Source organism: Lepisosteus platostomus, chromosome 8 (genome assembly GCF_059453375.1).
Source record: "Lepisosteus platostomus isolate fLepPlt1 chromosome 8, fLepPlt1.hap1, whole genome shotgun sequence".
NCBI classification, from domain to species: Eukaryota; Metazoa; Chordata; class Actinopteri; order Semionotiformes; family Lepisosteidae; genus Lepisosteus; species Lepisosteus platostomus.
This window is the reverse complement of record NC_142618.1, coordinates 59,466,398-59,610,576: the sequence shown is the minus strand read 5'-3', so window position 1 is coordinate 59,610,576 and position 144,179 is coordinate 59,466,398. Positions and strand designations below refer to the sequence as shown.

At 38.1% G+C, this 144,179-nt stretch overlaps 1 protein-coding gene across 3 annotated transcripts; it reads right to left on the bottom strand.

The window, feature by feature from the left end:
• Positions 1–30,326: 30,326 nt before the first annotated feature.
• Positions 30,327–138,331, bottom strand: ofcc1 (orofacial cleft 1 candidate 1). 3 transcript variants are annotated; one of them, XM_088644128.1, is made up of 23 exons: positions 138,234–138,331; positions 134,226–134,303; positions 124,084–124,150; positions 123,598–123,777; positions 119,152–119,253; positions 115,046–115,132; positions 111,930–112,108; positions 110,278–110,370; positions 109,983–110,059; positions 108,827–108,944; positions 103,519–103,758; positions 99,657–99,914; positions 99,023–99,227; positions 84,344–84,432; positions 82,293–82,432; positions 64,618–64,836; positions 62,133–62,214; positions 61,962–62,033; positions 59,945–60,108; positions 54,026–54,185; positions 37,969–38,178; positions 33,349–33,490; positions 30,327–32,863 (listed from the first exon to the last, which is right to left on the bottom strand). In XM_088644128.1, the coding sequence occupies exons 2-23, from the start codon at positions 134,244–134,246 to the stop codon at positions 32,790–32,792; spliced, it is 2,979 nt and encodes a 992-aa protein (XP_088500254.1). In that variant the 5' UTR covers positions 134,247–134,303; positions 138,234–138,331; the 3' UTR covers positions 30,327–32,789. The 3 variants fall into 3 exon arrangements, with proteins under 3 accessions (XP_088500254.1, XP_088500252.1, XP_088500253.1); XM_088644126.1 differs by having other exon boundaries at positions 61,962–62,214; XM_088644127.1 differs by having other exon boundaries at positions 61,962–62,214; positions 137,882–138,323.
• Between the last annotated feature and the right edge of the window lie 5,848 nt (positions 138,332–144,179).

Sequence of the window (144,179 nt, the reverse complement as noted above, 5' to 3'; positions counted from 1 at the left end):
ATAATAAAAAAGAAGGCTATATTTTCACTCTACAGAGAGCAACTGTAGGCAGTGCATGACAATGGTGATAGAATTACTGTTCTAAGTGGTGGCTTGTATGATAAGTCTTCCTTCCACAGACCTGTCGTACTGTATGTTGTAAGGAAATCAGAACACATCTGAAACAAATGACAAAATATATTGCCCAAGGCCTTTTCTTTTAATGGTTATGATGGGAAACCATCGCTGTCCACAAAAATATGATAAAGCCCTTTCCATAATAGGATTCATAAACATGCCTAAATACAATTTGTTGAAATGTATTTCAGGAAAAGACAATCATTTACAACTTCTGAAGGGGATTTAGAATAAATATGTTTGTATGCAAATCCGCATCACGTTTTATGTACTCTGCTCCTGCAGTTCATGAAAGCGCATTAGATTTATGGCAGCACATGTGCATAATTGCAGAGCGAAAAATATTTTGGATTTATAGAAAGACCTTTTTGGGGGCTTTGATTACAGTGAAATGAGTTCCGCTTTCACGGCCATGACATTCAAAACAATCCTATTGAGTTAACTATAAGTGTTCGGCAATTCTGTCCTTTCCCATTTGCATGGTGCCCTGCCAACTCCTATGGGCTAACAGATTCATTTGGCAAAACCACCATACTGAAGGCGCAGAACAAAAGAAGAAAGAAACAACCTTCCTTGTGCATACTTTATTGGCTGCTACAGAAAACATCCTTCTCACACATCGACTTGAAAAAAAAATTAAAATAAATAGTTTTCAGGTGTTATATCTCACAGGTAAAATACATTTGAAATCAGCGTTTACAAAAAAAAAACCCTGAAACTAAAATGATACCTGTCAACGATTTTAGGCTGAGATGGTGCCACCTCCTGCAGAGAACAAGAAGTAAGTTAAAGGTCGAGGGATGCTAATCTGTAATATGGACGTCCTCTCCTGTGTCCGCTTTTTTAAGATCCTTGGTTTAAGAAATCCAGTACGATGTCATGGGGGTTTTAACCTTCTACAATTATCTGGGGGGAAACAATTAAAAGTGTGGCTCTCCTAGAATGGATTGCCTGGTGGGTGTAAACCCACAGACATGTTATGAAAGAAGGGATGTGGTCGTCATTGTGTTTCAGGGGCAATGAAATGTTAAACTGTCTAGTTGTCAAAGCATTTCTGTAAATATCCTCTAGGACATCTCTTATAACTGCTGTAGGAAGCATATGGCTGTACAGGTCTTCATTACAAACCACAAATGTGAAAAAATATAAAAAGTTTTAAGTGCTATAACTTAATATAAACTAGAAATATCTGGTTCAGGCACTGGACATGGTATCAGATAATCGTTACGATAAATCTGAGATTACATCCTGCACGTTTATCTTTTAAAACTTGAAAAGGTGCCTTGTTTTATTTTCTTTAGAATGATAACTAAAATAACCCACTGTATTATTAAAATAGCTGAATACAAGATCTTAAGACCAAAATGCTACTTATTTCACAATACAATGAGATCTGCAGAATGCTCTGAGTGAGGACATTTTCCATTATTATTGCAGATTGGAATTTTCCCATTATAATGCTAGTTAATGCTGAAAGCTTTATAAGGCATGTGGATTTTTATATTAAAAAAACATGGATTTTAAATGCATTTTGTCCTTCTGCATTGCACTTATTTTAATGCTCCTTAACTTATCTGTTTACTTAAATTAAATAAATGGATTACGTACTGTACGGAACATTTTTTGTAAAAAACACACCTACCAGACCATGATTACACATTGTGGTAGTGATAGAAACTCTAGTACCTGAAAAATGATATACAGTATCTTCTTCAAATCAAACCAAAATGGATAAGCATGGTAAATTGTGTTTATATCACAAATAAATTGTTCTTACACTTTATTGTGAACTATATTGATTGCATCCACAAAGTCCTGTGTGTTTTTCTAGGTCTTTACAACATTTGTTATGCAATGTTGAATATACAGTAGGTGTCCTCCTGCAATACAAATTTATAACAGGAAGGATAAAGATGCCTATATTTCTGCTAGATGGGCTGAATGGGTTTCTGTTTTTTTTAATCTTTCTCATATGTATTTACTTTTCTCTTGGAGAGTACTATTTCCTGATATATCATACAAAGCATGCTCCATCACATGCTGTTCATAAAACACAATGGATTTTATTTTTAATTAGTCTTGAACGATTCTGAAACGTATTTTACCCGGAACTGGATGCACAGTTTAATTCCAACACAGGGCAGCTGAAGGGCTGTAAAAACAGGTTTTGTTCCTTTTTGCAGATTATTTCTTAAGTGTAATGAACACAAAAGCGTGTAATGAACACAATGTTTCTTCTGCAAGATATTTCCTGTAACCTTACAATTTACGAATACTACAGGCAAAGTTAATATTGGCCATGTGTTGACATATTTTACGCTTAAATATTACCCACTTGCTCCACAGCTAGAGCATTTATTATGCAACGGTATATTGAAACAAGTATAGATCCTTCTAAAACAGTATCTGATTTTAGAATGTACTATTTGCATGTATTATTTATCTACATACAGTGTATATATCGTCAAAACCACTTATTATCTCTCCCATTAGCCTCAGCTTATTGTCATCAGGATGGCGTCAATACAATCAAACTGCAGAAGATATCATTTCAGTTTCTGTCACACTTCGGTTAATAGCAATCACAGGTTTCTGCCATGAAATTGATTTCCACCCACTTCATATCACTGTAGGCTGATTCGGTCTATTTTGCGGAATTTTTGAACTCCATTTTTTGTGGCCAAAAATATTGAAAATTATTAGCCATTGATAACACTTTAAAATATCTTTATCATATTTCAGGTAGAACATTTTGGCTTTTTGATCTTCACATCTCTAGCCTCATATTTTCGAATAGTTGCAAAATAGCTGTGTTTCTTTCTGATTTTCACAGAGATGGCACCTGAATATCTCAGGTGCTTCACTAATCTGATTCAAATGATACTGATGCTCAACACCACTTGGCAACACAATATATGCAAATAAATATGGTTGTCAGCACGGCTATCCTACAACAATGACTCTCACGTATTACTTTCTTCTCACTACTAACATCACCACTGATGTTCATCGAGCAGCATTAACCAGGTTTTACTATGTACAGTAGTATCTACATATAATAATAGGAAAGGGTTACCTCACTTCTTCCAGGTCACGGTTTTTCCCTACTCTATACATACATGGAGACTGGATAACCATATTTGTTGTGTGCTGTAAGCATTTCTCCCCTTTTCCAAATTTCTGATAAACAGGAACGTTATGTTTTCATGTTCAGATAAATCTACAGAAATAGCTCAGGTGGGGAGCTGCGTCAGCATGGGTCGTCTGCAAAGGAACAAGGAATAAGTTTATTTGCTGCTGAAAAGAGAAGAGAGAAAACAACATTTCGGCTGTGAAGCCTTCCTCAGGTGAACACCCCGTTTCACAGCCGAAACACTGTTTTCTCTCTTCTCTTTTCAGCAGGGAATAAACCTATTACTTAATCTATAGAAATGTTCTTCTGGATATGTAAAAAATCCTAGACACTATTAATTTATATAAGAAGGCTATGTTAAAATGCTACAGTAAATTCCCAGATGTAGACTGATCTCCATATAGAAGCTATTAGTTTAGAATATAACTGGATATGTACAGTATTTAAGTCACTCTAACAGAAACAGAGTTTCTACGTTTTAATAAAATTCAATTTACCAACTCATTTATTAGCAATAAAGGGATTTTAAACACCTGCACTATATAACTCACAGGACTCAGTTAATTGTACATTTGTGTTTATTTTGTCTTTACAGAGTACCCCCCAAAAAAAAACTCTCACAAATTTGTGATGAGAGGACGGAATTTAAAAGCTGGTTCCTCTGCCCTAGTCTTTCCTGCAGTGAAAGTGTGGAGTGACCTCTGTTCATGGTGAGAATGAGAGTTCAAAGGCGCTCCCTGCAGCTTGTATAAACCACCCTCAATCGACACAAAAGGAAACTCAATTTGCAGGGAGCTGTGCTATGTACTTTTTATAGAGGAACTTTAGTCATTAGGCTATTTACTCCATTTCATTCAAAGACGAGTATCAAGCAACAGGAGACCAGGTTTTCTTCAGCAAAATAAGAGCACCTCAACCTCTAATGAGTCCTTGGTTCCTGTGCTTTCAATTAATGCTTTTTTTCCAGGAATCATAAGGACATGTTTAACTCTTCAATTGCAGTGAATACTTTCAGTATGTAACCCAGTGCATACACCCACTTGATTGTACCTGCACAGCAACTGAAAAAGCAAAAATGTAGACAAATATAGCATTGTTTTTAGTATACTGCATTGAAAAACTAAATATTTATTTGAAGAGTATTATTACTAGTGGTGAATTTAGAAATTAATCCTAATTCAGTTTTTAAATGTATATGTTCTTGCTTTCACCAAAACTTATTATTACTATTCCTTTTAAATGTATTTTATGACATAAATCATAAATGCCTTAATCATTATCATAAAAACATTATTTGGATATGGTTGACCTTTTATTTTCACATTCTACATTTTGGTTATCATTGTCATCGGTGATCCTTAACAATACTATTCTAAATAAGAATGTAACTTTCTGAAGTTCACAAAGGAGTGAGAAGGATGCTGTACTGAATGGCACAGAAACAACTGAGAGCCATCACTTCTGTGAAAATAGATTTCCAAACACTCAATTCACAGAAAATTGCAATTTTTCTAAACGTTGGAATAACCAGCACGTCTGACGTATTTCTGCTGAATTTATTAGGAACATGTTTCTTGATATTGTCTTCAGTTGTATGGATTATATAGCCCAGACGAAAACTGGAGTGAATCGATAAGAGCAGATTTTCATCTGTTTCATCACCGCCATAGGTCAAGGTCTATTTTAATCATAGCAAAGAGAACAACTCTATTACAACATCAAATGTGATACAGTGGACTTCTGAAGAGCATCCCATATTAAAAAAAGAAACTCCTTTTATCTGCATCTATTTCAGATTGCTGACTTTTGATGCTTTCAGCTGGGCAAGTGCTTGAATGTTAATTAAGGGTCACTTTGATCCTTTCTGACATGTCCATATGTTAACCTAATGTGTGTCAGACGACAAATCACCGATTCCTGTTATTCCTCAATTCTTGATAGTCAGTTCTCTTCAGTCCCATGCGGTTTCTTAGTCCCAGGGCACTAGAGAGAGTGCTGCTGCTCTCTCGGCTCTTACCCTCAAACCTTTTCACAGTCAATCAGACAACAGATGCTATCTCTCCCATTGAAATTCAATTTTCATGCTATCCTGTTAAATGAGGATGATTTTCTTCTATGCATCCCATGTCCCTAGTTGCCTATCTGTATTTTCATCGTCCGTGCTTGTTGAGTTTAGCTCATAGTCAAGTTAAAAAATATTCTTTTTAATCCATTTTCTTGTCCCTCAATACCAAGGCCAGCAAACTTCGGCTAACATCTAATATAACAATCAAAAGAAAAACAATATGGACATAAGACAGGAAATTGAGTGACACTGGATTTATCACACTACTCTTTTCTTAAAAGAGTTTAATTTGAAAGTGTAAAACCTATTTACTAGATTGGTTTTGCCGGATACATGATACCAGTACATCCAGATACATGGTACCAGAGCCAGAAAGAGAGGAGGAAAGCAGTTTTAGGTTATTTCACTGGGCATAATAAGCAGGCCTCCTCTAAAAGCAGCCTGTGACCTTTCTTCTTTTATCTCTGAGACTTAACTCATTGGACACCCAACTTGGTCGAATGGGGGTGTTCACATTTTTGGAGATTGTGGGTTAACCTAAGGGTCGTGTTGCACATCTGGTGCTGATGCAGTGCGGTATCTGTAAGACTGTGCCTGTGTGAATTTGGTCTTCCAAGTGTGATGGGCATGAATGAAAATGGGGAACGTCCAAGGGCAGCTGAGCAAGGTCCCTGTTTTTCACTAACATCAGTTCCTGCCAGGACGAGACGAAAGTGCACTTCGAGGCAAACGCTGAGAGCAGGTTTGTTTATAATATCAATAATAATGTGCTCAGGCTGCTGACATTTGAGTGTGATGGTTTAGAGGGAGTTAGTGTTCTGCAAATATATTATATTTATCGTGGGATGGAGCCTCTCATATACTCTTATTTATTCATTTTTTATTTTAATTTTTATCGCTAAATACCCAGTATCTTAGCTTGAGAGCGAGCCATACATCCATCTAGCACCCGTTGATAATTAGCCACAAAACCCAGGATCTCATGCAGTAGAAGCCTGGGTATCTGCTTCTAACAAAATAGCTGGGCAGAGCATTCCAGACTCCCACAACACTTACAGTATACAAAACACAATATCTCCTTTTTGAAATTAACTTCCCTGGATTTTCCAGCAACGTTCTCCGGATCATGCCTCACTGCTGATTCTGAAAACGTCAAAGCCTGAAGAGATGTGGCTCTTTCAGCCTGTCAGGGATGAACACTTCAGAGACGTATCTGGTTGCTGTTTTTTGTGACTTGGTAGCCAAAATCACGAACACAAGTCTAAGTGAGGCCTTACTAGTGCATTGCACAGTTCACACAACATCCCTGGATTAAGACTCTGTACACCATGCTACTGTGTACAGAATCAGCAGTCTCTTGAGTGAGCAGCCTCTACAAGCTCAGGATTTCCCTCTTACATCTGAAGTTTAGGTTTATGCTTTTGTTCCTACTTTGGTATCAGAGATTCTAGGATTCACAACAACACAGGCAACATTATAACCAGAGGTTTTAAATTAATACATAGTCTGCGTAAGAATATCAAAAACCTTGTTCGGGATCTTAAGGATTTATTTCATACATTTTCCTGGATTAATAATATGCTGAATGGTTAGATCCATTTTAATTGCATTAAAATATTTAAATCTGAAGGCCGTTATTGAAAAAACAAATTATGTCTTCAGTTTTATTTAGTTACAATATTTACCTGTTATCGTTTAGGAAATGTGTGGATATGTGCGCAGCCCATTTCAAAGTGGACATGATGTTATTCTTCAGGGTATGCTGTGATATACTATGTATAACATGTAATCCTTAAGGAAATGAATTACAAAGCAAATACTGTGTAAACATATATATGCGAAAGCAAAAATATTTGTAGACAGCTGAAGATGATTTTTAAAAACCCACGGCACATCTGCATTTTCTGATGTGACCTTTGTCATTCATTTGTGATGACCTTTGACCCTCTGGGTCATGCCTGTGCTAGCCACCCTTCTGCACAATTCTTTGTGTCTCCATGTGTAGCAGCTCCTTCAGGTTCCCTGGCAGATTAATGGCAGCTAATAATATCTGATGTTCCTGGACATTGCCACATAATGAGCACCATTCCCAATGGGTCTTTGAAGTGTCACCACTAACAAATTCACTGGAGCTCTGTATAATTAGCATGTAAAAGGAAGTGATCATACACTAAATCAGCATTGTGGAAGATGGATGGAACCAGAGCAAGAAAAATTCCCCTTTCTTCGGAATCCACATGAAAAAAAATCTGGCTTCCCGTCGACAATATTTTCTTGGGAACAAAATATGGACAGGTTACCTTTATAGTAACATTATTCCTGAATGGCTGGTGGCAGAAATTTCATTACAGCTCAGCTAATGTTGAAATATTTTCTGCAAAATGTCAGCATATGTAAATGAGGCTGAGGCTTCGTTCTTGTATCATGTTTTCTTAAAAGTTGTTGTAACCATTTTTTGTCTCTCTCTCTCTCACTTTGTCTTGCCCGCTCACTTGCAGAATCTCTCATATTCTCTTTGGGCTGTTTGGGTCGCATTTCTGGGACTGTTTTCTTCATTAGTAGTACAATACGGGGAGACTGCTTGCTCAAGTTCTGGTACCAGCTTTGTAACTCACAACATTTAATACTTGCAGTGCGGAAGTTACAGATCCATGGTTTAAAAGGATTCGGATGGTACACTGCTACTCATTATACAGTCCCCCAAACAGGGCCAAAATGCAAGTACAGGGTCATCAATTTTTAAACAATTGGACTTTGTTATGAGACAGGAAATCAACTACTATGTACGTATAAGGTTCTCTCATGACTCCACACCACAAAAGTAAATACATTGTGGAAAAAAAGCTATAGTTTCATACAAGTTTCTGTATGTTCATCATATTCCAATTGCTATCCATACTTTTTGATAGGTCAAACAGGCAACTGATTCTTATCATATAGAGTATTTTGATATACAAGCAGTTAGAGAGACACTTGTAATGTATCCAGTACACAGATGAGATGACATTTAGATGTAATCAAAAGAAAAAGAGAATTTAAGAACTGTAACATAACCATAACATTATTTCCCCTCTTTTTTATATTATTAAGTTCAACAAAATATATGCCATAATATAGGAAATTAAGTTAGGAAGGTAGTGATGTGCTTCAAGTAGCCACCAAAATCTGCATGTGAACGCATAATAATCACACACTTACAATATTACAATATTAAAAAATACCCACAATTAAATTATCATGTGGGAAATAATCATAATGTTATTGGAAACTCAATTATGGAGGCAACCCTTGTCTGGAAATTAGCAGGACTTAGCAAAGGCAAGTCAGCCCTGAATTCATCAAATATAGATTATCACAATATTACATGTTCACTTTGATTCTTTCCAAAGACAAACATCCTCACTCACTGGTATATACTCAGTGCATTTGTATTATTCATGAACAACGCTGTGATCTATTATACATACAAAACTGATTCTATGCTGCTTGCCTCCGGCTACCAGGCACAGACACAGAATTAATTTTATTATATACACATGCATGATAATTGTGTAAGATTCGGTCAAATATCAAACTACATCCCCCTGTGTTATTATTGTTGTTATTATTATTATTATTATTATTATTATTATTATTATTATTATTATTATTATTGTTGTTGTTGTGAGTAATATTGTTAGAAAAATAATCATTCTCATCATCATCTGTGCATAATAGAATAATTGAGGCAATAAGGAACGTGAGGTCTGTCAGTAAAACAACTGTTTATGACGGAATCAAATAACAGGAAATGACCAAGCGTGAGTGTGGAGTAGTACTGGATGACTACTGGAAGTATCGCAGGTTCACAATCATGGTGTGGTTGTATCCCTTCAGTCTTCAGGTCACCACTAGAGAAGTGAATTTGATTTTTATAAACTTGTTATGAATAAAAAACAATTTACTAGAGATTAGAAAGTAAGATTCCTAAAATGAAGTGAGTTCCAGGGTGGTTTAGGATGTGTACACTTCGTATTCGCCAATACTTTAAGAAACTTCTCTTTCACACGTTGACTGCTAAAGACAAATCTTAAAAGGACAAAACATTTAATTCTATTCTTATTTTCGGACTTTCGTTAAAAATACAAAACATCCAAATTCAACGGCTTAATGGTTTAGTACCTTGTGACTCTGGATGTGACCAAAAATCCAAAAAGCAGAAATTGACATAAACAAGGACCTGTCTTTTATTTAACCATGTCTGCTAAAAATTGATGGATAAAGAGTATACAAACAGTTCTCCTATAAATGTACAAAATTGGATTCTATAAGCACCAAAACAGTACCTTTTCACAGCTTCTTTTTGTCTACTAATCGATGCAGCACTGATTGATTATTGATCGTTATGTAAAATGTTTATACTCTGTGCAGAGGTTCCTTTCCTGAATAGCACACTATTTTACCCAGTATTTGGTACTAACGATACCAACAAGAAATGTCTTAAAAGAACATTATCAGAAAATAACACATTGCTTCTCACCAGGGCTCAATTTATTTTTTGTCTGTTTCAGACAAAGATTAAAGTTACATTCACGGTGAGTGACAAGTCCCAAGCCTTCAACTAGCTTCCCTTATCAGAAGTCCTTTCTTGACAGCTGAAGGCGATGTTACTAGTCTAGAGTGCTTTTAATTTCTCAGGCTCACAGTGCCCCAAACCTGTGAGCAAAGTAAAAGTTTCTTATAACCATATGTTTCATCTTGCATGATGTGCTGAAGACCTAAAAACCTTTGGGCGTGTGTGCTTCCTCCTGGCAGACTCATCTGACAACTTAAAATACAAGCCTTCACATTGACACACTGACACATACGTATCTCTATTTTGGACTGAGATTTCTATCAAAGAATTTTACCCTGCTATTGCATATTCATGACTGAAAGTTACTAACTAATTTTAAATCGGCTTCAGAACTGGGAATAGAGTTTCAATACACACACTTTAAGGTTGCAGAGAGATACCTATTTCATGCTTATGCCTGTATTGATGACAATCAAGACTTTAAAAATAAAAAGCCCTGACAGTACAGCCATTTGCTGCAGCTTTGTACATGATTACATAACATAACATTTGTTTAAAAAAGTTTTAAAATATAGCGTCAAGAGATTGAGAAGTGACTGTGTGTACTGTTTTCTGTGTCACACCAAGCCATCCTAGGACAGATTATGCAGCAGAAACCTTCTTAATGCAAAAAATTTCACTGCAGTGGGGGCTATTTTTATACAAGGTTGTAATAATCTGAACCCAGAAGACAATACTACTGCGTTAGTGACGGTTTCCCTGAACTCCTCATATCACAGGTACTGCCTTTGCATTCACAGTCATAATTCACAGCTGTCAATTGATTGCAGGCCCCAAACTCACAGACTTCCACTAAAACAAGTGCACCTTGTTCAATACTATTCAGAGAATAAAAGCACTCATAATATCTTGTCTAGTGTTTGTACAAGTAATCTGCCAAATTATTGTTTAATTTTCTCCGACTCAAAGTTGTTCAAATTTCTTTGTGCTTGGTCATTTGTCTTATGTTATATACTGTAATTTGAATCAAAGGAATGCACCGTGTTTGCACTGAGATATCAACAAGGCCATTAAAAAATGCCTTCAATTTGAAGAGCTCCATTTACTCTGGCAGAGACGTGCACGAACACTTCTCTGCTGCTCGTAAATAATTGTTCTAATCATCTGCAATATTACAACAGCATGGTTCAAAAAGTTTTATGCCTGGGATTAGGCCATTCTCTGGAGAGTTGATGCTGCCTACAGTGTCAAACCCTCCCAATTCCCAGAATAAACATAGACACAGGCTTAGACGAACGATCACGTGATTCGTGAAGGATAACCTGCATGCATATCATATTCATATCTGAAAAAAATGGAACTTAAAGTTATATTTTGTTGTTTATTTGGCTGACATCCCAAGTCTTGATGTAGTATCTAGTCAGTGATTAAAACAATGACACACATCTCAGCTACAGTGGTATTTGTTTTACATGAGTGCAGTGTCAGCGATAAGGTATCAGATTTTAATCCAGTGTTAAGTCTGCTCTAGTGCAATGAAAGAGGATGGCACACCGGGATGCCTGTGAGAAACGGGGAGAGGTTAGCGTAGGTGTATCGCGTTTAAAACCAGTTTAGCACCTGATGTGGTAAATCTGGGATTGTGCCAGAACGAGAACTAGTCTGCAGTTACCCCAGCTGGTGAAAACATGATTTCCTAATGCAAATAATGTGTTAACACATAGTCCCTGAACACGTGATGTGCCATGCGTCGAAACCTGTCTGTACAAGCTACCTGCGGGACTCGGCGGGGGGCTGGGCCTTTTGCGAACAGATGGATTTTACAGTTAGGTTGTTTCGCACTGAATGATAAAATAGGCTTCGTGTTTGGAAGCTACTGTACTTGCAGAGAAAGGTTTTGCATAAACACAATACAACGAGCTGAAGGCTTTCCTCAGGACACCTTGATGAATTAAACTAAATGCTGCACGTAACCCGACCTTCTGGGACCTTTTAGGAAGGGTGTAAACTTGTGTCACTTGTGTAAACTTATGTACTGTGTAGCTCATGGGTCATACATTACTGTCCACATAATTAAAGAATGACCTTCAGGAATGGTAGAACATTTTTGGGGGGCAGGTGATGGCTTCATTCTATCAAGCGATGGACCCTGCACTGCATTTTGTTCACAGTGATTCCGTCCTTTAGCACTTTGTCCGGGATGCCCAAATCCAGGAGTCAGGGATTGGGTGTTCACCAATTGTCACTGGACTCTGATGGGGCTGGGATGGCTGGTGAAGGCATGCCATTTTATTCAAACGCAGTTAAAGTCATTCTGTTTCATATGAAGCCAGTGGAGAATGGTGCTGTGCTCTCGATCTGACCCTTCCACATCCAGGTGTAGAATCAGCTGTGATGACTGAAAATAATACTGTAGGTATAAAAATCTGCAATTCCCACTATCAGCTGGCCATGCAGAGGGGTGAAGGGACCATGTGAGATTCAAACACTTACACTCACTCATTAGTGCTGGTTGCAGGGAAGATGCATTTGGAGCTGAGCACATCTTCTCCATCTCATATCTGCCACAGTCAAGTTGGAAGTGCGGTCAGCCTCCTCATTCTTCATTTGCAAAGCTGCAAGCAACAAGAATGGACGCCCATGCTCTCGCTATTGATGTGGGTCCTGGACGTGAATGACTTTTAACCAGATCATCGCCTTTTCTGTATTGGTCAAGTATAAATAGGTCTTTTCTTCTCCTCTACTGAAGGTTTTTGCATAGGAATATCTGCAGGCTTAATCCCATCTAGATCAAGCTCGCCAGGCTCTCGAGCCCTGTTCCCGTGTACGGTACATTCACCTTCACCACTTACTGAACGAGACTTCCCAACCGTACTCCACAATTTATTAATTATGGTTAAAAATGATGAAACAGAAGTATAATGGAAATAAATGAAAATGACCAAAATATGTTGCCGATAAGACACAATGGCTGCTTCTTTTAAAAGAGAACAATGTTGCTGTAAAATAAACACAGAGACTGTGGAATACAGCGAATGCATCATTCATCTTCCATACTTGAGAAAAATAATGGTTTGATTTTCAAAGTGACAAATGTCTAAAATAACAAATAGATCGCTAACATTCTCTTGCACATGAGGAGAATTAATGGTTCTTGAGTAATTTACACAAGGAAGGTTGAAAGTTGTTCTGTATAGGACATTTGCCTTCACATTTAAGCTGATCTCCATAGGAGAGGTACAGTTAATACTTGATTTGTAGCATCTCTGATCTATTAGCAAGTGGTCAAAAGATGGTAACTAACATCTTCCCTTGGGAGTATTTAGACATCAGCATAACATGGAGGTACTGCCATCGTTCTTACCACCTAAATCTAAATAAATCTTTCATGTCCTAAACAGCTTTCTTGATGAGAAACTGTTTAAAGATAATACAAAGCGTCCCTTTGCTTTATAAACCTTGTTCTTGTCCAACAGTGGTAGACTAAAAATTGTTTTATATTTTTGACCCATCTCAGAAAGCCAGCCTTAAAGAAACCTTCACCAAGCACTCGTTTAATCATTCAAATTTAATGTGCAACTTAACAATTTAATGTGCAAATCAGCAATACTCATCCATTATATTCTTCAGTTTACAGTTATTATCTCAGACAATGTGCTTCTATTTTGTTACAGAATAGAAGTTAACCAGATACATTATTCCTGTTCTTAAACAATACAAAGAAATGTGAGTTTTTTCACAGAAGACAGCACTTTGCTGCAGTCAGGATGAAGCCCCACACATGTTGCTTCTTTTTCCTAATGCAGTCATTTGTTCTCTTTGAACAGCCTCTTTCTACCACAGCCTGGCGGAGACTTTAGGCTTGTTGAATAGAGATACGCACGGTGGGTGAACAAATGAATGTGTATTATTAGACTCCCAGGGGTTATTACAGTGTTAATGTACAGTTAGGTGAAAACACTTGGTTATAAAGAGATGTAATGTTTATTAGTAAACAATTGCAGACTTGCAATGTTTTCTCTATGGAGCACAGATTGCTTGCAGCAAGGGGTGTCTCATTATCATTGGTTAGTTCATTAATTGTATGAAAGTGCAGCATTAGCTTTACAGACTAGTAGAAATAGGTACACTTGTATGGCTCTCAAAGTTAATTTCTTACCTGCTTGCAGAACTAAGCAAAAGCAAAACAATAGACATAATCTACAGCCATGCCATGCTTACACAGTAAAAATGTGACCCCAATTTAATGCCCGACTGTGTCCTTTATCAATCTGCTCATCTGTCCAAGGCTGGCTGTAGAGAAAAAAATACATATGTATAATATATGTATTGTAATTACAGATAAATGTATTAAACACGTATCAGTGGAGATACAAGTTGGCATTCACTTCATGTGTGCAGTTGTGAAATGTACTTTTGCAAAGCAAGCTGACAGGTGCCTTGTCATGTTTAATACTGTACCTTCTCACGGAGTTAGCAGTTCTGTTCAGATGAGATCCACAAGTCGATATTTCAAGCACATTGCTTCACAAAGGGAGTCCACGTTGCCTTTTTTAGATAAGACCTTATTTATTACATTCCTTCAAGCTATTGTTTTCAGTTCCGCTTCAGTATGTGAGAGCTACTGTATACTATAGAGAAGTAGCTTTTGTTTTACAGAAGTATCGATAAGCCCTCTTGCTGTTTTTAAGTGTGAAATAAATTCCAAATCTTTCAGGTCCTGTGTGGATTGAACAAAATTTAAATGCAACCTATATATATATAAAAAGAGAGATTCTTACGAAGCTTGTGGCCCTCTACTGCATTAAGGCCTTTCCTAGGACGTGCTGCAGATACAGTAAACTGATAAACTTTTTGTTGTTCTTACTGATTTGTACTACATTCTAGAAATGCTACATTCCAGTGTTACTAACACTTCAGCTTCATTGAGATTCTTAAACTGGAAATCACTGCTTCAAATCTGGTACAGTGGAAAATACAACTGCATACTAATAACCCTTAACTTAGTAATCAGTTTTTACAATCTTACAGTTTACTGACTCACCTGCTTGCATGATTAAGTATGGGCGGTGGGGTCCGTTTTTTTAAAAGTTTGTGTAACAAAAGCCATAGTGAAATGAAATGTCAATTTCTTAACAGAAAGGATAGTGCGATAAATTGTGAATGTAAGATTGCTGAAGAGGCAAGGCTTCACCTAAACCTACTGCTGCTTCATGCATATGGACACAATTGCATCCAGGCTTCAGAAGGACTTTCATCCACAAGAACATTTTTTTTTATTTGTTTTCAAAATTCATGTTGTTCACTAGAACAAAAGAATGGAGATGCATCTTGCAGGAATACAAAAATGTTAACCGGGTCTGGTGATAGAACTTTTGGCAGCATTGCAGAGGTCTGAAGAGGGTCTAAAAAAACTAAGCAACAGAGAGTGTGAAATATAAAAAATAAATATAAAAGCACCTTTCACAGCAGAGTTCAAGCTCTGTCATTCCAGCAGGGAACTCGAATACCCACTTACAAAGACAAATTCATCACACCTTATGACTCTCCTGTATGGCAGAAATACAGAATAGTTTTTTTTTCTTCTGGACAACATTACTTGCTTAGTTTTGCAATCAGAAAATTATATTTAAGCTTCTGAAAAAATCTAGGTACTGCTTTGCTAACAACTCAGCAGATTAAATTAGCAATTAGAGAGGGGAAATGATTTATGACGTGATAATTAAGAAATGTGCACTTACGAGGAAATCAAATTAAATTCATATCTGTGTTTAAAAGTAAGTGAATTATATGTAAATTTTACTTCAAACAAAAGAGAATTAAACGCGAAACAAATGAAAGTGTGTTCCTGAAACATGATCATGATACATTTCCTTCTGCTTCTCAGCAAACTGTTCAGCTAAATGCCAGGTGAGATTTGGAACAGTACAGGTCTCCTTGGCAACACTGCACAGCTGTTTCAGCATCCTTCTCTTTTGTTATTGATCAGCCTGCAGTGAGGAGACAACTCAGGACCATAATCCATGATGACCCAGCTCGCAGAGCATAAGAATCAGCAGATTATTTTCATATTCAACTACTTATTTTCATGTCCACTTTTCTCAATGAAAGTCTCTTCAAGACTGCGAGACTTTGTCCTTTCGGCTGGAAGCCCAGTCCATTAGAAAACCTGTACGCTTCAGGTCCCGAATGCTTTGCGGACCGCCGTTTTGAACCTCAGATGGAAATAACACGTCTGATATTACGACGGCAGGCTGCCGTACCTGCATGCTTGGGAGCTGGAGCTGTCCAGGCTGTGCAGTATTCATGGAGTGACACCTTGGTTGTGCTGACAGCCTAGGTGAGTGTGCCTTAATTGTTCCAGCAAGCTGACCATTTAGAGCACTGTCTGAAGCAGTCCCTCGTCACTGGCTGTCTTGTCAGAATGACTCGGAACTGAAGTGGAGAAGCCCAGCCCGCTGACAGGTGTCACCATTGTTGCTGCAACAGATACTGAACTGGACTCGAAGACTCAGGATCGGCCTGACTAGACGGGAGTCTGGCGCAGTCTAAGCACTGCCAGTTGCGTTATGTAATCCTGTTATACAGAAAACTGTCAAGCCTGCCTACAGTATGTGAACATGAATATAAAAACTCAAACAGTGAGCTATCAACCGAGCTTCTGTGTCTGATGGTCATCTTACAATAGATTGAATCGTGAGCAGAGAGCAGTAAGGAAAGACTCCTAAACAAGTACTGAGGAATATGTAATTCTTCAACTCTAATATTTCCATGGAACAGGGAGGTACAGTACATATGTGTGAACAGCACATAATAAAATCTTGATCTCACACTAAGAGATGAACACTATGGAACCTCCACGTGTTTGAAGTACATGCTCAAAAATAAGAAGGTTGGGTAAGAGTTTAAATTAACCCCAATTAAATAATTTACTATTAGAAATTCCTTACTGTCACTTTGTACAGTAGATATCCCCACATTATTTCTGACGTTTGATTCTTTACCACCCAGAACCATAAACCTCTTGGCGTTTCGGCGGGGGCGGGGGCGTGTCCAGTGTGGAGGCGGAGTCCTGGATGAAGGGCGTAGCCTCGCCTAATTACCCACAGCTGCGCAGCTCCTCTAAAGGCACACTGGACACCGCCCCCAGGCCTGGAGGGGATCGCACCCGTGTAAGGCCGTCCTTTTCTTTCCTTCCCGTCCCGTTACGTATCTCTACCGGGGCAGGCTGACCTTTCTCAATCCCCAAGTTCATATTTTGTTTTGGCTTTGCGCTCCCTGCTCTGTCTAGACGGGACCCCGCCCAGTAGGGTGAAGTCCAGTCTGGTCACCCCTGTGCTAGCAGGACTTCTCTTCGCCAGGCTGAACCCCGTTAGAAAGGTTAAGCCCTTGGTGCACAGCGGCACACGTTTCTTTTTGTTTTTTTTCCCCCTGTTTTTTCACCCCTTTTTTTGCGTTTTTTTGCGGTTCTTCACCTCACACCGGTGCTTCACTCCCTCAGTTAGGGACGTTGACTTTTTACCGGTGCTCGCTGTGGCTCCGCCCACTCAACACTGGCACAGCCTCATTAATGGTTTAATAAAGCACAGGGGTGTATAATATTGACTTTATACGGGAATATACGTTAGTCCTCTTTTAAAACTAAACTAATATTTTTAAAAATAAGCTAGCAATTGATTCCAGATCCTAGAGTCTAAAGAATGTTATAATGAATATATGGCTTACAAAAATAGTATTGCTTTGAATCTAATCAGCTTTTTTTGTTTATGGACATTATCCATGTACATGTACTGTATGTAATATACATTTCCCTGAAATTCCTCTACGTGTATTTAAATAGTTATTAACAATTCGAGCAAATCGTTCACTGCCTTCAAGGATGGACACTGAATTAAAATATGGACTAAAACACACCAGGTAAAGCACAGGATGTCTGTTGGCACAGGCACAATCTACAGTAGTTGTTTAACTTCATTAGCTTAAATTCAAGTTGTGTTGAAAACACAGATGTGAGCTGGCAGCGTTGGTGTAGAAGTATGTTTCCCCAATAGTATTTCTGGTTCCCTAAGATGATATGATTTAAAATGTGTTTTTAATTTTGCAAGACTAATTGAGTAGAAAAATAGTTGGTGTTGTTCAAACAGCGGGGCCTGAAAGTAAAAGAGTTGGAGATCCCTTATCCCTTTTAAAGATGTATGAGCCTTATGCTTCATGACTACGATTTTCAATAAATGCAAAGACCATAATGTGTCTTGTCCAGTTGTGATCTCTGTAAGGTGCTTCTGATGCTGAACCTCTCTTTCTTGACAGTGCGGTTTCTGGTTTCGTATGCAATTGTGCAGGATCACTGCTAAGCAACTTGATCCCAAAAGACCGAAAACAGTTTGCCTCTTTTTCATTTTCCATATTAAGAATTTTCTATTTAGAAGTGCATTGTTTTAATGCAAATTATATCCATAAAACCAAATGCCCCATTCTGTTAAATTAATAGAATTACAAAAAATGTAATGATAGCAATTAAGTCTTGAAAATGCAAATTTTATAGTCAAGGACAATTACCTCATTTATAGTGGATTGGAACAATGCCAGATGAAGGTAATTTAGATCCCAGTTGCTCACGGTTACATCGTGATGAATATGCTCTGTGCATCAGTATGGTGTACCTACAATGGCTGGAGGTTGTCAGACAAAGCATGGTAAACATGACCATGAGCAGTCGAATAAGTTAATGAGGTTCCACTGCAGTGTCTCTCTCAAGCATCCCTTTCATCGCCGGAGTGTTTATTAAACTTGACTAACAATTAAACGGCATTCTACAGATTGGTCTATAATGTAGATGGATGGGTGGATTAATGGAGGAATGGATGGATGGTGATTTTGTCAATCTATCTGATACATTTCCAAGCTTGCATGTATTTTCCGGCTTAGAGCTGAGGTGTATTACAGGCTCCTCTCAGAGCAGAAGACCAGAATATCTAATATCTGGCTTCCTGTCCAGGGTGTGGTGGTCAGGTCGGGAGTTTGTGGAGGGGGTTGTTGTGTGCTTCTCTGTTCCTCCGTGTGCCTTGTGCTTTCTGAGTAGGTCCCCACTTGCTTAGGACACTCCAAAGGACAAGCGGCCTCCTGATAATGCATCTAATACATAGGACGTAAAGCTATAAAGGTGACTGAAACTGAGGACTATTTCAATGGGATGTCGAAACGTGCATATGCTAGACTACAATGAAACAAATATAAGCGTCTACACAATAGGTGAACAATGGATGTCAAATAATTTTGGAGATGAGCATAAAAAGTGATTGATTACAAATAAAATGACCTTTAAAAGGGCAAATGTTTTCTTTTTCCATAAATTATTCCCTGTTTGCTTTTCATGAGCACATTTGCACTAAGAGGGCATTCTCAAAACAACAACCTGTGCCTTAGCACATATCTAAGGATCTATGTAATTAACCCAGAAATGTTGTGCTAATATTTATACAGTGTTTGATTCTCTGTGTATACAATATGTGGAGGTATGGTTCAGAAAAGCAGGTAGTTATGATTCCATAACCACCTGCCATATCATCATATTGCCAGCAGCCATATCACCCTGCAACTCACAACTGGCAATCCACTGAAGCTCAGCAGGTGTGAGCCTGGTCAGTACCTGGATGGAGACCTCTTGGGGAAAAAACTAAGGTTGCTGCTGGAAGAGATGTTAGTGGGGCCAGCAGAGGGTGCTCACACTTTAGTCTGTATGGGTCCTAATGCCACAGTATGGTGACAGGTCACTATACTGTAAAAAGACGATGTCCTTCGGATGAGATGTAAAACCGAGTCCTGACTCTCCGTGGTCATTAAAAATCCCAGGGCGTTTCTCGAAAAGAGTAGGGATGTAACCCCAGCATCCTGGCCAAATTTCCCATTGGCCCTTACCAATCATGGCCTCCTAATAATCCCCATCTATGAATTGGCTTCATCACTCTGCTCTCCTCCCCACTAATAGCTGATGTGTGTGAGTCTACTGGTTCACTCTGGCTGCCATCGCATCATCCAGGTGGGGCTGCACACTGGTGGTGGTGCAGGGGTCCCCATTACCTGTAAAGGGCTTTGAGTGGAGTGTCCAGAAAAGTGCTATATAAGTGTGAGGAATTATTATTATATGAAATTGTATAAAATAAAAGTAATAAAAATTGTCGGAGCATAAGGAAATAAGAATAACAAAGTCCATTTCATTAATTGAGTCATGAATCTTATCCAGACTAGTATGGATGACGTACTGTACTAGTCCTCAGGGTACTGGCTTCAACAATATGGTTGCGAAGCTTGATCCGTAACCCTTTGAGTAAACAAGTGCCTCCTGTTCTTGGTTTTAAATGAACTTTCCACACAGTGTTCCCTTTTTTTTCCTCTGGTTGGTATTTCACTATTTGTTTTGAGGAGTCTTCTGGATCAATCGTTTATATGCTAAAACCATTGTCAGACTCAACTGTGTGTGTACATACAGTATACTGAGATACATTAATAAGTGTTGGGAATGTGTAAGTGGTGCCACCACTGATTTTGTGCACTCTCAATGCTTTTATACAATATACTGTAATATACAGTATATACAGTACGAGAATATAGAAGTTAGAAATACGTTGCATCTTATTAACTAGTTATAAAAGAAGAATCCTTAGATTAGTAGAAAGCTACTAATTTATTTGGCTGTCAATTCTATCTAATGCAACTTATATTTGCACTCATTTATATATTTGGGTGTTTTATTTAAGTGTATAACAGTATAGCACATAGAATTTAAACCCACAACCTTGCAGGCAAGAGACCAGAGCTCTAATCACTTATCCACTTCTTATTCTTATTCCAGGAAAGGGCTCTGGCAACTCAGAGCCATGTAGCAGAGAGCTCAAGACAGGAGCGGGCCAGGAATGATGTACTAGAACTCAAGAAACATTATAACAGTAGTAGTTTCAGATTATAAGGCGAATAAGCCAGGAAAATCCAATTTATTGCTTAATGTGAAAACATTTCTGACATAAAGAAAAAAATAAAACAAAAAGAAAATGAGAAAATATTGATAAATGTGAGGAATTTGATTTACATTTATAAATATACAGAATAGAAGTAACTTTATAATTAGCTCTATTTGCTTCAGATACAAAAAAATAACTTTAAACTGCAGCAATAATATTTCTTCAAGATTTCTTTGGTCCAGCAATTTTACCACTTCTCATTTTCAAGATAAAAAGCTGTTGAAATTATATACAGTGTTGATACATACATCATTGAAATCATTTAATAATATTACAAAAAGCTGGTCTATTCCTGGCTCGGAATAGGACTGTACATTGTAACGGCTTCACATTTTGATTTTCTGCTGTCCTCTGCTTGTTCCAGATAAGTAGAAACCTTAGGTACTATCGACACCAAAAGACTTAACATTTGGACTCAGATGTCTCCCCGTGTTAAAATGCATTCCTTTGTTAATTAAAAGGAAGGAAACCTTGTTTTCTAGAGGAAAACAGGCCTGACAACGCACGAGAGAAGGACTGTGAATTCTGCAATATCTGGCAGGCACAGAATGAAATATCTAGACCATTATGTTGAAGTTGTAAACTTGAACATGCCATCATAATAGGATATTGATTATATCAGAATTCATAGGCAGAGCTTCTGGCTTCAGCTATAGTGCACAAAAGGTCATACTCTATGAGCATTTAATAATGAAAATCCTTTAAAAAGTTTTTGTATGTATTCTTCATACATCAAATACATGATTCAACACAATTCAACGTGTTCAATTTGAAAATAAAATAAAAATAATATTCTATTTCCAAAACTCCATGTCCTACCTTATATAGTATGTGTAAGATATTTAGTCACACAGCCAAAAACCAATCGATGAAGCACAACCATGGTTTATTTTAACACGGGAAGAATCAAGATTAAGTAAACAAGCTGCTGCTTTTAAAACTTAACTTTATTATATGTGTGACCTTAAATGTGCTGTCCCATTATGTCTGTTTTAATTAATCTTGAAAACTGGATGAAAGCATACAACTCTTGCATAAAGGTGCTGGAAATTAAAATCCTTTCCTTCACCACTGTCTTGGTACTTCTGATTTCTTTCTTTGCCTGTAAATTACATTCAGCAGCCTGTTAACATTCACAACAAACAAGTTCTCTTGTACATTCCTTCTTCAGTGGAAAATCCTGTTAGGTAGTGTGATCTGTCATGTTTGGGTTCCAATTGACAGTGGATAATGCTGTTTAAAGTTTGTGGCGTTTTCTTTTGAAGTGGGAAGTTGAAAGAGGTACTTGATAAGGGTCTGAGCAGAGATGAGTAGTGCCGAAGAATGCCAGCATTGCCACTAAAAGATTAAACAATACCAGCTCACATTTCACTGCTTTCCTGTAACAAAACATTAAAAAAATGTAATTGTTTTTTTTTGCATGCTTTATAGTGTGAAAGATAACTCACAGGACACTGGAATACATGCCTATCCACATTAAGAAACATAAATGCATCACAAATTGGATAAACTTAATGCAAATACCCTGCAGGAAATTTATATTCTTTACTTTCTGTGCTGCCATAGCCTGTAGAACATTTGGAGGTAGTTTCCTGGGTAGTTTCTCTCCAAGTGAAACGAAGGAGGTGGAAGCCAGCTACACTGCCTGTACAACAGCTGCATTGAATAAAACTGAAGATACCTGAGAGTTGTCTTTCTCCACTACTTAAAAATAAAAATGCACATCATGTCCAATTCAACCGTCCAGCAAATGATTAGAAATGTAGGTCTAAATACCACCTCCTATTAGAGTGCGTGCTTTCGTTTCTCGTGTGAAAATGACATGAAGTTGTGCTTAGGTTCAAAGAAGTGATTGAAGACTATGCACATTCACGAAAAGGATGACAAGCGCTTCCAGGCTTGTCCCTGTCTGGCTCACAATGATAGAGAAATTTAAAATGGACAAAGCGGTTCACAACGGTGCCCAAAGGTCTTGGGGCTCTAGTGCAGAAAGTCAAATCGATCGTTTATGCAGTCAGACAAGTTTTTGTTACCGGTGTTGGCGCATACCTGTGTTGAGAAGGCCATTCCTGCTTTGCGCTTGTCGGATACCACAAAGGCAATCCGATCACCGCACGTGACAGGTTTGACAGCCGCAAACACATGGTGAGGCATTGCGATGTAGAAGGGGGTGCGTTCCTTCAGCGTGTGCTCCCCCACCCCTGTGGCTAGGCAGACAAACACCAGCTCCAGCCCAAAACCTGTCACTGAGACAGTGAAGGGGCTCCTGCCATCCTCCCTGCAGCTAACCACTGCGAGGTGAGAACCAGGAGCACGCGGCTGGTTTTCTGGGACCGGCATGAATTATCTTACCCTCAGTTGACCAAATCCACCTCAGCAGGGACCTGTGTGCACGAAAGTGCACAACAAAAACCCAAGAACTTTCACAACACAGCCGATATCAGCATCTGTGCTTACAGCTTGGGGACCTCTCCGCCGTCGCTCGACTGTGCTCACATGCGTAACTGCATGTTACAGCGGTGGGAGACGGTTCTGTCCTCGGAGTGCCTCCTGACCTCCCCTGCAGTGCTGTGCAGCAGTTGTCGCTCTGTGCCTCTTATCGAGCCGCTGCCTGGTTGACATTCCAAACCTCTTACGAGTCTCAAGATTAGCATAAGACACGGGGTGTGCAACATGCCTGCGCTGCTTCTGCAAATCAGAGGTGTTACATTCCTGAACCTTCGTATTCAACCTGTACTGGTCACCTGTACCGATGACTGACAATGAAAACCTAGACACCTGTCTCTCAAAATGTCGAGCACCTAGGTCATCTCCCTGATGTGATCTTGATTTCATTCTTCAAGGACTTCCTGGTTGTCTTTCCCAAAATTGCAAAGCAGATCCAAAGCAAAGAGAAGCAAACTGTCACTCTCCTTAAATCATCAACAGAATTAAGAAATAATTGATATAAGTTACTTCTTATTTGGTGGTGTTCCATCTCAGCAAGTTAAAGTTATGCCTCATTCCTCATTCCTCAATGACCGCTGTAAGGGTGTGTTAAGTAATTAAGAATGCATGATAGCAGATCAATCTATGATTTCATATTAGACATATTAGTTGCTTTCATAAGCCAAAAACACCAAAGATTTAACTGTAATGTCTCTTTTATCAATGTTTCTAAAAAGGTACCTTCAAAATTAAGAAATGCAAATACATAATTGAAATTTTAATGTATGTCCTTTTAAAATAATCAAAATGATATAGTGTAAATGTATACTACTGATATTTTATACTGTACTACATATTTATACTACTGTATATTGCTAATACTTCTATACCTGCTTCTACTGCAGATTTAATATTTAATTACTTACTTACCAAGTACCAAAAAATGTCCACAAATGTAGTAAGTTTAAATTAATTTCAATTTGTTATATATTTTCCAACCATTTCCCGCTAACTAAAAGAGGGTAATCGGTACTCTTAAATGTTGATCAAAGTAGTTGGGAATTGCTCAAAAGGAAATTATGACAAATAACTGCACACCATGTGAACAGTGTACAAATTACACTTTAAGCAGCAGACATTTATGCTTGATTGGAGCAATTAAATGTTTTCTTAAAAAAAGAGAACAGAATAAATCCTGTGAGAATATTTTAGAAAATGACTTTTTAATCATCTGCAGATCTGTTGTGACTACTGTCTCATGACTCTCTCTATACAGTACATTTCTAGCTATTAAGAATTAATTGTAACCCTTGAACTCTAAAGACGGGCCTTTTCCAGGAGACTTACCTGTGTAGGATACAGATCTTTCTCAAATAATTTCTGCTCCCACATTTTTGCATAAACTGCATGCTGTGCAATATATTGGAAAACAGAATAATCTCTACATTAATATTACAGTCCATTCAAACTTAATGATGAATACTGTTTTCTGCAGCACAGGTAATGTAATGTATTCATGAAATTTCAATGTCCCAATGAAACAAGTAATTTTTTTCCTAGAAAATATTGACATTTCATGTCTCATTTTTCTTCATGGCAATGCCTTATTTTAGCGGAGCAAATTCTAATTTATCTTGTATTTCACCTTGCTGATCAAAACACTGAACTGTAATAAGGTTACACCTTCATTTGTTTAACCCTCCGTAGTTAATGAAAAGAGCATTTCACATCAAAACAACTTTAATAAGTCGTGAATATAACATCAGTTGGCAACATTCTATTGATTTTACTTGTTGGCATGTTTACAATTTTACACACCTACTGTAATACGAAAAATAACCAGAGATACTAGATGTTCCCACATTTCATTTAAATCATTCTATGTGGTTTTCTACTGCACATGGTATTCTATAAAATACTATTTGCTATATTGTTTCTACTCTTGGTCACATTCAAACTGGAAATAAATCACTTTTTAGTTGTACATATCACATTACCAGTTATTTTCTATATTGTTGTGGGTTAAAACAGAATTAAAAATATATGTCTACCTCATTCTGCATTTCAATGCCATTATCAGACAACACTTAAGAGTGCAAACTCATTTGGCTGAAAAATTACACTGTGAAACTGAACACGTGTGGATACACCTGTTCTCTTAATTATCGTGCAAACCTTTGTGAATGCAAAATGATAAAATTCAGGCTTCAGAACAGAAAAATAAATTTTGTGGATTAAATAAAATGTCACTGCTTAACTCCCCCTGCCAATATGATCACAATTTGAGATATTATAAAGAATATACAGTATACTATATATACTTTCTGCCATGCTGAAAAGAGAAGAAAAGAAACACAACATATCAATCGAAGAAGGTTCCACAGCTGAAAAGTTGTTTTTTTCTGAATGAATAGACGTTTACTTGTTCCTTTGCAGCCTACGCATGCTGACGCAGCTACCCAGCTGAACTTCGTCCTGTATATACTGTATGCTTCGTCCTATCGATTACATGTTTCAAATCAACTTTTAAGTGAAGGAGTGGATGGTCAGCAAAACCTGCAATGAATACACACGAAATTGACTTAGTCTATGGCATAATTATTCACCCCCATCAGTCAGTCAGTACTTGGTGGAGACACCTTTTTGAGTAATTACTGCAGTCAGTAATCCAAAGTTTCTATTGGATTAAAGCTAGGATTTTCACTGGGTCACCCAACGGTATTCTCTTCTTGTCAGACTAGTTCAGCGTGGTTTGATACTGCATTTCAGGTCGTTGTCAGACTGAAGTGTTATGTTTCAGTCCAGTTTTAGATTTTTGTGTGACATCATTTGATTGAACTTGAGTGTAATTTTCTCTACTCATTTTCCCTCAGCCCTATTAAACGTCCCGGTTTTGTGATGGTAAGCAGCACTGCCATTACATTCTGCAACCACCACTACGCTTGACAATTGGGACCATTGGGCTTTGTGCTGTGTTAGGCTCGCAGCGGATATAATGCTTTGCATTTAGACCAAAAAGGTTTGATTTCTGTCTTTTCTGATGATAACAGCACCATCTGCCACTTGACAGCAGTATATCTCATGGAAGAATTAAGATCCATTTTTTTTAAGTAAAGGCTTCTTTCTTGGCCCTCTCAAATACACACCAGGTTTGTGTAGAAACCAGGATATTGAGATATGATTAGTACAGTCGCTCCCATCTCACCGTCTCAGAGACAGGCATTTGCAGATCTTTCACTGTCACCGTTGGCTTCACGGTGGCGTCCTTTGATGCCCAGCCTGATCTTGGTTCTCTCTGGGTGGTATGATGCATATTCCACTTCGTAATGACGTGCTGTACGGTATTTCAATGCACTCATACCTTCTTGTCATCAGTGCCTCTCTATCATTTCATCCCTTGTTGTGATCTTCTGTGTCACATGGCGAGCGGTGGTGAGAAAGTCAGTATCTGTTGGAAAGAAATGCAGAGACGTGCATTTCCAAGTTAGACTCCTCTGCTGACACACAAGTGGTGACCGTTACGTTATTCTGTGACCTTCCAAGCTATTCTGTTGCACTTAAAATAAATTAGGGAGGCCGCTGCAAAGGGATTGAATACTTGTCAAATTAAAAATCTTCACTTTGTCTGGAAATACCATTAGTATTTTTTAGCTTTACTGCTTTGTTATGGTATTATTATTTTTGTTTTTGTTAATGGATCTTGTGTACCTTCACTCATTCCCACATTAAGAGGGAAAAAAACGTCTTTCAATCATACAACAAGAGCAAAAAAAAAAATAATACGTAGCTGTGTTGGCAAAACTACTGATCAACATAAGAAGACAGCCAAGACAAAATATTTGTGTGTGCATTTTTAATTACTCCATAGACATGCTATTCAAGTTCATGCATGTAGCCCCATTTGAAATTTTTGACAAGTCTGTCATTAGATAATTATGGAAATGTCTTTAATGTTTTATATGTAAAAAGGGGCGTAATAAGAAAATTAATCATGGAATGAAAGGCACAAAGGTATTGCTGTAGATAAAGCTTCTCTACAGCCCAGCTCTGATCTTCAAGAATGATTTTTTCTCAGAGATAAAGAAAGGCTTTGAACGCAGTTGTCTTTCATATGGCCAGGAAAGCAAATTCTAAGGTTGGTATTCTCTCTTTCCACCTACCATATCTGAAAAATGTGCACATTTGAGTGATGACTTTCCTACAGGAGCTAACAGCTGTATGTGCAAATCATGCATATAAATCAATTACCAAGGCCTATGTACTTTAAATGCACCCATTAATTAAGCAATGTCAGATACAATGAACCGTGAAGTTCATTACATTTTTAGCATTCAATCCAAGGATTATTTGAAGAAGAAATTAGTTTACCTAATGATTAGCACAATAAAGTCGGGAGTTTGCAAGACATCAACTCATTGAGACTTGGCTCACTCTGGAAACAGTTTCTGAAAAGCCGCTTCCAACAGCAAAGCAGAAAGAAAGACAGACAGACATAGATGGATATTTTTAAATGTGAAAATACTGTGTTGCTAATTATAGTTATATAGACACGAGAAGGAGATAAAAGCCCCAGCTGCTTAAACCCAGCTATGACCTCCACATAATGAAATATGGCTAGAACATTTTCAAGTCATTACAAGGTTCCACATTGTGACATAATTTGCATATTCATATATTTTTCAGCAAATTATTTTCCTGTGAGCAGGACATCTGCCTCTGTCTCTACTAAAATAAATAGATACATCCAGCTGCTTGCGCTAATACAGACCACTCTTCCTTAAGATTACAAAGCCTTTCATTTTTCTTGGTGATATTTTCTTAAAAACTTTTCATTAATAATAAATAAAGGTAGTGCTTCTCGACAGCAAAGCAATACAAAAACCAAAGGACAAAGCTAATTTAAAGTGTGTGATGGCTGTTCCTCTTAGTTTGTATTTTGTTTTGTTTAAGACTTCTGATTATTGCTCCACTATGAAGCGTATGGATGCTTTTTCTCGTGTTAATACGCATGTGCAAGATTATAAAAATTCCTTACCTCTGTCTCAAACCATAGGTTTCATCTTCCCTGAAATCCGGTTTCCCTTTAAAGCTGTGGTGGACTGTGGGATCCGCTTGCTGCCCCTGTAGTGTGTGTCTGTATGAATCAGAGCTGGGCAGTCCCGGTTCTTCAGGGCCAGTGTGTGTCTGCAAATATTCTAGGTCTCTTCAACCACCAGCAACTGAAGAGCCGGGAAGAAGCTTTTAGATTTGTCCCGTTAAGCCAATAATGAACTGATTGAGATTGTTGAGAGATTAGTTGGCATGAAAGCCTTCAGACACACTGGCCATTCAGGACCAGGAACACCCATCCCTGCTGCAAATAGTCCGACCATTCTGGGACTCTCCCATAGCAGTATGATACAAACAATGTTCCTGATTCGGACACAGGACCCCTTTGAGAAAACCTATGAAATGAGACATTTTAATGTTAGCACACTTAGTCTGATGACGATGTGGCTTTAGGAGTGCAAATTAAATGCACATTTACTGAGAGAAAATCTAAAGAATGAGATGGAGCATTAGGACAGACTAAATTAATACATAAATTAGAACAATTAATACATAAATACTTGACAGATGAACAATGCTATTGTATGTCTGGCCCATGACAGGCATGAAGTGATTTTCTTGAAAGAGTTTGCACTCCTCTTTAATCGTATTAATGCAATACTGTATGATTAAAAAATAATAAAAGCAATTCTTTAATATACTGTAAGAGCGCTGACGATTTCACTCATCACAGAATCATTCCTTCTCTTTTGTCCCATGAACAACAGCACACTCTTTGGCGTAGCCTCCTTTTCTCCAGGAGCGTCAATCCGGATGTCTCCGAGCTCCAAAAATAGGGAGGTCAAGACAAACTATATAACTTTCTAGAAATAAAGACACAGTGCAATGTCCCCGGATAGATTTAAAAGAAATAAAGAAATCAGTGAAGCCTGGCAATGACAAACGTTTTTTTTTTTGTTTTTTTTTTGCATTAGAGCGACTTGTTTGGTTTTCAGGTAAAGAATCAAAAGGTTTTTTTTTTCCCCACACAGACCAAAAACTAATAAGCAGGTTTGGTCCTGAAAAGTTTGAGATGTGAAAAGTACAGAATATATAATGTTTACAGAGAATACACAGGAGGCAGTGGAGGATCAAGTTTCTCTTTAAAAAGACAGAACTTGGCCACAATTTCACTACAAAAAAAAATCACTAAAAATATGCTGTGTGTTTCAGTTAACTTTTACTTAACCCTATTCTATTGTATTCAGTAACAAAACAAGTGCTTGAGGTTTGCAGGTTTTGCTGAGGTTCTTTGATGCTGTAAGGTGGAATGAGTGTAGCGTTTCTGAAATCTTTCAGCAAAAAGCAAAGTCTCCAATACGTGAGTTACAAAAGCCGAAGGGTAAGTTAATATAGAATTAAGCAATGTGTTAATGTTATTATTCTTTCTGAGCTGTGGCTACGTCCTGAGGAAGAAGCTACAGTATGCATGTGTCTGCCCTAACTTCAGAAGTTGCGGTTTCTAAATGATAGCGGTGCAAAAAAAAAAAAATTGTTCTGTTAAATCAGCAACAGTGAAGAAGGGACCTAAGGCCATTTTCGAACATAATAGCTGGTGGGAAATTCATTTTAAATTTCAATTATATTGAAATATTATTTGTCATTTGAAATAAAATATTTGAAACTTCAGAATACCATCTTCTCCTTCCCCCTTTGTTTTAAGGAAGGCAGCTAGATACAGTTTAAGGGCTGAGGAGAATCCATATGCACAGAAGTGCTATCTTTCTGTTTTGCTCCACATTGCCCAAGAAACAAAAGGGGAATCTTGTGAATAAATGATACAATCGTCATGAACAAATAAAATACAGTATTGTTCCTTAATTTTTTTTCTCTCCATAAGTAAAAATTACCTGCTGAGAAAATTGTCCTGTAGACATGAGATGATTAGGTAACAAATAATAATTTAAGATGAAAAATGATCAGTACCTTTTGTTTGATTTATTTATTTTTTCTGATAAATTGTACAGAGAATGAAGATGAATTGTACAAATTTTGAATATCCCAGATATCAGTTATTGACATTTACTGCACGTTTTAACGAACAAATGTTGTTTCCAAATATGTTTTTTATATTTCCATACCACTGTTAAAAACCACTGAACATTTAAAGTTTTTACCAAATATATAAATATTTAATTTAATAAGATAAGATCACTTTATTAGCCATATACAATTTCTTGCATGAGGAATTTGTCTCTTCGCGGACCCCAGCTTGCTCTCCATGAGACACACAGACAGGGAGAGAAGCTGGGGGTCAGAGCGCAGGGTCAGCCATTTGTACGGTGCCCCTGTATAATTCAATATAACAAAAATGTCCAGTAGGCTGACGATTTTTAAGAAGCCTCTGTCCGCTGGGCTTGTTTTTGTATCCTAGCATCAATATGCCCACACAACACAATGTGACTCTTTTTGCTTAAACAACCTCAAAAATCACCAATGTATAATTCAGCCTTCTCTGAAGACCTGCAGTTGGTATTTCAAAAAGATAGACAAGAACAGACCCTGCCTCCACCAATGTGACTGATAAATATCTCTTTAAAAATCATGAAACACAAATAAAGGCGTCTATATCTTTCTGTAGGAGCCACACAACAGGTTGTGAAAAGGGAAGATCTGTGCCACAATGATGTGCTTTAAAAACTGAAAAGACACATTGCTGGCCTGAAAAAGTGAAGACAACTCTGACAATGGATGATTTATCTGGAATGAAAATACATTAAGAAATATGGCTGATTCTGTAGTGCAACATTATCAGTAAGGTGAATCTCTCTGAACCACTCCTTTCATAACACAAACCTTTTGGGTTTCATTTTTTTGGGGTTGCATGATAAAAAAGTAGGGAATAATTACCTGAAAGTTGTTTCCTTATTAATCTGCATTTGAAGGAGGTCAGTGTACAAACATTTTTGCTTCCAAACAAAACTGACTTCAGAACATACTGTATGCCCTAAGTCTGCTTCACTCTGGAACAGGTTTAATTACGATTGTTCGGTCATTAATAACACACACTGTTCAAATTATATCCGGTACCACTGTGGATTGAACTGAAATTGCACCAGAGGGAGAGTTAAAAGATTTGATATAGAAAGCCCCATACTAGACCTCTGTTCTATTAGTCTTCCTTTAAAATGTCACAGGTACTCCAGAGAAGAGACCAAGCACAGACCTTGTGCATCTCATTGAAAGAAGAAGGTCAGTGGATACTGTATAAGCAGACAAAACGATTCACATTTTCTACACATACAGGGCACTTTCTACTCATCCAGTTAATAATCTGACTGAATGCTTTAGTGGGTGTGTTTATAGTGTATGTGAATTATTGTGTATTTATTTATCCATCTATTAAAGGAGCTGAACATTCTGTTTTTACAGGGAATTCAACTTTACAGCTCAAGTGGGCTTTATTTTGTCTTTGGGGTATTTTTAAACACATCCAAAGCCATGTATATTTCACTTTGCTCAACCCTGAAGCTATGACCACAGTGGTTTATACACAGCAAGAAAACTTTAATTCCAAAAGTATAAGATAATGAGGACTATTCATGAGAGTCCCAGAAGGGTCCCTACTCAAGAAGTTTGGCTGTAATGACCATCTATAAAATGAACCATCATCAATGAAAATGACAGGTTATTAAGATTCTGGATTAAGCTATGAGTTTAATATGATAGGCTATCTATAAAACCTTTACAACCTGGTCCTATTTGCACAGATTACATCCCCAGTGCTCAATGCCAAAGACACATGTTAATAAGCTCACAACCTTTAATTAAGCAATATGTATAAGTAGGTTCCCATTAAGCTGTGATTTGTGGGCTAGTTCATTATAGCAAGCTCCAGCCACCAGACACATATTCAATACAAATCAAGCAGCCTGAATATTATCCAGCTTAATGTGAGCCCAATATTGATATTTTATCACTCCCTCTGATTAGTGACTTTTAGAATCTTCATTTTTCATCTTGTTGGGGCAGCAATGAAGACCTAATGACCCTAGTTAATTTTCTAATGGAATCATTAATTTACATTGTTTATTGGGTAATTAATTGCTCTAATATAAAACATATTTAAGTTTCTTCTCCATACAGTAAGTTTCATTGTGGTTTACACAACAATCCTGTAAAACGGGACACTTAACTCATTCTGCATCATAATGGCTTCAATAACCTCATTTGCTACAGCTGTTTGTTATTTCTCCCAATACCTGTCAGTGTTTTTTTCAGTTTCTTGGTTACCTAATTACTTAAAGGTAGATATCTGCAGTGATACTACTGAAAATACTTCTGAATCTTTCTGGAAATAAATAATTTGACTTGAAATACTGAGCTTGAAGAAGGTGAAAAATGTACAGTAGATTTCTCGGCTGCTGGAGTCTTCAATGCTGGGTGTCAGTGATTGAATAGTTTCTGGACAGCAGTTGAATCACACCAACTTCTTCCAGCTGGTTCAACTCGTGAAGATCCTACAGAAAAAGAGAAGTTTGCTGTAAACGACCATAAATTTACCATTTGTTTTTAGCAGAACCTATTTCGCACTAGGCTTTCTTTCATTGAAAAAATAAACAAAAACTCCTGTAGGACTTGTATGCTTTTGAACAGTTAGAAACTAAAGCTGCAAAGAAAAAACAAACAGTACGAAAACATGACGGTCTGAACACAACACTAACTGAGTGAGACAACAAGGGACTTACAGACCTTTCAGCCCGCGAAAGGTGAATGGTGAGCCATCTTTCTAGATCAAAAACAACTTGTAAAACCTGGCATAGCAAATTCTTTTTGCCCGCCAATCTTGCGCCCACTGGTGACAGGTTGTGTGCTGAAGCCTGAGGAAAGCTGAAAAACCCTCCCGTGCCATCTCATCTCTCTCGGACACGAGGAGGCTTCCCAGGAGACCGAACTGGCCACAGGAGGAAAGAACACGCAATTTGTTTCCCGCTGCTACACTCACGCCACTCAGCTTTCTTCTTCCTGCCCCTCAGCTGGCGTGTAGACGACGACCCTTCACCAGCGGCCTTATCGCCGGCCAGATTCTGCGCAGTGGGGCTGACTTCACAGAGAGGAAGCCCCATGTCACCAGCGTCACCGGGTACCTTTAAAGACAGCCCAAAGTAATCATTTCATTGTCAAATACGGGTTAATAGAAGCATATTCCGTTTTAGAATGGGACAGTTATTAAATATGCTATCAGCGGATGCCATGTGTCATTCCCAGATGTCACTGGGCTACGAGACAAGAGTGATTAAAATCACTGTTTCAAGTGTGCTTAAGAGACACTTGAATCGCACAGGAAATTGAGAGTGGTAGAAAAGACCTTTGACTGCCCTACAGCCCTGAGTGTTCAGGCACGAATTCCAGCAAGAACAACACTTAACTTCACCTACTAATCAAGTACCAAATACCATAACTTAAGTGTCTAGCTTCCTGTTTCTTTAATATTCCTAATCACTTTCCCCAAATGATGCTCTCTGCAGTGCGATTCCGAATGATTAATGAAAATGAAAGCACAACTCTTTCAACAGCGAAAACTGCAGGCCGGGAACAATCACACTATACAGAAGAAACAAGTTAGGGCTCTTCAATCGTCATGCACAGAAAGAAGAGGATTGGTTTTTAAGGCTTTAGTATTACGGGAGATTGGAATAAAGAGTGCTTGACGAGACACAGGACTATAAGAGTCCCGTCAAACTCTATTTAACCCTTAAAGCAGGGAATTTGAGTAGAGACTATAATGTAGTACAAAGCAAACAATGTGCCACAATGGAGATGCTTATGAGTGCAGAAAGTCACAAAAGACCCGTATAGACAATTCAACCACCCATTTACATGTATTTGCTGTGTTTTATGCAGCTCAAAGACATCACATTTTGAAAACAGAAACCTGTGGGATTGTTTTATAATGTATATTTCATGAGAGCCCCCAAAAAGTAACTCTGCCAGACAGGCACATACTGTAACTTAATCAATCCATGTTATGTCCAGAATAAAGGTCAGTGTAATGGTAATTAGTCAAAGAAAAAAAATGAAGAACTTAGTTGTGTAAGAAATTATTCTTTATGTCTGAAGGGTTGTAGTGACCTCAAAACAAATGAACCATGCTTTCAAGTTCCAATCGAGTGTACCACACAGTAATTATAAAATACGAACAGAAACAGAATTGATGTAGTTTGTCAATTAGTGTTGCTGTAAGGTATTTTTTAAAGGTTAATTTTTATTCAAAATATAAATTAGGTCAGTATTGGCAAGCATGATTTAATTTGGATATCTGCAAAGCTGAGTCATGGAAACTATTTGGAAAGAACACTATTAATGCTCATGCCAGTGAGTTAGTAAAATATAAAAATCTCGGTTTCTTTCATTTTATCATACAAATAAGATGAAACACAATATAAAAAAACTTCAGTTTTGCAAACTAGTTTTGCTAAAATTCTAAATGAATTCAACAATTAGTCAGAAATTCAGCTAAAATCAGTCAGACGTTCTTCTAAAAAGCATGTGTTATACCCTGCATGGATCTAAGTAGGTTGCATTTTAAGATACAGATTGTTCTGTTTTGTAAATGTTTTGTTAAAGGAAAATCTGGTACTGTAGCATAAGCTATAAAATAAATACCCCCCTCATCCTATAGTTATTCACTACTTTATTCTCACAGTTTCGGTTTTTAACATTTTGCTTCACTGAACAGATTATCAGAATTATTTCTTCAACTTTTGATCATCATTGCCTGATAATGTATAAATTATTATATGAGTTCACCAGCACATATCATATAGTGTTATCATTACAAACAAGAGTAACCCAACACCAATTCAGTCTTCTCATTAACGGACACTGTCAAATGCTTTAATAATCTGTGGTGCGCTAACTATTCCAATGCAATATTTTAATGTGGATTCACCGAATGCTGCTAATAAAAAAAAACAAAAAAAATAAGCCTATTAAAACCTGTGGAAAAGTGAAGTAAATGTCTGTCTTGTGTTTATAGCACAGTGTTGTAGGTACTTATAAAATAAGCTTTTAAGCAACCCATAAATAATTTGTTGAAAGCTAATATTCAAGCTGTTCAAGCTTTAGTTGTGCATTTTTTATGGAACTTTTACACAAACAAATCTAGGCATCCCATATGCCGCAGAACACTCATATGTGAAGCAGTTTATGTAGCACAGCCTGCCAGCATCTATTTTAGGGCATACACACCGAGAGGTTAGCCTAGGAGAAAAAATACATAGAAAAACACAAACCTGAAAAGAGATAAATAGAGGAGGGAATGACAATGTAGCCCTTTCTCTCTGTGCTTTAAAAAAATAACCCTCATAGTGAAACCCAAATATTACTGACAAATTTGAGAATTCCTAAGATCTGCTAAACAAAGCAGCTAAAATAAAGCAGCTTTAAGTGGAGCCTGTATGGGAGGCAGAAAAGTGGAGTAAAGTGGAGTTTGAAAGCTGTGCTGCTACTGTAGTTGTTAAGAACAGTAGAGCACGTAAAGGGCCTTTTATTAAAAAAAATAGTGGCCAAGAAATATGTAGTTCTTGGAAGACAAAAAGATAACTGTTCACTGTAAACAATGTATAATACAAAAGTATAATCTGATGAGGGGCAGAATGGTGGCACAGTGCATACTGTAGCATAGCTGTCTAGGTTTAATTTCAGACCTATCTGTGTGGAGTTTGTATGTTCTCCCCGGGTTTGTGCGGGTTTCCTCTGGGTGTTCTGGGTTCCTCCCACAGCCCAAAGACATACTAGTAGATTAACTGGTTTTACAAAAAACTGGCCCTTTCAGGAGTCTGTGTGTGTGCCCTGTGATGGACTGGTGACCCATCCAGGGTGAGTGTGTGTGTCTGTGTGTGCCCTGTGATGAACTGGCGTCCTGTCCAGGGTGAGTGTGTGTCTTCACTTCACTTTTACTGAATGAAATTATACCTGGCTTATTTATAATATCTCATCATAATCAACTGAATGACATTCTTCTGAATGAGTTTTCACAACTTTATTTTGCAGATGGACAAAAATAAAGGCTGAACATGTGTTTTTTAAGCATTATAAATACTGCACTCAGGTTGCAGAAATATTAGACTGGAGTACAGTACAACACAGGCACTGTTATTTCACACTCAGAACCTGCAACACAGGGTTCTTTGTTCAAAGGCAGAAACACCTCAATGTTATTTCTCTCGGAGGAGCTGTCATCTTAAATCTGAAGACCAGTTTGTATACAGCTTCTATCTTATATTCCTTTGAAAATTATATAAAACAGTAATAAAATCATCTCAAGTGTACTTCAGAGTGCTGTAAATGCCCTTTGGTTATTCTGTATGTACCTACAGTATATACATAAAGCCAGTGCATACAGTATTTTGAAGCGAATTAGGTTGAATATGTAAAGAGCCTTTTCCCATGAAGTAAGAAATGCAAGCTGCTTGGAAGCAGCACAGAGATATTACTGTTAGTGTTGTTTTGGGAAAAAAGATGCAGTTGCTGTTATAGTCAAGAGTGACTTGACATGTTATGATGTTCATGCTGCTCCCTTATAAAAAGGGACTAACATGGGATTTTATATATTATATTTTAATGTACTAACAGCAAGTCTATGCTAAAAATGTTGATAGCTTGTAAGCATCCACATTTTACATCTAAAATTACTTTTGAAGTGTTTAGAGTTTAGCTTGTGATAAAATATTAGAGTAGTGAGAATTTTTGTCATCACTTGCTTAGCAAACACCCTTACTTAAGGCATATTTTAATGTATTGCATTTATGTCATTTCCATTTTAATGCAGGTGCATTGAATGGAAATTTCTGTAAATGTTGTAAAAGAGAGATGTTTAGATGGTTGCTTTGAAAATTCACTGTTATTTTTTAGAAAACACTTATTGCTTGTAATGACAATAAAAAGAATTGCAAAGACATTAGCTTTCATTGCAGGTCTCTAAAAGCTTATTAAATAATATTTCCAAATGTATTTTTCCTCTCAGTAGAAAAATAAAATCAGGATTAATTTGATAGTCAAACTATATGCTTAAGAAACACTATGTAGGAATGGGCATAAAATCCACTTCATTGGAAATTCACCATCTGTGATATGATATGATATTAAAACGACTTTTAATCTTTTAATGATTCACAGCTACAGTTCCCTTTTACTGTAAATCATGAGGAAACAAAAACAGGGAATTTGCGTCCATACAGTAGCTTATTAAAGAAGTCTTGTATAATTTATGCTGCAAGCTATTACTAAAAAAAAGTTGTCTCGCAGGTTTTCGGTTTTCCTTTTAAAAAGCCACAGATCCTTCTGATGGCAGCAGCTTGGAGGAGAGGAGCCATCAGCGGCAGGGCTGGCTTGTTCGTCACTGTGTCTCCTAACCTGGCCCTGCTGGGTGGCACTCTGGCCCCCTGCAGAAAGTGACAGAGCTTGAAAGGAACCAGTGAGCTGCGTATACTGGAGTGCCCAAGAGCAGCTGGATTTCTTTTGTACTTGCTGATGTAACAGCGCCGGGAAGAAGCTCAGTAGTGGCACCGCAGACACAGGCAATTTTCAGAAGAGCCGATTTCAGCCCAGGGGGAAACCGTACCTCCACGATGGCCCCGTCAGGCTCTCTGAGGAACTGCCGATACGGCTTTCGGAGCCCGCTGAGGTGTATGGTGTAGACAGACACATGCGTGCTGATTTCCTCCTGGCTGGCTGGCAATCCAGGGGCTCCACTGCGATGCTGGGGGTCACAGCTGGAGGTGTCACAGCTAGCTGAGGGGTCTTTGGTCCAGATGTAGTCATACACTGCCACCTAGTGAGAGAGACAAAACACCCCCCCCCACACCCACCCACCCCCAACATCCACTTTAATTAGGAACTGTCAAGGGCCTGTCATACCAGCCAGGACTCTCACTAAACACCAGCAACGCACGGAGAATAACAGGCAGGGCTGAGCTGAGTACCTGCACTCACTTGCACATACACGCTGACGTCTTACAGTTAACCCCCGAGTGATCACTCCTGAGACCAGCATTCAAAGACCGTTAAAGCTCAGAAAGAAAAGAAAGGGAACCAGGGCTGTTGACCTGTCTACCGTCCAAAGTGAAACGTTGTGAACTGTAATCCCATTAGTTGCTCTGAACTTCCTCACAGGGTGCATTGTGAAAGAAAGTCACACATTAAGTTGGAAAGGAATTAAACTGCTGTGCATTAGAGTTTCAAACATTATTTTAATTTCTAAACATTTTAATCTATAATATAAGAATCAACATTCTTCCTATCTGGATTTGTTTTCCCTAAAATACACTTCAGGAACTCTGACTTTTCTAATAACAACAGGCTGTCTTCTCACATTTCTTTATTTTTGCTGTATATAATTGCAATTCTAGTTTTCCTGGTGTTTATTTGTGGTGCATTTCAAGCTCTTGTACCTGGAATGTATTTCACTCATCTATTAAGAAAACAGTCAAAGGAAACAGAGCATATAACATGTTATATAGGTCATGTAACTTGAAATCATTCATGCATTAAGACCATGTTGTTTCCCTGATATTTGATATATTAGATGCTCACTTGAATCAACTCAATAACCTTTGGAGTAACCTGTTTGCAGGTAAAACTAGAGATTGATTCACTGAGGAATAAAAAAAACTCACACAAGAGACAGCTGAACAATCATGACTGCTTGCTTCGGTGTTTAAAGGTGAACTAATCAACCACCACACCAGGAACTTAAGAGACCCTATCTCTGCAATCTTTCTACCTGACAAGAAACCACAAAATGCAATCACAACTTACAATAACGCCTCACTGAAAATCATCTTCCAGAATAAAAACAGATTATGAATACTGACTCACTCACAATAGAGACAAGCAGAGGCAGGCTTGCATTCTGATGGGTTCAGAACATTGCTTAATTAAAGTGTGAGTCACTAACTTGTAAATTGTTCTCTGAGTTTCTTAAATGTCTACATTCACATGAGGCTGGCTCAGAGAGGTTGAAAGCATGAGGAAGTTTCAAATCTTTATGTTTACGAATCCAAGATGACCTTCTAATTGGTTTAGTAATTATGATTCTTTAAGAAAAGCCAAGTGTTGGATCACTATAAAAGGAAACATCTTCAAAGAAACTGCATAGTAGGTCATGGTTAAGGAGAAAGTTAATTCTGTTCACCAACGTTTTGATTTCTTTAATGACCTAAATGGCTACTTAAAGCACAACTTTGGGTCATTAGCGTACATGAACCATTACCACACATAATTAGACACTCCTTAAAAATATTCAGCCTCTAAAAATTGGCCTCTTGTATGTTTTGTAAACATCAGAGAATCATAAGAGGTAAAAAATGCAAAAGAACCCAAAAGGTCTCTAAAGCCTAAATTCTTGTCTCTTTGAACTAATGTGCTACTCACTTAACCAGTAAAGTAAGGATTAAGCACCCTAACTTGCATGTGGTAGATGTCTATTTAACAGTGTAACACTGGCAAAGGAAAGGCACTAAAACAATGAAACTTGCACAGGCAGAAGTCAGAAAGTAAAATGTATTATCTTAGAATACATATGACATTACATTAATTCATTATTGATTAAATGCTGTAGATATATTGCTTTAAATTTTAACACATACATGATGATTTTGTTGTATGCTGAAAAAATACATACTGTCATACCCCCCCCCCCCCCACACACACACACAAGTCTAGGACAGATAAAAAATTGGAATTTTTAATTTAAATATCTATTGAATAATTTATGAATGGAAAAATAAAGTCTCAGGTTTATCCATATAGTTCATGGCCATCTGAAACACAGTTTTGATCTACATTATACAACAAAACATTGTTTGAAGTTTCTGAAATAGTCTCAGTGAAATTGTTGTTGGGTACATTTTCCTACCGTGGAAAAATTAAATAAATGTGTGTATGCAGAAAAGAGACATTTTGTCTATAAATTCTGTTAATTTTATTTTGTGATTTTTTGTGAAAATTTTATTTTTATTTTTTGATATCCCTTACAAATAATCTTATTTTTTCACTAAAACAAAATACTAGAAATGCCCATATTGAACACAGTACTGTATATGTTTTAAAAGCTAAATAAAATACACATAGAACTGGGGCTTCTGGCTGCTTAAGAGCATTTTTCATTCTTCCATTTGATAGCACTAAGTGATGTGGCTGATTTAGAATCAATGCCTCTGTATTTTAGAGAGACCAGCTGTGGGTAAAACAGATAGGATTCAAGTGAGCTAACCTAATTCCAACACAATCTGCCCTGGATTTATAGTTTAGTGCTGCATTTAGAAATCTGATACAGTGCATATCTGTCTCATTTTGTGGATGAGGGGAGCAAACCAGTACTCCTTGGAGAATTATTAACATCAAAATAGATCACTCTGCATAGAATTAAGTGTTTTATTTTAAAATAAAAATAATTCATTTAATTTTTATAGAGTTTCTCATCCCAAAGGATCTCAAAGAGCTTTACATGTAGGAGGGGACCCACTTCATTTTTTGAAGGTATTACTGGAAATACATAAGTGCAGTAACAGCCAATCATGTTCTGCACAATAATACAAAGGCACCAGCCATTATTCCTTTGAATTGCATTATCTGCCAAAATGCATTCAGCAATCAAAGACAACGTTTTGCAATGTCATAACTAGTGACGGTCCATCTTATTGGCAAAAGCCAATATGAAAAATGTAAAATGTGGCACATAACAAAAATAATACCAGACTACTCTGCATGCCAGTTAAGATGGCCTTGGTATCTATAAAGACAAGTATTAGCATGCAGTTTTGCATGCACTATATATGAACACAAAGAGGTCAAATTAATTTTTTTTTTTTTAAAAACTGATGAAATTTTGCTTTTACTGTAGTGTTTCTGGTATTAAACAAACAAAAACTCTACAAATCAGAAGCATTTTCATTAGGATAAGCAAATGTTTTCCACTGATGAATTTTGTTGTTATTATCAACTTTATTTCTGCAGTTAGTCGTAAAATCTGAAACAGGTTTTAGAAGCGGGAGTGTGCTATTTATTTCTATGAAAAGGAAAAAAAAAAGACTTTAGGCAGTTAAGAATCTTTTCACCTGCAGCTTGTTGAATGAAAGTTAAATCCTTTGGCCACGTTCCAGGACAGCACTGATAAGGCATTGACAGAGCCGCCATTGTTGTATTAATTCTTTACTGATTGATACAAACGATATCTTTACTCCAGACTCCAGATCAGCCTCACTCCAAGGTTTCCGTTGATTCTAATTTTACTTTCGATTTGCATGCTCTCTGGGGCTAATTAAATATATTCTGTCAAGTCACTGAAATGACAAACAATGCCATGCAATTTTGGCACATTATTATGTATGAAATTTAGATATAATGTATTCCAGTTGGCTGAACAATTGTAGACTGTATGCAACGAGCACAACAAACTAGACACAGAGCCCAGCCTGTACAACAGTTCACCTTCCTTTCTTCCCCTGTACATCAAGACAAAAGCTGCTGACCTGCCTATTCAACACCACCCACCCCCATCTTTCTCCCTAAACACAATTTATGTATAGCGGCAGGTTTCCGCTGGGATCCTTTTGGTTTCAGTTCTGTCCCACTTGGCTTTAATTTACAGTGGGAAAATAATTAGAATCTCACTTTTCTGAAGACTGGAGTGAAAATGTAAACAATGCTTCCCTGCGGGCGAGTGCTTTATCAAGTTGACAGGTGCATTTGAATTTGCCTGGGTGGGGGACAGAGTAGGTTATTTATGTGTCAGTCTAACAGAGAGGCTTGGCCATCTAGATGGGCAGCACAGCTCTCTACCCTGGCAGTTCTGCCCCTAATCCTGCGACTCAGAACTGCGGCAAGCGGGCCAGAGACGCTCAGAAGTTAAAAGCATTTACCTGTGCGTAACCTCGCAGTGCCTGGAGGTTAGACAGCGCTGAGGCGCCCTACACGAAACGTGGTACCTGGGAAAGGTTCTAAGGACCACAGAACGGGAGAATCAGAACAGCCTGTTCCCTGAAATGACTGCCTGTGTCACGGAAACCGCTGCACTGTCATAAGAAGAGGTGAGCAGCAATAAAGAAAACCATCACTCAGCCATCAGACGTGAGAAATACAGTTCCGTCGCTAGGGATAGCATAAATCTAAATATTCTGGTGTTAAAGATACAGTACAATTCAGCCTGCAGTGAGCTGAAGCCAGAGAATTTGAAGCTACAGGATTTGACTTCACCAATCGTTTCTTTCCTTCAGCCACATCTGCACACAGAGAACAAAGTCTCTCTTCCAGGGTGCAGGCTGGACTCGACAATCTAGGCGCTGTTCGTTCAGACCTGCCTTGGCCCAGATCTGACTGAACTTGGGCTGACGGGGTCGACTGTGGCCACACAACAGCCTGGGGACATGTGAGCCAGCAGCCTTAGTAGCTTTCTGCTCCATCCAACCCCGTCATGCCAAAGGCCATGGGGTGCGAGTTTAGGCAGCTGCTCGGCAGGGCTTTTTCTCAAGGTGTCACAAATTGTCCTTCCTCCTCTTGAGGGAACGCAAAGGGTGGTGCCGAGCTGAGTGACGTATGGTGAATCCAAACTGGGGAGGAGACGTAGACTGGTAAAGAGAATGGCGATTCCAAAGTGGGAGAGTGAAATGAGCAAGTTATATTGCTTAAGGGGAAAAATGGCAGATCACACCCATGTTCATGAAAGACTTTTTTATAAGATGGAAAAAAGGTAAATAAAAGCAGAAAATATATTTCCTTATATAAAGACCAGGGTTCTAGAAGTGTTTTATACAGTAGAGTCCTTATTCTGTTCTCAGAGCTGATTACAAAGAGGAGCAAATACTGAGAACCATTCTTGGGAAAATGGCCAATCATTTCTCAGAGTGACCCAGCTGAATCCTTTTTGCCTTCCTGAGGCCCAGGGAGCTCAATCTTGATTAAATCGGTTTGCTTTGCAGTCCCCAGCAGGGCTGAGGAGTACCACACTTCAGGCGCGGGCTAAATCAAAACCTTAACTCGTCAGCTCATGGCATTTAAGAACCGTCTGAGGCCACCAAAGAATGTGTCTAATTTGCGGTCGGGGAAAGGTTGTGCTGTCAACTGAAAGCTGTGTAGCGTGTGGTTTTAATTGAATTTAAAAAGTTTAATTAGGAGACATCCAATTAAACTTATCATAAGGCGGTTCCATTTCCCCCATTCAAAACGCCCAAACCCTGTTCATTACAAATCAAGGCCTGAGCTGCTTCTCGCTTAATATCACAGCCAGTGAGCATTTAGCTCCCTCAGTTCCTCAAGGAGAGTTTACAAATGGTGCTGATCATTCATGCCAGGGTCCCCTCAACTTGTGTCTTAATCCCACAGTTTCACAGCTGACCTCAGACCCCAGAGTGGGTTTTTCATGGCTCTGGATCAACGTTTGCCAGCAGTTAAACAAGATGTCCAGACAAATGCTCTTCTCGGCTGAATGGAGATGTAGAATATGCAGTGTTTAATAATCACAAGAACAGGGATTAAAATCGTTGTAGTTAGTAATATATATCCCAAACTCAGAGGCTATCCAATGCGTTTCACTAAAATGGGATCTAGGAATGACTCTGTGACCTTTCATTGTTGTTAAAGGGAGAATATATACACGCAAATGAGGAGCCCTACTAATACAGTACCATCCCCACATATATTATCTATCTTTAGACGCACAAGGTGCCCATGGCCACAGGATCTTGCTTATTCGCGTTAATTAGATGAACGCATTCGTTATAAACTTGGCACTATACCGATGACCCTTGCAAAAAAAAAATCTGAAGAACTTTTAGGCAACAAAGAAAATCTTGGTGTGCCTTTCGTTCCATCTGGCATCTAAATTAAAGAGTGGAAGGGTGGAGAAAGCAGCATCTCACATTCCCTTTGCCAAGAGTCATGGTTTGGCCCACGATGTACAGCGATGGCTCTTTGATTAAGGCAGAGAGAAGTCTTCACTTTCAGAAGGAGCCATGCCTCCAACATGTTTGCCCATTGTTTTTTTTTTTTTATTTTCGCCGCAACTGCTCACACAGAACCAAGTTTCTCTTACACACTGAAAACAAAGAGTTTGGGAGATTTTATAATTATAGATGATGTCGTCTTTCGATTGCCACTTTGCCCTGAAGACCCAACCGTCGTCACAACTTGAAGCCGACTGCCTGCAGTAAAACTGAATGGCTGTGGGGTCAGGCTTTGTTAAATGAGTGCCGTCTTGGCTTTTGACTCCGAACAGGGCTAAAGAATGAAACTCTGGCCTCTGTTTCCTTAAACATGTACAGTATATGAAGCCTGTATAAGAACTGAAAAAAAGTGATATTTGGGGAAATTCTTATCACATAGTCACAGGTAATTGAATGACACCAGGTTGAGCTACTGAGATGCCCAATTAGTCATTTAACCCACTAATGAGACTCTTGCTATCATAACCCGGTACAGTAAAGTGTAGTGGGAGTAAAGTTGCTTCTTGCCGTAATGTATCTAAAATCAGATTGAGAGCGATTGGGCTAAAATGGATCCCGTGCTATACCTTCGGTTTTTGACAGTTACTGTGCAAATATCTTATGCAATTCGTGTCATTTTCCTTTCAGTCTGATAAAGGATTATTGCTCCTCTCTTTGAGGGCTACAGTCAGAAAGAACGGAGGACGAGAACCTCACACAAGTGGAATTAGATATTTCTGAAAAAGATCCCATTCCCTCTATGTGCGGCTATGGACCGCTCATTCATTTGCCGACAATACAATTTATTCCTTCTGTTTTGTATTACGGGTGGAAAACAAAGTGCTCTGAGAATCCATAGGAGCCACGGATTGTGAGAAGAAGTTCAGCAGGGTAACAGATGCTTCCAATAGACGGGCTTACAGCTGCGTGTGTTTTGACAGCTGACAAGTCATGCTATGTATTATGGTGAAATTAAAAGGCCATACTAGAAAACACTGAAGCAGGGTTCAGTCAAATCTTTCACTTAATATATGGATCTGTATTTACCTTACATTAATACAGATATCTGTCCATTAGAGGGATTATACGATTTTAATTCATTGGGTGAGACTAAAAAAAAAACAACAAAAAAAACAAAACGACACTCTTGATTCCTGCTCTGCACTGCTGAAAGACTTTCCAGAGTCTCATTCAGATTAATGAAGAGATCATTAAGGTAATCCAGGATAGGCATTCTCTGCAGTCTAAGATTTTGTTTCACGAGAAAGTTCCAAGGAATAATGTAGAATTTTAGTGTTTGCCAGCACTTTGCAGCATCTCTGCAGGAAAAGGTATTTGCTTCTGTTGGTGTTAAATGGTATTCATGGGATTGCACTAGTGAAAATAAACAAGCAGCAGGCCTTCCAAATACAATCAATACCTTATGTTAAGACTAATAGTAAATGAACATCTCTCTTTCAAACTTAGATTCCAAATGGAAATCTTTCCGTCTGCCTTAAGTTCAAAATTTCTGGGGGTCTGGGGTTTATTTGCTCCTGCCCTGAATTAAAAGAGCTCCGAACCTGCGGGCCCCACACGCCCCACTGCAGGGCTGTCCTCAGATCGCCCCCCTGATGTGAAAGGACAAGCAGGAGGAGACGAGTCTGGGAGGCAATGCGGCACTCAGGCCGGGGCGCGTGGCTGCAGGTGGGCTTCAACCACGGGCCTGCCACATTGTTTTCACACCGGACGCCCCCCCAGGAGCCCGTGACCTTTCCACAGACCCCAGCACGTGCCCCCCCCCGCCGTCACATTTCATATCGAGCGCTCTAATGCGGCGTTCCCGCGCTGCGGCTGCGGCCGCGGGCCCTGGCGCCTCCCGGCAGTGTCCACTCATGGGCCCTGTCATTGAAGGAGCGGCCCGGCTCTGATGTGAGGGCTGGAGCTGCACCTCGGAGGCGGCAGCACCTTCCGCTGACCCCCGACCCCCCTCCCCTACCAGGGGTGAGCAGCTCTGTCCTCTGTGCTCCATCCCGATGCCTTTCCAGGGGTGGGACCATCGCTTCCAGTCAGGCAGCGCATCTGCTGCGCGTCTTCCCTTCTAGTCAACAAGCTGGGCCGTGCCTGTGCCTGTGATGGAGTGGAACCTGGTTGGCCGTTTCCTCATCAATGCCACTTGACGTTTTATTGAGCCCTTTCGTTCACACAGCCGCTGTGTAGGAGAGCCGCGGTTTTTTCTTCTTCTTCTGTTTAATGCTTATCTGTCACAGTTTTGTCCACCCGACAAAATCTGAATTTAAAAAACGGTTAACAACGTTATTTAATCACATGTTAGGGTGGCAAACCAATAATATTTATGCATTACATTTACACAGTTTTGTCTGTGATTTTTTTATCAATATGCTAAGGGAACATTGGTTATATAAAAGAAACAGGCCAAAATGTGCTAAAGCACATATTTCAGCATCCTGTTTTGATATAACAGAGGCAAAAAATGTGGTAAAGATTTCCAAAGTACAATCGCACTAAGTTATGATGCACATTAAATATCCACTGTTGTCAATAAAGAATAATGGTGATAAGATATTTGTATTTATATTGTACGTACACTGTTAGAAACCTAACAAGGATAAGCTCTTGGCCAAAAAGCCACTGTGGACTTACCTATCTACTCTAGGTGTTTGTCCTCACTTGGTTAAAACTTTGAAACAAAGTGATTTGGAAATAAATATTTTGAAAACCTTTAAATAATAATAATAATAATTAGAAATATACAGTACTAACCTTATTTTAATTCTAGCACAGTAAGTAAAATATTGCTCAAATATAAAGCATATTTAAATGTTATAAATTATAGTTCTAAATTTGTACATTTATATCAAAAGATTTTCAATTTTGTGCCTAATAAAGTACATGCCTTGCGTCAATCAAACATATCACCCACACTGGAGATTATGCTTATGTGATCAATCAATAGTTTCTTTTTTTGGGGGGGTGGTGGGGGGTGATACTGTAGCTCACTTCAGTACACAGTTCTCCAGGAGTTTGTGCTTGATGTTTTGAATCCTCTCTGCCAGTTCATGACCTCTGAAGGCAGGGGCGCGCACAGATCCGATTCGGGGGAGGAAGAGGATTGAAGAGGCCTGCCGGCTGGGGATCACCGAGAAGGATTGCTTGCTTTAGAGTGACAGGAACCCCGGGTGCCTGCTCCTCATCGCCGCGCCAGCCTGCGCCATCTCCACGACGACAGATTTACCCCGACGGATTCTTCACAACCAACCTGGATTTCCAAACGTTTGCCTCTGGTCACAAATTATATCTAGACGCAGGAAGGAAAACTGTGCGACTGAGCAAACCTTGATGCGGCAGTGGAAGACTTCAGTTGTGAAAACATCTTGAGGGCAATCAACTGCTATTAACACATGTCAAAGGAACTTCTTATGAATTACTGCAAAAATTACTGTTAACCGCACAGCTCCTCCATCATTGTCGAAATGTTCTGACAAAACAGTTTGCATACCTGCTTAAGTATTATAGAAATTAACACCTCCCTTCCAGGTATAGTAATCAAGAAGGTGACAGCAGACAATTAATTAGGTCCATCTGCATCACTGCTTTTACATAATTAATGTGTTCATTATAGAACCTGAATATAATTTTGTACTTGAGACTGAGCTTAAAATATAGGAAATTTAGCAATGGCTAAATATTAGCTGATGTAGGAGCAATTTAATTTAACCACTGTGAAATATAAATATATTAAGGGTGGCATCTGCAGCTAACTGAGATATACTGTAAGGTAAGCAAATTATTCGTAAGATGCGCATTAGTAAAATGCATTTGACTGGAAGGACTGAACTGATACAATTTCTTACTCTTTCCAAATCAGCATCATTTGCATCAAAAATGTAATGCTCTACAGTATATCCCGTCCGGTGCATGCGCTAAAAAAAAGGGTTTTTATAAAATTTGCTCTGGAATAACCATGTTGGCCTATGCTTTCAAAGAGTTTCACAGAGGGTTTTTAATTAATGGTCTCTCGGTTGCATTTCAGATTTTTTTTTCTAAATGTGTCCCATAAGCATGAGCTAGACTGGTGTGGCCCCATAACCAGGCTAAGAGCTGTGGCTACACAGTCATTCAATTCCAAAACCCTTTGTTGTAAAATGTTCTTGCTGAGGAAGTCAGGGACACTGACTCCTCACCTTAAAGCTCTCTCTTTTTTTTTTACCTTGACTGGTATGTGACGACATGTTATGAATGGAACTTTATAAAATCAATACTATAAGTATCATCATCATCATCATCATCAATATATAGTCTTTTGGGTCTCTCAGTGCCTTATGGGTGAAGACCTAAGAGCAAACTGTTTTCAGGAGTGTGTGCAGTTTGCTGCTTCAGATTTCTGCTGTCCAGGAGGATCATTGGTCCAACAATGGTCCATCTTTTCTGGCTCTTTGTTTGCCAGGTGAGTTTCACTGGCTTTGCCTGGATGTCTGAGAGTCTGTGCTTGGACCACAGTCAATTTCCTTCTTCTTCTGCTTTATTTTTCATGAGCCCATGTGCTCCTTTAGGTCACCTGTAGATATTTATTTATTTCACTTCAGGTTACAGGTTTGCAACCACACATTAGCAAAGTTGGCACGCGGTCAAATACTTTCTCTTATGGCACAAGATTTCACTCTCCCTGTCGAGGGTTGTGAAAGTTTTAAACAAGCTACACAGGCATATTGGTTAACTGTCTTCTTCCGAGAAATGGGATGATGAGATCCTCAGAATGAAGTGAACAAGATAGATGACTTAATGTTCTCATCACAGGTTACCTGTTAAGAATTATTCTTAATCCTATAAAGCACATCTTATTATTTTGGCTGTACTGGTTATTTCAGACATCTGGCTTTCAGATGATAATGTTAGCTTGCCTAAAAAACACCTGAACTGTTGACCTTTTCTAAGGTGATGCCCTTTGCTTCTTCAAGCAAGTTTAGTCACTACAGCTTTCACTTTGGTCTGGCTCATTTTCAGATCTTTAAATGATACTTTCATGAACTGTAGCTCTTGAATTTGCACTTGCATTGCTGTGATGTAGATGCAACTCTAACTATGTCATTAGTAATTGCAGATGATTTGAGTAGGCTCCATTAATCTAGTCCAGATGCTTGTGTCCCAAATCCTTTCAAGGCCATTGGAGATATAATGTCCTACTGGCAGATACCAATTTCTCATTGATCTTGAGTAGCCTTATTCTTGGTCTTACTTAAATTTTAATTTTGGCAATTAAAATTTTACAATAACTCCTCGATCACCTTCCCTAGTGCAAAAGATGGCGAGATTTCGCATTTTACATTGTTTATGCAAAATGGTACTTTTGAGACAATTGATTTCATTAGCAGATATTAAATGTCTTTACAATATTTTTACACAAGGTCTTACAAATGTTGTAAAAAACATTAGTTATTAATTACAAGTTTATTTTAAAATAATATTAAAAAAATGGCAATATTAAATCCTGGACATACAGTATTCAAATGCTTGAAAGTTTTAATGATATTTTTCACCTTCAATTATGCATCACTTTTATTCTGAGCTTGTCATAAATGTACCTGTGAATATTTTTTTCCGTCGTTTTCTTTCCTACTAATGATGGCCTTGTGGACCATTGTTATTAAAATTATCCTTTTCCCCGGATATTAATTGGGTCCATAATAAGAAACACGCTGGATTCATTATTTAATTGCAAGGGCATATTCGAATACAGTTTCTGAAATGTATTTTTAATGAAAAACACTACATCCTGACCTAATCATATCAACCTTATTCTATCTAATTAAGGATGCAAAAAATCATTAGAGTTGCAAAATATTAGTTTCAGCTCCATCGGGCTGCTACCCTCTCCTTCATGAATATATTTTTTAAGTCTATGATAAATAGTTAATGAGGTAAAAATGACAAAAATTTGCATGTAGGTAAATTAGTTTAATAAGAATATGTCTTCCATGAGTAGGGAAAGTGACCCTTTTTTTTGCAAAGGGAATGGCTGAAATAATTAAGAAATGATGGCAAGGCCTATCTTATTTAAATGAAAAATTGCCTGCCTGAATAATATAAAAATCATAAAATGCAATAACCCTAAATTTTCATCATGCTGGCAAATGTATTTAATGTGTTAGCATTTTATCAGTTTAATAAAGGCAAATTAGGTCCAATATGAAATATGCAGTTATTGTTGTAATCCTGGAAAATATATGTAGCGCAGATTTGCAAAGACAGGCCAGAAAGCGAGCACATGGCATCAGTAGAATTAAATCTTTTCATAATCTTAAGCAAACTGCAGCGTGATATTTGTGAAACTTATTAAAGTTTAAAATCTCAATAGTCTCCCAATTCACCTACATGTGATGCATCCTGGCTCCTCAAAACCAATTAGCTGCTGCTCCTTAAAAATATTTGCTTTGCTCATGACCATTTTTTGAGCTCAGTAGTTAAAAGGCTATGGATTTCTACAACCTCTTCTTCAGTTCGGAAAAAGTAGAGCAAAGTGAAGAATCCCCGACACGATCTCCTCTCCCCACCACCTCTCCACCTCCAGAACATAAATGGGGAATTAAAATCCAAAGAAATGCATTAACTTATAACTTCAAAATGTTCCAAACAATCATCCAGATAAAGGAGGCAATATTTTTTATAGCAGGTATATCGGCATGTTATGGAACAGACATTACCTAATTCCTCACCAGGGTTCTACTGCACGAGGCACCAGCTGGAGCACACACAGCCAGCACAAGCCATACTGTACATCTAGGACTCGTGCTTTGCACCAGGTTGCAGGTGCTGTCTTGTGGGATTGTGTCCCCTTCCTCTCGTAGAGCCCAGGCAAGCTCATGTCTGTTCACTGGTCTCTGATCCCTGGAAGCCACATGTTGGCCCCACCAATGAATGGGCCTCAGGCTGGTAAAGCTGGGCATCTGCAGCTTCGCCCTCTCACACACACCAGCAGCGAGAAGATGTGGGGAGGTCGACCCCACAGGAATGGCAGCAAATGAAGTCCCATAACTTGATCCACGCTGCACCATTCAGTCAGAGGCCATTAATCCCTGTAGCAACATGGCACTTCAGCCCACACGACCACACCTGGACCTCCCCGTCTAGAAGATCTGACTTCACACCTGGCAGCTGGCGGTTCAGTCTCCACCACACCAATGGCACAAAGACATCTGTCCCTTCGTTAGCCAGGCGTATTGGCTGCCTTCTTCGATTAACCATCATTGATTTTCACCGGGGTTGACATTCAACAGGTTAAATCACCTCATCCTCTGTGCCTAAGCAGGTCACTAATGAGGTAATTTAGTGCCTATGCAACTATGCACTAAACTGCATTACAGTCAGTCAAGTATGATTCATTAATCAAAATGACACCAGAATAAATTTACGTCATATCCGTAGTACTGTACAGCACATTTTTTTAAAAGCATATATGAGCAAGTGGAGGGGCATCTTCCTGTGTCTAATGCTATTTTTACATTATTAAGGGGTGTTTTTCAACTGTAATAGTACTGCACTGATGCAAAGTGACATTTTGCTATTTATCTAACTGGTCACAAAGGGTCCCAATCACATCCAAATGTGGAACCTGAAGACCATGGTACCATACTTTGCTAAGAAATTTGTACTGTAGGAAGAATGTAATAGCATGGTTCACAAAAAAAAACAACACATTGTCCTAATTCGTGAAACCCGTTTTTCCATAATACTTGATATTTGATAGCATTCATGCTTGTAGTCACTTCACGGACCTATGGACCCTGAACTAGTACTGAACGTTGCCCATACCAGCGCAAGCTGTCTCCACCAGCTCAGAAAACAGTGAAAGGAAAGTGAATTTTTGCCTTCCAGACCTATCCACGTGATTCAAAAAGCACAGCTCAGATCTGGCACTTGTTTTTACAGCATGGAAGGGTCCTGTTAAAGGTTCCTTAGAATTCGGATAAACTGCTTTTCTCCTGCAGGTACATGTGCTGGCAAGTGGTTGGGGTATGAGCAGAAAATGTGATGCACACCACCTGCAAAGGGACTTCACTTCATGTTGTGATTTGAAGACACTTTGTAAACTTTAAGGAAAGAAATTCTGGACTCTTACTAAAACTTTAAATCTTGAACTAGTGATGCTGCTTCAAGTGCGTCTCTCAGTATACATACATGTATTCACATCTGTCAGATTATTATTTTAGATTGACAGACCTAATGCTAAGTCAATTCAATGTATTTTTATATAGCACCTTTCACAACAAGGTTGCCCCAAGGTGCTTAACAAAGCAAGTGACCAGACATGTTTTAAATAAAGAACAGAAGACCAGAAGACAACGGAGGAGAGGAACCCAAAACTCCTTAGTAAGGAGAAAAAAACCTCTAGGGGTCCAAGGTCAACTGGCTGCCCAACCCCTTTGGGCATGCTAACAATATACAATTTAAAAAAGGAACAAAGGTATTACTCCATCCATCATGTCTTGTGTATGTCAGTACTCCATGCAGATCTCTGTAGACCTAATGAGGTAACTCCATCATCTTTACAGTAAAACAGAAGAGTCTAAGTAACAAGTGAGAGGAAGCGATTTGATAACATGGCTGGGTAGCTTGTTTCATACCACCATGATCCTTGGAGTTTGTGTAAGAAGAACCTCCTTACAGGTCTACATCACCCCGGCATGACTCATATTAGTCGTGGTTCCATTCAGAAAAAGCTGGTAATTCCATGCTGGCCTGTTTAATGGGTTTCAGGACCCTGTCATATTAGTGGACATGTGACCAGTCGGCACTACGAATAATGAGACACTATATGCTGGTTAATTTCAAATTGTTTTTAAATTGCATTTAGAATCTATTTATGACACTCACTTGAATTCATTTTAAAAAGAAATTTTAAGAGTTAGATATCACATAATGTTTTTTTTTTATTTTTTTTTATTTTTATTTACAAAAAGACTAGTTGCTGAATGGACTGAAAATCTGTTTTCCCCACACTGTGTTTCCTAAAATTAATGCATTCACAAATGGTTACATGGAAAAATCTGTAAAAGTCCAGTTGTCTTCAGAACAGAAGAGCAGTTATCATTCTGCTTGTACCTAAAGCTCTACACGGATTTTAAATCAACCACATGACCACATGGTCTGTCTTTGTAAAAGGGTTGGTGTCTGTCTGTCAGTCAGTCTATCCAAAATTGCATGTGTGTTGATTAAGTAGTCTTTCTTTAATGAAATATCTTTGAAAATTGGATTCCACAGACTAATGAAGCACCCGCTAGCTCAGTTTCTGTTTTGGTAATTATCTTGTACTAATTAGAATGAAGTTAAAGACCTTTGAGATGAATTCTTGGCTTTCTGAAATGTAAGTAAAGAAAATATAATGATATAAAACAAGGTTATTTTATGTTTCTTTTAAACTAAACATCTTAGTTAGTGTTCCCTGGTTTAAAGTTAGCTGTCACAGTCATTCATTTTAATCCTTGGCATTTCATCCCTCTCTGCCTGCTTCTACAGAAAACTGAGAGAAAAACAACATTAAAGATGTAAATCTGTCATGCTTTGTTTTCTGTTTTTGCTGTAGATTTAGTTTTAGATTTAAACTAGCATTACCTTTATGACATTTTTACATGAATTTTGAAAAGGTTTTGAGAAAAATACTCGTCTCTTGGCGATTTCCCACACAGTACCGTTCGCACTCACCTTTCTTCTTTCTCCATGAATCCCTCTCCATTGCTCAGCCTTTTTCACAATGTAGTTCAGTTCTTGGTTTGACACTTCAAGATCATGGGGAATGAAGAATGCCCCCTCTTTACTGTGCAAGCGCAGGAACACATCAAGGATCCGGCCGTTATTGTGCAGCCTGAAATGGAAACGTCGATTTATTTAGAAGGAAGTTACTTCCTGGAGGTTAACCCTAACCCCTAACCCCTAACCCTGACTCGCCAGACCACCTGAATGAGCGCAAGCAGGACTAAACAAGCCATAACATTTCTGAGCTTCCCAGCACCGTCCTTCTCATTCAACTGCAAATCGCAATATTTGGTTTAGAAACGAATAGACTCTATTATAATGGTAAACTAGTGAAGCAGGTGGCAGGGGGATGAAGGCGTCCACTGGCAGACGGATAATAGTCAAAACCATGGTGATTCCACCCAGTACCAGCCATCCTGCCACAATCTCCCTAAGAGCAAACTGGAAAATCATCCAGGGGGTCACGGTGAACCCCTGAGTATCCTCTAAGGATCTGCAGGCCTCTCTCACTGTGGCTGATATAAGCATTCATGCCTCAGCCATCAGGAAAAGCCTGAGCAGGAAAGCTCTTCTGGGGAGGATAGCCAGGAAGAAACCATTGTTCTCCCCACAGAGCACTGCGTCCCATCTCACGTTCCACCAAAGAGCATCTGGATGATCTACAACAATAAAGGAAGACTTGGCTGTGGACAGATGAGTCAAAAGTTGATCTTTATGGCCATGATGAGAAATATTCTGTGTGGGGAAAAAAAACAAACTCTGCCTTCCACACATCCTGACCATCAGGCATGGTGGCAGGAGTATCATGGTTTGGGGTTGCATTGCTGCCTCAGGAGATGGGTGGCTTGCCATCATCAAAAGGAACCATGAATTCAGAGTCGCAACCGCTAATGCTGAAATAGCATGTCAGGCCATCCATTCGTCATCTGAAGCCGATTGAAAATGGGTCAAGCAGCAAGACAAAGATCCTGAGCAAACAAGCAGATCTGCAACGGAATGGCTGGGAAAGAAGAATTTTTGCATTGTGGATCCTATGCAAGTTACATGTGACAGACCTGAAGCAGCTCTGCAGGAAAAAATGAGCTAAAATTCATGAAACCCAATGTTACAGGAAATGTCTAGTTGAAGTCACTGCTGCTCAAGGAGGTTCATATACTGTACAGTACTTATTCACATGAGGATATTTACTGATGGATCATTTTTTTACATTAAATAATCCATGTATATCTCATGTCTTTATGTTATATGTTTAATCAGGTCATCTTAATCTTTTATCTAGAATTCCACAAAGAACTAATTTGTTTTAAGTCTGATATATATATATATTTTCCTAAGGGGTTCACAAACTTAAACTGAAACAGAAAAATGAAACATTCCTAACACATTTCAATAGAGTCGTAACAAAACAGTTTTTTCTCTGTTGCATTGTGATATTGCAATCTGCAGTGCTAAACTGCATTAACTGCAGTCTGGCAGGGAATGATGAGTCAAAGCAGCTTTATAGCACTGAAAGCATGAATCAATTTGAAAGCTGTTTTGAAAAAGAAGAATTGTGCAGAATGCTGATGCTTTTTTATGAAGTATTGAAAGCATGCAAATAAAGGCGTATGTACATAATAGTATCTAACATTAATAAAAGCAAATAGTAGGCATGTGTGATGAAAATAGTTTCATTTAGATCATATTTTTATATTTAATAACACAAACACTTAGTATTGCACCTATAATTGAGTATCTTTAGGCAGGTTTGTGCTGAAATATATTAAAAAGATAAAGGATATAATGTTTATACCATGCTTGACCTCAGGCATTGTATTAAAATACATTTTTGCACAAGTTATGCTGGAATTAAGACACACACAGGAAAAACATAAAGAACAACATTTATACAACATAAATAACCATACTTATATCTGTGTTCTATAGCTGATATTCTACAGTATGTCACTGAGCATTAATCAATCATTGCATGTTGTAATATGTTCAGGTATTATGTAAAGGTCGGTTCTGAGATCTATATAGTTAATTTTTCATATGTGCAATAATTATATTATCTACTAAGAAGTTCTCAAGTCTGATTCTATTTTTAAATTAACATTTTGCACAACCAGATTGTGACACAAAAAAACAATTTGCAGTAATGTCATAATGTGCACACATATGACTTGTCATGTGGGCAATATTTTAGGATTTGGAGCAATTTAGTAATTACACTCCCTCTATATTTGGTCCCCAGTGGAAAATTTGCTTTTCTCAAAATTTTTAACACAACATGAACCCATTAGCAAATAAGAGGCGTACACGTATGATGAGAAATAATATATATATATACATAAAGTAAAAATATACAATCAATTGTCCAAATTAACAGGTTGCTATCCATGGAGACAAAATATAACTTATTTCTTTTTTACACAGAGAAAGCATTAATATTGTGTGTAGTACAAACTATACTTTTTACATTAGATAAAAACTCTTAAGTGTATATCGACCTTGTGGCATTGCTAGAATTGTAATTTGGTGCCATATTACATAGCCTTTTGGAATTAATCTTAGACTTTGTGTTTGAAAAACTACTATGATCATTTTTACATGCATTAGACACTCCTATGATATGTGCTTGGCAGCAGTAAGGCAAGTTGTGTAGTTTCCCTGCTCATAAAGGAAACGGGGGAAAAAACTGACTTGTTCAACACAGACTTATTCCATAGCCTTTACTGGGGTTCAGCTAATGACAGCAGGCAATGCGGTCTGTAAGGCAGTTTTGGAAAGATCTCTTCTTTCAATATCCACAGAAACGGGGGATAACAGTACCTCAAAATCACTATAATGCAATAATGCTGCTATCAATGTCACATTGCATACCTTTTATTTTTGAAGTTACACATGAAAAATCAGTAAGATATTTTGGTTCGAATGTACCAGGGCTGCCTAAAATGTAATTAAAAAAGGATAACAGTTCATTCTATCTATACATATTGCCTGAGGGTTTTTTTAGAAATAGGTCACACACTATGTCACAGCTCTCCATGACAGCCAATAGGAATGTGTAACCCATAAAATTATCAACACTCTTCAGCTCCCTGCCCTACATTTGATACAATTCACATCACTGTGAGTGGCAGAAGTCATTATTTGTGGCTCATGTTTTAATATTGCCCATTTAGTCAAAAGTCACACACAGTGCTTACATAAATTAGATGTCACACTTTACTTAGTACACTCCAGATTGAGAAGTGATTAATTCAATAAAGACTAGTCTATTTCTGAGTTGTGTTTCATGCATTTCTTGTTTTTTTTACATACTGTAATAATGTTTGGTTTTTACTGACAACAATGTAGGGGTTCATTTCCTAGAATTTGCCTTGTGTTCATTTCCCTTTCTCTTCTCATTTAAGGGGGGTAGGAATTCTCCAAAGTGTAAAAACAAATTTGCTCAAAATTTAGAAATAATGAACAGAGTAATTGTAAGCATCTTCATCACCATCACCATCTATGTAGAACATGTTAAGATTCCATTATTTCTCACTTTGGAAGATAGTCAGTGAAAAGTACTGTCTGAATGATGAAATGGGGGACTTTAAACCACGTATTGCTGGGTGGTGGAAGAAGGTTATACTGCCATTACATAACCAAAGAAGAACCACCAACACTGTCAAGATGACATAAGAGGTACTACCCTTAGACAGCTGCATATGAGATCATTATACTAACATCTTTCTACACACATTGGACATCTTTGTTGTTGTGTGCTAGTGCTCAGGTCTTGAAAAGTCAGGAAGTTTTAGACAGGACCATAGAACTACACGTCCTCCAGTTCTGCACACCATCGACAGTAAGGCTTATGTTCTCAGAGTTTCTGCACCTGCAGCCCAGGCAGTTGCTATGTTTCTGTCAAAGTAAGGGTCCGCTTCGGCTTTCGCAAATATCTTTTGTGTGTTTCTCCAGCTGCCATCTTGCCAACTGATTTTGGCACTGTCTGTCAAATAAGTGAATGAAATACTCAAGTTGATTGGCTCAAGTATGGAGCCACCTCAGATGTTTCTTGTTCTGACAAGGACTGGACTTTAAAAATCTGGAGACAATTTCACCAATTATGGAGGAGATCAATGATTGGTATTGATAGATAGATATACTGTATTTAGCAAACTTTATAATCTGCACTTGCTTAATACTCATGACAACAATAATAATGGTACATACTGAATTCTTTTTTAGATGAGTTCTATTTAAAAAAAACACCATGAACTTTGTCATTGTACCATATGTAATTCTGATACACTGAGTTAGAGTCTCAGAAAGACTTATTTACAAATACATCATACATCAATGTGTAGACAGCTTAGATGTGTTTCTGGAAGAGCTCTGTTCTCTGTTCTGCATTGGCAGAATTTAACTGCAGGGTCTGAATCCAAAAATATCCAGTGATAGTTCATAATTCTGTATGGTTCTTTCACAGCGCTTAAATGTTGTGACACTTTTCAGCTACTAGGAAGGTCAGAGACAAATTCAAAGTCAGCCTAAAAGTGGAAGAATGGCATGATGCAAAGTCTTTGTTTGCATCTGAAAAAAAGAAGAAACTTTCAAAAGAGAGAGAGAATTTCAAATCATCGCATTTCGATCGCATTTCAAACCTTCGCATCTAAGGTGTAACGGAACATTACAAACAAGATTTGGAACACAAAGTCTTGTCTTCAGGTGTTTCAGGTTGTCACCCCAGTCCTTGATAAGGTAGAGGTGGTGAATCCAAACCAGCTGCAAATCACACTTGCTGACAGGCAACCTCGTCGCCCCCAGCTAGGAGACGAGCCAATTAAACACCACAAAATACAGCAAACTCGTAAATCAAAAACAAAACAATCAAGCAATATCCCTAATACTCAAGGAACTAAAGGTTGTTGACTAAATTCAACACCAATACATACACAGGAGCAAAGAAAACGTTTATATTTTAGCTCCATCTCCTCACCCACAAACTACTGCTACTGACTGCCAGGTTTTAAGGACGCTCTCAGATTGAAAAGATGTAGCCATAGCCATTTCATCACTACAGCCTGGACCTTGATGTCACTCCTGATGGTACAACCCTCTTCTTTTTGGTCTGAATCCTACACATGCCAGACACTGCCTGCATATAGTGAATGGGTAACAGCTCAAAATCAAACCCCAGACGCGCTGTGCTGTGGCCCTTGTGTGTGTGTACTCATTGTGCTGTTGCAGAATCCTTTGCCTCCAAGAGTCGCCTTCTTCCCCAGGGAAGCCACCCATGTGGTGAGGTTAGGATGAAGCACGTGGTGACCATGCGCTGAAGTGAGTCCAGGAACCCCAGAGGTAAGTATATCAGGAATCGTGCCTCTTGTGTGGTTACTGACTACAGTCCTTAGCACAGGGGTCACTCCAGTGAAACACGCCATTCTGTCAAATTTTTGTATATAAAAAGGGTATAGGTGCATACCAAATACAGCCAAATGGCCTCCTCTCAATTGTGACTGAGTGTTCTTATATACAAAAATGTTTGAATACAAAATCATTTCTTGATCTATCACTGGATGAAGGCATCATCTAAACTCCTTGGCTTCTCTCAACCCCTTTCCAGGAAAACACTCCTGGCTTCTTGAATCCTTTCCTCTTCTTCTTGACTCATTCTTGTCTCTCTGGATTCGTTCTGCTGCTTCTTTAGTCCATTGCTCAGCTGTTCAGCCCACTGCCACTTGAACTTCAAGATGTAACAACATTAAACATTATTCTGAATGGTGGAGATTTTGTGTTCATCTTAGGTTCCTAAACCACGGATTTGTTCTGCACCAAAAGTAGTCAAGAAAAGAACTGAACACCACTCTTAAAGCAAAAATCAAGGTAAATTCTTACCTGAGAAAGTAAATATATATTGTAGTGCAGGAGCAGATGAAGAGGACAACGTAAAGGAAGAGTGTGATCATGATACCCAGAACAGCAGAGTTTCCAGTTCGGTGGAAATGCCAGTAGAGTTTCATCACATCTGCTATGGGCTCCTCTGCACTATAGGCAAGGTGCTGAAAAATTTGACAGATATTAACATATAACAATACGCTGCAATGTAACGGTTTACAAAAGTAGAATAGTAGTAGTAGTAGTAGTAGTAGTAGTAGTAGTAGTAGTAGTAGTAGTAGTAGTAGTAGTAGTAGTAGTAGTAGTAGTAGTAGTAGTAGTTTAGGAGATGCCCTTGTCTAGGGTGATTACAAAATATAAAGTAATGCAATACAAATAAAATGAAACAGTGAGGCAGGCGCATGTTAGATGTGCAATGCCTGTGCAGAGCAGAGCAAGAAAATAGCGTGCAGAATGTCCAGCGAGCAGTAAACTGTGCGTAGGTAAAGAAACTTTGATGACAGTGAAGAAGGAATATCACTGAGCAGGGCGCAGGATCTGGCATGTGTGAGACAGATCACAGGCATGGTCTAAAACACATGAGTCCAGAGGAGGTGCCAGGAGGTGGTCCAGGACTGAGCAGTGGGTAGCTCACTCCAGCACTGCGGATCCAGGGACAAGAAGGAAAGGGCCCTGCAGCTCTGGGAATGGAGTCTACAGACCAGTAGAGAAGACGGAGAGGACAGGTCAGGAGGGGGCTCAGGGGGACTGGAGACAGACCAGCGTGTCAAGCAGAAAGAAATGTTTTGAAGTGGAAATGGATGTATTGTATGTATGCAGCAGCAGGAAGTGTATGCAAGGAGAGGTGAAGTCTGCAAGGCCAGAGAGACATTGACATTCACTCAAATATTATCTAGGAGTATCCTAGATCGCTCCCCCACATTTCCTCAATTTTGCCCATTAAGAAAGAAGTTGCCTAAAAGAGGATTACAAATGAAGATCACGAATGAAGGTGTGATAAAAGACTAGGTTGTATTACCGGGAGGGTGAGAGGTTTGTCAAACGTGCTCTTATAAAACACATACGCCAGGCATGAGCTAGCACATTTTTGAAAAGAACACACAGAACACTTTTCTCCCATGTTAGGACGAAACAGTATTTCTATCAAGACGTAAAAAGAAGAAGCCTGAGTTTTTTGAGCATTACCCCACACACATAAAACTGCCTTAATCACTTATACTTTTGGTAAAGACGTACAGTTGATATTGAGTTAGTTGCTTTTACAACTTCTCTGAAGCTGTATTTGAGTTACTTTTGTTTATATATATATATACTGTATGTATAAAAAAAATCAAAGTTCTATTAAATTAAAGTAATAAGAGTGTTTGAAAATAACTCAGCCCTTGCATTAAGTAAGGACGTCTTATCACACATTTCTTCCTAATGAAGAAAACTTGGTTTTATTACAGAAATACAATCTTTAGTAAATTATGCAAGTATTTGTAAAATACAGTAAGTACACTGCCTGAGTCAGTGTATGATATTTTAATGTCATTACTAAAATTACAGCAAAATTACCTTATATGTGGTGAATTGGCACAATTAGATTAAATTCAACAGTAAAGCAAAATCTACTACAAGCTATATGAGTTCCAAACTGATGTGCAGTTTAAGTATTGCTTCAGGTAAAAAGCAAACATTCTCATCAACAGTACTTAGCAACACAGTTCTTATTATGGTTATTTATTACCACATGTATCATTATTACAGCTAGTAATGGAAAAAAAAAACAAGGAAATAAAGTTGTGGTGTTTTCTACATACATATTCATCTCAACGGTACATCTCAAGATTCCCTAAGCTACATCAGGAGGAAAATGGCAAAGAATGCACTAACTGCAGCCAAAAAGATATACATCTAACCTTGGCTTTGGCATCAGTTTTTTTTTCTTTCTCTTGTTGTATGAAGTCACTTTTCTAAGATAAAGTGAACTTCTATTTAAAGTGCACAAGTGTCCAAGTTATTTTCAGTGACTTACCCCCAGGATTGCATCCACTGCAAACACTGCCAGAGGGTCGAGCACTGTCCACACTCCCATTGCCATGATAAACTTTGACAAGAGGGAAGGGAGTGAGCCAAATATTAGCTGACAGCCCCATCTGATCAGAACCATAAGTAACATAACTACATTCAAGGTTAGGGGTCCCACCACTACCATCGCCAACTCCTCGCGGGTATGAAGCAAGGAATTCTGGTAGACGACTTTCACCGTGTGAAGACAGAACTGGAATCTGTGGATAAGGCACAAGGAAGGCGAGTCTGCAGAGTGTTTACAGTACGGGGTCACATTAGCAAATAACATGTTTCTCTACTGCTTAAAAAGTACGGTAGAAAGACCTACTGTATAGGCATTATGGGGATTTTTTTCCAATTACAAATACATCTGCAAAACTTTGCACTGGTAATGGTGTGATTATTTCACTATACTGTATCCGATAGCAGAACTACAGCAGAACTAGTGAAATAGTACACCTTCACCTAGTGCAATTACATAGAAATTACTTCATACTTACATGTGGAATTGTGTGTATATGCATATACAGTACCAGTAAAATACATTACACGTGAATTGAAATTGTGCATATTAAAACTGTAAGGAGGTTCAAGTATTTACTGTCTTATTACTTACTTATTACCAAGTAATTTCTATGTAATTACACTGTGCAAACGGGTGCCTCATGTAAGGTGTTACTACTTTTTTGCCTTTACGCAAGGCCCAATGTTTTTTTTATTCTCATGAAAAGAATGCAGAAGTTTAATCTGTTTTGTTTATATCTACTCCAGGAGAAGATTCAAATTTCAGATGTCTTATCCTTGTGTTTTATCACCTTTTTGGTTTTTCTATACTTGATTTATCCGGTGTCATTTAATCTTGCTCCAGCCTCTCTGTGCAATGCCCGTCCATTAGCTAGTGTACAGATGGACATATGGCATACTGGTCATATGCTGTTGCTATTTCCATCACAGTGGTCTTCTATTCTCTTTGTTTTGCCCTCTGATCACACAACCCTTTTCCTGACCTTCGCAGATTTCTGTTACAAAGGTTTCACTTATTCACCAAAACCGAGTGTCCAATCTCACTACTGCCTCCGTTTCCCTCACCAGCTCTGAAGCTTTCCCGGATGAAACCTCCACACTTAACAGGCCTTAACAGGCCCTGGAAATGTCACAGCCGTGATGGCACATCCTCGAACCCCAGATGGCGCGTGAAAGAGGAGCCCATCTTTAGACACTTTAGGTGGTTTTTCCCGGTGTCGAGAGAGTGGCGCTGCCTGTGCTCTGAGCCCATGAGAGACCGTTGCGATGGTCACACTTAATTAATTGAAAACATTTGACCTGTGTTGACCAGCGAGGCAATTTTAGATCATGATGTTGAAGTCTCTGACTGTCTTAAAAGCTCCCCGATCTAAGGAAAAATATAATTTGTTTGGCGTAGTTTTTTTTGTATGTAATGAGGGGTTCTTCTTCTCTCCATTTGGAATAGACTTTGCCATTTTCAACGACAGGATTATCTTCTTTGCTACTTTCTCGTTGAGTTATCCATCTTATGTAAAACCAGGTCTATTTCACGTTTTCCAGACACTCATAAAGATCAGATTTTATCCCGGTGTTGCATTTGTCTTACTACCTTTCTAGCCAGCATCCTGGATGTGATTTCAAAAATGCCTGCTTTTGTAAGTCTCAGACCTATCGACATTCACCCTCATTTCTGGACCCCGATTCCAATGTGTTAGACTATCTCATACATCTAAAGATGATACCCGTTCTGCTGAACACGACATGAAAATACTGTCATGTAATCTTCGAAAGAAGGTTGACCTGGATTCAGCACAAGAAATCCAGGACAGATGCCAACAACTCATCCAAACGTACAGCAAATATTTGCATGCTGTCAAAGAGACCAAAGGAAGACTGATGAACTAGTAATTTAGAATGTGTTTACCACTGTCCCTATACAATTTAGGCTTCTGCCAGGCAATTTTGATAGAAATGCATTTAAAATGTAATTTACTAGTGTATCGGATCTGTGTTTAAAATCTTTCTTTACCAATACAATTAGAAACTTTTTTTTTGTTGGCAGGTGTTGCTTATTACGGTAAATTGGTTTGCATAATTTCACAATACAGATGCATGTGCAACTGGAATTGATTACATGAGTTCTTCCCCCATTTGACTACGTCCTTCACGGAGCTTGACCGTTGGCTCTCGATGGGTTTAGGCAAACAGAGACAGTCATCATTTTTACTGTCCCTACAGCTGCAGCGATATGGTCAAAACTATCCATGACAAAAGGCTTAAAGGAACACGCGGGTCAAATAGAACCTGCCATTCTGCTAGTATGGTCCTTTATAGTTGTTTGCAGAAACAAATCAAATCCATGCTCAAGATATTAAAAGCTTTTTTTTTTTAAAGACATACCTTTCCAGAAGAGAGTACAGTAGATCTTTGATTAGATGAGGCCTAAGCTGGTATGATTTTGTTTGGTTGCAATGTCTTTAGTGTTGTGTTCTTTAAGGATGATCGGTGTTGAACCGCAAATGCAGGGCTATAAAAATGCTGCTGCCTTTGCCAGTTTCAGTCTTCCCTTCCGAGCTTTAATTCAGAAGAGGGATATCAAAGGAAGCAAAACTCACTTGTTGACAGGAACGGAGATGGCCTGGAGGAAGAGCCACTGGCTACAGTAATGCAGGTAAAGCCTCAGAAACCAGATGAAAGTGAGGAGCAGCATAATGAGCCAGAACTCTCGAGAACGCCACTGTGACAGGCCCAGCTCTGACAGAAGCGCGCGGAGGACGAAATGTGTGTGCTCAGCACCTCTCCGGCCAGCCCTCCCCCTGCAAGGGTGCCGAGACCTGAAAACAATACAGGAAATGTCATCTCTGCTTCCAGCGCCTGATGAGAGTTGCAGCTCTCCTGTAAAGCAAAACAGGCACCTGTGTTCAACCCGTCTCTTTATTAAAAGCTAAAAATGCTTTTGCGGATTTCCATATTTAGGGTGGTGCATGAGTGAGTGAAAAAAGGGGGTTAATGCTCAAGCCTTCGTAATCAGTGCTCAGATGACTTCAGCAGATATAAGAAGATATTATAACGCAGCTACTGTCCGGTAACTCACATTTGAACACTACAGTTCAGAGATCTTCACAATGAAATGTCAATTTTTACATGAAATGGCAATGAATACAGTTGCATGAATTGAGCTGAATCATAAAATTAATTGTTAGGAGAATAAGAATTGTTTTTAGCCATCAATGAAAAAAAAACAGTACTTCTGTATCTGAGTCAAAATGACAGTGGTTTACAGAAAACTGAGCCAAAAGATGTTGGGTGCCAACAATCTTACACCAAGTGAGAAGTAACTAAATAGAACATTTTTCCCCTGAGGAAAGCATTTTCTCCAGTATTTCACTCTTGAGAATTATCGGGTTTGGCTAAAGATTGCCTTGAATGTTTAAAAAACAGATCTACAGTTTAAGTACATGTAAGTATAAAATGCATTGCATTTAATTAGAATTTTTAAGAAACACTGCTTTATTGTTCATATAAAACCTGAAATTATCCTGCTTAAAAATACATGAACTTATTTTACTAAAAAACTCAAAATCTCCAATCTGCTGTCTGTTTTTTTTCCATTCCACCAAAATTTTCCCTCAGCAAATACAAACACGGCTAATATAATTGGATTGACCTCTATGAAACAACAAAATCTGCTTTTGCATAAACTGTATGTGAAAGTAAAACTACACTGTAGACAAAAAAAAAACCTTCAGTGCCAGAGCCAAAGACAAGATGCTGTAATGTCAAGTGGCATTATGTAGAAGTGGTAAATAAAACATGACTTCAATCTTCCATTTAATGAAGATATTGATGATGCATGAATATAAATATTTTTAGTTGTCTTTCTAAAAGTACTCTTCAAGGAAGAAGCCCTAACCAGATGTGAAATCTGTTATCACCAGTGAAATTATTTCATTTTTGCACCTTCAATTATACCAAAAAAACTGGATGGTGCAGGAGGGGGCGAGTGTCTAGTAGGCAGTGATTTTGATTCCAATAACAGAACTTGTCCGTTTAGGCGTGGAATTACATGATAGAAAGATTCAAAGCTAAAGTTATTACTTTTGTTAAGGATATTAAGCTCAATGTTTATTCAGAATGATTTTTTCCAATTATATTCATCTAATTTTGAGACGGGATGTGAAGGGGGGTGTAGGGGACTAGTGAGGGAATCTGCCAATCTGTTTGTGGTTCTCTCTGAAAGAGCACTTTAAAAGTTGAAAGTTTTGGTTTCTGAACTCTCACATTTTACAGCGGGCTAGTAAAATATGAGCAGTGATTCATAAATTGAGAAAAAGGCTTCAAAGATCTGACCCTTTTAGATATGTTATTCATACAGCTGTCCAAACTACAGAACTCAGTGGTCAAAATAAAAACAAAATTACTATGGTAGCAAATGCAGATTGAAATTAAATTTAGAAAATAATCATTTTCCACAGCCAGAGAGATCTACAGTATCTGCAAGACACAAGGCACGAACAAGGAGCACATTAATCCAGAGACAGTGGCAGCCTGAGTATAAACAGCACAGACTTATTTTAAGAAGCTAAAGCTGCAATGATGTCCCATATTTCCTTTTACAGTAGACGCAGGACTTTTCAAACCACTTTTCTTATTTGATCATTTGTGCATGCAACCTTTAGCATATAAAAACATGCAGATAAATATCTTTACTTTGATAATCTGTGGTTATATAACATGGAAATAAGAGTTAATGCATTTTAAAAAATGCACAAAGTGAGCAGCAAGTGGAAACAAGCATGAAGTGTTCAAGTTGGCATTCTTAATGAAGGACTGTTAGTGAAGTAGTGGCATTAGGTTTCCAACAGATTTATGTTTAAATTGCTGCAGGGGAAGGAGTGTGAGGGTAACCCTGAGAAATATTTTAGCCTTTGGTTAAGCTCTAAATCTGGAGCCACTTAAATAATGGACTTATCCTTTATTTTGAGGATTAAGATATTTGCTGTCACTTTTTTTGATTTAGGCCAAGGGCATTGTTTTTGAAAATACCAAAACAGTTTTTTTCCCTTTGAGGTAATGAGGTCCAAACCTGTCTTTAACTCTTAATACACACTGCACTTAAAACAACAGCCCCTTCAGGATGACTCTTTGTACGTCCAAGAAGAACAATGTCATACCCAGGTATACCCTAAACAAATGTTTAATATGTTCATTAATTACCTCCAGTTAATTACCTTGTACCTCCAGTACAATAAACAAAACATTTCAACGAAGATGAAAATGTTATACACACCAAATAAAATGTACTACATTACATTCATTTAAGAAAAAAAGTGTTTTTTTACAGTCCCCTGAACGCAAACGTATTTTCACAATAGTCCCAGTGTTTGTGTTATTATTTTTTCCGTTTAATGTGTGTTGAAAATTGATGCTTGAATTTGCTGAGATTTATGCATCACATATCAGAGTGTAGCATATCCTCAACAGTCAGGATACTGTATTCAGTCTTGTTCAAGAACATTACTCTCATATTGTATCTAGCTTGCATGTGTGTCATATTAAATCCTTTCATTTTACTTAAAACCTGAGTAGATTTACAGGAAGACTGCTTGAACAGATTTTATAGAAGAACTTTTCCACAATTGTCCTAGAGTGTCATGTGATTTCATTCAACGCTGATTTTCTGTAGATGTGCAGAAAAGAGAGATGATTGTGAAAGAAGCTGATGTTAAAATGAAAAGATGCTCTACTGCCAAGGAAACATTCATCTGAATATCTTTCATCAAAATCAATAACTGTATATTTAAAAAAACTCCTGTGTGATTCATCGCGAATGGACAAAGAATGATGAGAACACCTTCGATGAAAAAATGAAGAAGGTCACAGAGGTTTGCAAAGTGCAAAACATGACTTTTGAAATGAATGATTCGAAACTCAGCTCCTACCCTTGGGTCATTCTTACATGATAAAAGTTGTACAGTTATAAAAACTTCTGACCTCTGCATTATGTTGTATATTATTTTAAAACAAATTAACATTCCTGTAAAACACACAAGAAAACACTGAAATATGTCTTATAAAGTAAGGAGACAGTTACACAGAAATACAGATTTTACACATTTTATCTCGCCCTTGGGAAACTTAAAGAAACTCTGCCATTCGCAGAAGCTCTGAGATCTAAGGAAGTTTTATCAGCCTGCAATGGAATCACCTGGTTTATAAGACTACTGACAATCAAGTAGAAAGATACTCGATGCTTCTGTGCTACTAAATATTGAGTGAAACCTTTACAACACAATAATTGATTGATTTTCATTTACCTAAATACAGAACTGCTTCACACTTCAGTGGATAGTACAGTATATCCTGTGTGTTAATTAAGAACAAGAAATGGTTAATTGCATGCTGAGAAGGAAAGAGTGAAACATATAATGTTTCAGTTCTGGTGCCTTCATCAGATGTGAGAAACTGTGCTTCTGTTCACTAACTGTATATCATCATCAGCTCCTGAATTAGACACCTAATCAATCAAAGTGAATAGATTTCTGATTAGAAAATATTTCAATAAAGTACACTACTGTAATTTGTGATATTTGATATTATAAAATTATGAAATATTTAATATATTTTAAATGCATGCTTTACCAACAATATGAGAAAAATGTGGAACAACAATATATACTGTTTACCAAAATCCACAAAACCTTTGCATATATCTACCCTCCCAACGACTGGCTTCTGTACTGTATGTAAAAAGTTCTTTCTTGCAGACTATTTAATTCATTCTTCTATAATCTCGTAAATGTAAAGATTATTCTAAGCATAGAGATAGAATTGTGCAGTAGACAAGCTGAGCTAAAATTTATATAGTTTAATCTTGCAGGTCAGTATCATGAGTGCTACTGGTTTAAGATATATTTATATGCTGTTCATGGGGAAAAAGAACTGTTTAATAACATAGAATATTTTAATCTGTTTTCAGTTATTGATTTTGCACTTCAAAGCAAAGCAAACACACCCTGTATAGATAATTTCCTGAAAATGTGAAATGTATGAATTGGTTCTATCACAGACAAATAAGAGCTATTCTCCTTTAAGCAGCCCTATGATCATCCAGAACTTATACTTCCAATTGGAAAAATCCAGTATCCAGTATCCAGACCCAGTGCAGAAGCACATGACTTGTTCTTCCATGTTAAAACATACGATATATAGACCACGTGCAGAAGCACATTATTTGAGAACAGAAACTTGAGTTGCCTTTGCAACAGCATCTCTCCTATAGGAGAAGTGCATCTCTGCAGCTTTCCAACACATTATGGTTAAGGACAAATCTCTTATTATCGTATTATCCTCTCAAATGGGGATTTGCAATTTATCATACACAATATAACCTTAAAATTATCTGCAGATGCCTGTGTTGCTGTCTGGCTTACTAAATTCTAGACAAACGACAATCAACAGAATTACACACCCATGTGCAGAGCACGCCAGCTGCCCTCGGCGGGTGACACAGTGGTGCACAGCAGTCTTTCTCCGAGACCTCGTGAGAGTCTCACCCACGATTCCAGTGAGGACCGAACGGCGTGAGCACCGATCCCGTGTGGAAGATTCAAGTGTTTATTACACCTGAGGGGCTCCACAGCTGAAGGACTTCCTTTTTTCTTCTTACTACGTTTCAGGGTGGCACTGGCCTCGTGTTCCTTGGCAACTCCCCTCCCTGAGGTGGTTATTTCTACACCAAGAGGCATCGCCAAGTTTCAGAGAGTGGATTTCAGACTTCATACGTGGTTGAAGAACATAATTTAATAGTTGAAGGTGCAAACGTGGAACTAGGCAATGTAGCTGTGGGAGGGAGAGAGATTTTGTTTGCCAAATATTTTTTTGAATATCGTGCCACTGATGGCTGAAGTGATTTCTAAACATTTATATTTTTGATGTTGAAATCAGCTACAGATAATTAAACTAGTGTTGGATATACAGTATGTTGTATTAAGATAATAATACAACATTTACACCAATAAAAATTCAAACATGATTGATTCAAATATTTCATCATGGTTTTTTTTTCCTGAAAGTCATGATCTGTGTGTCAGGGTTTTACAATTATTCTACTGTTTTACAATTGTTCTCTTTTCTGCCAAAATCTGTAATCCTGTAGAGTTTTATGAACTGTACCTGTTATATCTGTTAGTTTGATATAAGCTCAACACCAGCTCATTGAGGAAAATATGTAGCATACAGGTATTTGGGGTACAGTAAAAAATATGAATTATGACAACATGACTAAGCTACAAGGTTATATACTGTATGTCATGTAATTGGAAATGCCTAATTATCTCAATTACTTGCAGCTGAAGGTTAAAAACCAAAAGGGGAGTAGGGAGGTAATCAAAGATATTGAAAAAAGATGTTTCAAAGCAAAACCACAAAACCTCATTTAACTAACAGCTTAGTGCTCTCTCCCTCACCCAGTAACTGGTTATGAAAAAAGAGTGAAGAATGTCCAATAAAATGGCAATATGTAAGAGGGATAAATATTGGAATTGCAGCGTAAATTCTTGCACAATTCAGGCATCATGACAATCCAAAATTGGACTTCATCATGAGAACACATTAATTTGTGGACGCAAGGCAGTTATTTTAATAAATACAGTATGCAGAATTTTATAGATTGATTGAATAGCACTGGAGAATTTGTAACATGGAAATCACTGTTCCCTGAGTGATTAATAAACATTTTTAAAATGTGGGATTATTGTGCATTTGGGAAAAACAAACACAACGGGAGGTTATTTTCGAACACTGAAGTGCTTCCTTTATTCCCCCTAAACACCGGGAAGCAGGCTGGATTCCATAACCTAACAAAGACTTTGACCTGTTTGTTTAACGCCCATTGTTTTCTACTTCTGCCTTAAATTTTAAACTGGGAGACTTAGGAATCCAAAGAGCAGCCTGCTTCAGCAAGAGAGTCCATTTGGCCAATGAGTTTAGCTTTGTTTTTTCGCACCTTCTTGTGTGTCGATCTCCCCCCCCCCCACACACAGGTACTCTGGCTGCTCAGTCGAGGAAGAAGACAGTCGAACCACAGAACACACTCTCTGGCGTGTGTGACATGACAGCCCAGCACACCTGTGTGGGGAGCTCGGATGCCTGGGAGGCAAAGCCATGCCAGGTAGGAATACCAGTCACAGCCAGCCAGACACACAGAGCCCTCCTTCCACTCTCTGCAGACCGGCGAGGAAGCTCAAACCGATCATGTCAAGGAACACATTAATATAGCCTTCCTTATCATTTCTCTACCAAAAGACATGCTCGAGAAACAAAGCCCGGGGAGCGAGCATCCTTTGCTCTTGAAACATGGCAGACGATGTGCTAATCCGTATGCCATGGGGCACTGGCTGTGAACCCTCTGGAAATTATTTCAGGTTGGATTTCAACCGTTAACCAAGCAGCCAAAAGAATGATTAAACAAGACACAGCTAGCAGGTTTGAACCAAATTCTTCTCAAAGAGAGGGAAAATGCCAAACCATTAAATCCACATCTAGAATTAGGTAATCTCCTTTCTTTCAAAATTATTAGCTATGCATGATTACCAAGCTCAGTGTTGTTTTCTTTATGACTGCAAGACTTCAAAGGGATCAGTACTTTTTGCATCAACAGGCAAACAATGCAGAACAAATTGTATCAGTAGCTAGTTAAATGCTCTGGAAAAAAGCCTGCTCTATATGTACGGGTAATGGGATTGATCCAGCTCTGCTACTTTCAAATGCATGTCTTGACTCCTGTGGCCAGACCACAGGATTAAAGGTCAGACAGACGGGGTTACAGACTGCTTTCTCTGTTCTGTCTGCTCTAGCCTGAGAAAAAGAAAGAGCTCAGAAGGTAACAACGAGAGACAATACCTGACCCGGGAGTCTTAATAAAAATCTTGGGTTTTGTGGAGGTAATCCAATTTATATCATGAAATTAACTTTTGAAAATGTATTGATTCTCATGAACAAGCCCCTCTTGTCACGCTAATTCGGTTAGTTCAACTATTCGAAAGAGATATCTATGAGCTATTCTACCAACACTGTGGTCGTTTGTCAAAAATTGAAATGCTAAGAGTTTGTTTTCATTGGGTTTCCACTTATTGTCTGCACACAAACTAAAAGTGTAACTATGAAATGACACCTGAGCACATCATCTCCAAGCTTTTAAAACCACTGAGTAATTAACGTAGCTAAAATTAAGGAAACACATTTTAGATGCTCCGCTGAGGCTGCTAAGAATCTATAAGCACCGCCGAAACGAAAGAAAAGGGAAAATATCAGCTACCCTTACAGCAGGAGCTGTTGGCTAAGTGGGAAAGCAGGAAAACCCTGAGCAGCGAACAATGGGAAAGTGTTTGGGCAAGAAAAGCCTGTTGTAATTACCCGGGCTTTTCACCATCGGCTTCCAATAACACAGAGCGGGCCAGTGCTACAGAATATCTGACACTTCTGATTTCCTTGAAGCGTGCACGTCCACCCGGAGCAGAAGAGGTGAGGCTCACATCTGTGCTCGAGTTGCTCCCAACGCCACAGAGCTGTTTTCTTTTCTTGCCTCGCCACTGCTCCTCCTCTTATTTCCACACACGAGGGCTGCCCTTGGAACTGAAGCTCACTCCTGGCTCCGCCATCCAAAATGCCACAAAGCTCCACAGCACTCCTGGTTTTCCTCTGTTGCGGTTTGGTGAACTGTTTTGCCATGTATTTGGGTTTTTTAAAAAAATATTTGTGGCCTGCTGCTTGCCAGTTCTTAACATTTCACTTGCTACTTTTCTACCTTTTTGGGTTTGCCCTCAGATTTTCAGCATGTCTGTGAAACCAAAGTGTGGGATTTTGAAAAAAGAAAGACAGTTCACAGCTACCCACATCTCATGCAGAGCTGCATGAGCTGTGAACATCCAGCAGAACCGATTCCAAGACAATATGCAGCACGGCCTGACCTCCTGTAGAGCTGATTCTCTAATTAATTGCTTAGCCAGCATGAGCATAGAAATCATTTAAAAATGAAAACTACTTTATAACTATTGCATAAACACAATATGGTCCTGCAGGTCTGTGCTGTCATGAGATCACCTCCTGTTTTCGGGCCAAGTTGTGCCAGACTGCATAAAAATACAATACCAGCAGCTCTCTTATTTATAGGACAAACATAGATCCCCTTTATAATCAGGGTCCCACGTCCTGTTTTAAGACAGTGGTAGACAGACAAACCAGTTCTTCACAGCATTAGAATCCTGCAAGGTTCTAAAAGATTCAAGCAAACTAAGACAGTACACGTTTAATTGGACACTCTCAGTTCAGGCTTACAGTGCTAGAATTGATCTGCTACAAAGCTTTAATTCAAAATTTAAATTAAATTGTTAGTCCACATAAAAAATACAAAAGGTTGTTCCGATTGTTCCAATTATATTTTGAAATATTTAATGTCCACCTTTTAATGTCTTTTCAGCTTCCGGGCCTGCACACAGTTGCTACACATACAGTATGTCAAATTGTACCCTGCTGTACATTATGAGTGCCATGATCAGAGGTGTCACAAGAATGCCTAGACTAACAACTCTGCCTCTGGTGCTGCAGTTTCGAAGGGCACCAACACTGTACACCTTTCCACGTTTGGAATGGATCAGGACAGGGTGGTAAAGCACAGCCTCTGGAGCCGGCATCCAAATCGTGGACCTGGTGCATCTCTTTGTATGGAGTTTGCACATCCTCCCTGAGATGGTGAGAGTCTTATCCGGGTGCAGTGGATTCCTTCCTCCTCCCGTAGGCACGCTGGCTGGGCGAACTGAGTCTCCCGCTCGTGCCCGAGAGCGTGGCTGCGAGGGATGGTGTCTCATCCCGTAGTTGCACCCTGTGTCCTGTGCTTCACACAGAGTCTCCAAGTTGCTGTGACCCTAACCCACGCAGCAGCAGCAGCTGCAGGCAGGTGTGGATTGGGAGCAGTCTCTGTTATACTGAGTGCGGTGGTTTTTATAACAAAACTATTTACCAATACTGTTAGTATCTAAAAAGGAAACATTTTCCAACGTACTGTCCTCATCCTGTGGGGTGGGTGGGAAGAATTTTATATAGCTTAGGGAGAAAAATGTAGGGTTCATATGAGCATAGTGTATTAGACACCAGGCTCTGCGTTTCAGCCCGCATAGTGACCTACTTAAAAAACACAATGTTAAAGAACTTTAGTGAGCACAGAGGAGGCACTGTAATTAGCATGTGATCATAATGCAAGTTGCTTTGGCCTGAATGACATAACCAATTCTTCCACTGCAACAGTAATTCAAGAGCCCTCTTCTCCACTACTCAAATAGGATGAGATAAGATCACTTTATTGGCCAGATACAATTTCTTGCATTAGGAATTCGTCTTTTCGCATATCCCAGCCTGCTCTCCATGAGACACACAGACAGGGAGAGAAGCTTGGGGTCAGAGTGCAGGGTCAGTCATTGTACGGCACCCTGGAGCAGTTGGGGTGAAGGGCCTTGCTCAGGGACCCAAAGGAGTAGGATTCCTCAGCCAGCTGTGGGATACGAACCGGCAACCTTCCAGCCACAGGCGCAGATCCTTAGCCACAGAGCCACCGCTCCGCCCCGAAGCTGTGTGTCAGGAGTGGGATGCAGTCGTTTGCAGTCGCTCTTTTTGTGAAATCCAAAAAATACATTATCAGCTCCCACCAGATTAGAGGTAGACACTTCTACCAGTCGAATGAGTAGTGAAACAGCAACTGAACCCAGGGAACCATTAGTTTAGTGAGCACCATAGAATTCCAGACCACCACCAGAACAGAAAGGATTCTATTCCATTCTCACCCGCAGAATGGAAATGCTCACCTTGGTGCAGAATCCTTAAACAGCCTGATTCCCATAAAGTCCAACACTGTGATCAGTAACAATACTCATTTTCATCAAAGCATTATTTATATCAAGTATCCCTAAGAGTTGTATTTTTAAATCACTCTCCTTCCCGACATTTGCACAGATCCTGTCCTGTTATCTGTGTGACCATGCATACTCACCTACAGTACACGTATGGTCTTGTATACAGTATATGCTGCCCTGCCAGTTGTTTCAAGAGCTAAAAGTACAATGTTAAGCAGCGCCAAATACAAACAGACGCAGCCTTGTGCATCCTTCCAGACCTGACAGGGACACCCAAGCAGAAGGGAGACATCTACACCAGGGCTTTGGAAGTAGTGAGAGGAACTCAAACAAGGCATTTGCAATACGCTGTGGGAATCTGCATGCATGAACTATTTTACAACACTGGCGTGAACAGGCTGGATCCATCCCTGGCCCCAAACACTGTGCTGAAACAGCCATGGTATCACGTCGCCTCAGTTTTTTGGGATTAATGTTAATAATCCACTGCGAGATGTGGTTTCTTTTGAAGGCTCTGTGTTTGTAGGATCCTTGCCTACTGACCACTCAGCACTTAGTGGGGAAAGTGCAAAAATACCTCACTCTCTATGAATCACACTTCATGAGAAGTTACATAGGGAAGACAAACTGCTTCATTAAAGCATCCAGCATAACCTTGTGGTGCTATACAGCCTGTACTACCAGGAAACAAGGGAATGAGACTGGTATCATCTGAAACTTGGAAAATAGGTCACTGTTCCCACTGACATTCCTGTAGATGTAAGAACGGCTTGAATGTGGCTTAACGTTGTGCCTAATTCGAGCTGCACGTCTGGCCAAACTGGTGGGCTTTTCCTTGCCTCATACACACAGTTGGGTACAGCATGTGGTCAAAATCAATGTATCCTTCAAAAGCCTAATTAATTCCAAACAAAGGGAAGAGGGAGAAGAAGGCATTTAGTCCTCTAAAGTCTAATTTATCATCACTACTCAGTGTAAAATCAATCTGTTGTGTTTGTATGGCATAAACAATGAGCAGTTTGACAGGAATGAAACCGAAACATATGTGAAGGTGTTTTATGAAAGCGCATGCGGGAATACATGATGAAAGGAAACATCTGCATTTGTTTCTATGTCAAACCACATGTGTGTTATAAAGGAACTTTTTAAATTTTATTAAAGAATAACATTATTGTCACCCTCACGGGCCCTTTCCTCACAGTTTTCAGGGGTAGCAACAATAATAACACCAAGACCCCCATTTTTTCAACACCATCATCGTCGTTTCATCTGGTCCAGGGCTCAGGCATGAAGAGAAATCCCCGGAATACATCTGACAGAAGTAAAATGAACCAGTGACGAATGAATAGTAGGTAAAAAGGCGAAATGACACAAGGCAAATCTCACTTCTAGCTAATACAATGAGACAATAGAAGCCATCAAAATGAATGAATGAATAGGATCCTTTGTTTTAAAACCCTTCATACTAACACTGTAATTTAAAACCAGGGAGCTGGCATGATTCTTACACAGCTAAAGGTTTCTGGTACATACCAGACATTTTGGCTTCTATCTTTTTTACTTGCTAACTCTACAAGAAAATTTGACAAAGAAAATAAACACATATGCCAGAGTTCCAAGAGCAGCTGGAAAAAAATAAAAGTATTGACGAAAACAACTCCTCTGCTCTTCACACCTAGCGGGGACTCTTAATGGCACAGGAATCTACTTCTGATACAAACGTGCTGTATAATGGAAACTAAGTTCATTTTGGCACATTTATGCACTTGATAGCTTGTGAAGACTTTTGGCCAGTATGAAAGCTATAAGCCACCTGCAGCCATTTCCTGTCCTTTCTTTATTTGTCTAATTAAACCTCAACTTTGCTTCACAACATCCACCCATTTTCTAACTGCTTTTTCCAATCTGGGGTTGTGGGGGAGGCAGAGCCTCTCCCAGCAGGCAACAGGCACAAGGCAGGGTACACCCTGGACAGGACGCCAGTCCTTCACAGGGCAGACACACACACTCACCCTGGACAGGACGCCAGTCCATCACAGGGCAGACACACACGCTCACCCTGGACAGGACGCCAGTCCATCACAGGGCAGACACACACACACTCACCCTGGACAGGACGCCAGTCCATCACAGGGCAGATACACACGCTCACCCTGGACAGGACGCCAGTCCATCACAGGGCAGACACACACGCTCACCCTGGACAGGACGCCAGTCCAGCACAGGGCAGACACACACACACTCACCCTGGACAGGACGCCAGTCCAGCACAGGGCAGACACACACACACTCACCCTGGACAGGACGCCAGTCCATCACAGGGCAGATACACACGCTCACCCTGGACAGGATGCCAGTTCATCACAGGGCAGACACACACACACACACACACTGGACAGAACACCATCACAGGGCACACAGTACACACTCAGACCAGGGTCAATTTTCCCATAAATTAATTGACCTACCAGCATGTGTTTGACTGTGGGAGGAAACCAGAGCGCCTGGAGCATACGGGGAGAACATGCTGACACCAGGTACCCCAGGTCAAGAACTGAACCCAGGCTCCCAGCGCTGCAAGGCAGCAATGCTGAGCACTGTGCCGCCGTACTGCCCAGCTTCAGACCATCAACCACATAGTTGCACAGTCCCAGGAAGTGATGCTGGGTTTCCAGTGGCTCGAAGGAGGAAGTGTCTTACAAACAAAGAGACGCCACCAGGAGCCTGGCATTTTATGTTGTGATTGGAATGTGGGTTAGAGTTTGTAAGGTAAAAGAGGCAAAAAAAAATTAATCTTATATGCAGTGCTGTGGGTGTTACAGTACACACCAGCACTTCGCAGTAGATTAAAAAAGTTATTTTAAAAATGGTCTGTACATGACGTTATGAATTGGATGTGGAATTTTATATTTTAAAGAGCCTTGCCTCCTGAGGTTAACCTCACTGTTATATTGCTCACAATTTTCTCTTCCTTTTTCTTTTTATAACAAGAAAAGTCATAGACATAATTGGTGTGAGATTTAGGGGGTACATTTCAGTGTAATTAGAGTCTTGGTAATTGGGCTAATTAGATCTAATTGTTATGTGAAAGTGAGTTTGATTAAAGCAGGTTTCCCCAAAACGTAAAAAAAAAATCTTAAGGTCCACAAAATCAACAAAGAAACAAAGTTCTCTGAACAAAATAGAAAATAAAAATACAAAATAATAAGAAAAATGCCAGATCATTAACAAATGAGAATATATTATTGTCTAATGATCAGTACTTAAAGATCAAGACAAACGCTAGTTAAGAACCAGATAAGACCTATATAAAAAACTGAGTAACCTAGCCTTTTGACCTCCAAATCTAGGGTTTAATTTCCCTTTACTGTGCTTAACATTGAGCACGCTACTGTTCGTGAAAACACCCCTGGGCTGAAGGGGGAGGAGTCCATGGGGATTTAGAGAGTATTCGTTGGTTCTTCCATGTTAATATTCGAGCTCTATCTTCTGCCAGCTCTGACACTGTTACAAATGCCAACAGAAAACATTCTGTATAATGCTGACAGTTCATGATATATTCCACAGATACTCTGCACTGTTTGTAGGGCAAGTCCACAGATCTGTCTATTTTCCATGAGTCTGTATGGTAGACCGATAGAAACAAAATGAGAGAAAATAAAATGTCACAGATTAATTGGACGGATGGACAGACAAAACGTAACAAAGATTACAAATGAGAGAAACTCATTCAGTCCATCTAGCCTGTTTGGTTAGATGTACAATAGTTATAGTTATGTGCTGCCAGGATCTCATCCAGGCATTTCCTGAAAGCAGCCAGGATAATAGCTGTAACAACATGGCTGGGTAGCTTGTTCCAGACTCCCACAACTCTTTGGGTAAAGAAGTGCATCCTGTTCTGGGTTTTAATGCACTTCCCCATAATTTCTATTTTCACAGTTGTTTCACTGTTCATTCTGAAGACAGCAGCTGGGTTTAATTTGATGATTATGCAACAAGATCAAGCTTGGAACATTTTACTGGTTTGGAGATTATTGATTTTTTTTTTTATCAGTTGCCTTTCTTTAAGTTCTTATTATTAACTCCATCATGCATCCCAAATGGCACACATCCACCATCTATACCAAGTGGGCAAACTCATTGCCCAGGTTTTAAGAACATAACTTGAGAACATAAGAAACGCTAAAAGGCCAATTCATGTCCGTTTACTAGTCAGTAGCTAATTGACACAAGGAAAATGGGATACTACAAAATGTGCATTCTTTTATAATAACTATGGTCATATGGTCAAGTTATTTAAAACGGTCTCCTAACAGCTAAACTGTCCTTTCAACACAAAAAAAACTTTCAATTAAAAATCTAGACATACACTAAAGCAATATGAAGCCATATAAATTCACAGGTGAGTTCTGAGACACCGGGATATTGAAATGTTAATTCAGAAACAACCATCTTCACCATAGGAAACACAATGGGAAGACAAGATAACTGCAGAAAACAGCACCCTGCCAAGCTGACTTAATGGAGACAAAGATACTTAATTGAAACATAAAATCGATCAATTTTAATTGAATGCATTTGAAAGAGCATAAAAGCTGTGATGATCCATCCACCTGTATCTTGCTGCTGTAGTGATTGTCTTTAGAAACAGCTGCAGAGGTGCAATTTGTCTGCTCAGGTGGTAGATTACTCTTTGAATAATGATGGTTTGATAGCAACAAGTAGCCTGTAAGTCATGCTCTACATACTGTATAAAACAAATTAACTCAGCTTCTTATCCTGTATTCTTTTTAGTATTCTTCTGGTGGGCTGCCTTTTGTATGTATGAGGGTTTGTAATAGCCATGCTACATAATGACAAATGCTGCCTGTAAGAAATACATAGAAAGGTGTTATACCGGAAGGTAGTAGTGAAAAAGCTGACATTGCACATGTGATATGTGTACCTTTAAAGTATTGGATTTCAAGAGAAGTTGAAAGAAAAACAAACACTGAGATTTAAATTAGCTTTGGCGGCACTGTGCTATTGAAATAGACTGACAGATTTCAGAAAAGCATGGCCTCTTCATGATGTGGACAGCAGCCTGCGACAAATTATCTTTGCAGAGTGATTCCACTTAACCTGCATGCTTTTATCGACACAGGTGTAAACTGCACAGGGACTCAAAAGCAGACCTTACTGGAAACATGTTACCTCATTTTTTGTTTTATACTGAGGAGTTAACAAGTAAATCACAATGGAGACATGAGTGCTAATGTTTTCTACCAGTGAATTACAGCCTCTCGTGACATAAATCTCTAACAAGCTAACTAGTTATCATTGCATTATTAATAAATTCTGTGACAAAACTGCTGTGCTTCTGAAATGTTTGCAAATATGTTCGCTCTGACCGTGATGGTTTTGCATATCTCCTGAGAAGACAGATTTCTTATATTTGTATTAATATTTTAAAATTAAAGTATTTTTCACCAAACATGACAGGATATACAAAAATGTATGCTGATATAAAAAACACTTCATGATACTGGCATTTTTTGTCATTTTATTTGGTTTCTTCAGGCGCTTAAACTCCAAACCATTAAGTCAACTGATCCTTTACACTGGTCCTCTTCCATCCTCCCATCGTCTTCATCCAATACAGGGTCGCAGGGGAGCCGGAGCCTATCCCAGCATGCAACGGGCACAAGGGTACAGTACACCCTGGACTGCATGCCAGTCCATTTCAAATATGGACGGACACACACACACACTCACACAGGGCCAACTTTCCCAGAAACCAATTATCCCACCAGTATGTTTTGGGACTCCACAGCGACAGCAACCCAGGTGTGGAACTGAACCCAGGGCCCCAGCACTGAGACAGCAATACCTACCACTGCGTCACAGTGCCACCCCTATTGGTCATTTTACTTTTTTGTCATTTGAATTTAAATCAAATAGAACTTTGATACAGTTAAAAGCGCAGAACTTCAGTCACCCTCTTGGATATTTAAATATGAGTCACAAGATTTCAGACAATCCCAAGTATTATCAAATTATTCAATAAGAAAAACAAACATAATTTCCTGTTACTGTAGCTACTAATGACTAATTCCATTAGGAATAGCACTGATCTTTACTGTTTACTGCATCTGCATTTATATACACAAATATGATTGCAATATGATTTAAAACTTTAAACTGCTTTTTAATTGACAAAAGTCAGAGAAGCATCTAAAATATCAAATTAGCTTATATATTTCATTCTGTGTGAGGCCAGGTTATTTGCAATACTCTGGAACCACTTCTTAATTGTTTACCATGCAGATCAATGCTCATTTACCAGATGAAGACAAGTGTCACATTTCTTTACATGATCCAAGAACCTCATTTTAAGTGACATTATCACACATATAGGATAAAAACCTACAGTATCTGTTTGTTAAAGCATTTTGTTTTTGGTGTATTTATTTTTTATTTTTGTTCTTTGAAGTTTAGAGAACCAAAACGATGTCCAGTCCAATATTATCCTATTTTTATAAGAAACCAAATACAGCCTACTCTATCACAGAAATCCTGTCTCATATAAAAACAACACACAGACATAAGAGAATGAATTAAAACAATTAAACAACAGTGATAACAATGCAAATGTATGCTTTATCAAGCTCAGTTGTATAAATTCAGTTTTATTATAGCACTAGTTTTCAGCAAACCAATAGCAAATAGCGCTACATATGGATTACTTGGTTCTAAGCATTGTACACAAAAATAATCTTCCTGCACTTTCTTTACATAGAACAAAATCATTACTGACTTGTTTTCTACCATCATTAAGTGAAGATTCTGAACAACTCTTCAAATTAGCAGTGCGTGCTGTTTAAATTATAGCTACCTGTGCACTTGAATTTATTACATTCCTCATGAGCCGTAATAACTCAGGACATCTAAGCATGGCCTTACAATAACAATAATAGACCCAGAATGGACCTAATTTTTCTTGCTGCAGTTTGGCATTATGCAAGCATTTATAAAAAGAAGTGGGAATCAGGGCAAATATACACCAGGGAAAGCAAAGTGTCCAATCAATGTCCAACAAGCACCTAACTGTACTTGGCTGTACTACAAACAGAAGTTTTTTTTTTTTGCTTTGGAGTCTTTCTATCATTACGACTTGGGGCCCACTACATACAGTACCAGCATCCTCCTAAAGGCATCTAAAGTTAAAGGCTCACTCCTCAAAGAAAAGTCGGCCGTGCGAGACAGAGGCCGTTTCAATATCACGGATTGCAAGAATATGTCAGAATATGTGGGATTCGAGGCGCATTTCCAGTGTTAATGTGCGAGGAGGCCTGTCTCAGAACCACAGAACAGTCGTGGTGAGAAGCCAGCCATCTGAGACTCACTGTAAAGAGAACCGGCACTCGTCCAGCTCGTCTGCGCAGAGGCAGGACTGCGCGGTCTCCTTTCCGCACTGAAGCGAGGACGCACTCCCTTCATGGCATGGACTGGGACTCTTACTCTTCCTCTTCTGAGCTGGTTTCTTCTGCAACATACAGCATTGTTACATATAAGTACCCACACCTATCAGAAGCACCCCACTGACTCACACGCCCTTTTAAACCCGGCACCTGCAGAAAGAAACAAAGCAGAAACAAGAAGGAGCACCTGATTCTGGTGATATAATCAGAAAGCCAAGAGAGAGACAAACCATTTTGTCATTCCACAGCAGCACAGAATACATTCTGGATAACAGCCTTTTAAAAATCCTTTCCCTGCTGTAAAAATATTGCGGCCTTGAAAGTTTTCTGTAGACAATGAGGGAGAAAAATATCTTTCGGGAACATTTTGTTTCTTTGCCAAGATGCTGTTCTTTGCATTAATTCGCACAGAGCTCTATAAACAAACCCCAAAATTTCCAAGGGACTAAAGGGTGCATTTTAAACATTTCACTGAAGTGTTGCAATTGCAATCTTATTTGTGAAGCAGCCAAAATGTTTGCATTCTCTTGTCCTGTCAAGTGTGGGATGCCCTAGGGAAAGCTTAAGTATTGTCCTCTAACTTGCAATGTGTTCTGTTGTAAAATATGGTAATGTGTTCCAGCATCAGAAATGCTCTCTCCAGCATCTTTCTTACTCCCTCTCTACACCTGTGAAATCCAATTCAGAACATCCAGCAAGGAAGACAAGTGAAATTTGATGTCATTTCATTTCGTATCTCCTGCTCTGTTAAACTCTTAAAACCACACACTTAAACATTGACATGACAATGAAGCTGGTGTGCAACAACCCCCCAAAGTCAAGCGGAAATCTTTATATTAATTTTAAGTACAAGAAACATTCAATTACAGTTTTAATAAAAAAAGATAAGTTCCAAAAACTGGTAACAAATTAGTAACATATGCACAATTATCAGGTTAGATACAGAGATTGATAACCAAAAAAAATAGTGCAGTAGATTACTGGTGGAATCTGAAGACAACTGCAGCAAAATACAAATCATTCCATCTGCAGTGCATCTTAAATATTTCAAAATAAAAAAAACATTAGCATCACATCTTTTTTTTTCCAGCAACATGGCAGCCTAAAGAAAATGCATTTTAATTGTTATTAACTCCTGTTTCATGGACTACTACTTGATATTTCTCATCCAGGCTCAGACAGGTTTGAGATCACTGCACTTAATCATCAGATGACTGGTTTAAACTCAGTGACATTTGACAAAGAAAGCTGCATTCTTGAGAGGTGTGCTGTTTGGTTGATGCACATAGCTTGAGGGCAATGAAAGGTATGCACTTCAACACAAATGCAAACACACACATATAAATACATATGTAAATACATTTGCATAAATATATATGCTAGGCAAAAATGTATTTTAACAGGATGAATAATTTCTCTGAAGCAAAATTCTAAAGTTCTAAAGCGAAAAGCCAAATTACACTTTAAATCTATATTCAATGTATTTATCTGTCCTTCCTACACAATCACATATGCAAACTTTTATTTTTGAAACAATCAATGCTTAGTGCATACATACATACTGTAGACACATATCTCAGAGAGTTTTATTTTTGAAACAATCCTAAAAAAAGGCAGCTACGACGAAGGCACGCCACAGTGTTTGACAGCCAGAATTTGAAACAGCACTGCAAAATCAGCAAAGAATGTAATTCTGCAATTACCACTTCAAAGTGTGGCAGGTAACTTATGGGCTTTGATTAATTTAGTTTAAGTCCTCTGTAGCTCAGGAAAAGGCGTGTTCCGAGCAATAAAAAGGTTTGCTGGTATTGCTGATTTCACAGAATTTCAGCTGCTGCTGCTTGTCAAGCAGATCAAAACTGGCTTTGAAGACCGAAAATACCTGTTAGTGTGAAATGTACTTTGACAAATCTCAGATAATAACGGGGAGGTTCGCCTGTTTCGAAGGAGAAACACATCCAAAATCACAGTGTTACCTTGCCGTGCATTCCAGCCACTCTCCTCCCCAGGATGGGATTGCTCATCGGCTCTGCACTTTCAGGGTTGTCAGCTCGGGAATCTTCGCCTGCAATGCAATTAAACATTTCTCAGATGTTTTTATTTCTGCAGCCTAAGCAACAACAAAGAGTACTGTATGTGCCGTGTTTTTTTCTCCAAATGAGAACAATTTCTTAATCCATAAGACAATTTCTGAGGACAAAACAGAACACAAAAACACAGTTTTTTTACTTTTTTTTTTTACTAATAAACCTGTTAGCTGAAATGGTGACATTCTGCATTTTTAGAGGTAATCACATATTTCATGTACTGGTTTATAATAATCAAGGAATAACCGAGATGAATCCCAAGGTTCAAAATGTAATTAATCTTCATAACAAATGTTTAGTTAAATCACAAATCTTTAAACCTAAACCTAACTATAGCAATAAAATAAACTGAATAAAAATTGAAAGCAAGCATATTAATAAAAATGGTAGCAGTGTAAACTGCACTAAACACTTTACATAAAGTATGATATTTACCAAGATGTAAATAATAACAATCTGCTTAGATCTTTTTTAGGTCCTTTTTCTGTTCTATTGGCAGTGCAAATGGAAAACATCATTCCTGTACAAATTATGTTTTTATTACAAAACATAAAACTAATGGAAAATGTATTTGTGTCCTAAAAAAGACAATATGTTAATAATAAAAATGTCACACTGACAGTTCATGCAGAAAATCAACAAAATCAAAATCAAACTCTTTTTTTCAAGTATCATAAAAAGCTTCACAAAAGCAGAAAAACGTAGTGCTTTATTTTATAACTCCAAGCATAGAACACCAAGAGACATCTACTGTATGTAAGTCTTAGATTCCTCTGTCTTTACTATCCTCTAATAACTAAAGGAACTAAATGAAGTCAATCAATTACAATCAATTACTGTACAGTGTATTACAGTATTAGTTTATTACACAAACCTGAATTCACACTGTCCTTAATTTTTGTCATCTAAATGTAATATATTCTTAATTTGAATCAAAACAGTAATATTTATTTTTGTAGGTTCAGAAATATATCTATTTTTAATAATCTGAGTACATTATGAGTATTTTAGGGTATTTAGGTTAATTTCCTCCTGTATTGAAATACAACTGAAATCAGATACAGTATTTGTTGCACTGTTGTTTCTCTGCAAGAATAAAGCCAGTAGTGTACACCCACGTCAGAGAAAATACACTTCTTCCATATGTATGAAAAAACTAACTCCAAAAAGGATATTTAATTTCTAATGAACAGGCAGCGGATTTTCTTAAAAAAACACTGAGTCTGAGAGTATCAGATTTTAAGATGTAATGAAACCTTCTGAGATTCATAACACCTACTGGTGCTTTATAGAATTGGAAGCCACTTGTTTTGTTTTCTTAGGAGAAACATTATTTAACTTATTCTAGTAAGTAAATTTAGAATGCAATGCCTCTGTTGTGTTTAACAATAAAGAATCTAAATTTCTCCTTTTTACTATACAAATTATTTGGTAATCTTGCTTCTTTGTTTATTTATCAATGTCTAAAATATATAAAGTATATTTCTGTATGTACTTGTTTGTCGACTTATTGTGATAATCTAACTAGGCATCTATTACTTTTGTAACTCTACTTCAAATAATCAAACCCATTAAAATGTTTGTAGCTCATTGTTGAAAAGTATAAAAGGTACAGCTTTGGTTTATTTCTCTCAAAGCAGAAATTCTACAGAAAGTCATAAGGCTAAAAAATCTTTTCAAATCAGTCAGTAATATGTAAAATAAAATGTACTTATATGCTGCAGTCTTAATCATTACAGTCTTCATTTACAGTTCATTTATATAAATACCAAATTTAAATTAAGACACTTATGCAGTGCTTTTTTATATTACAACATATCTCTACATAAAACTGTAGGCTTTTAAAAAGAACAAAAAATCTCGCTCTATAATCGCTCCATATCTGTACTACTCATTTTCTGTTCACTAAATCCTTTTTACAGCCTTAACTGTGTAATGGCACTGCTATGTTATTGTTACTACTTTAATAGTAGGTGATAGTCAGTTGTGTTCTACTGTCTTACTACTTTGTAACAGTAACAAAGACATATACGCACTATAAACATGAGGAAATAGTATCTCCTGTGAAAGTTCGAGCCACACACATCTCCACAAAACTGAATAAAACCTTACGAGCAAAATCAGTCTAATGCACGCAATTAGAAATGATGAAAAATCTAAAAAGAAATTGAATTTAGTTGTAATACATTTCCCATTCTTCCTTTCCTTGGAAAATTACTTCTGAAGTGTTTTTTTTCTTTTTTTCTGTAATTTAAATGTTAAGCCGCCAGATGTGTGTCTCATGCTTGAAGAGCTGAGGCTTTGCATTATTTAGCATATTAACATTCACAGAATTTAAAAAAGGGTTCCTTCATTGCCTGAAGGTTCTAATTAAGTAAACCTTAGCTTGATACATGTAAAAATTTCAGTATGAGAAACTTTTTTTCTCTGTTTCCTTTTCTTTGCAGCCAGTCACATCTATATAATAAATATGGAAACTTCCAAGATGATATAATTTTTTTCTTTTGCTTGAGGAATTAAATATATCTGTAATAATAACTTTTAAATAGAGGCTACATATCAGCAATACTTCTGAAGGCTAAAATCTACTTAATGGCAATACTGTTTAGCTTGCAGAATGCTGTCATTTTTTGGAGGGAACTGACATCAGATTTAATTTTAACGCAGCTGTAGTTTTTAATTAGTATTTCTGCTCGTAAACATTTTAAATGCCTACAGTTTAATATATTTGAATTTGAATGTGAAAAGCAATGTATTTATTAGAATCGCATTACCTTTATCTACATAAAATATCATTAGTGACATCAACAACTGCTCTTATAAAACCCATCACAATGCACTAAATTGTACTATATATGAAAATATATTATGTATGAAGAGATACATAGCTCTATAAAGCTGTGTGAAGAGACAGTTTTGAGCTTTAACACAATGCATGTTATACAGCCTGTGTTCAATACAGATGGATTGACATTCACTATGATTTGACTATATTCATAAACACATATGAGGAATTTAGTTATTCGTCCATAAATGCCAGAAAATGCCAAACCTCTCAACACCACCCAGCCAAAAACAAATGTGACTAAGTTATTTTCTCATATAAGCGAATCTCAGGCAGTGCAGAGGCTAATCAATGGCCCATGAAGTCTCTTATCTATCGTGGTTTAGAAAATGCAAATAATGAAGTATCACAGAAGTTGAGTGCTGAACATTATGCACATATATTGAATTCAATGCTCGGTGAAACATACTCGCGCACTGTTTTCCTGAATGTTATTCATTTGCTTTGTGAAAAGATAACTGTGGATGGTTTAAATAAAATGTTTGATTTAACTTTAAATGACTGAATAGCAAAAAAGAACAGAACAAAAGGAAGGGAATTTCTATTTTCCCAGCACCACAAACTGGTTAGTCACGTACTCTCGGAAAGCTTCAGCCAGGGGAAGTCCTTCAGTGTCAGGCCAGATTCAATCATTCCTGTTCACAGCATGACGCGGCAAGCCAGATATGTACTGAGCAGGCTGGCAACGCTTCACATTCATCAGGCACTTTTAGCTGCGCCTTTTCTCCTCCTCACATGAAATTAGATTTTACACCTTTGGAAACAATCTTTAGGTCAAACAGCGGCACATCCACAATTCCTGTGCACCTCTGTACTAAGTGAACTGTAAAGGTAAAAGAACACTTTTTTTTGGTCACACACACTTACCTGGGTGTTTTTTTTTTACTTTCTCATATTATCTCCTTTCTATTTGTGCAGTAAGCCATTGACATTGTTGATAAGCACATTAGCAAATAAAGTTATTCACCTTAACAAGTACAACGCATTTGTTTTACTAAGTTCATGGGACACTGACAGAATTAAAGGTAATGGATGTTAATTTCTTTAAATAGTATTACGTCACGTTCATATTCCACAGCTCATTCATAAAGACACCAGAGCCTGGTCCTAGACTACTTATCCAAAATGAATATTAGATAGTTCAAGATTAAAAATAACCAGAGACGACAGAACCACTGGTAGATGTTTTTAATACACTCCCTCCCCTTGGGAAGGATGACAACCTTTCAAGTACATTTGGTGGTTTCGTGTTCATGTTGCCTTCCTCTTATGAGCTTAGTCTTACAAAACCGATGAGTATTTGAGAAGAAATTATAGTAGTTAAAGATAATTACAGTCATTAGTTTAAGAAGCTTAACTATAGCGACGATTAAAAACATCAAATAGTAACATGCTACACCGTACAGGATCCGTAAAAACATTTAAATCCTATCCATGTTTCAGTTTTGCAATTTCACCTCCAATGCCATTTTTAAAAGCTCCATGCAATTTGTGATCAGGAAGCATCACTTAGTGTGGATCTAGCAGCAGTCAGTGAATGTTCCTCCTCCAGCACTGAGTCCCAGGTGAGAGCTGTGGGCACTGTGCTGTCTCATAAGAACATAAGAAAAGACACCAATGTGTGGAGGCCAATCAACCCATCTAGCCCCGGTGGTAGTTAGTCTTTGAATGAGCCAAGCATGTTATCCAGCTGTTCTTGAAAGAAGCCAGGGTACAGTATCTGCTTCAGCAACAGCATGGCTGGTTACAGTCGCCTGTTCCACACTCCCACAACTCTTTGGTTAACTCTGTTGTAACTCCTCCTCGCCATCCAGTAAGCCACAGAGCCACAGAGAACAGTGTGGATGGCCAACGCCAAAAATGCACCCGAGTTATAATTCATGTCTTTCATTTTCACTAAATAGCATCCTTCTCCTCCTCACTTAATATTACTGTACACAGTGGCTCATCTACCAGCTATTACACTGTGGAAAGTGTACCTCATCTCACTGAAGTGCTCACTCAGGCCGTTCTCAAGTATCCCGAAAGAAAGCCTACAGAAATCGGACTCTGAACATACACTTATCCAACACTGCAAGAAAGCAAACAACAAAAACAACAACAACACGTGTTTCTCTGCTCTGCCACGGATTCAATCCACATCTTCTACAGTATCTTCCCAACAACTTTGATCCACCAATGCTGATCGTCTGTGAAAAAACTAAACCAAAACAAATTCAAAACAAACATTTGGCTAACGAACTCTTGGTATCCAAGTAGTCAATTGCATCAAATCTGCTCAGTTAATTGTACTATAAACATGCAATTCATGCCTACTTTCATTTAATAAGTGCACTTGCTACTGTACCTGATATTAAGCCTGGTGAGTCCAATAAGCAGACAACAGTTGGCTAAAGCACACTTTTACAATGCACAATGACAATGAGCACAATGATATTCAAACGGAGTGAGATACTGGCTCTACAAAGCAGGATTTATAATTTCAGAGTGTCATCCTAATCTGTAATTTAGTGGACTAGAGTACTTTTCTCCAGAAGTTGCTTGTCTTATTATTTTATTCATTTCACAGTATTTATATAAACACACTGTGTAAAGGTCAGAGGAACCCCCATCTGACTGTGTAACATTAAGTAGGACAACAATAAACATTGATTTCAAGAGGATGAAATAGCACAGTCCTTATCCCCCTATGACTGTAATACTGTAACTCAACTCAACTTGAGCAGCTTTCACCAGTGTCGTCATAACTCCGGTCATGAGTTAATTCCTGGAAACCATTCTTTCTAAGGCTTTAACGACTTAAATGGACCTAGCAAGGGAATAACAAATCCAGTCAGCAGTTTCCCTTGACCATCACTTGATCAGGTCTAATTGAAAGCTCTAAAGGCTCTAAAGCCTGCAGGAACCTGGAACTCAAGGACAGGAGTTGTCTGCCTCTGGCTCATATTGCCTTCTCAAGCAAACCCACTTGGATTGTTCCAGTTTTGGATAAGACCAGGAACAATGTGCATGTCTTGAGCTACAGTATGAATGCATATGTGTCATCTTTTTAACATTTTTATCAATAGATTATTTTTGGGTAAAAACTAGAAGCATGAAAATACAAGTATGCCATCTGAATTTAATACATTTCTCCCTCTGCCCCTTTATAAAATAATGTAATAAGAACCGACCCTTACATTGGTATGACAAACTCCAGCTTGAATATGAAACTGTGTTAGTGAAAGAGATATGTAAAAGGGAAAAGGGGCTTTCTGGATACCATACTTTGGCTCTGCTGAAGAACATAAATGTGCTTTACTTCCTCAGCCCCAGTGGGAATACTTCCCTTGTGGGTGTAAGGATCTCTATGGGAGGTCAAAGGTTGTCCTGCAGAGGAAGTGACAAGCTGTGAAATGTAAAAGAACAATTTCTTCCACATGTTCCCCTGCTCTGAGAACAGTATGGAGCTGTCAGCCAGCATCACTTTAAAATGGGCCAGGTTACTACCCAGCAGACCTGTCAGAACTCATTTAGAATTAAAAGGCTGCACAAGGCTTAAAGCTTAGGAATCCTGAAAGTTTTAAAACTGATAAATAAAGATGAGCACTGCCAAAAATCAATATGAATAACAGAAGTGCTATACTAAGTACAATGAACAACACATGTACACAGCACAGACTTAAATGATTGCTGAGGCAGTGTGTTGTGATGCATTTTCTTAAAGCCCATGTGATTTTATATAGTACACATACACTGCATTCCAAATCGAAAACAGATATGCCTTCTGTTTATTTACGTGTTCTTCTGGAACAATACTTTTGTATTTCACATTATGAATCACAAAACCTAAGCTGATTAACTCTTTGCGATTTTATTTCTGTTTTGAGCATTTATAGGTACAGTATAGCAAAATGATCTGAATTCCAGTTCATGAAAACATGAACTTATTTAGTGGAACAGTCCACAAGACTACTGTAGATGAAAACATAGCAAGTGTTAGCAAGACAGTTTTCTGTACCCTCTGACATCATCTTTCTAAGAGGTTAACCAAACTGAAAGGTGTTAACACAGACTTCTTCTTGCAGTATCCATAATTTAATAATGTGCTGTTCATCTCTGACATTCCTTCCTGTAACTAAGTAGTACATACATTTTAAGTGAACTTTAGCGTACACACAAAATTGTGTACAGGGATATTAGGGGGTCCACAGAGAATGTTCAACGTCCAGTCTACACTAACAAAGTGTCCAAAGATTCTCACATAGTGGGTTTGTGGACATCTCTTACAAAGGACCCACATTTCTGCTTCTCACATTCAGCAGCAACATTATTAACAACAACACAATTAAATGAGTTTATCATGTGTATGAGCCTCCACAACGAGCATGATTGTCTCCCAGCTTAAATGATTCTAAAATGATTAGATAAATGAATAGAAATAAATGATTCGACAAATGGAGCACAATGAGAAGTAAGGCAATTACATAAACTTTTACCGATTTTCCAAAGGGAACGGAAGAGTTCTTCTGCAGAGCGTCCCTGTGTGTACCAAAAACCTGAGTGACCCAGGGAATATCACCACCACAGTGAAGTGAGATCAGAAGTCCGATTTAAAATGATTTTTTCACATAACGCACATGGTGCTTAACAGAGGTGTGGAAGGAGGTCAAACTGGAATTTTACCCGTCTGCTCTTCTACGTATAAATGCGCACTGTGTCACAGACGGCCCACAGCTCTGTGCACTACTTACTGAGCTCCCTCCCCTCCACCCTAGCTGCACCCTGGCAGCAGCTCCCCAGTTCAGTAGCTGGCCAGCAATGTCATTTATAATAATAATAATAATTGCTTACACTTATATAGCGCTTTTCTGGACACTCCACTCAAAGCGCTTTACAGGTAATGGGGACTCCCCTCCACCACCACCAATGTGCAGCATCCACCTGGATGATGCGACGGCAGCCATAGTGCGCCAGAACGCTCACCACACATCAGCTATCAGTGGGGAGGAGAGCAGAGTAATGAAGCCAATTCACAGAGGGGGATTGTTAGGAGGCCATGATTGATAACAGCCGATGGGGAAATTTGGCCAGGACACCGGGGTTACACCCCTACTCTTTTCAAGAAACACCCTGGGATTTTTAATGACCACAGAGAGTCAGGACCTCGGTTTTACGTCTCATCCGAAGGACGGCGCCTGTTTTTTACAGTATAGTGTCCCCGTCACTACACTGGGGCATTAGGACCCACATGAGCCGCAGGGTGAGCGCCCCCTGCTGGCCCCACTAATGCCTCTTCCAGCAGCAACCTTAGTTTTTCCCAGGAGGTCTCCCATCCAGGTACTGACCAGGCTCACACCTGCTTAGCTTCAGTGGGTTGCCAGTTGTGAGTTGCAGGGTGATATGGCTGCTGGTATTTCCACAGTCAGACAAGTTAGCACCAAGCACTGAAGTTTTAAGTACACTATTCCCTTTCTATATTGTCAGCCCGTTTCATCATAATTAGAATATGACCAAACTGCCGGGGATGATTACAACACAGAACACAAGGTCCCATATGCTGGAGTTTTCACATTTGTTGCGAATAATCAACGTGTTTCTCTGCGGCAGGATTTCTGACACTTCCTTCGAGGAACCCTAAAGAAGCCAGCAGCGAGAAAGTAATTTGTAATAAGTCTCAGGCTTATCACATACTCGGGCCTTGAGTTGTGGAGTGCTTACACATCTAATGATATCATTAATCTAAATTGAGGTCCTTTGGTTGCCATCTGGGTATTCAACATGGGCTGCAAAACACACAGCAAACACCAATCAGCAAGTCTTGACGAAAAAACAAATGTTTCAATGTGCAAATCGACTAAACGAAATACAAGACATGAGCAATTCTCCTTCGTGTTGGCTTTCCCACCTTCCCTACCTTCAATGTAACATCACGTGATGTAAGAACCTTTCAGTCCCCCATGGTTTTATCTCGTTGTTTATAGTTCTGGCCACAGGATTCAGCAAGTCATTTTTTTCCCGCACAGATGAAAAGCTGTACAGATGGTCACTCACAGAGTTGGAGGTTATTCAGTTGTAAGATCATTGTGGACAGGAGTCATTATTAGACAGGTAGGCACTTAATGCAGAAAGTATAAAATGTGAATAACATAGGGAGGAAAGTTAGTAAGGAATAAGGAAAGACATTAACCTGTGTGAAAGTCAGGGTAAAAGTAGGTTTCTTTACAGAGGAAGCCTACATTTTATTATAAACGATATTTTCCCATTAGCGAGGTATTAATACCTCATCGAGACTGGCAGGAGGCACAGTGTGGATATAAACCAAGACTTCCCTGATGGGGGACAGTGCACCTGGAACCTCAGAACCCTGATTTGCCTAGCCCTAACCCTTTAGCCTCTGACAAGGTACTGGTCTGTACAGACAGGACATCGGTATTCGGCCCTGATGACTGTGATCTGGGCCTGTGAGCATGGACCTGAACAGAATTATTTCACTTCTTCTCCTCTATGCACGATGTTTAGCATTATTCCTATTTGTTATTTCCATTCTATTTTTATTTTATGGGGGAAAAAAAAACATGCCCATCAGCATATAGTGACCTACCTATATATACAGTATATCCACCAACTCGTGGATTCGCCCATTATGTACTATACTTGTTATTACACTTTTTATCTGTAAAGTACTCTGTGGCAACTTGTTGCAGAGAACACTGAAGTAAGAACCGATCAATCGATTGAGTACCGTCGCTAACACATTATAGTTCCAGATGTATTGCTTGAATAGGAACCAGCAACAACACAGTTAATAAAGGCTGGTATTTACACTCAGAATGCAGTTGTTGCATTTGCTGCAGAACATTAACCCACAGAATTATCACTAATTCTGCATACAGTAAGCTACAAGTGTAAATTACTTCATTTGCCTTTCGCTTTCCCCGGCGTTATTTTTTTCTTTAAATTGTCAACGGCCAGGAAGACATCAAATGAGAATTTAAAAACTCTTAATTTGAAACGAATTACCCCATATTGTGTTTGTTTACTCATTTCTACATCTCTGTGCTGTCTTTCCCTATCAAATATAGCCTACTTAATGCATTGCAGTACAAGCCTACTGAGGCCTCTAAGTACTTGAAAAGATGAAAACAACAATAAAAATGCAATGGATTTTGCATGTTATAACTTCTTAGTGCCCAGGAATTCCCAGCCAAGCATTTTTTTCTTTATATCTGTTTAAATCCTGGGTTTTTTAATCTTTTGAATGGTGTATTTGTGTTATAGATGAAAAAGAATAAGGACAAACTAATCCTAAAAGTGCAATGACTTTTTAAAAGATATACTATATGTATGTAAAAGTGCCTAGGGTTCATATCCAACCAAACCCACCATGTTAGTTCAGTTTGATCAAACTCAGGAAAATGTTTTTGTGCCAGAAATTGCAAACTTTTATTTTATTTTTTTTAATAACAACTTCTATTTCTGTAGGTCTCCATGGTTAAAGGCATCTGCCAAATACAATAACGTCATGATATCATCTAAAAGTAAGCAAGCCATAGAAACTGCTTTTAAATATGTCATATATGTAATGCAGCTTTACTCACTTCAAATTCTACAAAGCAGTACTGTACCAACAAGGTCACTGACTCAGATCGAGCTCTCTGGGGCTGTTGAGCGGTGTTGAGTGGTGTGATTTAGAACTCCTGCCACAGAACACACATGTGAAAGTTGGAAGGACTGCTCCTTTGGAAAATAAAGAAGAGGAAAACCAGTGGCCCGTGACAGTGCAAAGTGCTTAGACCGCTCTTCAACAGGCAGTGCTAGCATGTGACTTGGACTTGCAGTGGGTTTCCTGACTTTCGCCAAGGAGCTCGTGTTCCAACCTTGGCCTGATCTTTCTGTCTATGAAGTTCAGGGCAACAGGTCCCAGCAAGTCACTGAGTTCCACCAGCCAAAATACATTCGGATGCTAGGATGGTGTCAGCTAATCCCATATTCTTACATATTCCTATACAGTATATACAGTATATATTCTTTTTAAGTAGTTCAGGTGGGGAGCTGCGTCAGCATGCGTAGGCTGCAAAGGAACAAGTAATAGGTTTATCCCATGCCAAAAAGAGAAGAGAGAAAATGTTGTGTTTTCTTTCTTCTCTTTTCAGTATGGAATAAACCTATTACTTGTTCCTTATATATCCTCTTGCCCATTGAAATATTAACAATGCAAACCCCTCTTTTCTATTTCCATTCTTTCCTATCTCCCCAGATGATTTACGATTTCAGTTGCAGACGCTGTAGGTTCTTAAACCATATTGGTGGACCTTGCACGTGCAGCAGTGATATGAAACACTCCTGAATACCACAGCCACACTCCCTAAATCATATGGAATTACTGCACCTTGAAAACCGGATTAATTGTGAAGTGAACAACGATCAAATGGCTTCAGTCTGTGATGATCATACTTTAGCACGGAAGGCCCAGACAATTCAAGCAATGGTAAACAGAGCTTACAAACTTCACAGATCAACTGCTTAGTTCTTTTTCCTTTCCCACCGATACACATAGCGACCTACCGCAGGTAATTAAAACTAGAGCATTATCAATGTTCAAATCATACTTATAAATCTCTTTAAAATACACGCAATGCAAAATATGATTTCAGTCACTGCATGTGGCCTTCATCCTCGTCTATTGTTTCCCCAGACAAATGTAGCCTATCTGCAGCTAGAAAAAAATATGTACATGCTGCATTAAGAGGTGAAATTAGTCACTATTAAATAATTTTTGTAAATCTGGAGGCTCTTAATTGTCTACTGTGATTATTCTTAAGCATATATTTGAATGGAACTCATACCAACATTTTAATTGTATTTTGTGATTGCACACCACAGCTATTGCCGTTATTCCATCCGCCCATTCTCTAATGTTCACCCACTTCAGGGCCATGTGGAAGCTGGAGCCTCACCCAGCAAGCAACAGGTGCAATCCCACCTGCACACCACTTCACCGCAGTTACGACTATTTATAAAGAAAAACACCTGTATGAACACTAAATCCCGACTCGGAAGTTGTCCCAAAAGGAGATCTTTCTATTGTGCAGATTCACTGTGGCTAGAAAAGCATGGTGGAGGCCCACTACAGGTCCCCATCAGATTTCTACAAGATCTGCTTTGAAAGCTGTGTGCTCACAAAAAGAACTTTCCTAGCCGAGCTATTGAAATACATACAGATTCTTGGTTTTACTGTCATGGAAGTATTTTTATTAAAAAAACAACAAAATTAACAGTCCTCATAGCACTGAGAGGTGACATACAGAATACATTCTTGTAATGCAAAATATCACTTATATCATTATTGATATCTTTAAGGCAGCGAAAAGGATAAACAGTTAGTAGGACTCTGGGCTCCGGAGGTGAGGCTCATACAGTAGGTAGAATTCTTCTTTACCTTTTTTAAGAAGCTTACTTAGACATGATGTTTTGAGATCTATGAAAAGAGGTCTCTTACAGATCTTACTTTTAAAAGGCTGACTTCATCCCGTACTTCTATCAGCAATTTAAGTGTGGTCAGCAGCCATAACACCCTGCAACTCACAACTGGTAAGTCTCCGTTTAAACTATACTGTGGAAGAATACTAGTGGAATCAGAAAACACCACAGTGGCCACATGGAGAACATGCAAAAGTGACACGGAAAAGACACCCTAGGTTGGAATAAAACCCAGAACACAAAAGCAATAAGAAAAACTGCAAAGCCACCATGCTGCTCCACTGCTAAAATCATTGATAGTAAAATTAATTTGCCTATTAATTTGCTCCACCGCCTCGATTTATTCTGCGCACAAGGAAGAGGCAGGGATTTATTGAAAAATCCATAACCATCAGTAGGATTGAGATGAGTCTCGTGAAATAATGCATTCCGTGTAATTAACATAATTTGCTAATATTTAAAGAGACTTCAAAACATAGCAGTAAAGGGCAACCAGCTCCTCAGAACTGGACACGTTTAACAGAAAACACATCAGTAACAGGCAGGGGGGAAATAAGTATATTATACAATTAACATCTAACATTTGACGCTGTATAAATTACATATAATACGATATATGATGAATGCTGAATGACCAGATAGAAAAGAAGTACAAATGTGTTTTAAGCAGAATGAACATGACAAAAATTGTACTGACTAGCTGAGAGAAACAGCAGACAAGTAGAACTGCTAGGGCCTTCATTACAACAGACTGAAAACAAGAAAACTTCAGCTACTGGTGATATGAACCAAAACCAAAACACCAACCCACAAAAGCCCAATATAAATGTGATTAAACTAGGCCACGGCAAAACAGTGACAACCTGAGGGCAACCTAAAGAAGTCAGCAAAGAAAAACATGAGCCCATAGATGAACTTTTTCATTTCGTGTGCCATGCTGAACAGACTGGAATGTTCATTGTGGATAGACTTTCTATCCACACTTCAGTGTGGCAAAGAAATGCCTGCACCAAGGTGAAAAACGTGTGCACTGTGCCGTGAGCACAGTGCTGTCAGAGCAGAACAATCCAAGGGGAGCAAGAGTTAACTTTCCATCAGCTTGGGGGGGGGGAGGCAGCCTTAAGGATGAGCTGTCGGTCAGTATAGAGATGGAGTTTAAAGAGGCAGGTACTAGTTCAGCCAGAGCCATCATAAACCACTGTATTCCTTTATAACATCCATGGGATTGGGGGCATCCCAGAAGAGGATTTATTTTGGTAGCTGTTTTTGCACAAATGTTACAAGAATCTTAAACTCTGACATTCCTCATCAGGTAAGCCATACAATTCTTGCTGGTTCTAATTCAGGCAGGCAGGAATTAAGCAGGGATAGCTGTTTTGCCGACTGCCTCATACTGTCATGATTCACGCACTGCACAGCTGCTTGTCATCAAGGGGCTGCAATCCTCTCCCCTACCTGCTGAAGGTTAGATTGAATGGCTCTCCAACTTTTATTTGATAGCTTGTATTAAGTGCAAGAGGATCCAAACTATGCCAGCATCCAGGTCAGGCGCCATCAGAAGTCTTCATAAACATCACATTTTAAAAGAGTACATAATAACAAAAATTAAGTCAAAAGTAATTCGGAAAGGAATAATAAAATTAATTTCTGTCACTTTGCAAATACGTTACAATGATTTGATTTTTTCAGCACTTCACTTCTCGTTTTAAGGCAACACGAATCTAAAACCAACAATAACAATAATATGCTCTTAAACAAGAAAAAAAATAAAAGTATATGCAAGATCAAACTGATCTGCTGTGTGAATAAAAATGGAACAGGGGATATGCATTGCTTGGATTCACATGCAATCTTTGCTCATCAAAATATTTCCCCATGTTAGTCATCGCAACTGCTCACATTCTTGGGCAAACGGTCATTCAACTGTAGCAGTGCACTGCCATCTGCTTACATCATTTAAGCCCTAATCATCTGTCTGCTGGCTGCACTGTTCTGTTAAATATGTAAATATGTGACCTTGTGTACGCACAGGAGGAGTATTACTATAGCATAACATCTTGTGTTTATCGTTTCATTTTTAAAACAGTGGTAAAGACTACACCTCTCAAGCCCAAACAGATTTCTGATAGGAAATCTGTTCAAAACCTAAAATATATTAGTTACGACACATTAATAGTTACAATATACTATATATTAGTTACGATACACAAACACATATGTGACTTCGGGGACCTAATGAAGATGATGTTGGTGTGACTGACCTTGCTGGGATGCCGAAGAACGGCCAGAGTGAGGAGAGAGGCTGAACTGAGATCTCAGATGAGACTCCTTGGTGTTGCAGTCCTTTCGGTGCCTTTTAGTCACCCAGCAGGTATACAAGCTGTCCGGGCTCTGGCAAGCCTGAGGGATCTGAAGGGTGACCTCATATTCCTGGTGCTTGGGATCGCAGCGGGGAAGTTTCTTTACCTAGAAATAGCCCAGTGAGGATGACATCAGTCCAGGAAATTTGAGGTTCATGGAAACGGCTGTGTGAAAACTATTACTACTGTACTTATCTCATTACACTATAGAATGTAGCACAAAGCCATATCTAAGCACAGTAACGAAACATGTTGAAAACACAAACAAGATTCAACTGCTTCTGCTTCATGCAGTTAGGCTGTTATTAATTAGACACTTTATATATAAATACAGCAACTGTAGCGTATGCCTTCTCAGAATTTTTTTTAAATCTCTACCCCGTCTCCCAAGATCCCAAATAATCATACATAAGGTCATTTTTTTTAATTCCGGATTAGTACAAAAATCAGCTAATTGCATGTGCTCATGCGGTAGGTGGTCTGTTGAGCTGCGCTGTAACCACGGAGGTGTGGTGAATTAGAAAACACACAGCACCTGAAAGTAAAGATTGCACAACCAGTTATCCAAGTCGGACGACATGAGATCCTCTATCTTCTGGAACTGGTCAATAGCGGGATCGGGCTGGCCTCTCAGCAAAGGGCATTTAAACTGTCCTTCCACGATCTCAAATCGGCAGTCACATACAGGAAAGGCACCCCAGCCAAACAGGTCACTGCTGGGAGTATTTTCACCAGAAAGCATCTCAAACAGGAGGATCATCTCTGGCTGGACCTCACTCGGAGCAGGTAAGACCTAAAAAAAAACCCCATAAAATATTTCAAGAAATTTGCACTTTCCAATTTCCCTCAATCTTAATGCATTTACAAATTTCTTAGCACATATGTATGCAAGTGTGTTTACATAAGGCACACCAAAGCACAGATGTGCTTGAGATCTATTACAAGATCCAGTTTATTTAAAATGACTGGATGCGAACTTGATTGTTATACATATATTTCGGCTCTGTGATCAAAGGCACTTTTTCTTTTAGAACTCTAAATAGCATTACTGTATTTAATCTTATAACAAAGTGTTTCAATGTAACTGCACACTTAAGAGGCGTCATGCACAAATAACAGATCATATTTAAATGCATATATTTTAAAAGAACGTATACATATACAACAAAGTTATTGAATGTGTTTAATGCAGTATAAAGCCAGTAGGAAACACAATTACAGTCAATAGTGTTACTGGTGTTCTTATTATGCAACCACACATCTAGAATTTTATGTACTCAAAGAACAGTACACTGGAATCAAGTCTAAAAAATGATCTGACAAGGAAGAGTATACCACTTCATCAATCACTAGAGAAATATTTCATCCTTCTCTTATTTCTAATAGAAAAGTGCAAAGACTTGTTTTATTACATAAATCATGTGTATTCTTGCTAATCTGCTTTCAGTGTCACCTGAATAATGATAGGTTGTGCCTGAGTCAAGCCACAAGTTATGGCATAATATTGCATATGATGGATATTAAAAAGATTTTTTCTATAGCTAATTTACTGAAACAGAAGCATAAACCATAACAAACAGAAAAATGGAAGCTGTCTTTACTGGGCTCGTCTGAGAAAGTCACATTAAGGAATTTGTTAGCCTGAGAAACAAAACACTCTTATCCAGTGGCACCTGTTATTAACCCATTATGCATATCAAGTTTCATTGGAAAAAGACTGACATCTTTAGCAGACTCCAAAGGAAAAAAAAAACATCATTAGGTCCAGATTGTCACAGAAAAACAAGATGGTTTATTCAAAATCTCCTTTTCTTTCTTTTCTGTCTTTGAGAAATTAAGTTAAAAGACTGTAAAGGAGAGTGTGGTCGTGATGGGATCAGGGCTATGAAAAGAAGATGGCGGACTTCAGAAAAATAATGAGATTGGGACCAATTCCAAAGATTTTGTTTATCATCGCACGCCTTGCCTCTTTTTTTCTTCAATATTAAGATTCTGAATCTTATGCTTCCCACTTGAAGTAAACACCACATAAAGACCGTGGGCCCAACCTAATTTCATGAGAAGCCTCGCAAGAATCTTTAAGAAGGATAAAATTGAACTGCTGCATTCCTGTAGAAGCAAGAAGGAAACAAAAATAAGCTCTTGGCTTCCTCCTACAATTGCTAATTCCTTATTTCCTCTTAGAAGCCACAACGAACACTCCAGAAATCGCAAGATAACGTGGGCAAAGCATACAGGAGGACTGAACCTGATATTCTCATACAAATCTGATCATCACGTTTGGAGAAAAGAAAAAAATATATAAACGAGAACCACATCTGCAAAAGTATCTGAACGAAGCAGCTGGGTGACAGTAAACACTGTATTGTATTGAGGGAAGCCATTGCTTCTGAATGACCTTAATGCTTTAATCCAAGGTCTACGGTCTATTGATAGTAATCGTTCAGGAATTACACTACACCACAACTGACTCTATTTTATCCTCTGTCCACGCAAAACAACAACTTTGTCAGGAAGCCCTCAGTGCTCGCAAAACAAACCCACAAAAGAAAAAAAGCAATCATAGTGGTCTCACTGAACATGTTTTTTTTTTTTCTTTTGGTTGCAATTGAGTCTCAACACGGACGGGAATGTGCTAGGAAAGCTGTGGTCAAGTGAGCAAAAAATAAGGCAGACTCTTAAGTGTCTCCCATCTTTACTCACAGCAAAACAGGGGGTTAGCTAAAGTATCTATTACAGACCCTTACATCAGCTGAACCAAAGACATCAGATGTGAAGAGAATTCAGCATTATGCTACTTTTAAAGAATTGATGCATGCATTAAACATAAGGTAATTTTCTAGAAATATCAATGAGGCAGGCATGCGAAATAATCAGGATTCAATAAGGTGGAGCATGAAAAAGAAGAGTTGGAAAACAACGCTGTAAACAAGGTTAAAGCTTAATTGTTATCATCAGTAAACATATTTAAAGCAAGATCTGTAATTCTGGACAGCATGCTTTATTGTTACTAAATTTAATTAACTATGTGATATAGGCAGGAAGGCAGAAATCGTCACTGATTTTTTACATTTCAGCAACTTAATGAAAGCAATAATTTAGGCTCGTGATATATACATATTTTAACATCCAAAATGGGACCTACAGATAACCATTTACTACATATTTTTACCAAAAATTAAATAAAAAATTGAAAATCAACCTTCAGGAGATAATTTCTTTGGATTAAATTAAAAATAAAAAATCACCTATCGCATTTCCGTATTGGAAAGCTTTCTATCGCAAGATATATGCTGACACATGCTAAATAATCCTCTGAAAATTGTTGAACTCATCATATTTTAAGAATGAGTACCTTAGGTCATGATAATCAGTTTCTGATAAATGCAGCATCGTAAAGTCAATTTAGAGAAGGAAATTCTGGGTATGACTAATAAGGTGCAAATATTAACAATATTCCTTATACATCACATTAGCATTTAAGGGTGCATAAAATATGAAATGTGACAGCATATTAAAAATACCTCTTCAAGTATCTGGCTTTGTTATCAAAGACTGCTACTTTTAAAATACTCTGACTGATATTTTTTTTTATTATGAGAGCCAGTGAAGTCTAGCAGGCTGAATGATAAGTGCTCCAAGACCCCAAGAAAAGACACTAAATTTTTCACAGCATTTGTACTTCATTTTCAATCCAATAAAATACTATGCCCTTATAATAATGAATAATAGATCTCCCGTTTGATTTACATGCATGGATTAAATGTCATGTTTGAAAAGTTGCTGTTTTATTCATATTGGATTTCCCTGAAGTAAAACACAGAGGTTCTCCAGCACATTTTAATACTACTCTTTCTATCCTCATGTATAAACACAGCAACTGTTTAATATAATGTTTCATAACCCCTTCAATTTTAATATTAGTGCACACAGGCAAAGTGTACGCCATTGAAAAAGAGAAAATTGTAAAGAATGACTGTAATAATAGCTGAACATTTAGATTAACTGTTATTATTTAGCTTACATGTATCATTATGTTTGAGATGATTATCATTTAAAATATTTTTGAAATTCTCTGCTACTTTTCCACTTCAAAGATTTCCAGAACTCTGAACTAAACGTGCTTTAATCCCCAACCTTCCAAAGCCAAAATGACTTTCATATGAAGAATGTATTTTTTTTTTATTTTTCATCATAAACTTCTCAAAGGCTATGTTTTTGAAAAGATTCCCCCAGCATCTTTTCAATAAAGTGGGGTTTTTATTGAATGAACCGCCACACCGCAAATCATATCCTGTTCTTTCCCTGTTGAATAAAAACATATTCCTCACCATAAGGGGGAACAAATGTGTTCATTACGAGGTTATGGCACTTATCTGAAACAGCACTCTGCTTACAATGAAGACACTCTGTGTGAACTGCAACTCTGAGTCATAGAAGTTCCCGCCATGTCCGACCGATGAAGTTGTGGCGGCCCGCTGGTGGTCTCTGATTTTGGACCACCGAAGAGCCTGTCCCCCAAGACGGCTGTATAGGGAGATCCTCAGGGCGTAGCGTCCTTTGGGCAGTTTGTCCCTCACACCACGGAGACATCTTATCTGGATCTCAACAGGCTGTGGGGCTTTGCTCCAGCCGACCTAAAACAATGGACACAGCTCACACCACTGAAGGGTTTAAACACACTGATGCAAAGGGAAACAATGTGCAGACATCAGAAGATGGAGAAGTAACCAACTTAAGATGTCGAAGCCTCCTTCTTCTATTTTTATTGGAATTCTGAGAAAATCTTTCTTTTCTTGAAAGCCAGCCTTCTCCTTCTCCTCCCCAGAACACCGTACCCCGTATTATACTGTAGATATACATCTTCACTTCTTGTGTGTGTTTTTACTTGAAGGAACTGCGGCATTTATATTGGCTGATATTTGGTAAGTACTGCTCTTCCGGACATGCTTAGTGATACAGTAGCAGTGTAGGTGTATCTGTATTACACAGGACGCACTATGGAATGAAAGGAAGGTCACGGGCTCTTCGGTGAGATAGAGCTTTCTGAGCAGCTTGTGTCTAGAATTCGTGTGATCTCCCACTGAGTGGGTTTTCTGAGTGCTGCTCGTTTCTCCCGCATCCCAAAGCTATCTCTAAATGGTCCCTACATGTCTCTCCCCACTGGGATGGACTGGTGTCCACTCCAGTGTGTTGTCTGATCTGGCACACCATGCTTCTGGGTTCTGGTTCTGGGTTTCCACAACCCTTACAAGGAATTAGTGGTTTTCTGATACCGAATGAATGGCTGATTTTTTACAAACTACTACAAGCAAAGACAAGGTGGGTACACTAGACGGTTCCCCTTCTGTCAGCTCTCCAATGCACTCACCCTACTGTTCTCTAACAGCAAAACAGCTTGATCAATGTCTTGTGAATGGCTATGCAACACAATAGTGTTGGTTGTCTAAAACAATGCAAGGGTGCTGTACAATTTCAAAGGAACATCCCGTATTCCATTCCCAGAACTTGTGCAGCCTTTTCTGTACAAAACTGCACAGAACAGTCTGCCCCCATTTAAAATTTACTATATAATAAATGAAACTGACACCTCACCTTAAAAAAAATCGATTATCTTAAAATGTTAAAAAATGAGAAGATTTTGGATGGGTTGAGAAAGCAGAAAGTTAAATATAAAATCTATGCGCCTCTAGAAACTCTTAAGCTTGCATGGGAAAAGGCGTGGGTGGCTCTCTAATATACAGCATTGTGCCTGAAGGAGACATGACACTGTCTATTGTATTAGCATATGGAAGCTAAAGACAGCCTTGTCAAACATTTCCTTTGCTAAAATATTTTAAGAAGTGCATACATCTGACAATCAGGAGAAATAAACAATACAGTTTGGAGAATAACTCATTTTGGGGAGTAATTTTTCTGCATCAAGGTGTGTGTTCGCTGGGGGGCAAAAGAAGCACGAGTAATTATTCAAAGTGGGAGACAGATGCAGAATATTGACAGTGAGAAGACACACAGTGCATGGCGCTGGGAATAACTGAAGACAGAGACCGGGACAGCACAGCTTGAGATATAAAACTGCTTCAAAGGTCAAATGTCTACAGAATTATAAATACATGCATGTAACTATATTTGTACTCTATATGGTGTATTTGTAAATTCAGCATGACTATACACGTCTATGTGCACACAACAGAATGGCTCATAAGAACACTAGCTGAAGTAACTACTGTATGCGTCTTACCAATAACCTCACAAAAAGAGTTCGTTCTTCAATGCAGTATCGTCTTCAAAAACCGCAATTCTAGCAAAAGTATCTCGCTGAATTTTACTCCATCAACAGTGGTTATAATCTAAATTAGGTTATAAGAATTAAAAAACATGATAACCTATATTTATTTTTTAGTACAGTAGCTGGATAAAAATATGACGCAAAAGACACTGTGTAACTCCTGCGCAATCCGCAGCTCCAAGAGGCTGTTACTTCAGCCAGCCTCTTTGGGTTTTCCTATTAACACTGAGCTTGCAATTTTTAACAATTGTAATACCGTCTCATACATCTAAATAGTATACTATATTTATGATATAAAGACTGGTCTGTTCTGCTTTGGACGTGCCTCAGTACTTACACAACTCTTCCGTTTTACCCGTTTAGGTTTAAAAGATAAAAATAGTCCTGTCTGGCACATAACAAAACCCCACGGCAGTGTGCAGTTAAGTGGATACACAGCGGACTGGAGTGCAGATGTGTGGCGGTCAGCTATCCCCATACACTCGCATACTGTACATACACATCATGTCCAATGAGTGTTGATACCCATTGCTACTTTAGCAAAATAGCATACTTTGGAAAACAGTTTGGTTCCAAGTTATTTCTGATCATGCATCTGCCCTGGTCTCGAGAGCTCCTGTCCTCGTCGCCTGCTCCCGAGCGACAACCAGCGTTGCCCTTCAGTTTCCTTGCATCGCCTGTCCTCTGACCGCAGGGCTGCCAGTCTGGAAGGCTCAGCGATGGTTTTCCCCCACCCCCCATGAAAGCAGAACAGGCGAGCAGAGACCTGATGCAAAGCCGCCATTGCTTTAGCAGTGTGTCTCAGCAGCGGCGCCTTCGATCACCAGCCTCCGGAAAAGACGCGTTCGCCGATTTATGAATAATTCAAAGATCGTGCCACGCAGTATGACATTTTGAGAAACTGGCATGGGGAATGAAAACAGGTATGGAAATGAACATGTCAGAAATGATGTTTTCATTAGACAAAAAAAAAATCACTGCTGCCATAATCCTTCTTTGTGACCCTCCCCTGACTGACCAGATCCTGGTGGCTGACGTTAATAGGCCTTATAATAATATTCACCCATTACACGTGTAGAACATGTTCTGGAATTTCTTTGCATCTAAATAGCAGGCAGTTTTAAACCCTTTGATATTATGTTGGCAGTACTGCTGGCTAATACATGTGTCTGACAGCTATTTGAGGTCTACAGAGCACGGAGTTCACATTCCGTCTGACCACATTAAAAAGACATCTGTATAATACAGCCCAATCCTCAGACTAATTGGAATACTATCCAAAATTGTCTTAAGGAGACATTTGTACAAGCACGATGACAGATACAACTGCTTTGCACTTTAAATGCATGGTAAAATAATTCACATTCTGTAATTTCCGACAACTACATACACTATCAGCGTTTTAAACTTGTTATAAATTAAACAATACCATTTGTCCTATAAAGGTCGCTATTACGTTCAGGTTTTCAATTAAATGAAAAAGCAGTGTGTTACTTTAGCTAAAATCGTTGCTTGTCGCTGTAACTGCAGCATTTTCTGTGAAATTCTCTAGAAAGGCCACACAACATTACATGTATCAGCTGAACTCTGTTATAGGAGTGGCATCATGAAATTCCAGCCATGGTCCCTGACCTTGAGCTGTGGAGGGAGAGGAGACTATGAATGACGAGCGGCTGTTGTGCAGAATTACAAATCAGAGCTCTCCACTCGATGAAGGTGCGCTTTCACTTACAGCCTGACATGATGCCTGCTTTATTTTTTTTTCGTGCACAAAAAAACAGTTTCTTTATAGAACAGTACCGACGGAGCAGTGAGACTTTGGCACTACCCACTTAATCAGCATCCGTCAGAAACAAGTCATGTTTAGCTTCACCATAATGCTGCTGAATCTCCTTGCTGAGCATCTTTGCATACACAAAACCAATTTAGTCAATACTGAAATTAGTATAATTGGTGGTAAAGCGGTTTAGCCTACACATTGCATACAGAAGGTTAAGGCTCTAAGCCCCATAGCAGTAAGACTAAATAACCCACCAGCCTTTAATTTTAATTCACGTTTTAAACAGTGTTATTATCTGGCTTTAGTGCACAGATGCGGGTGAAGTGAAATTTTCTAGGAAGGTAAAAAGCAAAGTGAGCCAATTTTCCATATCTGAGGTTGTTGATGTGCCTAGAGTCCTATGTGAGCCTTAGGTGCCATAACATTACTCTACTCCTACAGATGAGATCAAAGCTCTTACCAAGTAACCTCAGCATTTTTGGCAGGGAGACATCCTTAGCTATAATGTATACTTCTTTCAGGGTTACACACTGACTGATTTTTAAAATATCCTTAATATACAGGAAATGGCATATAAAAGAAACTTCTTTTCTTTCTAAGTATAGCCTAATATTCCGAGATTAAGCTTTCGCGTTAATTATTTTCATTTTAATTAGTAAATCTTAATTAACAATGAACATTTACCCTTAAAATTTTTGGCTTCGGAAATAAAAAAAAAATATGTGAATAAATATGACAATCTTTTTCGATCCTCAAGGCAGGATTACTGATGCAGGCAGACTTAGTTATTAAACACATTCTAAATTAAATGCCTCCATGAATTTTGCACAGAAATATATTTTCATAGTTTTGCATGCCAAATGTGACATTTTATATTTTAGATTCATCTGCCGCAGTAATTTTGGAAATGTCATATAAACAAAGATTTTGTCATTTACCAATGAAATTACTATGCATGGCAGGTTAGCCATTGCTTTTCTGGCTGTGCTGGTTGTTTCAAGTCAGCAAGCCATAAAAAATCTTTATCTCTCTGAAACACAGCAATTTGGGAGATAATCGAATGGTGACTGGGGGGCAGAAATGCCAGTCTGAGGAATTATACCACAATCTCTCTTGCATTTACAACCTTCCTCAAAGCGAGTTGTCACCCTGGCAGGAAAGGCTGATAGAAGATTCATTACATCTGTAAGTCTGCAATGGTGGCACAGCAGTCTCGTCACTACACTTCCTCCGAAACGGCTTCTCCTCCTGCTCTTTTCTCTCGTGCTCTCAAGCTGCGTCTTTACAGGCTTAGAAAGGGACGTGGAAGAAGCTTCCTCGATCACTTCATCTTGCGGCGTGACATCACGGCGCCCCCCTTCCTCCGTGTGAGAGGCAGGCTGCCGTCACCTCTCACCTTACCACGTCACTGCGGCTTCCCCTCTGCCCAAACAACGTGCTTTTCCAGAGTCACCACACCCACGTACCGTACTGTAGGTGTGCAACAACAAATCACCTGAACTGATCAGCTCGCGGAAAATAAGACATTTCCCATTCAAATCCTTTCATGCAGTAGACTGTGTCATGTGTGACACAGCTGCCCTTTTTTTTCTGACCCAGCACCTCTTGGGCTCCTCTGTGGTTGTTTAGACCTTACCTGCCACCGAAGTCCTTGTTCCCTGTTTGACTGTGTCCCCGACTCAGTCAATTCTCCGTACTTGGCGGTCACTTCACCTTTGTGTTTCTTCAATGCCTTCAGCAACTGACTTTCTGCTCTGAAACATAACAGTAACTGTGTTAACAGCCACCTGCATATATGGGATCTCTTGTTTTACTTCACCGCCAAAAGCAATATCTAATAACGAATAACCAATAACACTGGCTTCACATTTTAGACTTTTTTCATACATTATATCAGAAACCAAAACCACCAATCGGATTTTTTCTGATTTTTTAAAATAAAGCACATCGAGAGATCAATGATCAATTACTGGAAAACAACCCGTTAACAGAATCCCAGATTTTGATACTTGCCATTTTCATTACTTTCTTGTTTTGCAATTTCTCAAACAAAGTAGGCCGGGGTCCCTTTCTCACCCTCATATAATAAGGATATTAATTGCGCTCAATAATAAAAATTGTGAATCAGTGAATCATTAAAAAAGAATAATTTGAATAAAATGAATTGCAAGCGTTAAAAAGAGTCCATTTGGCATCCATTTCAAAGAATCTTAAATGAGATCTTATTGAATCTAAGAAATTTTGCCTTAGGTAGTACATATAAACTCTCTTATGCCCAATATATCTAATAGCCACCCACCAATGATATCAGAAGGAATTTGTCGGGGCAAAGCTTTGTAGAGTAGGTCATTGCTGCATAGCTAAAACAACACTCAGCTGACAGTTGTGTCCAACTTACACCCACAATATACAAAAGAAAAAAAATGATGTACATTTTCCTGATTTTATTATGTCAGTCAGCATGGTGCCGCAAAATTATTAAAAACTTAAACATACTATTGCCTTTAGGGTAAGGGGGAAAATGCATGTTTCCAGTGTGCAGCGGATGAAGCAAAATTGATGCTTCTTTTGAGTCCAATGACATGGACAGATTTTATCTGCCTCAGAGCTAAATACCCATAATTCAGCCACTCAGACCTTACAAAAATATATCACAAACACTTTGGAAAAATGTTGCTTTTTAAAATAAATAAATTCAAAGAGGAAAAAGTGATTACTATTAAAGAAGCATAAATCTAGACATCAGACTTTAAAACAGAATGTGCTGTATTGTGGCAATTTTGAAAACATACTGTTGGAAGGCTGCATAAAGTTGATCATGAAGTATCTTCATTTCTTTTTCTTGAAGGTCCCCTTGGATATTTAGCTCCTTTCAAAGGAATAAAAGAGCAAGTGTAATTAAAACGCCTTTTCACCAAAAAACATAATCATTTACGTATGGTTCAGACATGAAGGAAATAACAGAAAAGTATTTTTTGGCTCAATAGGCATGTTATTCAAATCATTTCTGCTAATACCAACAATACCCCAGGAAATCACACTTAACACTGCGAAAGTAATCTCTCCATTTTGGATGCAGTTGGCTACCTTTTTATTTCCCCTTAAGAATGACATTAGTCTTTTCCCTCTTCCTTGTTCCTTTCCCAGCATCAGCCTCTTCTGCTTCACTGACCAGGCCTCCTGCAGAAGAAAAGCACACAGTCTACGAATTAGGAACATCATCTAAATAAGAAAAACATGACAAGACCAGGCAGACATCTAACGGATTACATCAAAAATATTTTGGGGCAGTTATAAACATTTCTGCGGTAACACTCGCATAGTAAAAACATGCATCGTTAGACGGTATCTCCATAGTACAACTGTTAAATAAAAGCATCTCATACATAAGAAAATATTCTGTTTAAGAAATAATAGTATTCCAAAATAGAAAGAAAATCTCTACTGCATAATGTGTTGCTTCAATGACATGTGGGCGCACAATTGACAGAGAGTAAATACACCATTGTAGTGGAATAACATTTATTCCCACTAGTGTAGATAAGACTTCTTATTATTCAAAAGATGTGATGACTCAGGTCTTACTATTACATATTACTCACTGCAATACTTTGTGAGATCAGGTCTTACTTTTTCCTATAATGTTACTGATATAATTTATGTCAGTTTGTTCTTTAGTTTTATTGGTGGCTCAGTCTTTTTATGTTTTATATGTGTATACAGACTGCTGTGCACAAGACATCTTTTACACACTCAGCTTTTACAATATGCAGAACCGAATGAATGTTTAAAACATCAAAAATAAAAAAGCCCTCCACAGGTGCTTTATACTCTACTATTATAGCAACATTTACTGCTATTAATACACCATAGTCCGAGTGAGAAGAAGCCAGGTTTGTCACTTACAGTAGCTATACCTTGTCTTTAATTGCCATTGATAAGAATGTTCCAAAAACTGATCACAATATCATGGCAAACAATGCATAATCAGCCAATATGAAGCACTGTAGTAGTTGTTCCATCACATTCAGCAATCAAATCTAACTGACCCGTTGTCGAGTGAAATAATTTATTCCTCTCTGCACATCCATAAAACCGAAAGGGTAATTTTATACTGAGCTAAGAAGATTAACAGCTATATTAGAGATGTCTAATGCTTCAGCAGAAGATGACCACATATCTGGTGTGAGTGAAAAACTGATTAAAAAGAACAGAACACAAAATGAATAGGACTTTTGCACAGCAGTGCATACACCCCCATTTTTATCTCAGTGTTTTTTTTCTTTGATATGCTTTTTGAGAAGGCAGTGCCTCCATAAATCTTTTTCTTTATCACTTTTTGATTAATACCTTATGAGAAGGAATACACTCAAAAAGCTTTTCACCCCTCCACCATGGGGATCGTGACATACCCTTAGAAAAAAATAAAAACTATATATCCACTCTCCACCCTTACCATCATGAATTTACAGGACAGAAATAATTTGGAATATAACAGTATAAATGTAGGCAAGTTTCAAATTAAAACACCTACTCATTTATTTGTAGAACTTAATTCAAATACCTTAATGTCTTGAACGCATTTTAAGCACACTGATTAGGTATATGTACTGTATGAGATACCGGGGCTTCTTTTTAAGTTGATGAAGAGCAAATGCTTCCATTAGGTAGCGCAAAGAATCGACAGCCTGGTGTCATGAAAACAGAAATGACACTGCTATTCCCTTTTTAACTCTGACCTGTTCCAGTGAAAGGCTGCCAAGAGCAATCATGTCATCCTGCACACATTCCTTGAAGTGCTCATCATAACAAGGGATCACCTCATCGTGAACCGTCTGCCGCAGGCTTGACAGAACAGGGACTCCTCCACCTGCCTCGACTGCTGGACCTGCGCTCCCTTCCTCCGGCATTAACGCACCTGGGGATTCACAAGCCGCAGAGCTACTGCCCCCTTATGCCCATGTTACACCTTTCGCTGTGCATGATTCTTGATTCAAAAGCCTCCTTTCGTGAAAGCTCAAGCCGTGCCTTCAACAAAACACAGCAGTAAGCATGCAAAACCGCTACTTACCACAACACATCCAGGGATATCTGAAAGTGGACGCTTGCAAATAAAATAATTTCAGAAGTTACCCAGTCAGCATTTCCTCCATAAAAAAGTGTTAGGTCAACTAACAGAAGTTCACATTTCTGACAGCTCCCAAATAATTTGTGCCACCACAGCTTTCAATCGCTCAGTGTTGCTTTTATTGGCATTTTCGTAGCTGCTTTTGAAATCTGCAGGGTTTCATAAGCATAGGTTTTCATTACAGGAGAGTCAGCAACATAAAAGAAATTCACAGATCTGCTGGATTTGGTACTGTACACAATGGTGGGTATAAAAATAAATGAGAGGTGGTTTTCCCAACTCTGAAGCTCTGAAGGGAACGAGACTCATGACTGCCAGGTTTTGGAAAAGTGCATGATCAGACTCACTGAGATCTCAGGAGCCTGTGCCCTTTAACTTCCTACATGTGACTCTCATACCTGATCCAGGTGCCACACAAGAAGAAGCAGTAACCGTATCAGGCTACAACAAACACGATCGGAAAACAACCCATTAAAATCTGCACAAAAATCACCAGGAGAGTGGCCAGGAATGTAAAACTACGGGATCCTGGGTCTCCAGCAAAAATCATATCGATTGGTACCAGGTTCTGAAGATGACTGATTTTTTTTTTTTATAAACCAAGAGGCCAGAAGAAACTTGATGAATTTCTCTCCTCTTTTGCTTTACTTTTGAAGGCATAACAAGTATGGAAAAGTGAAAAGAGAAGCTCAGGTATGAGTGTCACAGTACGAGAATCTAACCAGAAAGGCTCCGTGGCACAGCTAATATCCGCAAATGCTCTAGAGTGCGACAAGAACCCAATGGAGTCATCCAAGAGACCTCAGCCGCAAATTCAAAATCGTCTTCCTCAACTCACTTTTCCGAGGACTGAATTGATATTCCAATGAATATTTAATACTCTTTCAAATAATGAACAAGCAAAAACCTCTCATTTTTTCACAAAAATATGGAAAATCTATTAAACACTAATTACAAGAACCAATCTGGCAGATTTGTTCTCCACTTTTCAATTCAGAAGAGTAATTATTCTATATCTTACTAATGATATTTGCTCTATATTGAGTTTTACATCCACTGGTTCAGATCTGGTAACTACCACTGTTCTCAACCTGCTAGTGAACCCAGACCTCTAAGTAGGAGTAGTGAAAAGCTTACAAAAGAAAGCTATATGCTGTAAAAAAAAGAGATTAGCATCACAGAATAAAGTTTAATTCCCATCACTTTCATTTTCAAGACTGAAAGCTTAGGTGTTAATAAGTAGCTCCGTAAAGAATATATTTTTAGATATCTGCATTTTCCAAGGTTGAATTCTGCGCATTATTTTATCAAAATAATCTCAAACTGTGCAAAACTTGACCAGTGATCGCAAGGGACGGGATCACTTTTTTTTGGGCGAGCTCCCCCGTCCTCCATAAAAGTAAGAGATTCTATTGTGTCGTCAAGGCTGAACGAGCTCCGTTCAGAAGGAGTCTGCAGAGAGGCTTTGCACGTGACTTATGGAAATGACTTCCACCCATCACAATGCATCCAAATCCAAGCAAACTGTGCCAGGTCAGTGGCCTACATGGGCGGGAAGGTTTCCAAAAAGTGGTACTTGGGGTGCTGCTGGTTGCTGCGTAGAGAACTACTGGCACTGTGCGTTCTTGGACGTTGCGCTGCAGCTAGAGGTACTGTCATTGCATAAACTGTTAATCCAAGATCCTCTTTACTTTTAGGATTCCATGTACATTCCCAAACAATAGTGGGGCTGCTAATCTCAGTGCTACAGCTAAATCCATAACAATAAAAATAATACAACCAGGCTAAATTCCACCATGTACCAGCACGTTTAAATCCTCCACTTCTCCACTGGAATTACAACTGAGATGTTGCATGTCAACGGGATCCTGTACAACTGTCTTCTGATAAATAAAACCAGCTTAACATAACCACAATTGTGCCTGGATAGGCACATATTCAGATGAGCTATGGTTAATGGAAACAATAGGTATCTATTCCCGAACAAAGCCCTGAGTTTGATGCACGGCTGTGCCAAATCCACATTGAGGTCGCTGTTTTCCAAAATGAATTTTAAATTTCCTTTTATTTGCAAGGAATGCGCAAGTGTTTGTTTGTTGTTGCTGTTGTTTTTTTTAACTGCATTTTCAAAGCATCTGATTTCTACACACTGCTTGGGGAAATGCCTTTTGCATAGAGTTAAAGAACATTTTCATAGGAGCAGTAAGAAAACTGTGCTCATCAGTTAAAAGAAACCTTCAGCTTTGCCATGAAGAACTTTTTAAGAGGAATATTAATCAGTATATTCCTCTCTGCAGTATATTCCTTTATCTTTATTTTTTGGTGAAGTGTCCTTGGGTGCTTACACTGTTGAAAGAACAAGCTGACTGTAATTCAGTGCTATTTTTTAAATTTAATTGTAGTATTATTATGTTTTTGTGTCATTTTTAAGCGAGTTTGAAAATATTAGCAAAGCTGGACAACAGCCTGAATGGGCTTGTGTGCTAATGCAAGCATAAAACACATCATGCGCTGGATTTAATTTTAAGACGAGTTTGATTTCTAAAGAAATATTGCAAACCTGATCCTAGTTAATGTTCCTGGTCAAATGGTCTTTAAATATAAATACTTTCAGATTGACTGAAGGAGATAAAACATCTCAATATTGGTTAAAATGTATCTGAATGAAATGTATGATCGCAAGTCAAATTCACAGTGCAGTGTGTTTAGTATAGTACTGTTAGTTACCTGGCAAATCAATTACTGTGGCTTCAGCATCTTCCAGCATCTTTGACATCTTGTGGTAGAGTTCTTTATCATTCTCTCGCATCAGTTCTAAAACAGATAAAAAGACAAACATCCTATCTTATAACTAAAGAATTTCACATTAAAGTGTCAGCACCAACTTTCAAAGATTAAGTCCCTTGTTGCCAACTCATACTCAAGACTATTTGAAACAAACGATTTTAGCAAGACAAAAGAAGATAGATGTTCTTTAAAACAGTATAATAAAACAATAATGGTTACAAAAACCAAAATGGCTCTTGAAATATGAGGGGGAAATGGTGGTTCAATAATAGTGTACACACTTTAAAATGAAATGGGGCTTTACAGTGTATCTTATGTAAAAGAAAATTTAAATCCAAAGCCAGTGCAACTACTAGAAGTGGCTTATTTGTCTATACCTGTATAAGCCACTTGTCTATAAGAGCAGCAAGAAACCTTACCGGGGGACACCTGTTGCTGAATGTATGAGCCACACAATGTTAGCCAAGTGAAAGTCTGACTGGCTGAGCAGTCCTGTGCCACAAATAAGGGCGCTGCTTTGTTGCAAGGTGTGCAGACCCAGACTGCCTGAGACAAGTCTCCATAACTCCAGTCACTTTTCCGTTATCAGTTTGTTTCAGGACGTAAAGACCTGAGAATGAATGCTTCATTTCAGAAGTCACTTGAGTGACCAGTTAGTACTTTACTAGGGAAACACAGCAGGATAAGCTCTAGTATACGAATAACACACAGCCTAGTAACGAAATGTGTAAGGTATTTATTACTTAGTGACAAAAAGTCATACAAACCTAATTAGCCTGTACATAATGGTTATCCATCATTGCTAGTATGTCATGCTCTACAGCTAGTATGACTTCTAAAATAAAGAGAAGATCTATGTAGCGATAGCAGGGTATTTTCAACACCTTTCACCTCGCTGCGCCGGCCAGGGTATGGCAGGACTGGTGTCCCAGCAGATTTTCCCGATCTCAGTTTAAAAAAAACGCAGTTCAAAAAAATTAAAGCTGCATCTGGCTCCTTAAGAGGTCAGCCGCGTCGCCCCTCCCAGACCAAGATCGGGCAGCCCTGCTCTAGGTCGGCCAGTGCTTAGCGGCACCTGTCTGTTGGGGACGCTTATACGCAGTTTTAGCAGCGATGTGTTACCAGCCCAGTCCTCCTGCTACTCCTACTGCCCTCTGCAACATTCTGCCGGCGGTCAGGAATGACTGCAATGTGGATCATTTCATTGCCCAGCTGCACTAGCTGATGCTTAAAACCCGGTAACATTAAAGGAAAATCTACAGCACAGCTAATAGTTCAGAACTAGAATCTTTGTCTTATGTTTTTTTTATACAATAGTCTTAATCCTTAAATTTCAGTTTTACAAAGAAACACATTAAAATGACCAAACAAACATTTAATTACAAATTCAAAACACAGCTGAATTTTTTTCTCTGAATTTTTATCCGCTGCCCAAGGTGCTTCTTCCCCAGTGGGGAGAAGAAAAGTTAAGCAGGAAATACATGCTTGTGAAATTGAACTAAAAGACTTTGATGATCATTTCAGACAATAACGATTAGCTCCCTGTAAAAGATTTTTTGCTTCTAACTCCTAATGGGAAGTGAAACGTCACCTCAAATGACCCAGTATTTATTCACAGGGATGACAGGAGACTGAAGCAATGTTTAGCACTCTGAGCCTGTTATGAAGCAGATATTATTCCTTTTACAGTAGGGATTGTATGTTTAAGGTTAAAGAAACGTGTATTTGTATTTTGGAATCTGGAATTTTGCCATCAGAATTTTTTTAGTTTAGAGACATTACTCAGAAAGAAATCTGCAAGCTGAAAAAAACAGACTGATTTGATTAAATAAAACAACCTACAAGCTGAATAACCGGTCTCAAAGGACTGCTCCAAAGTAATAAAAACAATCCAGATATGGTTTCTTGTTTGTGGTACTATGCTACGCAAAATAATAATGTACACAGGCAAATTATGCCATTTTGTGGGGTGCTCTTTGATACAATAAAACCCATTTCCTTAGTTTACCTTTTTTTTGGCACCTTTTGCAAGCACAGTCGATATCCTCACTATCATATCATTTATCATCACATTAATGTGCTTCTGAGCCACAAATACATACTTGAATACATGTATTTTTAACATCACCACTCTTCTTATCCTTATAATTATTACTGCAGCACAGTACAGTTTCTGAAAACATTTTCTGTCGTAACACGTTTTTTTTTTATTTAAGCATGTTTGTTACAAATAATAATAAAATATATGGCCTATAGCCATTGCATTTCAGTTCTTCTGAGAGAACAAAGATCTCTTCAGAATACAGATACGTGTTATGAAGAAGCCTTCAAAAAAGCAAAACAATGCACATTTGGAAACGGCTCACAATAATAATATAATAATAATAATAAACTTTATTTTATATAGCGCCTTTAAAGGTGGCTTCTAAAAGCGCTTTACAGGATGACAATAACAATAAATAAGAAGACTACAACAATAAATAAGAAGATTTCACAAGATAAGACACAATTACAATTACAACTATTAAGGTACCTCTTATCTCATAACCTCATTTTCTTGTAATATTGTATAACTTTAAAAAAGAACTAAGATCCTTATTTAAATTTGATATAATTATTCTCTTATAATAATATATATCACAATCCAGAAAACTGAGAGAATTTCAAAAAGGTAATTCAAAATATTCTCTAGGGTCTTTACGGACTGTTGGATTACATTCACAGTTGTGCATACTGTATAAGCACACCTAAAACAAGGTAATTAATTCATTTAGTAAGAGTATTAAATGTTATATTTTTAAACATTCTTACTTGCCAATGGCACTCACTCTAAGTTTACTGACCACTTAAAAAGTACAAGTTAAGGAAGTCTACTGGAATTAATTGAAAGGACTTGGAGTGTAAGAATGCATATAGCTGAAAACATGTTTCATTGTGTTATGAAACAACGACCAATAACCTACATTTCAGAAAAGGTCACTTTTCAGTAAGGAGAGATTGACAAAATAGAACATTTTAACTGAACGGTGTCTGACAGTAGAAAATTAAAGAGCACTGTTAATTCAGATCTGTAGAGATCTGCCTGCTTTTTAAGATCTGCAGATGGAATCTATTAGCCTCACTTGAATCTAGATCACAGAATGATGAAGTTTTAAGGTCTTTTCAAATTGACCTCTGTGATACATGACAAATGAAAATAACACATCTAAAGAAGACATGCAGAGAATAAATATTTGAGTGTCATTCGTGTATCATAATTCGTACTAAATGGAAACAACGGAATAAAACAAATGTAAGATCTGGCTTTTCTTCACATTTATGAGAAGAAAACATGCTTTTGTTGACATCTATTATCTGTTTTCTTAATATATTTAAATATTAGTCAAAGTCAAACAAACAGGTGTATGAAATTGGCAGAAATGTAAGATGTTTTTTGTAAAGGTTCCTGTCTGATTACACTTAACTGAAATGTACTGTACATCAAAATTCATAAAAGAGGAAGTAACTCTTTCTCTGCATCAATCAAGGCCTCAATCCACATAAAACTGCTTCACACCATTTTTCTGGAAGGCAGCAGAATCCTTTGGAATAAATACATTTTTAAAACTCCGCTTTCCTCATTATGTGAAGCGTTCTGTTTTAATGATGTCTTGGACATTACTCGACTTCATAACTCCACAAATACGGATAAAATGGTTTGTCGCTAATAGCCCACATTTCATTATAACATGCATATTACTTTACTCCCAGGAGCACATTTTTAATAGGCGTGGGGGAGAAAGCGATCGGTAACGTAGGGTCCTCTAAAGTCAGTGCTCTCTCTACGTGAGCACATATGCAAACAAGTAACTGACCAATGATACCTGACCTTCGTCAATGACAACTAGCTCGAGATCACTCTCACTCATAGGTTCCCCCTGCAGTACGGGAGACATCGTATTTACAAAGACAGTAGTGAAAACATACAGTAAATGGCCCAGATGAATGATCTTTTTCACCCCCATTTTAATGAACCGAGGGGACTATTATGATAAGAAATTGCATACTTAATTCCAGCTCATCTTCTGTGCTGCCCTCCGCTCCATATCGCCTTGGGTTGATTTCCTCATCGAGCGGCGGGTCAAAGTAATTTCGGGTGCGTTCATTTCCTGTGGAAAGTACGTGGATGCGAGGGGTCACTGATTATTAGAAGCACATGAACTGAAATGTTAATTCTGAAACCCACACCATTGCACTGGGCCACTCCTGCTACCTGATAAGCTTTTGCCTTTCAGTTCTCACAGCTCCTCGCTAGACCTCCAGGGCTCTGGGGCCTAATTACCATACCGCAAAAGGTCAGGTGAGGCAATCTTTTAAATACAACTGCCATATGTTACTTCTGTTCAAAAAGAACTAATGAGAAAATTTACAAGTTAAAGTACCGGGAATTCAAAGACAAAACCCTCTAAATGCTCAGGGGTCGAAGCATTAAGCAACCAAGCTGATGAGAAGGAGAGGCAGAAAACCTTAACCCACAACCCATTGACTTCTTATTAGCAATCACTGACCTATGGGCTTCAAAGCTGCTCTGCATTCATATGAATTGGAGACCTCGAGGGATTTTTTTATGAATAGGTACGTCGTACAGGTCTGTTTTCTTTTCATACCCTTTGATATCCCCTGTACAGGCATTTAACTCTGTGCTAACAAGCTTTTCCTTACTTTGTGTCAATTTATTCTTCTGTATTTTATCCAACCCCCCCCCCAAAAAAAAAAAACAGAAATCAGAAAAGGCTAGGTGGTTGCCTTGTCTCGTTTGTATTAATATTCTGCCTACCTGTAAAAGTGCATTTTTGTGCATTAATGTGGCTGTATGCACAAAACTATTAGAATCACTGTCTGTGTAGCAAAACTATGATTACTATGATAATGATTAACAAAACTTTCAGGAGTTATCTGTAAGAATATGTCCATAAACAGAATACAGTAAATAAAGAAAAGGCACATTTCCCAATAAAATATTTCTTCAAGAACAACACCATAATTCTAATAATATATTCATTCACTTCTATTTTAAATTTTTATTTAATAAAAGTCAAGGGCATACTGTCAAACTGGGGCATGGGATTAAGGTTGTAAGCATTTTTCAATAATTCTGTGTTATTGCTGTCAAAAGCAGTTTAACAATAAAATTATAAGAATAGGTTTTGAATGGGCTTTAAGCAAATTTGACTGATGGGCGTTATCACTTGTATTAATCCACAACCGAATCCACCGTTGCAATGCAATGTGTTATTTGTTGCTGTGAAAATGTGCAGACCACACTTGTCTTTGGTTACAGAAAAATTATAAATGCACAGAAAATATCAGGTAATAGAAAAACAACTTGAAAATAATTCACTTGAAAAGCAGTGCATATTTAAATAATGTCTAATTTAAATATCACATACAAAAGTATAATTATTTCTGTAATATACAGTAATAATACTGGGAATCCTAGAGTATATTTTCAAAGATCTATTCCATTTTACTGCTTCTACAACCACCCCTGTCGAATTCTATTCTGTAACACTATATGTCCTGTATTTCTACTGTCAAATAGGCGGCCTTATTGTGGTTGAAGCCAAGATATTCATTTGAGAACTTATAAATGTAACTGATACTATAAATTAACTGTGAAATTCATATTTGGCTCCCTTACATTGTAAACACAGTTTTAACGATTTTACAGTTCTAGCTCTAAGGTTATGAAACCCATTTTCAATCTGAATTTGCATAATTTCTGCAGCCCCAAAGATCCTTACTTTGAATCATATCTTTGATTTACCTAAATAGTCTGGCTATCTTCCAGTACTCATCTCCCTTAATGCAATTTTCAAAGCCCTGTTTTTACATGCATGATATCAATAAAAGCCCAGAATGTGAAAATAATAAATTACAATAATACACTGTTCTTAAAATTTGATACTACTGGTAATGGTGAATGCATTTAAGGAAAGATATTGTTTTTAACCAAATAGCTGTGAAGCAAATATATGGGCAATAACACCTCCCCTCTATTACTTACTGTACATGTGAATCTGCTGTATACTTATGATAAAAGTACTGGCAACAATTGAATAAATTCATTTTACTAAGCTAAAACAAACTGTTGCCAATATTATTCTGAATGCCAAAACCAAAACAGTTTAAATTTAGTTTTGATGAAAAGTGCAACCACTTGTATTTTCGTAGGAAATGACTGATGTGCATTGCAGAATACAAATATTTTTTTTGCCCATATATGAGTGCTTACTTATAGAATAAAACCACAGGGAATGCATGAAAAACCCCCACTAGTTTGTAAACACTGTCTTTCAACTGTATATAAAAAATCAAAGCTAAACATATAGTTGTTTATTAGATTTGATCAATTAGATTGCAGTACAGGCTTTTTGAAACACCTGTCTGAGAAAAGCAAAAGAATTTGTCCTAAAGGCAGTAGTTTAGATGACAGTGGCTTTAGACACTCAAAGCAAAATGTGAGTATTTGTATACTGAATACTTGCGCAAACATAATATGCTTGAGATTATGTAAAGGATTGAGCAATCCACTGTACTAGTTTGTAAAAAGTTACATGTTTTCCTGTTTACTTTTAATCTCTGTGGCACTCTTTACTCTTCTGCTTTCTTTTCTTCTGAATTCTGCCGGCTTTAGAAATATTTAAGTCTTCTACAGAAACATTCAGTGAAGTATAAAATTCAGATCAGATCACTGCTTTTGAAAGCACATATAAAATAGAGGCTGTAATTATGATAATCCACTGTGGTCTCCTGCACATGAGGTAATAAAGTGCTTTGTTGACAGAAGTCAGGAGCAAAAGATGTATTACAACCAGCTGGGGTACAGGCTCACCTGAATCCAACAGACAAACAGATTTTACCAGCTTCTCAAATTCATGAAATACTCTGATGTTTATGGACCTTTGTGAGGGATATAGGGGAAGCAAAAACACAACAGCATCCATACAAGAGGATAAAAAAGTAAATGTCGCTTTGGTTTCTAACCCTCTGATAGATCCTGTCATTAAGTTACCACATTTGCTATTCTTGCTTTAGTGTCTAAGGTTATATTATTAGTTTTCAGTTTTCCATTTTCTGGAAAACTGATGCAGATTTGATTATGAGTAATAGGCCAAAAGACTGGTGATCTTTTAGGTTGATTACCAAAGAGGCTACAGACCTTGCCCGGGTGCAAATTTCCATGCACCCTGCTGACTTTTTCAAGCCACGGCAAGATGATGTTATCAATTTCATCATTGATGGGATGAAACTGCCCCTGGGATTCATCCAAGGATATCCCAGATCCCTCTTCCCTGTTCCCCTGTGTGAAGCGCCAGTGATGGACCCCAGGACAACCACACCTACAGTTTCATGCTATGCAAGGTGCATCACCGATCTTTCCTTACGCCGTACGGGACGCCAAAGTAGACTTTCTGCAGCAGGGATGCTTTTAGCCATCAGCTTTGTCTAACACTTTAAATCTTTCTGAGGTGTTTTCTGCTTTCCCCTGCACCCATCTTTTCTGTTTTACCCATACCGCATAGTAATATCCAATAACATCCAAATGTGATTTTGTAAGTGTTGAGTTTCTTTGAGATGCAATTGCAATTATCTATAAAACCATATTATTTCATACAGTATTATTTACACAGTAACTCAACAATGTAACAAAACAATGTCAAAGTGTTTTTCAATCTATCCAGTTCAGTAAAATATTTGTTTTTGACGGGGGCAGAAAAAAGCACTCCTTTGAATGTGGAGGGATTTAATAAAATTAGTTGTTCTAGCGCGCTAGCTGTGTTCTTAGAAAATTGTTTCAAAATCACTTTGTAGTACAACATACAAAAACAAATGCAAACATCAGAGACCCCATTCAGCTGTCAAATGTTATAGTAACTCTGGAAATGTGGGACTAAACTATAACATGGCATGATTAATAAACCCTCTCTTTGGACTGCTTTTGTGTTTTACTTTTGTATTTGTACAACAGCAGACGAAGCGCGTTCTTTCAGCTACAGCTCTAGTTTCATGTGTACTGTGCTCTTGTTTGGCACACACAGGAAGATCAAGAACAAGCTGAAGTGTTACACACTCGAGTATGCTGTATGTCTCGGTTTCCTTCTTATTTGTTTCTTTTACTTATTTATTTCTTCAAAAAAGAGGTGCTGTGTACAAGAAGGTTCTCAATTCATGTTCTGTTTAAATTTGCCTGACTGTCAATCAGACTCTGTTTTAAGATTACAGCATTCAGTCAGATCTCCAAAGGGCTTGCTTTCGATAAAGAGCTCATTGGTGATTTTGGCTAGAAGTTCTGGAACATCCAATTTTATGACACTTCCCAGTCTAAGTTAGAAGGGGACTTGTTAGGACGTGTTGTTGGAATGTGTGGATCAGGCCTCAGAATGCAAAGGTTAGATCAGGAACAAAACTACTGTCACTCATTTTGAGGTTAATGAAGAATGACGCTTCACCTCTTGGTTTAGTATGGACGTGCAGCCTGGTTTTTTGTTGGTGAGCTGCAAGGGTGCTATCTTGCCTGTCATCTTTCATTTCTCTTTCTTCTGAAGCCTGATAAGCTGAAAGGTCTGTGCTGCTGCTGTTAAAAGCAGGATTTTCAATGCCTTCTGCCGCTGCTCTCTCTTCTCCTTCTCCTGCACAACAAGAAGGTCAGAACAGCACATTATACCAAAGAACATTTCAATGACAGCCAGAAAATTTCCTTCTAGTGATTCCTTTACCAAAAATACTCAAGCGCATCCTCCTCGAATGTCACTAAAACACAATTAGGTTAAAATTAAATCTGAATCTTGGAAAAAAAAAGAAGAATAAATGATTAAAATAATTACAAATTGCGCCCTGACAAGCAAGAGCAAAATTTAGCCCAAAGCCATTTGTCTGTAATTAGTTAATTAATCCTTACACAAATTATGAGCAATAACTCATCAAGCACGGCTCACCCATCAGAAATTCATCCGACTTGGATTTCTTCTGCTTAGGTTGCTTCAGAGCCTTCTGCTGGAACTTCTGGAGGGAAATTGTTAAATGAATAAATTAGCTGCACAATGAAGATCATCATTTATGATCCGCAACTAACGCAGTATTTTAAATATGGGACGACACTGAAATGTCATTTAATTTACATCTCCGCTAAAGGGGTCAAGCACTAATTGAACAACAGGAGTGGAAAAAATTAAATCATAAATAGATAAGAAAAGTTGACATGAATGCTTAATGAAGGTCACATTAAAATACTTTCTTCATTTCTTGATGTTTTTGTATATAAATGCAAAAGAATACCTTAAGTTGTTTTACGTGTTTCTTTTTATGTTCCCAGCTGGCGTACGTTTTACAAAACAGCAAATAAAAACTCACCACATGTAAAAGCACTATTTTATCTCTGCATCCTCAATATTTGCTTTGATCCACATACATAAACGCCACACATATTCATCATTCATCAATCTCATACATACAAAAACTTACATACAACCTAACAAGGAATCTAACAGTTACCTGAAGCACTGTTACAATATTTGTATCTATGGAAATGTAAAGATCTGTTTCCTACAGTACATCCTCATAAAAATCAGTACTGCATCCTTATTTAGCTACCGTATCTAAAAGTTTAACATAATCATCGGAAAGACATACATAAACATTTACAGTAACATGTCTCTCATCAACAGCTGTGTACCAAGTCTTAATATTAAGGAACGTATCAGTCAGCAAAACATGCTTTAAGAAAATCCTGGCAGCCAACTACATGAAAGTGCAGTGGGAAGAGAGTCATTCAAAACAAAACATTAAAAATCTTCAAATCATCTTCAACACATGGTTGATCAGAAACAACTCTCAGTACAAACTGGACATATTGCATTTTGTAAGTACGGCATGTGACAAACTGAAAAAGTTGTCCTACATTTTCATCTGACTCGAAAGTCAGCTCGCTCCACAAAGTTATCAGACTAGATGAATGTGTGTGTTATGGATGTGTCTGTATGAAAGTTATACTATATGCACCTTCTGTAGTATATTTATGAAAGTAAAAGCCTTTTCAGGAATCACTCACGTGAAGGATTTGTACTGAACTGATTCACATCTGTGCAGCTTACATTATGTTAACATGACGGGTCATTCTGTCTGCTAATGGACTTGGAGTGCAGATTACTCCACTCAAACCACCTGACCTGAAAAGTCAAGTTTATTACACAAGCAAAAGGTGCTGAGGTGTGGTGGACTGTTAGTCATACATATCCAGATAAACTGCAAGAGCGGGTATAATTGTAAATGAACGAAGTGGATTACACATGAAGGTAAGTGGAATGCTCGGTGAAAAAGCTTGTGTCTGAACACCAAGCTTGTGTCTGAACCTCCAATGAGAAAAACAAAAACAATCCTCACCTGCAGAATACATCATGCATAAAAGTCAATTCTTCATTCCATGCCAACAGTTATTTTAACAAGTAGCACTAATGAAAACAAATAAAGAATTGAGGAGTTCTATCTCAGAATACTAAAAGAGTGAGAAATACTAGATTTTTCCTGCATATTCTGTATGTGCTCAATAGAGATATGCTTTGTTTCTAAAACTACTTTGCACACTTCAGTAAATATATGCAATGTGGTTTCCCTTATGAAAGCTCAAATCCAGTAACACTAATAAATCACGGTATATTCCACACAGGGCTTTAACTGCATATCTTTCAAGACAAATTAGGTTTACTGGGTGTCATATTTTCACATATCACTTTCACAACTTCCTAGTTTCCACATGTTTTTATTTTCCGTCAAGATATCCAAATTAGACCATTTGAAAATATACACTGTACTTTGCAGGATTTCCAGACAAGAAACCAAACTGTTCTTGACTCTCCTCACAACATTATGGAAATAAAGGAAAAGACAGGGGTTGACATTAAAAGTCATGCTAATAACTCAATTAAGGACTCCTTCTTGTTATTGTTATTTCTGACAGAAAAGTGCCTGAAACTGTGCTCTTCATACATAAAAAATATGTGCATTACAGAATTGTAGTCTCAGCAGGAGAGACCATGCTTGTAAAAAATGACTTCAGATAAAAATGTTAATATACTAGAAGTTATTTGATACAGATCCTTACAAAAAATCCTTACAAGAGTGCTTATGTCCTTTCAATGATAGCTTATTTTCAATTGAATTATCTATGATGTATACATATTTTTAAACTGATTCTTCTTAATAAAAATATGAATGTTCAAACTGCAAATGCTTCTCATTTTTAGAGTAATAGCCTCATCTAGGCAGTGTCTGGGTAGTATGATACCCCTTCCAATTCTTACTGATTTATTTCTCTGTGCTCAAACGGATATTCAGTGACTTTGAGATTTTGCTCCACCCTTCTGCTGATCGGTGCCTTTCTACAGCTTTATTCCCGAGTTGTTTTGAGAGCTCGTTGGTTTTCGATGTCTTTCCTTGAAATTCGCTATCTGACATTGGGATCTTACAGAGATAGCTGTATTTATTCTGAAATCAGGTGAACCACTATCATTGCTCACCAAAGAGCCCATTCACCGATCTTCTGAATTACAAAGTAATTGTGTGCGACTGCACTATTTAAAGTTTTCTTACAACAAAAGGGGTGAAGGCTTATCAATAGTTTAGCAACCAACAATTCCTTTGTGGTTTTTTAACAGTTAACATGTTTCACCCATAAAAGCATTCTGTTTGAGTATTGATAATCTTTGCTAATTTTTATTCAAAAATGTCACTTAAAAAATCACGCATGCATTATTTGTAACTTAAAACACCAGGACATCATTAGGAGAGAGCGAATACTTTTGCAACACTATGTTTTTTTGTTCCATCATTAGTTGGCAAATAAGTTAATAACCAATGAATAGCATTTTTACAATTAAAAAAACCAATGTTATGTTAAATGTTATTTTAACTGGAGTGTCTTTTTCAGATCACATGACTGACAACATGCCCATTTTCATATGTGGGACTTAAAATGTGTGTGTAAATGGAGAATTACCCTTTCAACCACTGTTTATTTTGGAACTATATTTTCTATATTTTTCCCCAAAACCTGACCATTATAAAAACGAAACTGAGGTTCATACTGACGTCATACAGGCATAATGTACCACATAACTGGAAAAAAACATGTCATTACAGGGTTTGGGGACAGCAAGAAACATTAATCTGTGTGGGTTTTTTCTTGTTTCACTGGATTAGAATGGCAGATTCTTACTTTTACATGCACTGATGTTAAAACAATGATATTCAACAGTACATTACATTTTTGTATTTTTTAAATAATTTATGAAAAATGCTGCCTGCCTCAGTAGTAACAAAATCCAGTAGCTAATAGTAAGAATCAATTCCAAAACAAATCTTTTTCAGCATTCATAAACAGATATGAATGTGTTCAATCATGATAACATGATTAATTCTCCCCGTTTATGACATACATGTGCATGTATCCATATATGTGGTTCTTTATGTACTTTAAATGAGTGAGCAAAATGCAAGAGAAGAAAAAGAAAACAAGAAGATTTAAAAAGAAAAAAAGTCTAATTCTAGATGATAGAGCAATTAAAATTGGGGAAGACATATTCGAATTTCAGAAGAGGAGTTTTGTAAATCTGTTTTTACATCCAACAAGCCCTAAAGCAAGACATTCATTTATACTACAAAGATTAATGGTTATCTAATTGTAACTTATTTAAAAACCATTTTCCTTCTACTGCTTTCCAATCAATTTCACCGAGATACACTTAACAGTAAGACTTTACCACTTACCAAGCAGATTAGTTAAGGAGAACATTAGCTGCAGTGAATTGCTTTCGCTGAAGTTAAAGGGACACAACCACACAACAGGGCCACATTTAGACCAAAAGGTAAGTCTAGAGGCTAACAGCCTCTACGTGCAAGAGGTAATTTGGGATGATTGAGAATTTTTTCTAGGGAAGAGTCCATGTCTCCCTCAATAAAATATATAAAATGACACCACGTCTATCTTTATTACTGTGATTGCTACAGTACATCTGTAGTAGAAAATTAAATTCCAAAGCAAGCAACCTTTAATTCCCAAGACCCAAAGTGAAGAAGAAATCCTGATATCAACAATCTTTCATAACCACACTTTTTCCATATATTAGTAGTTTGAAATGCACCTTGAGAAGCCGAAATGATTAAATTATTTTAAATAGCAGCAAATTCCAGTTTCATTATTGTTTAAATCTGAAATTGCCCTGCAATCTCAATCAATATTACTTTTCTGTCACTTTTACAAAAATACTTTTTTGCATTCCCGAAAAGGTACATCCTAGTGACTCTCTCTACAGGAAAAGTAACATGCTATATTTCTGTTTTGCTTTTGTAGTTTCCACATGGTTTATGAGCCAGTCTGTATTTGTATCATCTGCGTGCTTGGCAAGTGTCCATTCTATGCCAGTGTCAAGAACTTCAGCCATGATTAGGAAGCAGCAGACCTGATACAGACCCCAGTGGAACTCCATTCATTATTAAAAAAAACAGAATCTCTTTTTATTTTACTATGTAGCAACCAACTGTACACTAACTACAGCTCTGAGTAAACTCAGATACCCTAAACTTGTTAGAATCAGAGCCTGTTTCTTTTCACATTTAAAGGTAATGCAATTAACCATATTCATCCTATTATCAATGTCTCTTTTTTGGACATCTGTCCAAAGTGGAGACAGCGAGACAGGAACTGTAACACTGGGATTTTATCAATGGTTTTGATGGCTGATATTGGCTTTTGGCATTATTTTACTTCCCTGGGTGACCATAAGACAATGCCGGAACTTAAAACTTTGTCTAAATCAAAGATGCCAAGTGTTGCATACAGCAATTTACAACACATGCTTCACAACTATTAAAGCACCATGGAGATCACAGCACATGGACTTTTCACAAGGACCCCAAATTATCACTCTCTCAGTGATAGAAGTTATTCACTCCAAAGGCTTGGGAAAGCGAGCTCTTCACAGCAGAACCCCACTTTGGAGTTATAAAAAGAAGTTTCACTCATTAGAGCATCAAAGTAATAAACTAGATTTTTAACTCTCAGTCTACACCCAACATAGTCTGATATGCCACGTGCCTTCCTGAGCACCTTGCTAATAGTAACAATAATACCAATAAGAATAATTTATTGGAAAAATTCAGATGTCTTAAGGTAAAATTCAATTTTCCTTATATATTGCTCACACTTTCCAGAGAATTCTGTGCTTCGTATTTAGCAGTATGAAAAGCTTATTCTGTAACTCCATTATTACTCCATTGACAGTAAATTAACAACTATAAAATATTAATTCAGAATTTTAAATTTTGCCTCTCTGGATTATTTTTTCTACTTCTGCTACGGAGTCATTGATTATAACTAAGATTTCAGATTCAGCATTTCAGTTTTTTGTTCACTAACCCACACAGAAACACTTTGCAATGTCCAAAAGAAAATATAATATTCCTTAATATACCCTGCGGTAGCCTCGAGGTTTTGGCGTCTGTATTATGTCTTTCAAAATGACACATTTTTAGATCCATTTACTATCTGAAGATTTATATACTGTAGTTAGGGGGTAGATGACTAATTATGCTTAAACATCAGTTTTAAAAATTAGTTAACACTTAAGACCAGAATATTGAGCTGAAAATAGAATTTTAATCTTGTTTATGAGCTATGAGTTGGTATTGGGGTATTTCTGCTGCTAAACATGGATTTTTGCTGGAAAGAAAGAACATATTTGATTCTGGGTTCTGCACGACAGTTTGACATTTCTACTTTGCAGAATGTAAGGGTTTTACTGTGATATACTGTATCTGTTCAACGGCAATGAAAGTTAAACGCACAGAATGTTTTAATAAAACAAACTGATGTCTCGATTATTATAAATTTCCAAATTTTAGAGTGAGTATTCAGCAAAGTCACACAAAATTATGTGTTTTGAAGGTAAACTAAGACGGGTACAACATCCATCTTGTACAGTGAAAGAATTTTAGAAAACACTAGGCAATTGTTACAATCACCACATTAGCATACTCAGTTACAGCACGGAAAAGGAAATTCTTTTTGACATGACTTCCCAACCAACATAACTGTATTAAAATAACGGTGCTAATGCTGAGCCATGTGCCAAGTAAATCTAGTGCAATAAAACAAGCACTGAATACAAAACAGAAAGGCCCCCAATTCATGCTGCTGTCATTTTAACACACAAAATTTTCAGTGATGTCAGAAATTTTCCCCCCTTTTCTTAGAGAAAATGAGTCTGCGCATAAAATGCTTACTTTACGGGGGGGGGGGGGCTCATTTATAACCGGTGACAAGTAAAATCTATGAAGTTTTTAAAAGAATGTGATTGTTGTCAAAAGGAATTGGGTACAACAATGCCTAGTTCAGTTCTGGTTCCATTCAAAGCTGTAGCTGAGAGGGTTCTGGGAAGATTCCTACAAGGCTGGTGGGCATGGACCAGCTAGAAAGTGAATTTTGCATACTGTACGGATCATCGCCCAGTTCAGGGCAGTCACATTGAATCTGTGATCAACCAATTGTGCTTCATGAAACCGTCAGCCCTCATTTGTGTCTAGCTGTTTTCTTCCATCCTGTTGTAAACAAGCTCTGCTTTAAGCTGTCTCCCTACCCTTAACCGCGTACGAAGATCACACAGACAGACCGGATCAGTGGTGTCAGAATTAAACTTAAAATTACCACTTCCAGACAGCAGTCCCTGCACAAGCTGGAAGTCAAAGAGAGGAGCAACTTGGGAGTGACAGAGCTTTACTTCATTTCTGGAATGCATACATTAGATTCATACACATACTGGCATATTGTGTCTCTTTCATTAGATTAAATTAGGTGTTCTTAATATGAACAAATGTTTTTTTTTCAAATCAGTAAGCTAGCACTGAGCCCTCAATTCAGTTAATGCACAGACATCTTTTTTCGCCATCTCCTATGTAGTCTAAGTTACAGAAAGGTAAGATCTGCTACTACAATAAACAGAGTGCCAACATAATATGTTCTGTCTGAGCAGTGATTGGATAAGACCTTGTTTCAACAGCAGAGAGAACGAACTTTGATTGCAAACAATCAACATTTACATGAAGTACACTACATGATATGCTTAATTGACAGAGGAGGCGTGTTAAAATGATAAAATTATTTTACAAATCTCAATTTTAACTTGATCTTGCAGCAGCACAATTTAATGATCCTATGAACATTATACTGAAAATGCATTTCATTTTTTTGATAAACAGATGTAATGCTTAATCTAAACTCTACAGTGCGAATAGCACTGGTATTTGGGGACATTTTTGTACCTTATTCTTGATAACATTTTTAAAAATACGGATATTTTTAAACTTGGCTGTTATACAAAATGGTGAAGTACCTTGCAAATGACAGAACCACTGAAGCTGAGTGATTGTGTTTAATCAGGAGCAAATGAAGACAATTACAGGAACACCAGAGACATAAGGGGTAGAATCTAATTCTTATAATAGACTATTCCAATTCGCTTTCCTCTCCAAATTTTGCAACCAGTAAGAAAACTGACATATTCAGGAGACTCAACCTAAATTACAATTTCATGAAAAACAAGGTTTTATTTCATTTGAAAACTATTATTGCTACTCTGATATTTTTCCTGCAATAAAGAATGAAATCACTACAATACCTTAACTAAAATGAAAAGTCTTAATGAAAGTACACAGCACATTTACAATACAGTCTGAATTTAAGTTGAAAGCTTTAAATCTAATAAGCAATACTGCTTAATGCAGTGGCATCTACAACAAAGCACAGCAACATTTCTCAATTTACACTAATGCCAGAAGCCACTAGTATCAGCATTAGTTAGAAAACATCTTGACAAAACCTTGAAAAGGGTTCACTTCAATTTCTTTGCAACTTTTTTGTTGCTGATGATAACTCTGGTACAGTCACAGCATGAAAAAATCTTCCCACATTGGTCTCTTTGCAAACAAAGGTTTTACAGGTATAAACTGGAAAACACTGAGCTTTAACCTTTTGAAAACGTCTGTTATTTTTTTAGACACATAATTTCTATTTTCTAGATAATGCATAGAAACAAAAAAGCAAAACAAAAACATCAGGATGCATAGTTAGAAGTGTATTCCTTTAAATCAAGGAATATTAGGTTAAAATTGCATAATGAAGTAGTAAGATCTCATTTGCAATATTGTGTACAGTTTTGGTCACAATGTTATAAAACAATCTTTCTGCTCTGGAATCAGTCCAACAAGAAAAACTAGACATATTCCTGATCTTAAAAGTATGTCCTACACTGGCAGAGTGAAAGTAATAAACCATTTCATTTCTAAACAGAACAGCCCGTTCACAAATCTCAAAGGTTTAACATTTGACATTGACAAAGTCAATCCAGTTGACTTCTTTAGAATCATAGCTAGAAGACACAAGAGGTAACTATGTGGAAGAGCATCTAAAAATGAAAATGGCATTCTAACTCAAGACATGCCGTCTCTTTTACCTTTTCAGGTTTCTAAGGAGATACTTCATTGAACTCAAAAAGACCCCTGTTCTTCCAACGTCATAGAAACGAAGCAGAAAGGCACAGGTCAATATGCAGATTAGCAAGCCATAGAGATGTTTCCTCCACAAAAGGATCACTGAAATATGGTTTCAGCACAGAAAATGTACACTTGAGCACATGGAAATCCCTGGATTCACAAAGGTGCAGGATGAAGAACAAGTTCGGTCGGTGTCAAGCACAATTTGGGTTTCCGAATTTAGTCTTCAAGTGTGTCCATCTGCTAAAGTGCATTCTGGAGCGTGAGACCTCTGAATGAGATATTACGCCTGATGTGACCAGGATAGGGTGTCGGTGTACAATTGGCAGGGCTTTCCCGTGACAGGTCAGGATCAAACAGTCAAGGCTCCCTCGGCATTGTGGGAAAAAATGAGCCTCCTGGAACCTGCAGGACACTTGCAGGGATGCAGCAACACCAACTAGACAAAGTTGCTTCTCCATTTGGCAGCGATTCTCATCAGGTGTCGTGAAGCTTGCCACGAGTCAGCAATTAATGACTCTTCAGGTGAGCATGTTACAGGAGGGTACCCCTATACCTCAGCAGTGTAGGGGTTGCTGTCCAAGAGAAGAGACTTAGAACAACTGACACAAGTTGGTTGTGTGTATGATAATAAAACAAACATTTAGTTTTCTGTAGCATTTCAGAAAAGTTTCACAAAGAAAATGGAGGATAATGCTCTCAAGTGAGATTTAATTTCATGCGACTGTTTTTGACACACACCTGATTCTCGCAGACTGTTTTTCTAGACATTCCCGTAAAAGATTACTTCCCTCGAAAGTAAACACGCACAGGATAGTCTTCCACTCACTCTATGCTGCCAGAGTAACACTCCCTTTACAACTGTAAATTTAGCTTTTCCATTGTCAGTTCGTGTCACAAATACACTGGTTCTATTCCAGTTAATCAACAACAGCAGCCAATTCAAAATGTTCAAAATGTACTGTGTCTTTCAGTCCTCTTTCACAGGGTGATATAAACCAGACTTAAGTAAAACTGAGACAGCAAGCGGCCCTTTTGATATATCATTTGTCATGTAACCCGACATGATTGGAACCACAAGGCTGTTGCCCATGAAATGTAAGAGCTCAACCACAATTAATGCTACACAGAGGAGGGTCCCAGAGATATTCTGAAAAAACAAAAAACAATTAGATGCTTGATTTTCTGTACCCTGCCTCAGACAGAGAAAATCTCACAATTCCAGTGTCCTACCCCACGGCTATGAAAAACATACAAATATGTACTTTTGTGTTTATAAAATGAATAAAAAGTGGAAACAGCACAAAGCCACAACAAGGTCCTTCACAAGATCATGGGAACTCCTTCAGATTCTGAAGAGACTTTTGTTTCACTCCTTGAGAACTTCGCCAGCTTTGGTATTGTCTGCCATACTCGTTAATCATCCAATGAGATCTCAGCACCAAACTGAAAAGAAGTTAAATGTCAATGGTCAAACACAGCACCTCAACCAAATTCTATGAGGCAAAACATGCATTTTCCGAGACCCCCTACTTACATTGAAGTCAGGCTTATCCATTTCATCATATTACAGTGCTTCTGATGTGAAATATTCCTTTAATGTTCCAGATTGAACCTGAGAAAGAAAGTAAATGTTTTGTAAATTAATAGACAAAGTTTCATTGTACTGTGTTTATAACATTAAAAACTCACCACTATAGGAAAACTGCATAACCTCCTTCAAACTCTTTAAACTTGTTTTTTTTTTCCAGAATGAGATACAAACTGTGAAAAGTAACTACTATTGCCTAAGGATAAAGAATAATGAATGACTACATTACTCCAATGTTATCACAGCAACTAAACACACATTTTTAGACCAACTTTGCAGTCATATATAGATGATGTATAGATGGATCTCAAAACAGTTATCCCAATGGGAATGGCCAAAACCATATCATTATTATTAATAGAAACTGCAAGAGGTGCAATGTTTAACATTAAAGGAAAAGCACAATATGATATGAGATAAACACTGCTTATCACTGATTATAAAACCCACATCACCAACACCACATCTAATTTTATAACTTCTGACACTCAGGGTTGCTGAGGATATGTGAAATGAAGAAACATTCAAGTAAGGAAAGAACTCCTCAGTGTAGATTAGATGTGTAAGGTGAAAGACAAAAGACTTCAATAAAAACAATATTCCTGAAATATGAATGGCACATTCTGTGAGAACGTATTAAATCTTCTGTTAGTAAAAGTTCTACTATAACATTTTATGCAGGTTACTCCACAAAGCTTCTCAAAAGGCGTTAACTCAAAAGTGTTTTCAGTAACTCTCTACCTTGATTTTACAGCCAGACATATGTTGTGCATGTGCTTACAAGGTTTGAGGAACACCACAATTAAAAGAAAGAAAAAATCTAAAAAGATTTTTTTAAAAAGGATGTAAAGAAAAATGCCTTTAAAGCATTAACTTCAAGGGCTCAGTATAAAATGACAAAGTCAATACAGATATCTCTGTCTTTAACATAGCTTATTTACTATATTGACACACTGATAACTTACCATTGGTTTGCTTATTAAACTATAATATAGTCAAAATATGATTGATGACTTTAATACACAGCTCAATGATGATTCTAAAATCTGAGTTCAAAGTACAGTTAGTCCTAATGTTATGGGCCTGGATAAGGAAGCAGTGTTTCATCTTTGTGGTTTGGCTTTTTTGTGCTTAATGTATCACTCTCTCATATACTGCTAAAACACAAAACAAACTTGTGTCTGAGCTTTTACACTGTACCTGTATTCTAGTAGACTGCATTTGCAAATCTCTGCTGAGATGACAAAACAAACCTTTAGGCTAAAACTTAAAAGATTGCCACATACCATGTGAATTATAGTTCTAGAGTACCACTCCATATGCCAAACAAAGCACCTGAGCAAGTATTCACAAAACATCTGAACTCTTATATTTACTCAGACTGTTTGAAGAAAAGGAAAGAAGATTACATAACAATGCTTATTTTTCTGTAGCTCAAGGATGTATACTGTCAAGTACTAGAGTGTGGTTCTTTAAATGTAAGTCCAGAGATGAATGTATGCAGGAGACAATCCCTGGCTGTAATGACAATAATCATGGTTATAATGCACAGCAGCACAATAACTTAAATAAAGCAAACATGATTAAACAGCTGAGCGGTGGCTCTGTGGCTCAGGATCTGTGCCTGTGGCTGGAAGGTTGCTGGTTCAAATCCCACAGCTGGCAGAGGAATCCTACTCCGTTGGGCCCCTGAGCAAGGCCCTTCACCCCAACTGCTCCAGGGGCACCGTATAAATGGCTGACCCTGCGCTCTGACCCCAAGCTTCTCTCCCTGTCTACGTGTCTCATGAAAAGCAAGCTGGGGCCAATAAAGTGATCTTATCTGAGGAGATTAAATACCACCCCAGAACATGAGCACACAGCACCCTGCATGCTTATTATCAAGAATAATTTTCAAACTGTAAAGAGCACTGCATGTTTCGACAGATAGAATGTTTACCATTTTCTGTTTTTTGTATACTGTGTATCTACTTTTTAATCATCTCAATGGCAGATTCTCACATGCAAAATGAATTTAAAACCCATTCCAGTTTATTCAGATACAGGGCTACTGCATGTTGCATACCTCAAACATCTTGGGGCTTTCCTAATATGAAAAACCTACCATTCTGGTACCATGTAATCCACTTTAACAAATGAAAGAGAACATTTTAAGTAGGATGGCTAATTTAATAGATCCAATGAAGAACTGATTAAATATTCCCTAAGATAAAGCAATTCAATATCTTTAGTACTTATTCACTTTACAACATCACCAAACAGTGTTACGCAGTCTGCCATGAACAGAATTAAGGGGAAAAGCCAAGAAACTCTAGGTAAGTAACTGTAGGATTCTGAAGTCACAATCCTAAAAGCATCTTTAAGATTGCATTCATAAAACAACAAAATGTGATATTTAATGATGGAAGCCATTACAATGAAAAATCAGTAACCAGTCCTCAACATGGGGACAAAGAGTCTCAGTAGAGACAATATCGCAAGGTGGTTAAAGAGCCTGATGTCAGGACAAAGTTTCCTGTTGGAGGAAAATTAGAGATTTTTTTTTTAAGAACAAACTCAAATCCAAAAAGAAGCATATTTCTGGACAAAGTGCTACTGGGGTAATTTTTCCTCCCTGTGCACTTTACTGAATAAGCTCAGGTTTTTTAACGTAATGTTTTGCATTCAGTGATTTGTTTTCCTAGTTACTGCTCTGGCTGTGTATATGAATGTTTTATAGGGTTTATAAAATGGTTGTGTGAGAGGCCCAGACAATTGCTTTTTAAAGCTGTTAGCCTCTACCTGCCAACTGTTGTTCCTTCCATAATTTAATTCCAAACAGTTCTCAAACCGCACAAAAAAGACCGACACGCTGCTGCTGCTGAAATCAATATGAACAAAACCTGCGCGCATATGTTTAACAGGCCCTGTATTTCTTTGTTTTTAATGTGTTCTTCAGGCACAAAATAGTTAGAAACAGTTACTAACTTCATCTTCAGGATACTGTGCTTGGGAGAAAATCCGTCAAAGCGCATTTTGTGAAGGAACTGTGTTGACAACTATTACTGTACATCCCTCCTGTCCCAACAGCTTCCATTTCTTCAAACAGACTGTGAAGTAAACTTCAGAACATGAAGAAATGCACACTACATTTTAAAAAAATAATATTCAGAGTCATCACCAAAATGTCAAAGCTCCCAATATGCACTGGGTGTTCAATATAATTAATATAAGCAAAAGCAAAACACATAATTAGTCTGAGCCTGCCACCCTAGATGCAGGAATGTTATCTTGTCAACTGCTCTGTACCTGTAGAAGACAGTCAAGCATTAATCCAAGATGTGAAAGAGCTCTGTTTTTCTCAGCAGAAGAACTTCCTCTTATTGCATTGTGTAACCACAAATACCTGGTTGGCATTCGATGTTTTCTAGCACCAGGAATCAAGTATCTAATTCCATGCCTAACAGGCACTGAACAGGTTCGACCACAGTGTTCCGTTTTTGCTGTAGCAAAAGGGGTCTTTAAATGCGTATCCAAGAAAGCCCTTTCTGTTAAGTGCCACTAGCAGTGCTGGTAAACCTAAAACAAACACAGCGATAAGTTGACATGTTATGAAAGCTCACCTTACAGCCTGCTGGAAGACCACAGACATGAGGCGAATGAATAAATAGAAAAGCAGACGGACGACGATCACTTATTTAAGCGCTTCCTAAATTGAGTTTCGGATATAACTCTACATCTTGGACAAAAGTAAAGAAAGTCTTCGGGGATAAAAGTCTTTGCCTCAACTATTAAATTAATCATAACGCTTGCAGTGCGCATGGAGTGCAATCCTTATAAACGGGATTGTGTAAAGCAAGCAAAGCGAAAGATACGTTTTTCTCTAGAAAAGCATGAAACAGGAGATGCGTTTGTGATATTTTTTTTCGAATTGGTATCTGTTTCTTCGTAATTTACTTGCACACACTACATTACCTGAAACTCTTTGTAACGCGCAAGGCGAAATTGGATCCCCTGTACCAAACTGGCCAGGTAACAGTGACGCTTTTTCCGGTCAGTGGGCTGTACCTCCACATAGGTGAGCAAAAGCGCAAGTGCCCCTTCCGTTCGCGTGCCTTACAAGGCGCGCTGAAAATGCCAGCTGTGTATGCATGTAAATATTAAACATTATTAAATTTAAAAACCAGACTTTTGAACCTTCCTAATCACATTGTATTTTCCAAAATTTACTTGAATAAAGGCTTGGTGACACCTATATTTCTTTTAAGAGCACTGCTTTGCGTGAGGAGACTTTTCCAAGTCCTATATGCCTACTGCCTTAAAGAAAATAATCTAACTTGTATGTTTTTTTCGTGCTATCTACATTTAAGTACATAACGGCAGTGGTGCTTGCATAAACTTAACGTTGAATATGTTCCAGTATTCTGCCTTAAATAGAACTCTTCCAATAGAGATGGCTCATATTGCTCTCCCGAAAAGAAAGTAACAGTGAAATTAGAGACAGCCTTATTTTTTCAATTTTTCAAAAGGCTTTATCCTGAAATTGCCTGAAAGGATTATTTTTATAATAAAATCAAATGTTTCAGAACACATTAGCGTAATGCATGATAATTTATTTCAATTAAGTGACTTCAATTAATTGGCCAATTCACGTCCCAGACGTTTCATTTTCCTATCAGCTGTGCAGCAAAGGATAGTACAAAATGTATGTAAAATGTTGTACAGATTTATAAAGGTATATTCAAAAGTGTTGTATAGTGTTGTGTGTAAGAATAATAAGTATATTGAGCATGTTGTAGTTGTGATAGCAACAGAGTTTAAAAATGCAATAAAGTACATTTACTTTAAAAACATTTGAGAACTTATAAAAACATAAATCCATTTTTGTTTTTGTGTTACTTCAGGGTGTGGAACCTTCAAGGCATTATCTGTCTGTTAAATGCAGAAAACGTACCACATTTGTGCATCATCTGGTTGTAGGTTATGCTGATGAATTTAAAGATAAGATTACAGGTCTGGTGCCATTTTCAATATATCTACCAGATGGCATCATTGCTTGTATTTTTAAAGTATTCTTTTATTATTTATGCAGATCCCAACGAGGTGAGACAGCTTTTCAAAGTGATTTTCACTACTGTATTTACAGAAAGTGACTTCATGGAAAATGGGGCTTTGTTTCTTACAACATCAATTAGAATAATAAAGCCACAATGGTAAGTCATCATACAGTTTTGTAAACATTCATTATGCAGTTTGACAATTTTTATAAAGGTTTCTCATACATTATTTAAGAGGATTTCTTTAAAGATACTTCACACAAAACAGACCTGAGGAACTCTACAGCTGTTGTGAAGAATAGGTGCAGAATACAGTCAGTATTTTAATCACAAAGGATACAAGGCATGCTTTATGCTTAGCTAGGAGCAAACGTGACTACCCAAACATGTTTATTGATTATGAAGAAAGTAGGCTACTTATGGCCTTTTCAACTGCTGAAAGAGGTTGCTTACTGCGAACTCTGTAGATTTATTTTCCGGTGACAGCTTTTAGATCAAGAAACCCAAACTATGGTGACAGACATTTGAGAGGAAGAACAAAATATTTTGATATTGCTGTCTTTTACCACTCTTAGAGCTCTTTTGATCTCCTTTAACATAAAAGGAAAAAGGACATCCAGCAAAACGAGTGTCCCTTGAATCCCGAAGCGCCATGAACAATTATTTGCAGCTTCTGGATTGATGTGTATGCAAAGACACTACAATCAAGTCATTAAATAAACTGTCGTATTCAATAGGGGATACTCAAAGCGAAACACGGGACGTTATAGTCAATGATGCGATAGTGCAGTTGAAGAAGAAATGCTGTTTTGTCGCAAATCAACAAGTAAAACCAAAGAATCTCGGCTGCTGAAACGTTGTATTTTTTTATTTCTTCTTTTCAGAGGGGAATTAACGTTTACTTTCCTCTGTAGGCAACACACACTGACACAGCTCCCCCACTGGAACACAGGAAAAGCTAGTACCCAGTATGAAACCCTTCATGCTCCCCACTTGTGACACACTTAGTAGGTTCCAATACTCACTTTCTCGGTTCCATACATTTTCAGTTTCGACTGCTTGCCTTATTCGCTTATTTGGATGATTGCCTTTTTTAAAATCAGGTCACAAAACACTATTAAAAAAAATAATTCATCAGTTCTATTAGAATACCTTTACCAGGTGCTCTTAACAGTCTGGATAAGGTTCATTAGTCTCTTTCCAAGGTCTTGCCTCCAGTTTTTAAATGATTAAATATACATTTCCAGTGCTGGCCCTAGCTGGGGCAATTAATTTTCAACGTAGACCTGATAGTAGTTAATGGTGTTATTTTACCTAATTAACCTGGAAAGGAAGCACCAGAGTTGTAACATCCTTCATCTGAATGTTTGTCACACCGTGGAATATGGGTAATATTAATTTATATTAATAGTATTAATTACCATGAAGAATTCTCTAATAACAAAGGAAAACACAACAAAAGAGCAAAACAGCAACTTTAATGGGGTTTTCAGCAAAAGAAAAATAATACATTTTATCACATTGGTCCATATTAGTAAAAATATTAGTAAACTTTTTACTGCTGTGCCAAATGACAATTGTTTTACTTTATGGGAAACAAAGAAATTTACATATCTTTCATGATACTATTTTAAGAGATGCTAAAATATATATATTTTACACTTATGCTTTGGGAAATGTTAGGAGATTGCTTTTTCTGGTTAAAAACACATGTGGTAAAATTAACGCAGCTTAAAAGTTTTATGAATGTGCCCTGCTGTGTGGTGGAGAGGTCCTACTGAGAATAACTTACACCTTTTTTAATTGCCTTAGGCGTTTGTCCAGGTACTACCACATTTCAATTATAATAAAAGTTCATCTTCCTCATGTGAATACTTGTGAAGAACTAAAAAGCTTACAAAAAGAAGGTAAATCTATTAATATGAGATAAGTAACTGCTCTGAAGCACCATGTGGCTTTTTGCTCTCTCAGTATGTGATTCATAACATTTTGTCTCTTTATCTGAAAGATGATTGCATTGCCTCTTTAACAAACAGAAATGAATGTGAAAAAAGCCACAAAGTCAGGAATCACCGGTGCCTTTGAGGTAAAGGAAGATTTGGTATCCGAAAAGACTAATTATTGAAGATTTTAGGACTTTGATTTTCTGGTTTTCTCTGGAAAAGCTCAACACAGTGTATTACAGAGCTACATTTGTGTCAGCTTTCCCATTTAGTGAAGCAGCTTCAACTTATTAACACTGCAGAGTGCGAGGGAATCAATATGCTTCATTGGGCAATGTGTCATTTGTTAATCGGGTATTGATGAGAATATTGACATGCAGCTAATTAATCTCAAACTCAGCTCCAGCTTTCATATGTTTCCTTAATTATGTTCTTCATCTTAGTCCTCTGACATTGGCACACAGTCGCCTTATCGTAGACAGTGAATGAGGTTAGCTGTCAGAGTTATTTTTTTCAGCGTTCTAATGCTTTGGCAGTGAATTGCTTTTAGTCGTAAAGAGGAATGAAAGCAAATTTTTTTTATTTGCACTCACATTTAATGTATCGATGTGGATCAGAGCTGCCAGAAACTTCTGAGGAAACATAAAAGTAAAGTCTCTAAATCTGGTACTCACATATCACATTTTTTACACATTTGATAAAGTATTACTTGCTGTCAGAATGAATTTGAATCACCCTGTTCATAACGCCCAGTTTGGATTTCCTGTTTGTTTTTTCCCCAGTAATATACAGTACACATCTACAGAATGCAGGGTTTAGGAAATGGTGCATCTCTTCACAATTCCTTATTAATTAGGAAGAGATCAAGGAAAGACGTCTATGTTTTATTTTTCTCTTTTATTCTTTCCACAAAATCAATAAGAACAAAATCAAGAAAAATCTATTTTAAAATATAAATTGTTGGGATTATAATGAAGCTCTGCAATATATTAAACAATTTGCGCCTATTTTATGGGACACACCCCAGACCTGGTGAATCTATTCCGAAAAGCTAGCTCGGTCATCAGGTCTGACCAAAGAGGGGAGTTACATATCACCTCAATAGTGACCGGGGCATTAAGAAAGTTGAAAAGTCAATGTCCTGTCACTAAAAATGTGTATGCTCCCCCAGGTGTTCAGGAGTATCCCCAGATTATTTTAAAATCACGTTGTCAACCTTTTCCAATATACCAGCTTGCTAAGTGATGTTCAAAATGTAACAGATACAGTAAGTTATTTGCAGATGGAGTCCTGAAGCTGGGAAACACTAGTTCAAGAACACCCTTCATCTGTGTATTACCAGATCAGGATTGTCAGATGTGAGCAAGGAGTTAAGTCAGACTGACATTTTCAATACTCTTGGCAGACAGGCCAGTTTCAGAAGTACAACAGATACTGTAGCAATGCCATTTTACAGGACGACATCTTCAGGGTTAGGGTCTGAGGTCCTTCGTGGTACCGTGAGACCTTTTGCTTGTGTAACAGGCCAAAGTTATTTTGGCTGAAGGTTAGCGGTTTTATAAAATGGGTTGTCCAGTGGGTTCTCCTGACTTGAAACCTGTTGAGCACGTGTGTTCTTAAGGTTGAAAGTCATCCAGTGGGACTGGTTCTGACTAAAGAGTGAAACGCAAAGCAGAAGACACAAGTGGAACTGAGAACAGGAACAGTAAACACTTCTTTCTGCAAAGCATTGTACCACATAAGAACAGAAGAAACTACCCAGCCGTGTTGTTTCTTTCAAGAAATGGGTGAATGAGATCCTTGGATCAATTAATTACCAAATTAAAAACAAAAAGGGCTGGATAGACCAACAGATCTGGTCTTATTCGCCTACTAATTTTCCAAACTATTTTGCTGGGAGGGTACTTAACTTTCTCTTGCTTCTTGTATAATTTGTAGGTCTGCGGGTCCATTGCAGTTGTCCAAACATTTAATTTAATTAACTTAATGTGAAAATCAACCTTTAAAATAAAGAGTATGGAATATAATACTAGTTTATCCTATAATATTCCAATACATTCAACTTCTTGAACATATCAATGCTTTGCAAAAGACAGATTGAAAAGAAAAGTTTCCTTTTTTAAATAACTAATATATTTTGTTGACAAAAATACAACCTAAAAATACAACAAAAAATTACAACCTAAAAAACTGAGGGAAAATGTTTTCAATTAATGTAAATGGAATAGTTAAAAAATCATACAGATATGGATACTAAGTGTTTATACCTTTAGGTGCCAGTTGATACTTCTAAATCTCCCCTTATGTGGCATTTTCAAGATAAAGGATTTTGATCTGCGATTGTGTTCAGTAGGAAATCAGCAGAAACATAATTCTTCTAGTCTGGGTTCACGTGGCACATACAGTAGATTACTTCCTGCTCAGATTTAGAGCTAAGGGACTATATCATACACAGCCTACGCGCCATTAGCAGTAACAGCAAGCACGCACAATTGCACAATCGAAGGGCAAGAAAAAAAATCTCAATTTATTAATTATAATTAGGCAAATCCAAACCCTCTTTCATTCTTCCCTTGCAGTTGTGTCGCTTCATTATGGAGAAGTTTAATAGCAACATAAGGATAAATTGTATAAACAATTTAGCTGTAACTGCGTGAAGCCTGACTGTACATTACTCATTAACAAGATGTGGGCTGCAGCAATTACAATGTTTTCTCCTAATGTCCCCATTTATTGAGAAACAGTGGCACCCTCCCTTTCTTTCACACCCCAGAAGCTGACAGACAATAACAGCTTTAGTATTTGCAAGGAGCGGGACTGTGCTGGCTGCATGCTTCCAGCTTAATCGATAAAAGTGCACATTAGCTCTCCAGCTTGCAGGCAGGAGCTCCTGAAGGTCAGAAGTGCCACAGGCATCCCTA

Coding starts and splice junctions, on each gene's coding strand:
- ofcc1 (XM_088644126.1), bottom strand. CDS start 134,246: ATGGATAAGCCTGACTTCAAT. Junction 84,433..99,022: donor TTCTTCGGCATCCCAGCAAG/GTCAGTCACACC, acceptor ATTGCATTGCAG/GCGAAGATTCCCGAGCTGAC. Junction 62,215..64,617: donor ATCTCCGTTCCTGTCAACAA/GTGAGTTTTGCT, acceptor CCTTATCCACAG/ATTCCAGTTCTGTCTTCACA.